Genomic DNA, 136,333 nt, shown 5'->3' with positions numbered 1-136,333 from the left:
GGTGTTCGTTACTGACAAACTGTGACTAGCACAGAAGTCCAACAACAGAACAACACTCGGGTTCAGATCGGGGAGGCCGTTCCCCCCAATCACATCCCTCCAGGTATCACTGTCGCTACCCATGTGGGCATTGAAGTCCCCCAGCAGAACGATGGCGTCCCCGGTTGGAGAACTTTCCAGTACTCCTCCGAGGGACTCCAAGAAGGCCGGGTACTCTGCACTGCCGTTCTGCCCATAGGCCGAAACAACAGTGAGAGACCTGTCCCCGACCCGAAGGCGCAGGGAAGCGACCCTCTCGCTCAGCAGGGAGAACTCCAACACATGACGGCTGAGCTGGGGGGCTATAAGCAAGCCCACACCAGCTCGCCGCCTCTCACCGCGGGCAACTCCAGAGTAGAAGAGAGTCCAGCCTCTCTCAAGGAGTTGGGTTCCAGAGCCCGAACTGTGCGTGAAGGTGAGCCCGACTATCTCTAGTCGGTACCACTCAACCTCCCGCACTAGCTCTGGCTCTTTCCCCCCCAGCGAGGTGACATTCCATGTCCCCATAGCCAGAGCTGTTGTCCAGGGTTTGGGTCGTCGGGGCCCCCGCCCACGACTGCCACCCAAAACGCAAAGCACCGGCCCCTTCTGGTCCTTCCTGCGGGTGGTGGGCCTACGGGAAGGCGGGCCCACGTCGCTCCTTCGGGCTGAGCCCAGCCGGGTCCCGTGGGCAAAAACCCGGCCACCAGGCGCTCGCCTGCGAGCCCCAACCCCAGGCCTGGCTCCAGGGTGGGGCCCCAGTGACGCCAATCCGGGCAACGTGAACATCCTTGATTTGTCAATATCCATGAGGGCTTGTGAACCGCTCTTAGTCTGACACGTCACCTAGAACCTGTTTGCCTTGGGAGACCCTACCAGGGGCATTAAGCCCCGGACAACATAGCCTCTAGGATCATTCGGGTACTCAAACTCCTCCACCACGATAAGCTGGCGGTTCAAGGAGGAGCATTTTATTCATAAACATTAAAAAAAAATGCATTTTTTAAAATGCATTTTTTAATGCATTGTATTCATAAACATTAAAAACACTATTTTGTGGTAAAATTTGAGTGAAAGGTAAAAAATAGAATTCCAAAAAATTAAAACGGAAAAAACAGAATTTGGAAAAAAAAAATAAAACGGAATTCATAGGGCCCTACATAACTCTGGTTTTGAGCGAAGTATCTGAACAAATAGTGTAGTAGCCAGAAACAGGACAAATCACAAGCCAAAATGGAGGCCTACCTCTTAGCAAGCAGTGGCTATTACCGGCGCGCTTTAGCATTATGCTAACTGGCTAACGTTAGCTAGACATGGTTAGACTATGTTTCAGATAAGAAGAAATACTAAAGATAACTCGCTAGCACACAACCTATTTGTGCGCTAGTTTGTTAGTCACCTAGCGAAAGTAAATGAGGTAGCTACTCGTAGCTTATAAACGTAGGTAGCCTACATGCTAACCGGAGTGGTGGCTAATGGGCAATCCCATATTAAGTTAGCTTGCCAAGACGTTTTCTCTGGCTACCTGGCCACCTATTACTCCCGCATTTAAGCCTTCTCAATCAGTGACAGGCTACCGCTACTAGCTAACTTTCCCTCGGCACACAGACTGTGCTATCAATGCTGCTCAAATTCCAGAGTTCAGTATTCAGTTATAGTAGGCTATCACCAACAGAATCCTAAGTGAATGGAAATATGTGTAATTAAGCATAAAATTACTTACCATTCACCACAAGGCTTCACTGAGTTTCAGCTGTAGCCCTGTGGTCACTCCTCTGGCCTTGAACATGCCCACGCATGCAGGAGAGGGAAACTGTGGGCCGTTTACATGTCATCAAATTGTATTTTACATTAACAGAACTTAAAATTTAATTATTTTTTGATTAATTGAAAATTTTAAACTCTGACAAGTCATGATAGTATATTGAATCAATGGGCACAATTTGTGTGTCATCCAAGCTCAATAAAATAACAATTACAAGTAAAAAGTCTAACAGTATCTCAGAACTTGATATTTTTTTCACAACAATATATATATTTAAGTAATGACTAAAGGTCCCATGAACGTCCATTCTTGGTCCAAAGCGCTGTGCTAAAAACCGCATCAATAAAGTTTTTGCGGCTCTCGGACTACATATGGGCTAAGTTTCAAGGTCGAAAATTGCCATCCAACAAGCTTTCTGAAATCCTTGAAACTTTTTCTGTTCTGAGTTTAATGCATCGTGTGGAAATATTTACAATAAAGTATAAAATCTCATATTTGTGTGGCTTTTCCTAAGAATGTCTGAAGTATGGCCTAATGTTACACCTCTTCCCTGTGATCTCATATTTATTGTGAATATTTCCTCACAACAACATAAAATGGTTAAAGAATTTCACGAAGTTAATCATATTCGTAAATTTCGAGTTCATTTTTCAGGTACTTTGGGACAACAGGGTATAGTGATTAGATTACTTAGAGCTGGCCCTGAGCAGGAGGGGGAGGGGCGAGGGTTACTGACACACACACACACACACACACACACACACACACACACACACACACACACACACACACACACACCCAGTGACAAAATGCTGGAGAGGTGAGAAAATGAGTAACTGCAGGAAACGCAGTTCAATTACATTGAAAATGCAAAAGCAGAGTGTGATTCTCTAATTACTACTTTAAAATTTATTTTTTTGTCGCACTCTGTTCCATGTTGAGTATAATACACCATATAAATAATAAAGATTTGATATAATGTATGTTTTGTACATTAATTCATTTGTACATAAATTAATTCAGTAATTCATTTTACACACAATTTTACATTATTGTTGGTAATAAATTAATTTAAGCAACAAAAAATCGGGGGAGCCGAAAGAGCCGGCTCTTATGTCAAGATATGGAGGCTATTTGAACATTTTATGATTATATTGTGTATTTTTCAAGTTCAAATGACATCTGCATGACTGCATGATGTTACGTCAATCACGCATGCTATATGGTGGTTTTCTATACTGGTTATAACATTCCTATAATATTACATACTATGGGGACTTTTTGTGTGTCTATGGTACTCTACAATGAGTTTAAAGTGACATGATCGCACATTTGGGTGTGGTAATTATAAATTTCAGAAAGAATCACTATGCCACAATGTTTTAAATCTTTTCTCCCAAACTATCAGTTTTCCAACTTTCAGGTTCTAAGAAATGCAGTGTTCTATTCTGGTCTTGCACACATTGTGCATTTTTTCTTGCAAATGGTCATGCCATGTGGGCCACAGACAATTTTACAATTTTTGTTGACAAACTTATTGGCCTATTCCATTGTTGTATACAGTGACTAATTTCCCTTTTTTCCACAGAGACATTAATGTGGAGGTGCAAAGAGTGCAGGACAGCAGTGTCATCAAGGGCTCGGCTATTGAAGTACTACAGGTTAGCCCATGGCCATTTTGGCCACGGATACCCATGTGCATATTCTGCTTGCCCCTGTGTTTTCAAAACGTGGAATGCTCTCCATTGTCTCTTAAGCAGATGACATGCCAGTCAAACTGCACAAAAATCTGTGAGTTTGGCTGCATTTAACTGCCATTTCTGTATGTGCAGTGACATAGCTACAGCGCAGGAGTATTTTTGTCATATCAACAACCATCTTAAGAGTCAGGAGACAGTACAGTGTATGTTTGAGAGCTGTTTTTTCCAGACAAATATTTATGGTACTTTTAAGTCACATAAAAATAGGAAGCACAATCCATGTGCTCTAAAAGATTTTAAATTAGGCACCATAAAAACAGGTGAAACTCAAAACTCAGTTAATGGCAGCATAGAAGACAGATTCTCAGCTGATGATGGTAACAGTAATGCAGATTCAAATGGTGATATTGAAATTGACTCCTCCTTGAACCGCCACCTTATCATGGTGGAAGAGTTTGAGTACCTGAATGATCCTAGAGGCTATGTTGTCTGGGGCTTAATGCCCCTGGTAGGGTGTCCCAAGGCAAACAGGTTCTAGGTGACGGGTCAGACTAAGAGCGGTTCACAAGCCCCTATGGAAACTGAAAAAACAAGGACGTTCATGTTGCCCGGATTGGCATCACCGGGGCCCCACCCTAGAGCCAGGCCTGGGGTTGGGGCTCGCAGGCGAGCGCCTGGTGGCCGGGTCTTTGCCCACGGGACCTGGCCGGGCTCAGCCCGAAGGAGCGACGTGGGCCCGCCTTCCCGTCGGCCCACCACCCGCAGGAAGGACCAGAAGGGGCCGGTGCTTTGCATTTTGGGTGGCAGTCGTGGGCGGGTGCCCAGACGACCCAAATCCTGGACAACGACTCTGGCTATGGGGACATGGAATGTCACCTCACTGGGGGGGAAAGAGCCAGAGCTAGTGCGGGAGGTTGAGCGGTACCGACAAAAGATAGTCGGGCTGACCTCCATGCACAGTTCGGGCTCTGGAACCCAACTCCTTGAGAGAGGCTGGACTCTCTTCTACTCTGGAGTTGCCCGCGGTGAGAGGCGGCGAGCTGGTGTGGGCTTGCTTATAGCCCCCCAGCTCAGCCGTCATGTGTTGGAGTTCTCCCTGCTGAGCGAGAGGGTCGCTTCCCTGCGCCTTCGGGTCGGGGACAGGTCTCTCACTGTTGTTTCGGCCTATGGGCAGAACGGCAGTGCAGAGTACCCGGCCTTCTTGGAGTCCCTCGGAGGAGTACTGGAAAGTTCTCCAACCGGGGACGCCATCGTTCTGCTGGGGGACTTCAATGCCCACATGGGTAGCGACAGTGATACCTGGAGGGATGTGATTGGGGGGAACGGCCTCCCCGATCTGAACCCGAGTGTTGTTCTGTTGTTGGACTTCTGTGCTAGTCACAGTTTGTCAGTAACGAACACCATGTTCAAGCTTAAGGGTGTCCATCAGTACACGTGGCACCAGGACACCCTAGGCCGGAGGTCAATGATCGACTTTGTAGTCGTATCATCTGACCTTCGGCGGTATGTCTTGGACACTCGGGTGAAGAGAGGGGCTGAGCTGTCAACTGATCATCATCTGGTGGTGAGTTGGATCCGCTAGCAGGGGAGGAAGCGGGACAGACTTGGCAGACCCAAACGTACTGTGAGGGCTTGTTGGGAACGTCTGGAGGAACCCGCTGTGAGGGAGGTCTTCAACTCCCACCTCCGGGAGAGCTTCGACCAGATTTCGAGGGTGGTTGGAGACATTAAGTCCGAATGGGTCATGTTCTCCACTTCCATTGTTGATGCAGCCATCCATAGCTGTGGCCGTAAAGTCGCCGGTGCCTGTCGTGGCAGCAATCCCCGAACCCGGTGGTGGACACTGGAAATAAGGAACGCCGTCAAGCTGAAGAAGGAGTCCTATCGGGCTTGGTTGGCTCATAGGACTCCTGAGGCAGCTGACGGGTACCGGCAGGCTAAGTGTGCGGCAGCTCGGGCGGTTGTAGAAGCAAAAACTCGGTTCTGGGAGGAGTTCGGGAAGGCCATGGAGGAGGACTACAGATCAGCCTCGAAGAAATTCTGGCAAACCGTTCGGCGCCTCAGGAGGGGGAAGCAGCTCTCTATCAATACTGTTTACAGTGGAGGTGGGGAGCTGCTGACCTCAACTGGGGATATTGTCGGGCGGTGGAAGGAATACTTCGAGGATCTCCTCAATCCCACTGTCATGTCTTCTGCAGAGGAAGCAGAGACTGGGGACTCGGAGGTCGATTCGTCGATCACCCGGACTGAAGTCACTGAGGTAGTTTGCAAGCTCCTCGGTGGCAAAGCTCCGGGGGTGGACGAGATCCGCCCTGAGTACCTCAAGTCACTGGATGTTGCAGGGCTGTCCTGGATGACACACCTCTGCAACATTGCGTGGTAGTTGGAGACAGTACCTCTGGACTGGCAGACTGGGGTGGTGGTCCCTCTGTTTAAAAAGGGGGACCGGAGGGTGTGTTCCAACTATCAGGGGATCACACTCTTCAGCCTCCCTGGGAAAGTCTATTCCAGGGTACTGGAGAGGAGAATCCAGCCGATAGTCGAACCTCAGATTCAGGAGGAACGATGCGGTTTTTGTCCCGGCCGCGGAACACTGGACCAGCTCTATACCCTCCACAGGGTGCTTGAGGGTTCATGGGAGTTTGCCCAACCAGTCCACATGTGTTTTGTGGACTTGGAGAAAGCATTCGAGTCATCTCGTCATTCTGTGGGAGGTGCTCCAGGAGTATGGGGTTGGAGGCCCTCTGCTGAGGGCTGTGCAGTCCCTGTACAACTGGAGCAGGAGCTTGGTCCACATTGCCGGCAGTAAGTCGGACCTGTTCCCGGTGCATGTTGGACTCCGCCAGGGCTGCCCTTTGTCACCGGTTCTGTTCATTATTTTTATGGACAGAATTTCTAGGCGCAGCCAGGGACCGGAGGGGGTTCGGTTCGGGAGCCGACAGATTTCGTCTCTGCTTTTTGCGGATGATGTTGTCTTGTTGGCTCCATCAAACTTCAAACTTCAAACTTCAAACTTTATTTATTTATATGGCACTTTTCATACTTAAAAAGCAACACAAAGTGCCTCACAGAGGCTAAAAACAACAGAGAAGAAAACCCAGCCCTCCCGCCCCCATAACTACATACAGAAACACACACACAGACACACACGCACACGCACCCGTACGGATAAGATAAGTAGTAAGCCACCTTTGGGGGCCATCCACACTGAGAGGGCGGGGTGCGGGGGGGGCGAAATGGAGCCTGCCGGTGTCGCGACGTGGTTGCTCCTGGCCGAGCTGGGGGGGAGGGACCGTGCTGGGCTGGCGGATCCCACTTCCTGGACTGGTGAGAGCCACGGACAGCTGGGTGGACAGGTCCTGGCGGCGAGCTGGATCGGGCACCGACGGGAGGGAAATCCTGCAGGCTCAGGATGTCGAACCTGTTGTCCAGTGGCAGCTCCGGAGGTGGTGGAGGAGGAGATGGCCGGGCTCCAGTGCCCCGGTACACCACCGACCAGGGTTGCCTTGGCCTGAGTGGAGTTGAGCTTACTGGACCCTCCCCAGTGAAGCAGTGCGACTCCGCGGGGCGAAGGCAGGAAGTGGAAGGTGCCGATGTCTTGGGCTTGGCTCCCTGTCGGTGCCAGCGGGACTCGGCCAGTGCTGGCGCCGGAGTTCCGGTGGTAATCGAGCCAGTCCACGGCAGGGTGGTGTTGTTCGTGGCCGCCATGGACCGGTCACCAGCGCCGGATGCCCTCAGGTAGGTGATGTGTTTCGCCTGGGCCGTGGCGACAGTCGAGAGGTCCAGGAGGATCTTGTCCCTCTCCTTGAGGTCGGCCAGGACCTTCAGCATGCACTGAGGCGGTTCACAGCCGAGTGTGAAGCAGCTGGGATGAGAGTCAGCACCTCCAAGTCCGAGGCCATGGTTCTCGACCGGAAAAAGGTGGCTTGCTCCCTCCGGGTTGGAGGAGAGATCCTGCCTCAAGTGGAGGAGTTTAAGTATCTTGGGATCTTGTTCACGAGTGAGGGAAGAATGGAGCGTGAGATTGACAGGTGGATCGGTGCAGCGGCAGCAGTAATGCGGTCGCTGTATCGGTCCGTCGTGGTGAAGAAGGAGCTGAGCCGAAAGGCGAAGCTCTTGATTTACCGGTCAATCTGCGTTCCTACCCTCACCTATGGTCATGAACTTTGGGTCATGACCGAAAGAACGAGGTCCCGGATACAAGCTGCTGAAATGAGTTTCCTCTGCAGGGTGGCAGGGCACTCCCTTAGAGATAGGGTGAGGAGCTCTGTCACCCGGGAGGAGCTCAGAGTAGAGTCGCTGCTCCTCCACTGCTTAGACTGCTTCTTCCGCGACCCGGCCCCAGATAAAGCGGGTGGAAATGGATGGATGGATATTGAAATTGACACAGAAGCACAGGATTTGTCAAAAACTACACTGATAAAAAAGGATTTTGAAGGATGGTAAATACCATCCACTAGAATTATTTAAAGTTTAGGTTAGCCTTTTTAGCGGGTTGGCCCTGAGAGTTTAACGCACTGCAATTAAATAAATTGTCTAAAATTGTGGTTATGTGTATAGCTAAATAGGGGCTATACTTCTGCTTTGCTTGTTTAGATGGATGGACATTATTGGTTGTCTCTTTGCTTAGAGCAGTTATGTATTTGAGCAAGTGGAAACCCTCATGCAGTTGTCCAATCGAAATGTATGTATATAAATGTGATGCTTTCATTTATTCATTTATTTTTCTCTTAACGGTTCATGATGCTTTGCGTCGAGTCTCTAAACCAGTCAGAGCGTGTTCACGCCTTTTGGACCAACCACAGACTATTTTTTTCCCGCTGCGGCAGTAGTTAAACAAAGTATACCGCTTGTTTGAGTAAGGAACACGAGTTTGGATTTGTATTGTTCTTCTGCCGACTTTGGGCCAAGTGAAAGTACAACAGATGAGAAAATACCTGTCGAGTTGCTCTGACAAGTTTCCTTTGATCAGGTGTGACTATTACTTCTCATTACTTATTCGAAGTTCACAAAGAAAACAGAAGTGTAAATTTGAATATTAAATTAAGAGTTTATTTTTGGTCTAATGAATTGTGAGTATTGTTAAGTTTATGTTATGGTAGCATTAAAGGGAAAAAATCCCAAAACAAACAAAAACAGAATGGTAAAATCTATAGCATGACGTAATAAATAATATTAAAATTAATACAGACAGCTGCATGTATTTTTACATAATACCAATGTACCTCAGTATATTGTATTCTTTTTTAGGACTACCTTGATGCCTATACTACATATTTACCATTTGAGAAGGTTAATGCTGATTTCCTCTTTGAGTTGAAAACCATTTATTCCAACAACATCCACTGTTTCTTTGTCTACCTGGACCACACACAAAGCCTTATTATAGTTACAGTACAAAGCTTTTTTAAAACCTTTTTTTAAAACTGGTTATTTGCCTCAACATTTTCCACTAGGTTAATTCCTTACATATGGTATGCATGCAGTACAGTAGCAGTGTGTTTTATCGACATCCAGTTATGTTAAATGAATATTGATTACATATACTGCTTAAACGTAAATGCTTTAGCTTTCCTAAAATCTTTTATTTCTGACTCTTTTCCCCAACAGGATTTCAAGGAAAGGATTGACAAGCAAGTGGTATCTGTGCATACCAGTCTGCAATAGGAGATGTGATCTTCAGGTATCTTAAATGAACGCTGAGTACAGACCCCACTGACAAATATATTGGATGTTCTCCATAATTGCAAATGAATTGACTCTGCAAAATCTGCAGTTTCACATCATCAAAATGACTGGATCTTTTAAAACACTATAGATTACAACATGGACATTTTGGTAGAACCCAGTCAATACCCTGTCTCCATTCCAATTGCCCTTGCACCTTCAGGACATGGGGTGCATTACGAACACACTGTGCCCAGTATCATCCAGAGACAACTAACCCAAGCCAACTCCTCACTTTCATGTGCTTCGTGTGCAGTTCATGCAGTTTCCACACAGAGAGACAATATTTTGAACACCTAGGAGGCCATCTGAAAAATGATCAGACTGTCTCTTGTGTTTTCCAAGGATGCGATTTCAAGACTAACATATACACAACATTCCAAAGTCATAAGATTTTAAGACATCTGTTTTCCAGAACTTCCAAAGCCAAACATCTGAAGAAGGCAAATCTGTTGAAAGTGAAAACTACTGCGAGTCTGTCCTTGATGAAGATGAGAATGTGGATGAAACCATCATTCAGAGACTGGGTTTACTCCTCCTTAAATTAGAATGCATATACAATGTGTGTAATACATGTATAAATGAACTAGTTGAGGAACTTCATTTCCTCACATTGTCTGCATCTGGACCTGTACTCAAAGACATTATACAAAGCACTTTTAAGAAGCATGACTGTAGTATTGAAGATTCAGAGCTTGTGAAGGATCTTTGCCAGTTAAATCCTTTCTGTACTGCTTTGGCTGTGGATGGCCCCTTAAGTACGTGCTATAAGAGAGATCAATTCATAAAGGAGTGTCTCTCATTTACTGAACCAGTTGAATACATGCTTGATAGCAGGAAGAAAAAAACATTCCAGTATGTACCAGTTCTCCCATTATTGTCTCAACTTGTGAATACTAGAAACATTCAAGAGACAATTTTACAGAATAAAAAGCAATCTAATGCTTCATCTGTATACAAATCATTGCATGATGGATATTTCCTCAGAGAAAATTACTTTTTATCCAGAGAGGAACTCAAACTCTCACTCATTCTTTATATTGATGACTCTGAAGTCTGCAACCCTCTAGGGACATCCCGCAAGAAGCATAAGGTCACAGCTGTGTACTGGGTGTTTGCAGATATCCCTCCTACCTTGCAATCTACTTTGACTTCCATTTACCTGGCCATTCTTTGTAAGGCAGATGATGTCAAGCTATATGGATACCCCAAAGTGTTGGAACTGCTGCTTAAAGATTTAAAAAGCTTTGAAGATGATGGTGTTTTTGTGTCAGGTCTGGGCAAAGTTGTCAAGGCTACAGTATTTGCTGTAGTCGCCGACAATCTTGGAGCTCACTCCATAGGTGGGTTTGTTGAAAGCTTCTCTTCTTCACACTATTGTCGCTTTTGTATTGGAGAGCATTTGCAGATCCAGGAGCATGAAGTCAGAACAGGAATGTTTCCTCTACGAACTAGAGCCAATTATACGTGCATGTCAAAGCAGCATTGTCTGACACTACTGACGGTCATCACTGTGGAGTAAAAAGACAATGTCCTCTCACTGAAAGACTGAGTCACTTTCATGCCACATCAGGTTATCCCCCTGATGCTTTACACGATTTGCTTGAAGGGATTGTACCATTTGAACTGGCACTGTGTCTTGATGAGTTTATAAGGAAAAAATACTTTTCTCTTCAGGAGCTTAGTGATCGCATCTGTCAGTTTCCTTACAAGTGGAATGACAAAGCAAACAGTCCACAAGCAATTACTCTGACTTTTTCGGCAAGAAAGAGCATAGGGGGAAATGCGCACGAAAACTGGTGCTTGTTGCGGTCGCTGCCTTTAATGATCAGGGACAAAGTGCCAGAAGATGACATGGCGTGGCAGGTTTTGATGACCTTGAAAGATGTTGTTGAGCTTGTCATTACTCCTGTCCATACAGATGAAACCCTGGGATATATGGACAGCAAGATCAGTGAACATCGTTTCAGGTATTTAGACGCATTTCCACAAGCGAAATTGAAACCCAAACATCACTTCCTTGAACATTATCCGTGGCTTCTAACTGCTTTTGGACCTCTTGTAGCCCTGTGGACCATGCGTTTTGAAGCAAAACATAGATTCTTTAAAAGGACTGTGAGACAGTCAGGGTCATTCAAGAACATTCTGATGACAATGGCAAGAAAACACCAATCAGCATCTATGATGCTAATATCTTAAGACCAATGCTGTCCGTGTCCAGAACAACTCAAGTGGCAGTAGAGATTCTAAAAGACAACATCAAGGAATCATTTTTGAAGAAGTTCCCCAGGGCAGAGGCTGTGAGTGTCAAACAAAATCAACATTTTGGGCACCGACTACTGTACTGGAATGTTGTTGCCTTTTGGATCAACAGGAGGACTGCCTGATTTTGGAGAAATACTCCAAATAATCATTGTGCATGAAAGCCCTGCCTTTGTTCTCAAGCAGCTGAGTGGGTGGTATCACGAGCACGTGAGGAGCTTTAAAGTGGAGCCCACAGGAGAGATTGGAATTTGTCAGCATTCAGAAATGAAAGATGCATACCCCTTGGCTGCATACAATACAAGAGATGGTCGAATGGTGTCCCTGAAGCATTTTATTTGCATTTCAGAGTAGGTTATACACTTTTGTTATTATATTGTTAAAATGCTATGAATGCTACATCAATCATGTGTTTTCAAGTAAATATTTTCATATTACAAATTACAATGTCCTCTCTTTGTGTCTTCCTACAGCTGTTGACAAGATATACTCAACAAGACAATGCCATTCCAGTTGCGAGTCATCATTGAGGAACATGATATACTCAAGTTGAAGCTTTCATCAGGAGTTCCTGATACGGTGGAAGATCTTGTTTCATTTATTCTTGAAACATTCCAGTTGCATGGGGAATTTGAACTACTTGATGAAGATAAAGACTTTGGAAACCAATTTTTCAGTGTGACCTCAACTGCTGACCTGGATGATAAGGCCACTGTGAAGTTAGTAAAAAAAGAACCTGTGGTCATCCTTGACTTGCATCCACCAGATGAATCAGAACTGTCCTCTACACTGACCTCAGCAGACACTTTTGCTGCAAATGAAAGTGAAGTGTACATCTCTCCAGCAGACGAGGATGATGAAGTGTCTACCTCTCCTGCAGATGATGGTGCATCATCAAGCTCACAAGACACGATTATTCTTCCTGCATCATGCCGGTCTGCTCCATGGCCTGCGCAGTTCCATGTCCCCAAATTTTCACGTGATATTGAAATTATCCTTGCAGAGACAAACAAAACAAAGCATACATCTGGAACACACTTCAATGATGCAGGTGTTAAATCAGCAATAATGCAAGACCTTACCAAAACCATATTCTCCTACATGGCCAACCCATCAAATATGCAAATAATCTCAGTGGTTGAAGCCCTTGTTGAGAAGTTTCCATGTCTTAAGGAGCCAGGATCCATTTCAGGAATGTATGGCTGGCAGCAACGCCTCAAGTATAAAATGCACAATTACCATACCATGCTGAAATCACGAAAATTTGCTTATCCAGAATTCAAAGTAAGTACATTAAGGAGGAAGAAGCCAGTTGATTCAGCCCCAGCAAATAATGTGAAAAGACCAAAGAAAGCAGAAGTTAATTACCTCCCTCCACATCCTGCTGGAGAAAATGAGGAGACATTGGTGAGGGAGAGGCTAGAGTTAATTGAAGAAACAAAGAAGAAGAACAATGCCAAGATGATAGCAGAAAAAATGTCCAAAATATTTTCAGTACGGAGACTGGAGGTAGTTACCAAAAGTCCAGCTGTCCATGTGTTCAAAGAAAGGTGGCCAAGATTGTTCACTGAGGCTCAAGTAAGAATATTCATATTATTTTTTTGTAGAACCTTTAGTTAATTTCATTTGTATATTTAAGTTCATTTTTTTCTAACTTTTTTGGAAGCAGTGACTATCAGTAAGAATGTTGTATTATGTTTTCTCTTTATTTACTTAATAGATCAAAGAGGAGTTCCGATGTTTAACAACTGTTTCCCTAGAGGAGACATTCTTACTGAATCTTGATGATCACACCCCACGCCTTCTGCAGCTGATGCGTGCCAAAGGAGTATGTCTATAGTATATATAGTAGTATAGTAGTATATATGTCAGATATTACATCTCTTCTGTAGCCTGATAGAATTGTTTTTGATTTTACAAAATCTAGTAATAGATGTCAGTCCAGAGCATAGAAATAAATGGATAATATATAAATTCTACCAATAAGTGGACCCAAGCCATGTTTATCACTGCTGTTCTTTAGAAACATCTCTGTTTTACTGTGCAGAGTAAGACAGAGGTATAAGCAGCTTTTTCTGTCAATTCTGTTTGTAAATTTGAAGCACAATTTCTTAATGCTGTTTGTATTGTCAAAATTGATATTTCCTTAATTTGCAAGGCTTTCGTCTGTTTCCATGTGTTTCTAAGTATGAGTGTGTTGAGTTCTCAAGGCCATCATACTTCTCCCTAAAACATATTTTCTTCTAGTCCCAGAGAGTTCAGAAAAGGAGAGATTCAGTCATTTGCTGCCTCATTGAGTCCCTTGGGAAACCCAAAGAAGAGCTCTTCCAAGATTGCCAGGTATGTGAATGACTTGGATCATCTCAAGGTATTCATATGTTTGCACAGATGATTGCCATAGTAGCTTTGTTTAATTTCCAATATAATTTAACGGAGTGGGATTCAGTTTATCAATTGGTCCAAAACCTTAATCTTGTTAAAAGCTACAGTCTGTCTTTTTTTTTTTTTTTTCCCCTGCTTTTTCTAAATTGTTCATAACGTAAGAAGTTTTAACACAGTCAGCACATATTTTAGGAATATCATGTTTCAACATTTTTGGTTCTTGCATGTAGAAAATGATTTGAAAAAGTACGCAATATAAGTCAAAACTAGTCTAAACATACCCAGACTGGATTGGGGGAAATGCATGCAAGAAAGTACCCATTGTTGTGGTCTATCTATAATCTTTGCTGTGCTAAGGCAAGGCAAAAATTAAATTGATTTTATAATTCATCTCAACAACAGCTGTCACAGAGATGATTTTAATACCACATTGCCAAGTTTGATTAGATTGAAAAACTGTTATCATGATGAAATTATATGTTTAGACCTTTTTTCTTTCTTTTTAACATGGAAGATGAACCTGAGAACATCATCAACCAAACCCTGAAGGTGCTTGTGATCCATAACCCCACTGCTGAAGAGGACCCAGCAAATGTGTCCATTGTGATCGAGGGCAAGCAAGTGATCACCAGGTGTGGAACAAGAACCAAGGTTTGTGTACTCTTGATGGGACTGATCTATGCCCTCAACCTTGAGTATCCCAAAAAGCTCAAGAGCACCTTCAGAGTGTTCCAGAAAATCTTTTTGGGCATTGATGGTGCTAAATTGCACAACAAGGTCCACAGCCTCAAAAGTAAGCTAATGGAGTGAAATGTTTGTATCCAAGTTTAAGCACAGCAAGCCTTTTCTACACTGCAAAGACATTTGGGTTTGTAATTCCTGGAACTTAATGTGCTTCATATTTGTTTTGATCCTTGCCAATGTTCTGTTTACCTGGTAAGCCGAATTTATTACCCTGAACTCTTAAAAAGACTGGGGATACAAGACAATTTACTCTTCAACAATGGAGCAGCCTTCCATTCTTCATACATTGAAGCCATGCATACCACTGTGGAATTCGGTGGTATTATAGACTAATTGGTTGAACATTGTGTAAATTCACCACTTTTAGTAGTTTGGATAGGGGAGACCGGGGACAGTTGTAACACAGGGATAGTTGTAACACTCTCAGTTTGACCAGTCAGGAAGGAGCTGTGGTGATGCCATCAATATAGCCCATGCCCACTTCTAAAGTGAGCTCACAGGTGAAGCCACATGTCCCTAGGGTAAAAGCTCTCTGTTTTGGAGAAGAAAAACTATTTTTCAGGTAAGAAAGTAAAAATTTTCACCATAAATATTTTTTGCATAGTGTCCATTGTGTTGCAGATACAGTTGTTTCACTTACATAAGTGCAATTAGTAGTTTCTCTAGTTTAATTTGATGTGTTGCATTAGTGCTAGCTTTGAAGCTAAATGCTAAAAATGGTTAGCTTTTTAATGGCTGCCTGGGTCGGGGATGGTTGTAACAGTTCTTAAAAGAGTTACAACCGTCCCCTTATGTTGACATTTTATGCTTTTCTCCTTTTTACAGCATGCCTAGGCAGAGGAACCGCAAAACAGACAGGGGTGTCCCTGCAGAAGTTCTACAGAGGGCAGCAGCTGAAGTGAAGGAAGGAACATCTGTGAGACGAGTCGCTAAGGCCCACAACATCTGTTATGTTACCTTATACAGATACTGTAAAGCCTCAGAGAAGCTTAGAGAAGAGGGTAACGGCGAGAAACCCCATGTAGGCTAACGTAGTAGCCAGAAGGTGTTCAGTGAGGAACAGGAGGGACTCGTGGCAGACTACTTAAAAGAAGCTGCTGACATGTACTATGGATTAAACCCTCAAGAGGTAACAAGATGTTCAAGTGCTTTTGCAATAATACAGACAAAGAGAAACAGTATAAAAAAAATAATGGCAAATGAATAGTTGATAATGTGTATTTCTGATGTCTTAGGTGAGGAAGTTTGCCTACCAGTTGGCAGTTCAATACAACTGCAAGCACCCCCAGTCCTGGGCTAAGAACTCCATGGCAGGCCAAGACTAGTTTTCAAGCTTCATGAAACGTCATCCTGATCTGTCCATCAGAAGTGCACAGCCAACCAGCTTGTCTTCGGGCCACAAGCTTCAATCGCACAAACGTGGAGAGATTTTTCAAGAAGCTTGGAGATGTCATTGAGAAGCACAGGTTGGATGGAAATGATATCTGGAATGTCGATGTGACAGGTGTCACTACAGTCCAGACTCCAGACCAAATCATTGCTCGCCGTGGTGTCAAACAAGTGGGGGCCATGACATCAGGAGAGAGAGGTGTTCTGGTGTCAGTAGCATGTGCTGTGAATGCATTGGGAAATGCCATCCCTCCGACCTGTGTCTTCCCACGCAAAAGGTACCAAGAGCATTTCTTAGCTGGTGGACCACCGGGCAGTGTTGGATGTGGCAACGCCTCCGGATGGATGCAGGAGGAGGAGTTTCTTGTTTTCTTGAAACATTTTGTGAAGCATACAAAGGTCACTCCTCAAAGGAAAGCTTTGCTATTGTTAGATAAACACAGCTCACACATAACCGTGCAGGCAGTAAACTACTCCAAAGAAAATGGCATTATCCTTCTTACATTTCCACCACACTGTAGTCACAAATTGCAACCCCTGGATCGTAGCGTGTATGGTCCGTTTAAAAAAATGATCAACACAGCCAGCGATGCATGGATGAGGATGAATCCTGCTAAAACCATGACCATCTACAACATTCCGAGTCTGGTTAACACTGCGTTCCCACTTGCTGCAACACCAAACAACATACAGGCTGGATTTCGATGTACAGGAATATGGCCTTTTAACCCAGAAATTTTTCAAGACTGTTACTTGTGTCACAGACAGGCCTGATCCATCTACCATACCCTCCAAACTTTTTAAACTTTTTTACACCAGTAAAACAGGCATGAGAAGAGGAAGAAAAGAAGAGAATCAGTGCAAAAAAGAAAATCAACTATCATGGGCAAAAGAAGAATATTGCAAGCAAGAAGAAAGCAGCAAAAGAAAGGCCCAGGCATGATGACACAGAAGATGCTGACTCCTCAGATGATGAAAACATCTGCATTGTGTGCTTGGAGCACTTTGATAATTCACGGCCAAAGGAAGTGTGGATCAGATGTCAGCAATGTAGATTCTGGGCCCATGAAGCCTGCACCCCAGGCAAGGACAGGTACATTCGCCACAATTGCCTGTCTGATTAAACGAAACGGCAGTTTACATGGTTAATAGGTTCAAAAGTGGTTTGTTGATTGTTCCATAGATCTCTATTATATTTATTTTGTGTTTTATACATTGATTTATTTTATAGTGTTTGTTTTTATTGTATTTAACTTGCACTTTTTAGTTATTTTTTATCATTATTTTTGTATTCTTAGATTTATACTGTTCCTTCTTTAGAATTCATTAAAGTTCTTGCATATAATTATTAGTGTGGATCTTTTTTAAGTATAACAATTTAAGTGTTACAACCATCCCCTAGTAGTGTTACAACTTACCCCAGTACCGGGGTAGGTTGTAACAACATACCACTTTGTGTTTGACAATAATTTACTTAAACTGTGATGGTGTATTAAAAGTGCAAGTGAATGTATTTTATAGCAGACAAATATGGGTACTACATGTCAAAATCTGAGATCTCCAGCACAAATAACAACTGAGTTACACTTGCTCAAACAAAAAGTGTTACAATTGTCCCCGGTCTCCCCTACTTAAACTGTTTTATTCTTTCTGAATATTGCTTGGCTTAGTTTGGAAATAGATCTGATGATTTATTACAATTTTGGGTGTTTATATATTTTTGTACATCCTTTTACTATAAAACTTGTTGGCCAGAGTGTACTGTTTTTGGATTAACCAAAGACTGTTAAAATGTGAAAATACCTGTCTTTTGTTCAGACCAGTACTGACTAGCCCATTCACTATCTAATAAGAAATTATGCATGCATATTTTTCAATCACATCTAAAATGGATGGTTGACATACGATAATGACTTTTCCTGACAGAATAAGAACTAAGAATGAAGATCTTTATGTTAGAATTGATAAACTAATCTGTATCTTTAGGGTTAATTCAGGAACCAGATGTAACTTCTGTACTTATTGTGACTAAACAGTGGTTAACTTCAAGTCAGCTTTAAGTTGAAATGTTTTCCAAGTTTACGAGAAGTACCTATTTCAAAGGGGAACATAGTTACACAGCAGCATGCTTCTGTACTTTCTTGAGCAATCCTGAATGCATGTTTTTTTTTTTTTTTTTTTCTCCAGTTAAAGAACTGTTGAATGTGCAAAGGATTTCTTTGTATTTCCATTTGGTTGATTAAATAATTATTGATACCAATATTGTTTTGTGTGTCTAAAATTTCATGGTATTAAATAGAATTTAAAGAATTTAACCAATTTCTTTGAGCAATCACATATGTAAAAAGAAAAAAAAAGTTAGAATTCAGCAAAAATAATTTCAGTAATAACATGCAAATAAATGAGTTAAACTTTAACTAATTTATTTTAGTAATTACATGTGTAAAAAAAAAAAAGAGTTAGAATTTAACTTATTTTTAAAGTGCATTTTAGCTATTGAACTTGGGTAATATGTAATCAACAGTAATGGTTAAAATCAACTCAAATAAAATGAGTGCAAATTTTTACACCAATTTTATTGGTTAGATTGTAACAGTTTGTTTTTTCAGTAGTGCTAAAATTTGTATCTCTTTTACTAAAATTGGAAAACTATTTCTGAACTGCTTTCAGAACTGCATTATTTGATAGGCTGTGCATCTGTGCCTATAACAAACCAAGTCATTCTAGATACCTTTAAGAATCACAACCTCTGTGTAGACTAGCCGGTCATTAAAGAACTGACCAGTGCATTATTTTCATTTATCCCTTTGTTAAAAGCTCTGGCAAATGATGGCCCATTAGCTACTGCTTTCAAACTCAGACAGTATTATAAGGCACACTTTCATATGATAGACCCAACTGAATATGTACTTGAGTCCCCAACAAAGCAAAGTTTTCAGTATGTTCCCATACTGAAATCATTACAGCAGTTACTCAGACAGAATGATATGCACAATAAAGTTGTTGATAGTCATGCAGGGCAGCATTCAGTGAATGAGGAGTAGTGTAGATCATATCGAGATGGTATTCACAAAACAATGAGTTTCTATCAGGTGAGGAACTTCAAATTTCTTTGTGCTTGTATGTAGATGATTTTGAAATCTGCAAACCATTGGAGACATCACGCAAAAAGCATAAACTTTGCACAGTTTATTGGATTTTAGGAAACTTGCCACCAGGTTGTCACTCTCCTCAATTTATCTTGTGTTGTTATGTAAAACTGATGACATGAAGACCTTTGGCTATCAGAAAATATTTCAGCCTCCTTTGCAATACCTTGTCACTTTAGAGCAGTAGGGGGTGTTCATCGATCATCTAGGAACATTTATTAAAGGCACAGTTCAGTGTGTAGTAGCAGATAACCTTGGAGTTCATGGATTAGCTAGTTTTGTGGAGAGTTTCTCTGGAGATTACTTCTGTAGATTTTGTACTGCCATGCGCTCAGAGATTCAGTCAAAGGAAGTGAAAAATGGTGAATTTGCACTCAGAACTGAAGAGCTACATCAAGTACATGTGGCAAGTGTACGTGAGAAGGGGGTAACTTGTTGTGGTGTGAAAAATACATGTGTTTCAGCTGAGAGCCTTTCTTTCTTTAAGGTTACTACAGGCTTCCCCCCTGATGTAGCTCACAATTTCTTCAAGGGCATAGTACCTGCTGAGCTAGCTGAATGCTTTCAGTTACTAATAGCCAAGAGGTATTTCACTTTTGAGAGTCTAAATCAGGGGTGGGCAATTAATTTTTACAAGGGGCCGCATGAGAAACCTGAGCTGTGTTGGAGGGCCAAACCAACAATAACTTGAACTTAATTCTGCTCAATATTAATTTTCTCCCATTGTAAAAAGCAAAAAATTATATATTTTGATTAGCTGCTACTGGTAATCAGAAGAAAAAGGATATTCTGTAAATATTTTGATAAATATATGAAACTATGGTGTAGGTCAAACAGGAAAATACTCCTATAGAAGTAATGAACAGTAAAAACAAAAACAATCATTACATCAGTGTTTCATTTTATTTTTAACATGTATGTTAAAGATCAGCAGTTGGTCAACTTTATACAAAAAGCAAAATGTGCTTTTAATGTTTTTCACTTCATTTTACATGTTCAGTGGAAAAATCCAGTCTGTCTTGGGCTTAAACAAGTGCATTGAAAACTGGCTGAATGTCTGAGAATGTCTGCATTCTCTTCAAAAAACGGTTTACTTTTTCTAGCAATTTTGTGGGATATGACATAACTTGTCTTGACAGCTGCATCTCTGGATGTGCAAAGTTTAGTAAAAAGTCCTTGTTGATTTTGCAGCATAACTAGCAAAGCATCCGACTCCCTTGCGCGCTCTGAATCAGACAACTTCTTGTATTTCTCCTCATTTTTGGTCACATAGTGGCGATTCAAACTGTAATCCTTGAACACAGCGACCTGTGGACCACAAACTAAGCTCACAGCTTTACCTTTGACTGCTATACATAAATATTCAGCAGTCCATGTCTTGTTGAAAACGCGGCATTCGGTATCAACTTTTCTTTTTTTGGTGTGAGCTGACATTTTGAGGGCTAGCTGGCCAGCATCACTTATGGCTGGTCACCCACACATGTGCGTCCTTATATCAATTTAAAAAGAAAAAAAAAAGAAACAAACAAAAACAAACGGCACACTTTTCAAAATAAAAGCAACACAGTTGTATTGCGTGCACAGCATAAATACTTTTTCACTTACGTTCTAATTTATGATTGACCTCACGCAGGCCGGACAGGGATGCCCTAAGGGCCAGATGTGGCCCGTGGGCCGTAAAATGCCCAGGTCTGGTCTAAATGAGATGTTTCAGACATTTCCATACAAATGGGGAGACAAGACTAATTGGCCTCATTTATTACCACGTATGTTCCAAAGTAAAAAAAAAAAAAAAAAACATTTGGTGGCAATGCACATGAGAATTGGTGTTTGTTACCACTAAATGTTGGAAACTGATGCCTGATGATGAGCTAGCTTGGCAACTCATACTAGACTTGGAGGATATTGTTGATCTGGTCGTTTGTTCTATCTATACCAACGAGTCAATTGCATACTTGGAGAGTAAAATATCAGAGCACTGATATAGGTACCAAGAACTTTTCCCAGAAAGAAGACTGCTGCCAAAACATCACTTTCTGGAACATTATCCAGCAATGATTCGCCACTTCCTGTCACTCATCTGTCGTTTTGCTAGACAATGACAATCAGATTATAGGTGAATGCAATTCCATGCCCAACTGTTGGTGGCAGCAGTGCGCCAAATAGGCAGGTCCACTGTCAATAAAGCTGACAGAAGAAGACTATCATTTGAATAAACACAACAATGATCATCCATGACAGCGTTACCACAGGCGGGCTGGAGACAACACGGAGAACCGCTTGATGGCAGCCAACGTTTTGTAGAGATTGTTGGTAAGTCACAAATCCCCCTGGTTGTCATTAATGTTTGAAAGAACATTAATTGCTGCTGTCACTCAGCTCAAGGCTGACAGAGGTTCTCTACACTTCTTAAGTTTGTAGTATTCCTAGAACCTTTCAAGGAGGTGTTTCATGAGCTGTTTACGCTAGGAAGGATTGCCATTGTTATACCCGTGACCAGTGCCTCGTGTGAGCGGAGCTTTTCAGCCCTAAGGTCATTTTCACACCTGACCAAGCTGACTCGGTTCGACTGGGGAGCTGAAAGTCACAGATATGGCTATTAGATATGACTGAATTTGTGAGACGTTTCAGTTCCCATCACAAAAACCACAGAATTATGCTTTTTTGAGATGAGCCAAATGTACAGTAGTTACTTGTATAGTCAGTTAAGAGCAGTATTGTTTGGATCTTGCCTCTGCCTTAAGTTTCTCACATGGTACTGTGTGTGAGAGAGATGTTCTCAAACTGACAGTGCAGTGCTGGTGATTTCTCTGATCAACAAAAAGTAAGAACAGGTTATATTTGTCCAATGTAAGATAAAAAGTGCATGAATACTAAATTGTAAAACATGTTTTTGAATACTATTTTATTTCCTTTGAAGTTGCCCACGTCCTCAAATGTGAAATTGAAAATGAGTTTTACGGTCTACATGTTTTTAATTAAAATGTTTGAAAAAGGTGTGCTTTATCATAAATGTGACTGCATGCATGTTGGACAAATACTTGGATAAATACCTCTGTGAGAAATGTGGCCCCCTGATGTCCCCTTACTTAGAAAAATCCTAGATCCGCCACTGGTGTGGCAATAGTATTCAGTGCAATCCCGCAAAGTGACAGTCCGCCCTGGTTTTCCCCACAGTTCAGTTCTATCCAGTGTTTTTACCGCGGATCTTCCGACGAAATCAAAACAGGAAATCAAAATGTTGCATACCTGGATAGCGTCTCTTAGCGCAGTGCAACGACTTAATAAGGCGAATATGTACAGTACTTACAATACTCGGGACCTGTCAGTCAGTCAGTCAGTTAGGTCATATGTTTTTTTCCTATTGGTCTTTTTCAAAACTGCTGGGCTATGTGGAGAAAGGGGATTGGATTATTGAATGACTGTGGGTGGTGTTGGAGACAAATGTGAATCAGGGCTCTCAAGTCTCACGCGTTGGCCATGAGACACATGCATTTCAACCCGTTCACACGCTCACACGCCACACCTTGTATTTCTCATGCAGAGAAATTACTAGGATAACGGCTACCAAGTTGCTTCGCTATTTTTTATAACAGTGGAACAGGTAGAGGAATTAGTGATGTGTCAGTCACGAACGGAATGGCTCTTTGAAGTGAACGATCTGAGCTGGCTACTGCCTGCGGGCCGGAGTGGGAGCCACTTTTGTTCAACTAAATTAGTGATGTGTCGGTCGCGAACGAAACGGCTCTTAGAGCCGGCTCCTGCCTGGGAGCCAGAGTGGGAGCTGCTTTGGGGGTTTTGTTTGTTTGGTTGTTTGTTTTTTTCTCTGGACTTTTTTTCCGTTCAAGCCACACGTGATTGGTCAACTACATGATGTGTGGTGGCGGGGGAGGGGGAGGAGCGGAGGTTACAGACACAGCGCGCGCGTGGGCACACACACACACACACACACACACACACTCACACAGACAAAACGCTGGAAAGGTGAGACTGCAGGAAATGCAATAAAATTTGATATAAAGTATGTTTTGTACATTAGTAAATAATTTTACACATAATTTTACATTATTTTGGTAATAAATACATTTAAGCAACAAAAAATCTGAAGAGCCACTTGGGAGCTGAAAGAGCCAGCTCTTTTATGAGAGCCGAGCCGTGAGAACCAGCTCTCTTAAGAGAGCCGGAATTCCCATTATAGTGACTCCAAACAAAAGTCGGTGTCACTGAGAGGCTGAGCGAGGGAGCATGGCACTGCTGACTCACTACACAAACGACAAAGACATTTCCATATTTCCGAGTGTGTCCGTATTTATTTTTAACGCCGAACAAACAGGCTAAGCAAGGCAAAGCTGAGACAGGTCTTTGAATACTTAGTTTTCTGTTAGATCATGCGGTCAACAAAAAATACACTCTCCCTACTCACCCCCTCTCCATCCGCCGCAGCTGTGAACAGGTGAATATATGCCGCCCCTTCATTCATTCAATCACTCAATCACTGCTCTAACCACACCCCCCGTGACATGCGTGAACGGTGTCAAACTGACAGCTGATGCCAACACATATTTTCGCATATAGCACCTACACCCATCACTACTATGGAGACCAAAGTGGCCGTGTTTGCTCTGGTCTTTCTTTTGCTTTTTTTCACTGTTTTCGACTGTCTGGGGACGCCGTAAGCAGCCATGGCCCTATTAATTACAGTAGGGATCAGCTGATCACCACACCAGAAGGAGGAGATACAGACACATCCTCCCGTCCATCATCATGGGGAATGTGAGATCTCTTCCCAATAAGATGGACAAGTTAGCAGCGCTGACCCGGCACCAGAGAGACTACCGGGCGTGCCGCATCATGATGTTTATGGAAACATGGCTGACTGCGCTGATTCCAGACACATATGCAGCACCAGACGGCTTTAAGTTGCTGCGGGCAGACAGGATGAGAGAGAGTGGTAAGAGGAAAGGAGGAGGGCTGGCAGTGTTTGTGGAAGACAGATGGTGTAACTCTGGGCACATCACTATTAAAGAACAACTCTGCTGCAAGGACATTGAACTGTTAGCCGTTAGCATGAGGCCATATTACCTGCTGCGAGAATCTTCAAATGTTATCGTGATAGCTGCGTATATTCCCGCCTCTGCTAACGCTGATGCAGCCTGTGATGTCCTCCACTCTGTCACAAGCATGCTGCAGACAGAGCACCTACAGGCCTCCTTATCTCTGGGACTTTAATCATGCCTCTCCATCCTCCACTCTGCCCACATTCACCCAGTATGTTACATGTTGCACTAGAGACAATAAGATACTGGATTTGTGTTATGCCAACACCAAGCTGTGTCCCGCACAGTGGCGAGGCTCTGAAGGACTATTTCGACACAACTGTGTGGGAGGAATTTTGTGATTCTCATAGAGAGGACATCGATAGTCTCACACACTGCATAACCGACCATATTAACTTCTGTGTGGAAAACAACGTAGCCACCAGGACTGTACAGTGTTTTTCCAACAACAAACCGTGGATTAACCCCGACAAAAAGGCTCTCCTTAAGGAGAAGAAGAGGGCCTTTCAGTCAGGAAATAAGGATGAGCTGAAGGCTGTGCAGAAGAAGCTGAGAAGGAAGATCAGAGAGGGGATGAACACCTACAGGAGGAAGATGAAGGATCAGCTGCAGCAGAAAAATGAGTGGAGTCTGGAGAGGCCTAAAAACCATCTCTGGCCACAAGGAACCTGACTCCCAAGCTGCGGGGGACCAAAAGTAGGCGAATGACCTGAACATATTCTTCAATAGCTCAGTCATCTGCCCCTCCCCCAGACCATTCCTCCATGCTGCAGCCCCCCCTCCCTTCACCCAGTGTACCCAACTCCTCCAATGGAAACATGGCTGACTGCGTTGACTCCAACTCCTCACAACACAACCGCACTTTACAAGAGAGGCCAGAGCAGACTTTATCTGCTCAGGAGACTGAGGTCGTTTGGAGTGCAGGGAGCACTCCTGAAGACCTTTTATAACACTGTGGTGGCATCAGCCATCTTTTATGGAGTCGTCTGCTGGGGGAGCAGCATCTCGACAGCTGACAGGAAGAGAGTTGACAAACTGATCAAGAAGGCCAGCTCTGTCCTGGGATGCCCCCTCGACTCAGTGGAGGTGGTAGGAGAGAGGAGGATGATGGCTAAGCTGTCATCCATGGTTGAGAACGATTCCCACCCCCTGCAGGACACTTGAACAGCACCAGAGAGCTCCTTCAGTGACAGACTGTTTCACCCAAAGTGTGTGAAGGAACGCTATTGCAGGTCCTTCCTTCCTGCAGCAGTTAGACTTTGCAACCAGCAGTGCTCCCAGTAGACCAAACACTCACCAAGACTTTCAAACTGACTGAATTATAATACACATCAACTGTGTTCAGTTACACTGCAAAAATATTTAGCTCAGGTGAATTTCAACTTAAGGTGCAATATATCAGTCTTTCAATCAGGTGTATTATTACTCCTATGTGCAATATCAATACTCCAGTCAGGAGTAATATCATCCAATGTGCAATATCAGTACCTGGCAAATCTCTCATTTCCAATGTGCAATATTGGTATTTCTTCTGTGCCATGGTGTAAAATTGAAAACACTATATATTGTTACCACTCCCATATTTTACATTTCCCCATACTAGGTAGCTAGTTTCTGTATTTCCCCTTGTTTAAATTGTTCATATTTTTCAATATTCCTTGTTTATATTGCTTGTTTGCTATTTAATGTCTTTTTTACTGATGCTCTCTATTTTTTGCTATCCACTTTGCTGCTGTAATACTGGAAATTTCCCCACTGTGGGACTACTAAAGGAATATCTTATCTTATTAAGTTAGTTATACCATTAGTCATCATGTATGTTAGGATGAGTATTAGAAAATGTTATCATGATTATTGAAGAATGTAAAAATTGTCTAACGCATGTTGTGAACGATGTTGAATGCCATTGAAAATTGATCATTTAGAATATATGTGATTGATGTAGGGGAATTAGTTATTAAACCTCTAAATTAATGTTGCATTTGTTAATAAAATACGGGGCACCAACCTTCCTCAGCTAAGAAGGATTTTATTTATCATGTCTAATAATGCTGAGGTAGTGACAATGAATGAACCAACAGTAGATCAGTCTGATAATCTAAGGCGGAAATTCTCAGCACAGGGATTGCTTATATCTAGCTCAAAAGGACACTGTCTGACCACAACTTGTATCAAAATGATTATTTATTAAACACAATAATGAAATGAATATGAATAATGGATAACACGACTGATTATATGGGTGATACAAAGTAACACAAACAACTGCAGGGAGAAACTTATGGCAAAATAATGGCAAAATGAGTTTGGTGATAGTGAGAAGTAGGTTTTAAGGGAAAAATGGGGACACAAATGTAAAGTTAATTTGTTGAATGAATGGTTGAGAGAATTTAAACAAATTGACAGTATCTTAACCTCACGGACCAACTCTTATTCAATCCCGCTTAAGCATGCCTACTTTGTCAGCGACGCTCCTGTAGATGTCTGCTCAGAACTGACACGAAGAGGTTCTGCGTTACCATCCGTAGCTCTGATCTGCACTGCGGTCTGCCGGACAAATCAAGCAAACCACGGTTGATAGCCGGTGTTGGACAGGGATGTCTTCGGTGTCGGCTGCAGACGAGGAATGGCTTTTGATGGTTTTTTAACCTGAACCAAAAGTTCAGTAGCTGACTGCAGGTCTTCAGTGCGGACAGTTGGCTGGCGACTGTATGGCAAGACTTTAGACTACTAGTAATAAGACTGAGAAACTCTTCAATGACTGGTCGAAAATGTCTTCAAAATTATTATTACGTGACTATTATTACGTGACTAAGGAAACTCCACGGAAAAACAGCTGAAAGAGACAAAAGAATGATCGAGATTCAAACTCAAAAACAGAACAGGACAAAGACTAAAAGAAAACTTAACTGAGTGTCCGCTACATGCTGCAGACGGTATGCTCGCTCCAGGGTGTGTCTAATCAATAGGCCGTCACGTATGTGGGATGGTTTACAGGCACGCAACATGATTTCACCTCATAGAGCGAGAATTGACTAATGATTCATATGAGGGGCTCATCTGCTTCTCACTATGGTCAATTGCATATATTTTAAATGATCAATGTTCAATGGCGTTTCAACATTGTTCATGTGTCAGACACCTTGGATGAATAATGACAACATTCAACAATAAACATGATAGCATTTCCTAATACTCATCCTAATAAACATGATGACTAGGGAATAACTATCTTGATATGACAAATGAATAAAGAAAGGCAGACTATATTTGCTGAAATGATTATCGCTATTATGGTTACTATTAATAACTGTCTCACGTCAAGCATATTCAACCTAACCACTATGAACCTCTAGATGGCAGTATGGTTCCACGGTAGAAACTCATACAAATTTTTTTAGGAGAATCAAAATCACAGTTTTGTCATTCTATGAAGCAAAAAAGCATTAATATCACCCAGATTATGGGCTTAGTACTGTAAGAACATCAAAATTTGACTCAAACAAATAGATTTCGTTATCCTGGTGTTATAGAAAAGAAGGCACACAGACATACAAAAGTTTGCTTCAGCAGATGAGTCCCTCATACAAATCCTTAGTTAATTCTCTTTCTATGAGGTGAAATCACATCGCTTGCCTGCAAACCATCCGACATGCCCGACGGTCTATTTATCATTAGACACGCCCTGGAGCGTATATATTGTCTGCAGCATGCAGCAGACGCTCATTCTTCTCCCGTTCATTCCCTCGTTACTTCTCATTCCTTCTTAGTCTTCCTGTAGTCTTAGTCTTGTTTTCGTCTTGTCTCGTTGTCTTCTCAGTTTGTTGCTGTTCATATTTACGCCTAGTAGCTTGGTTTCTTCATTCAGAAAAACGTTCTTTTTCTATTTTTTTTTTTTTTTTTATCTTCGTGAAACTTTAATTTTTATGCTAAGTCACATAACTTTTCCAAAGTTAAATTCTAGTTACGTAATAATAATTTTGGAGACATTTTCGACCGGCCATCGAAGAGACTCTCAATTTTATTATTAACCTAAAGATTTTGCCATACGGCCCCCAATTCTCCGTGCCGAAGACCTGTAGCCAGCCTTGACCTACCTGTTTGGGTTAAATAACCATCAGAAGCCGCTCTGTGCTAGTGTTGCTTTCATCAACAAAAATAATGACTAAATATTGTCGTCAACGAACCTTTATCACGTGACGAAAAAGAGATGCAGCGTAAAGGCTGGTCATGTGACGATAACTATAGTTAAATATATAATGCAATATTGTTGACGAATATAAACAAGACTAAATGTGGTTTACAAAACAAAAACTCTGCTAAAATGTCTCTTCATTTTCATTGTCGACTAAAACAAGACGAGATTAAATGTTATAATGTTATTTCGTCTCGTTTAGTCATGTTGTGACTATTATTTTGCAGTGTTTCTGTTTCCTGTGTCTCACTTCAGGGGCTGCATCAGGTCGCACTGCACAGTCGCAAGCGACATCACTTCCTCAATCCCAACTCGCAGCATTATTTAGAAGATGCAGCTGTGGTAGGTTAGCGTTAACGACAGACAACTGACACAGAGAACAGGACCAATGGCCGGCCAATCTGACTTCAGTTTACAAACAATACAAATTTTGGACATCCTGGTCAAAGATGCACTCATCTTTGCTCACGCAGCGAAACACCGGAGGAGAGGAAAACAGGTTGGTGTGCTCGTGCTTCTTCGCCAGGGCTGACTACGCACAGCGTTACCAGGAAAATTTCTCTCTAACGTGCATTCACTGCCCAACAAACTGGAGGAATTGCAACTGCTGTTGGGTAAAAACAGGGACTTTTCTTCATCTGTGGTTTTGTGCTACTCGGAGACGTGGCTGTTTGGATTAATACCGCAAATACAGCAAAACTAAAGGTGGAGGAATCAGTTTCACCATCAATAGTGGTTGGTGCAACCACGTGACAGTGATCCAGCAGCACTGTTCTCCTAACCTGGAATCTTTTATCATTAACTGTAAGTCCTTTTATTCACCCCGTGAGTTTGCTTCATTCGTTTACATCCCACCACAGGCCAACGTGCAGGACACACTGCGCATGCTCGCCGACCAGGTACTGTGTATGTAAGGACTCTTTAGTCCTTGTCCTTGGTGACGTTAACAAAGGTAACCTCACTTACAAAGTCCCTAAAAATGCCTGACCAGAGAGGAGAATATTCTGAATCACTGTTACACCACAGTCAGGGATGCTTATCCCCCCCCCCAGTGATGGGAATTTCGGCTCTTTTCAGAGAGCCAATTCTCACGGCTCGGCTCTCATAAAAGAGCCAGCTCTTTCGGCTCCCAAGTGGCTCTTCAAATATTTTGTTGCTTAAAATTATTTATTACCAAAATAATGTAAAATTATGTGTAAAATTATTTACTAATGTACAAAACATACTTTATATCAAAAGTTACTGCATTTCCTGCGGTCACTCATTTTCTCACCTTTCCAGCATTTTGTCTGTCATGGCTGTGTGTGTGTGTGTGTGTGTGCGTGTGTGTGTGAGTGTGTGCGCGTGCGCTGTATCTGTAACCTCCACCTCCAGGACCCTGAGGCGTGCAGAAAAGATTGTGGCTGATCCCTCTCACCCCGGACACAAACTCTTTGAGTCACTCCCCTCTGGCAGGAGGCTGCGGTCCATCAGGACCAAAACCTCACGCCACAAGAACAGTTTTTTCCCGTCTGCTGTCAGCCTTATAAACAAGGCCCAAAACCCCCCCAACCAGGGTTCTAAATTAACTTTTTTGATCACCAGCCAATGTGGCTGGTGACCTTCTAAAGTTACCAGCCAATCAGAATTTCCACTGGCCAAATTTATTCCCGGTGAAAATAAGAGAGATTATGAGTGCCACTGAATGCATTTGATCATTTTATTTACATTGTTGGCATGAAAAATGCACAGAAAGTACAACACATGAAACAAAATATACACAGAAAGTGCAAACATTTAATTTATACAAACAAAAAATGCTGTCAGATTTATTATTTTATAAAAGACATTTTTCCAGTATTTAGTATCATTACATTCCTAATGAAATGTATTTTTCCTTTCAACTTAAAGTGTTTCTGCTTTCCTTCTTTAATAAGAAATATATATAAGTAACAGCCATGACTTAAACACTTGCAAAAAATTGCATTGGTAATAAATTGAATTATGTATGTACAACTAGAAAACACAAATAGTGCAGCAGTCAGTATTGCAGACTCCTTAGGCTCTCCTGATGACTTCGGGCACTCTCATGGTCCTTTACTGCCTCGACTTTAAAATTATTAGTCCCCACCACAAAATTGTTCGTCTTGTTTTTTTCTTTCGTGTACATGCGGCAATCCTTACAAACATGACAGCATTTTCGTGATCAAACACAAGCCATTCACGACCTGTCAGCCATTTAGCGTTAAACTTTCTTTTCTTCGTTTCGCACGCTTTGTCGACATTCTCATCCCCTGCCTCCTTCCTCTTCTCGCCCCCAGACGTCTGTCCCAACCACGCATTTAGTTTAACTTTACTTTTTACTTTTAGCTAGCTCAGTCTCCTTTTTTACAGTTTATACGCCGCCGTTCATTCTTCTTCTTCTTCTTTGTGTTTGCGTTTCCGTGGTTTCTCGCGCCGGTTGCACTACAAACTGCAGTGTGCCTGCGCACAGCCAATGGGCGTCTTGTACGTCATCACGTAGCATTACGACAGTGTTCATGGGAAATGTAGGACGGACTGTCCGGGGGACAAATGACCAAGAACTGTAGAGCGTCTCTGACTGACATGATTGCCTAATGCATTACCGGCCAAATTGGCTAGTAAGTTTTTATTTACACCCGCCAATATGAATTTTAACCCGCATTTGGCGGGTTGGCGGGTGTTAATTTAGAACCCTGCCCCCGACACTCTTCACACGCCACCTCTGCCTCATCTTGCCACACTGACGTAAGTACAACTCTATGCGTTACAATAACGCTCAGCTTGGACTTCCTTCTAAAAAAAAAAGAGACTGTGTTTCCGGAAAAAACAAACAAACAAAAAGCAGACTTGTGTATATATATTTATATTGTTATATTTTGTGCTCTTATTTTAGTAGATGTGTCATACACCAACTTCACCACAACAAATTCCTTGTATGTGTAAAATCGTACTTGGCAATAAAGCTTTTTCTGATTCTGATTCTGATTCAAGAAATTAACACTATATTCGTATCCCCATTTTTCCTCAAACTACTTCTCACTATTGCCAAACTCATTCTGCCATTATTTTGGCATAACTCTCTCCATACAGTTGTTTGTGTTCCGTCATATTACCAATATTATTTGTCATATTATTCATTATTCATCTTCATTCCCTTAATTGTGTTTAATAAATAAGACTTTTCATTCAAGTCGTGGTCAGACGGTGTCCTTTTGAGCTGGATATAAGCAATCCCTGTATCGAGAATTTATGCTTCAGATTATCAGAGTGGTCCAACATTAGTTCAGTCGTTATCATTAAATCAGCAGTACAAGAAATAATAAATAAAATCTTTCTGAGCTGAGAAAGGTTGGTGCCCCTATTTTATTAATGAATGCAACATTAACTTAGAGGTTTAATGAACTGATTCCCCTACTCTAACTTTAAAGTCATAGTGAGAAATGGTGGCAGAAGTACTAAAAATAGCAGTTCTAGTGGTGATTGTAGCATTTGTATATATAATGCTAAGAGTAGAAGTGAGACTTAACATTTGTAGCAGTAGTATAAGAAGTCGTAGCTGGAGTTCTGGTGATGGTAGCATCAGGCAGTGTAGTAGTAGTAATATGTGTTGTGGTAATAGTAGCTCAATACTCATTGTACGATTTGTCTAGGTGATATACAGTGGTTGCTAGGGTGTTGATTTTTACTTTTTAGCAGCTCCTCTACCTGAACACCTGGCTACAGTCCGCCTTCAGAGCTTTTAACGTTGGTTTTATTAACAATTTTAACCTGTTTTGGAACCGTCCCTCCTTTAACAGGGCCGATGGAGTTCACCCCAACAGGCTTGGTAGCCAAATGCTAACAGCTAATATTCACCACGCTGTCCACGCCACGAGATTGACTGTTTACCTGTCACACCCCCTCCCCAGATTCTTTGTCTCCGTCTGTACCAGCTGTTCATAGTACTATTACACTCACTAGCCCCCTCTACAGTTCACAGTTGTCACTACCACCTAAACCGGACATCTTTCCCATACAATCCATTACAGGCAGACGTTTTCCCCGGACTTACAGACAGAGCGTTTTTAACAGAGACAATCTTGTACACCCGCACATTTTATCTCCCTGTGGTTATGATAGCATGTTCAGAACATTAACCTGGCTGTGCTGAACGTGCACTCTCTTTTAAACAAATCTTTTATCATAAATGACCTGATTTTAGACAAGTTAGATGGGTTACTTTTAACATGAGACATGGCTTGGCACAGAGGCACCAGTTGTTCTCACCGAGGCTTGCCCACCAAATTTTAACTTTTTATTCTCTACCAGGGGAGCGAGGAGAGGAGGCGGGACTGCATCAATTTTTAATAATATTTTAATGTCAAAGGAAGTTTATTTTAACAGTTACTCATCTTTTGAGTATCACGCCTTTGTTTTTAGCAGTCCTCCTGTTCTCTGCATCACTGTTTATAGACCACCCCATCATTCCACTGCTTTTATCAATGAATTTTCAGAGCTTTTATCAATCATACACACCTCTTATAACAGAATTTTAATAACTGGCGATTTTAACTTGCACCTTTTAAATTGCATGGATTTTAACCAGCACGTCACACAGCCACCTCACAACAGAGGACACACCCTGGACCTGGTCTTAACCTATGGCCTCTCCACTGGTGTGTCCTCTGTTGTTGACCTGGCTGTTTCCGACCATTATTGTGTGTATTTTAACATTGCCAGTTTTAACCATCAGGATGCCCCGGTGAGAACAGTGAGAAAACGCCACCTAACTTCTGAGATTCTGTGGCTCCACTTTTAACAAAAACAGTAAAAACAAAACCTTTACCCCTGTGGAGAAGTAAAGATGAAATTAAAAAATCAAAAAGACTATGCAGGATTGGGGAGAGAAGGTGGAGAAAAAACAAACTCACAGTCCACTATGAAATATTCCGTGAACAACTCAAATCGTACAATAAAACAGTCAAACAGGCAAGAATATCTCATTTCTCAAACCTCATCTCAAATAACAAAAACAATCCAAAATTACATTTCTCCATCTTCGATCTTTTAACTAACACCAAGTTTAAAAAATCCCCAGAGACACCAACGGACGCCCTCTGCGAGGACTTTGCAGACCACTTCAGAAGTAAAATCGACGACATCAGATCCAGTCTTGTATCACATCAGAACGTAACTTTTAACACACTGTGACAGTCAATTTTATCCGAGGAAACACTGGAGAGTTTTGCCCTGGTCGATGCAAGGACACTTGATTGAGTTTTCTCCCAGGTAAACCCAACAACCTGCCTTTTAGATCCAATTCCCACATCACTTTTAAAGACATTTTAAGGATTCTTCGAGGAACAGATTTTAAATATAGTGAATTGCTCTCTTCAGATGGGTGTCTTCCCTGCTGCCTTCAAAACAGCAGTGGTGAAGCCCCTTCTGAAGAAGAGCAATTTATACCCCAACCTACTAATAACCTGTATCCAACTTACCCTTTTTAAGTAAGATTTTAGAAAAGCTGGTTTTTAACCAACTAAATTATTTCTTAATAGTAACAACATTTTAGAGAAATATCAGTCTGGTTTTAGAGTGAACCACAGTACCGAGACAGCCCTTTTAAAGATTTTAAATGATATCCTGGTGCTACTGGATCTAAGTGCTGCCTTTGATACAGTAGATCACCACAGTTTATTAAACAGACTCAGAAACCTGGTTGGCCTCTCTGGTACTGTTTTTAATTGGTTTTACCAATTTTTATCTCACAGACCGTTGTTTTTATGTAAGTTTGGATACATGTTCCTCCAGAACCCATGAAATGAAGTGTGGGGTGCCCCAAGGGTCAATTTTAGGTCCAGTACTTTTTAATCTTTACATGCTTCACCTTGGGGATGTCATCAGGAGTCACGGCATCGGCTTCCACAGCTACGCTGATGATACACAGCTTTACATTGCCGTGTCTCCTGATGACACGGGGCCTATTGATGCCTTTTTAAACTCTATTTTAGACATTAAGTCATGGATGGCAGAGAACTTCCTATAGCTCAACCAGGATAAAACAGAGGTTTTAGTTATTGGTCCTGAAGGCAAGAGAGAGACACTTTTACCAAAACTACAAGGTTTTACACCCTCACAATCTGTTAAGAACCTGGGTGTCATTTTTGACTCTGAGCTTAGTTTTATTCCTCATATTAAAAATGTAACAAAGAGTCCGCCCATTTCTCTCTCAGGCTAACACGGAGGTACTGATGCATGCTTTTATCTCTTGCCGTCTAGATTATCGTAATGCCCTGCTCTCTGGTCTTCCCAAAAAGGCTATCTATAACTTACAATTACTCCAGAACTCAGCCACATGTGTGCTGACGAGGACCAGAGGGCGGGAGCACATTACACCGGTTTTAGAATCGCTGCATTGGCTCCCCATGTGTTTCAGGAACGATTTTAAGGTGCTTTTATTAGTTTTTAAGTGTCTTAACGGTCTTGGGCCATCTTATTTATCCAACCTGCTTTTATTATATCAGCCCTCGCGGATCCTGAGGTCCTCTGGCACCGACCTTTTAATTGTTCCAAGGGTTTGGACCAAAACCCGCAGGGAGGCGGCATTCAGCCATTATCGTCCGAAGCTTTGGAACAGCCTGCCGGAGGGCATCAAGACTGTAGAGACCGTTGATGTTTTTAAAGGGAAGCTCAAGACTCACCTTTTTAGTTTGGCTTTTAATTGATTTCTTTTACTCTTTTAATTCAGACCTGTTTTACCCTATCATATTGTCTTTTAGATTTTAGGTCCTTTTACTCTATTCTATTTTAGGTCTTAGGTATCTTATTCTATTGTCTTTTGGGTTTCAGGTCTTTTTATTTTTATTTTTATTTTATTTTTATTCCATTGTCTTTTATGTTGTAGCTCCAGTGCTTGCTCACAGGGGGCCTCCACGCTGGGAGGTGTGTCTGGTCTGCCCGCCGGGACGTCATCCTGGGGACCCCTCGGGCCCGGAGGACTGAGGGGCTCTGCCCTGTGTGTGGAGTCCACCCCGGTCTGCCCGAGTCGGGGGACCGACGGGCTCTGCACTATGTGTGGGGTCCATCCTGGTCTATCTGGATCGGGGGCCTCTGTTGCGGCAGTGCTCCCTGTGGCTGTGATCCCTTGCAGCGTGGATGAGCTCCCCATAGGTGGTTTTTTCCTCTCTTGATTCCTCAGTGCCCTGCCATGTTATTACACTGACAGTTTCGTTGGGGTGTGTGTGTGTGTGTGTGTGTGTGTGGTTGTGTACTATTGTACTACTGTTTCATGTTTTTATCCTTTGTCAAGCACCTTGTGTCGCATTTTTATGTATGAAAGGTGCTATACAAATAGAGTTTGATTGATTGATTGATTGGTAGAGCAGCTAGATTACACTAGGGTGTAATTTATGGTTACCATGGTGTTTTAGGTTGTGGTCATTAAGGTACACTAGGTGGTTGCAAGGGTGTTTATAGGCCATTGCTTGGGTGTACTAGATGGCTGCCATCGTATTTGATAAATACGATAAATAATTATTATAATAATAATTATTGTACACAGGAAGCAAATAGTGCTCCTCATTAGTGATGGGCACGGCAGTTCTTTTAGATGTACTGAATCACTAGAATCAGTTCACTAGAAAGATTTGTTCAAAAGATTCATTCACTGAATCACCGAATCATTCAGTGCTTGGCAGGAGGAGCCTGCGACTCCTGAACTGATATACGGCTGAACGGTTCAAGTTTCAGTTCAGTTCACAGCTTCCAGGACCGGGTGACGAGAGTGTTGTGACTGTGTTGCTTTGACAAACACATTTGTAAATATAAAACTATATATAACTATATTATAACTCATGATGTTTTAAGTGTCCTATACTATGGTATGCTATTTAACTGGTCTACTCGGCAAATTGGGCTCAGTGAGTGATCCGTTCACTGAGCGTATACCCCACAGTACATTCAGTACACTGAATATGCACCGTTCCCTCGCAAATTGTCGCAATGAGATGATCAGACAGTCATGCGTTTTCTCAAACTGTGGGTTTTATACACTATTTGTTACATGCTCCTACTGTACTGTTGTTGCGGTGGCAAATTTAGCAGAGTTTAAAAAAAAGTTAGTTTTCTCCGAGGTACACATGAACACAAAACACCCCTATCTCCCTCCGTCGCTCCTCATTACTGCCAGCATAACGTTTTAAGTTTGTTTATCTGGAAACTAAATCTGTTAAAACAACGGGGAACAACGGTCGCCATGAAAGTGTATCCCTCAGAGGAAAATGATTCAGGAGAGTGTAGTTCACTGAGTGATTCATGCGTCGGTGACGCGGCGCAGTCGGCGCACGCGGTGATTCGTTCGTTTCTCAGTTCAGTTGAACTGTCAGCAGCGCCGCCTGCTAACAGTTCACTTTCTCAGTTCACTTTCTCAGTTCAGTTGAACTGTCAAGTGATTCGTTCGTTTCTCAGTTCAGTTGAACTGTCAGCAGCGCCGCCTGCTAACAGTTCACTTTCTCAGTTCACTTTCTCAGTTCAGTTGAACTGTCAAGTGATTCGTTCGTTCGAGAAACAAACAAATCACTTGAGGAAGTGATTTGGTTCAGTACGTTCACTTAAAAGATTTGTTCTTTTGAACGAATCGTTCGCGAACGAGACAACACTACTCCTCATACACCTCTCTGTAACTTGGACGAACCCAGCTCGCTTTCTTTTGCAAACACTGATATACTTTCATCCTCTGAGTCAGCGTCACCAACCTTGCTGCTGAGATCTCAAGCCTGACCAGCCAGATTCCCTATACCAGAGTTTACTTATGAAGCGGAGCTGCAACTGCTGAAGGCCAACCAGGAATTCCTGAACAATGGCAGCCTCCTGAACCCAAACCCAAAACTGAAGTCTGACATTTTGGAGGCCTTAGCTTCACAAATAATAAAGTACAAAGCAAGTGCTCAAGTGCACGTTCAAGTGCTCAATTTGATGATGTTGCAGAAGCTTTGATTACAGAGCATCCTTGCTTAAGGGAGCAAGGTTCTGTTACTGGATTCTGTAGTTGGAAGATCAGGAGGTATGAGATTGTGCAGGACATGCCCTTCATTGCAGAATATATATATTTGAAATTGATTGTCTGGGATATCACTAACTCCCTTCCGTTATTTTATATATAATATAGTCGGGCGCAAGATATTCAAGTCACCCAGCTGACTGATCTGTTTGATTAGGCCTGAATTGAGAGCATATATAAGTGTTTTTTTGTTTTGTTTTTTGTTTAACCCTTCTTTACAGATAAGTGCAGAATTCACATGTATCACCACCATGCCACTGATCTTGAAGTTTCCTGCCGAAGGGAGGACCAGCAAGACGCAAGATTGGTGATATTGGCTGTCATTGACCAGGTTTGTGATGACAAAAGATATATTTAGTATGTTAAGGAAAAGCACCACAGAATTTATTTTCTGCAAGCAGCAACAAATCCTGATAGTGTGCCTTAACATTCATTTGACATGCTAAATATCAGATTTACACTGGATCAGAAAATCAAATCAATCATAAATTATAAATGATTGTCCAATGTGTTTTCAGGGAGAAATGACAAGAAAAGTAGCTCCACACCCATGGAATACATATGAATGTATTCCAGTAGGCAAAAATTCACTAGCAGTGAGCAAAAAACACCTTTTGAAAAATAGGTTAGGAATTCCAGATCTAATTACCCTACCCTTACTCTACCCTAATTTTTTCTACACACATGATCTTGGCTCGGATAGTGTAAATTCACACACACAAAGTGGTAGAAATGCTGAGTTGGGTCCAAAAGTGCAACTTTGAAATAAACATTTTATTGATTTTTGAATTCCCATAGGTCTGATCATCCTCTACAAGTATAAAGCAGCAGATAATTGTTATTCTTTGTCATCTATATTGTCGGACAATTTCACATCTTCATAATTTTAATGATGAATAATCTGAAGCATTTATAATATTCAGCATTCTATTATTTATCTCATTAATTGTATTTCTATGGAATTCCAAAATCAATGCAGTTTCTATTTTGAATCTCCATTTTTTTTACCCCAACTCAACATCTCTTTGCTTTTTGTGTGTGATCTATATTGTCAGAGCCCAGATCATGTGTGTAAAAATATTATGAAGATCGGTAATTCTGTTTTCATTCATTCATTCATCTTCTATACCCGCGCATCCCTTTCGGGGTTTCGGGGGGCTGGAGCCTATCCCAGCTGGCAATGGGCGAGAGGCGGGGTACACCCTGAACTGGTCGCAAGCCGATTGCAGGGCAACATAGACAGACATACAGACAAACAACCATTCACACTCACACCTATGGACAATTTAGAGTCACCAATTAACCTAATGCATGTTTTTTGGTCTGTGGGAGGAAGCCGGAGTGCCCGGAGAGAACACACGCATGCACGGGAAGAACATGCAAACTTCACACAGAAAGGCGCTGCCCGACCCGGGGATCGAACCAGCGACCTCCTTGCTGTGAGGTACGCGCACTACCTGCTGCGCCATAATGCATAAGATATTTGTGTGTCGCTGTTTTTTTGGTTTCTTCCTGAAAACACTTTGGAGAATAATTTGTTTAAATGATTTTTACTGAGTCTGTCTGGCCCATAAATGAAAAATCTTTTTTGAACATGTGACCATGGGAATCTGTATTTACTCTAGTTCTTTTGTCAAAACTGCTAAAATCTGTAAGCCCTTTTGACTACTGTATATAAGAAATATATAAGAAAAGTTGTGCTGTGGCCTCATACTTGGATACATTTCAATTGATTTCTGCCTGACTCAGCTTGTGCTGTAAAATATATTATAAAATTCTACTGGACATTGATGAGTTAATTGTTTTTGTGGAATGATCCAGTCTAACTCTAACATGTCAGTGAAGTGTTATTCAGTCATATTTCCTCTTCTGGTTCGCAGAATAACACCATTGCCTAAAGGAGAGCTTGCAACCTCAAAGCACTTGCTGTTTATCTCAATGAAGACCCAGAGAAACTCATTAAAGAATATCTGGTAAGAGGTCCCAATTGTTCCTTTCAGGGGCGGATCTTCCGGGGGGGCTGGGAGGGCGACACGCCCTCGGCCCGGGGCCCAGGGGGGGCCCGGGGCGGGGCGGAAAAGAGAGATCTCTGTTCCAAGCAGGGGGCACCGGGCCCTTTCCCTATGATATTTTTCAATGTGCGATATGTGTGGGCTTATATATGTTGACCCAGTCAGGATGAGTCATGGTTGGTAAAAACTTTACAAGACTGACTAGTGATGTAGTTAGGTATAAAATATTGTGATGCAACTTGAGATTTATGAGCTGGTGACATCAGGAGCAAGGACTCCCTAATGACTGACCTGATACAGGTGTGACTGATTGGCAGGAGAGGGAGACAAGCAGTAAAAAGGCTGGCGGATGCAGCTTGGGGAGTTTGGGAGCAACACGCATGGTGGCACAGCACTCTGTTAGGAGGGGGGGCTGTCGTTCGCAGTTATTTAGAGCTGCCAGCGATGAAGACAGTTAGTAAGGGGAGTAGATCGTATGTATGCTAGGAGGGGAGGCTGGGCGCCTCCTGTAGCCAGGCCAGGGGTCATTTTAGAGAGTGCAGCGCCGCCACCACACCCGGTGTGACGTCGCTGCTGCCTGGTGCGACGCCGGCATTGCCGCCAGCCGGTTCCTGTCCTCACCGTCCAGCGAAGCCGTTTCCCCAGGGAGTTGGACGGTGACACGAGCTCAGACCCCGGGGGAGGGTCTCACCGAGTAGGTGAGCTAAGTACATTTTATGAACACTATAAATCTCTTGTATGTGCATCTGTGTTACCTAACCTTTTTAATAGTGTGAAGTGGGAGAGCTGCTGTGGGGCGGTGACGGGTCTACGGGTGGGATGCTGTATGGTCCTCATTTAAGGTGCCTCCAGCCGATGGTGTTAGTGTGCCCGGGTGGTGTTGCCTTATGCTAAAAGGGTAGCCATGTGTGCAGTGGTCCTTCAACTTAGCGTGCCGTGTTTGCAGGTATGCCTTGAAGCTAGTGAGACTAGCCTTGTGTGTAGTGGTTTCCTCAACTTGCATGCTGTGAGTAAATAGTGTGCCTTAAGGGTGTGTGTGTGCGATGCAACCTTAAGGGTGTCTAGCGTATTCCCCCCGTGACCTTCGTTTTACCTGGCTGCAGCTCCCCACTCATTTTATGAAATATTAAGTCGTGTTAATAAAGATTGTTTTTCTTGTACATCGCCCTTGTTTCCGTGTGTGTGTTCAAGGACTCCGACATTTGTTTGGCAAACATTGCTAAAGACCCACATTTATTACACTGGTGGCAGCGGTGGGATATTTAAAAATGTCGGAGCCTGAGAATCACGTACCGGAACGAGCCATAAGTCAAGCTGCTCCCACATCACCACTTACTAATAGATCAATACCCCACCAAATCTTTATGCCAGAGACTTTCACTGGTATTGGGCAGGAATGGGAGGATTGGGCGGAGCAATTTGAAATTGCTGCTGATGTAAATAACTGGGACGAATCACTGAGACTAAAGTTTATGGGTCTGTTGCTATCAGGCCGAGCCCGCGAGGTTTACAGTGGATTATCAGCTGCAGCTAAAACTAATTACACGTCACTGAAAGATGCTATGGGGAGGTGTCTGGACCCCTGTGATAGTGATGATTGGAACCGAGCCAACTTTTCCTCACGGAAGAGGCTTCACAATGAAAGTGTCCGTGATTTTGGTATTGCCCTGCGCCGGTTGGTTACTAGGGCCTACCCATCTGCAGACCTTAATACACAGGATTTATTAGCAAAAGACCATTTTATCACTCACGTGGGAAGTGGCGATCTGCGTATTGGTCTTCGCAGTGCAAAACCTGCAACCTTAGAGGATGCAATTAATCTGGCTTCAGAACTTGATCTTATAAGGGGACTGGAAAATAGCCACCTAGCTCAAGACGCCAAAGTTCGGGGGATCTCAGAACAGAAAGATAAAGATAATGAGCAAGTTGAAACTCTGCTTGGGGTGGTGGAAGGGTTGAGACAGGAGGTTAAGTCCCTGCAGGCCGCCGTGCAGGTGCTAAAATCAAATCCAGCACACCCTGATTCTACTCGGGCAGCATCGTCAGCTCCTCTCCCTCAGCCAAATAATACACACAGCAGTACAGTAACTAAACGGGAGGCTCTGCAGCAAGGGGGGGGGGGGGGGGGCTGGGAATGTGGCTGTAACCGGCAGATATGATGGAACTGCCCTTATTTACAGGAAAACTAGAGGGGGCGTGCACAGAGGGCCCAATGCCCACCCCCCTTTCGTCAGTGTCCACTGGGGCCCCTGAGAAGGCTAAAACCGGCTCGGGCTACCTTGCTGCCAAGATAGGTGGGTCAAGTTGCCATGTGTTGGTTGATACTGGAGCAACACGCTCCATTATACCTAAGCAGACATGGCTGTCTTTAACAAAGGGAGCGGCTGATTTGCAAGAGTATGCTGGGCATGCAAGAGCAGCAAATGGTGGTGCGTTGCAGATTCTTGGGAGCTGGCAGGCAGTGTGCCAGTTCGATTCCTTGGCCTTGGTTGCTGAGTTCTTGGTGTCAGATATTCCATCAGAAGAGATTTTGCTGGGTTTTGATTTTTTGTCCAGGTATGGTGCTGTTATCGATCTTAGTAGTAAGACCTGTTGGATAATGGGAAAGACATTCTCCCTTGTAGATCCCAACCCAACATCAGAACCCCAGACGGTTGTTTTCCATTCAGATACAGTTGTACCACCACGGAGTGAAGCTATAATTTCAGGCATGGTCCAAAGTGCTTGGGGGGACTACGCAGAAGGGATGTTGGAGCCCTCCTCAGCCCTGTCAAGGCATTGTGACCTACTTGTGGCCCGGGTGGTCTGTAAAGTAGAGAGGGGGACGTTGCCAGTACGGGTCATTAATGGGCATGAAGGTGGGTACACTCTTTACTGACATAGAGGTAGATGGTGTCGGGGAGTGTAGCGGGGAGGAGGGAAACATGTTGCAGCCCTGGATGGCGGAAAGGCTCATGAGCCAGTTTGGGGTGGAAAGTAAGGGTTTATCTGCCGAACAAATTGAGGCAGCAAAAAGATTACTGTACAGGAATCTTCCTGTCTTTAGCCGAGGTGAGACCGACTTGGGTAGGACTCATTTGACGATGCATGAGATCGATACAGGTGATGCTAGGCCTATTAAACTACCTCCACAAAGAGTCCCTCTTCACTTGCAACAGGAGGTAGCCGATAACCTGAAACAAATGCTCAACAGTGGCATCATTAGGGCCTCGTGCAGCCCTTCGGCAGCACCTGTAGTCTTGGTGCGAAAGAAAGGGGGTGGGCTCCGATTTTGTGTCGACTACAGGAAACTTAATGATGTCACTTGTAAAGATGCATATCCCTTCCCAAGGATAGATGATGCTCTAGACAGCCTAAGTCATGCCTGCTGGTTTTCCACTCTCGATTTGGCCAGTGGATACTGGCAGGTAGAGGTGGATCCCAAGGATCGCCATAAAACCGCCTTCATAACCCGACAGGGGTTGTTTGAGTTTAACGTTTTGAGTTTCGGCCTCTGCAATGAACCTAGTACGTTCCAAAGACTCATGGATTTAATTCTAGCAGACTTACAGTGGACGACCTGTCTGGTGTATCTCGATGACATTATTGTATTTGGGCATATGTTTCAAGAGCATTTGGCTCGTCTTGATGAGGTGCTTGCAAAACTTCAGCAGGCCAATTTGAAGGTTAAACCCTCTAAGTGTAATCTGTTCTCTACTCAGGTTCACTACTTGGGGCACGTCATTTCTGCTGAGGGAGTGATGGCAGACCCCGCTAAGGTGGCTGCAGTAAGGGAGTGGCCTGTCCCAAGGAACCAGACGGAGGTCCAGAGCTTTATAGGTTTAGCCTCCTATTACAGGCGTTTTGTGAAGGGCTTTGCAGATATTGCTCGCCCATTGCACCAGCTTGTGGAAAAAGGGAAGCGTTTCCAGTGGACTGAAGGTTGTCAGCAGGCATTTGAACATCTTAAAGCCAGTCTTATTACCGCCCCTGTGTTGGCATATCCAGACCCCAGTAAAACATTCATCCTAGATACTGATGCCAGTGATGTGGGGATTGGGGCGGTCCTGTCACAGGAAGATGAGGGTCACGAACGAGTTGTTGCATATGCCAGCAGGGCGCTTACCAAGCAAGAACGTAAATATGCTACCACCAAGAAGGAGCTTTTGAGCATGGTCGCCTTTACGAAACATTTTAAACATTACCTGTTAGGTAAGGAGTTTGTTCTGCGTACTGATCACAACTCCTTACGATGGTTGCACAATTTTCAGGGGCTGGAAGGGCAGTTAGCCCGCTGGGTCGAACAGCTTGCTAGTTTCCAATACACGATTGTACATCGGCCAGGCAAGCTTCATAAAAATGCTGATGCTCTCTCAAGGTTGCCTGCCTTGAGTGATGGGGAGGGACTGGGTCAGGAGATTCCAGACAGCAAAGTATTAAAAGGTGTTTCAAGAGTGTGTGCTGTGCAGGAAACTTCCCATGTTCTCCCTAGTGAAGGCAGAGATATGGATGAGCTTGCTCAAGCCCAAATGGATGACAGTGTGCTGTGACAAATAATAGATTGTAAAAAACAGAGAGAGGACTGTCATATGCCAGATGACCCCAACCTACAGAAATATGCTCCTGTCTGGGATCAGCTGTATGTGCGCAGCTCTAGGTTGGTAAGGGTTCCCCCGGCACATTCTGATGCTGCGTCTCAAGTACAGGTAGTTCTCCCTTGCTCTCTGGTACCAAAGGTTTTGAGACAACTGCATTGTGACACCACAGGAGGCCACTTAGGAGTGCAGAAGTTACAGGGGAAGGTAAAAGACCGGTTTTACTGGCCGGGGTGGTTTGGGGATGTAAAGCAGTGGGTGACGGATTGTATAGATTGCTCCTCCTGTAAAACCCATGGTAAACCTCCATGTGCCCCTTTGCAACCTTCATCCACCTCCAGACCCTTCGAACGAGTGGCACTGGATATATTGGGTCCCCTCGCAGAAACCCCCCGTAAGAATAGGTATATTTTAGTGGTAGGAGATTATTTCTCAAAATGGACTGAAGCCTTTCCCATTCCTAATCAGGAAGCCAGCAGCATCGCTAAAGTGCTAACAGAGGAGTGGGTGTGTCGTTTTGGGGTTCCCCGTAGCATTCACTCGGATCAAGGCCGGAATTTTGAATCGACCTTATTTAGGGAGTTGTGCAGGCTTTTGTAAATTCATAAGACTCGAACATCCCCTTACCATGCTCAGTCTGATGGTCTCATAGAGTGCTTTAATCGTACTTTGTTGTCCATGCTGTCGTTGTTTGTAGAGGATAACCAGTTGAACTGGGACACACTGTTGCCTTATGTGATGTTGGCATACCGGAGTAGTGTTCACGCTAGCACTGCATTTACCCCCTACAAAGTTTTGTTTGGGCGGGAAATTGTGCTGCCTATTGACTTCATGCTGAACCTGGACTCCAAGGAACATTTTTCCTCTGTTGATGATTATGTCGCAAGACTTAGTGAGACTTTATCTACAGTTGTAGCTGCAGTTAAAAGACACCAGGCCAGGGCCTCAGAGAGACAGAAACAGTCCTATGACTTTAGGGCTAATTTCTAGTACTACTCTGAGGGAGAGCGAGTCTGGGTGCACAACAAAGCTAGGAAGCGAGGTTGTTGCCCTAAATTACAGAGGAGGTATAAAGGCCCTTTTAGGGTGATTGAGAGGGTAACAGATGTGCTCTATAGGCTAGTGCTAGTGGAAGGAGGTCCTGAGTGTGTGGTGCATTTCAACAGACTTAAGCCCTATCCCTCTTCTTTAGTAGCGACAAGTGGTCCAGCATTCCAGAGGGCTGATAGACTTGACCTCCAGCCAACCAGATCCCTGAGGCAACGGCGCCCAGAGGTACAGCTTGGAGCCAGTTGGGTCCATCATCGCCATCCCAGCCAGGGTGCCCTGACAGGAGTGAGGAGACCACCGGAGAGACAGACTGATCGGAACTCCACCTTGAGGGATGCCGGGGACACACAAGGCGGGTCGTCAGGGGATCCATCGGCCTCTGGATCAGCGCCTCCCTCCGGTGTGATTGTGTCCTGCCCAGGACAACAGCAACAACAATCGCTAGGAGGCATGCAACCGGTTGAGGAGGAACGTCCAGCACGCCAGCGGAGACCACCAGTTTGGTCACCATAGGATGTCACCATAGAGACTCGAGGACGAGTCCTTTTTGTCAAGGGGGGGGGGGGGGGGGAGTGTGATGCAACTTGAGATTTATGAGCTGGTGACATCAGGAGCAAGGACTCCCTAATGACTGACCTGATACAGGTGTGACTGATTGGCAGGAGAGGGAGACAAGCAGTAAAAAGGCTGGCAGATGCAGCTTGGGGAGGTTGGGAGCAACACGCATGGTGGCACAGCACTCTGTTAGGAGGGGGGGCTGTCGTTCGCAGTTATTTAGAGCTGCCAGCGATGAAGACAGTTAGTAAGGGGAGTAGATCGTATGTATGCTAGGAGGGGAGGCTGGGCGCCTCCTGTAGCCAGGCCAGGGGTCATTTTAGAGAGTGCAGCGCCGCCACCGCTCCCAGTGTGACGTCGCTGCTGCCTGGTGCAACGCCGGCATTGCCGCCAGCCGGTTCCTGTCCTCGCCGTCCAGCGAAGCCGTTTCCCCGGGGAGTTGGACGGCGACACGAGCTCAGACCCAGGGGGAGGAACTTGCCGAGTAGGCAAGCTAAGTACATTTTATGAACACTCTAAATCTCTTGTATGTGCATCTGTGTTACCTAACCTTTTTAATAGTGTGAAGTGGGAGAGCTGCTGTGGGGGGGTGACGGGTCTACGGGTGGGATGCTGTATGGTCCTCATTTAAGGTGCCTCCAGCCGATGGTGTTAGCGTGCCTGGGTGGTGTTGCCTTATGCTAAAAGGGTAGCCTCCGACATTCGTTTGGCAAACATTGCTAAAGACCCACATTTATTACAATATGAATAAAATGACGTGCTGCGGCTCCATCTGTTTACATGGAGTTTGCATTTGATAATTATCGACAACAAAGATGATGACGTAATTTTACTTTACATGCGCTGGAACAGGGACTGAGCTACCGGAGGAGAGAGTGGGAGAGAGGGAAAGGAGTAGAGATGATGGAGAACTTCTGTCCCTCTCATATTGTGTATTTTCTCTTCATGTGTGTCACATATGCAGATACAGACATTGTAATCGCTGTGAAATACTCACATGATACTGATTTGACTGCGGCGAGCCTTGGAATCTCTAGTTGATGGGCCGCAGCAGCCATGCAGGACTCGCGCGACTCTCACGCTGCTCATGTCGGCAGTGTGGACACTGTAACCTGTATGTATGGACGCCAAAATGAAAACCATGCCGTAACGCCACACTCACGCTCTGCGCAGGCGTGCTATGTGGCCCCAGCTTTACTGAAGGCTTTGAGCCTTGTGTCAAAAATGTAGTATGTGTGTGTATGTTGTAAAGCGATGTTATCATGAGCTTTATTGGGTTTAAAGGGCCCGGTCATGTGCCTCGCCCCCGGCCCGGCACTGATTTGTTCAGCTAGTGGTTCTTTTAATGGTGTAGTGGGACATGTAGTGTTGGATTTGGTGCAATTTGGACATGCACCATGTTAGCAAGTTAAAGTTTGAATAAACAAGCGAACAGTGCTCTGTGCATGTACATTTCAATGAAATGTCTTTCATTTTTTTCTTTTAGGATGTAAACTCTGATGCATGGAGCAATATGGAAAAGACTGTTATCAGGATCTACATCATCAAACATGAGGGTGCAGATGCTTCAAGTCCACCCGAAGATGTATGGATCATAGTTGAGGGTGTCACTGTGCTCCAGGACCTTGGAGATGTCCCCAGTGCCTCCGCTCTGCTGTTCAGGAATTTGAGCTACCCATCTGACCTCAAGTACACTTTCGAATTTATTCAAAAGGTCCTGATGGAACTTGATGCCCACAGGCTTTCAGCCAAGGTCCAGTTACTGAAGAATAAACTTCTTGAATGACTTGAATGACTATCTTTGAGTCATGTGAATCTTTTGATCAGCAGGCTTGCTGAGAAATTAGGTTTTGAGCACTGGCTGCGTACTTAAGCTGTTGTTTGACTGTAGTTGTTTTACATGCCTGTTAAAAGACTTATAAGACAGTTTATGAGACATGCTTAATGTTGAGGAAAATAATGAAGAGGCTATGTGTTTCCTGAGAAATGTGGTTTAGTTGACATGTACTTGCACATGCACTGTCCTTTTGCAAGCCTGTTCCGAATCTTTTAAGATTGTTTTTGAGAGATGTGTGCTCTTTGAGGCAAGGAAAGAGTCCTTCTAAAGAAATTCTATGTTTTAACTGCAAAAACTAAAGAAAAATGCAGTCTAGTTAACTCTCGATTATGTATTTTTAATCAGTTATTTTGTATTCTTCTTATCTACTTGACCATCATTAGTTGAACATAACCATATTAAGTTAGTTGAATGTATGAATAATCCATAACAATGAACCAACCTGGTTAAGTTATATATACTCAACAGACTCGTGTATAATTCATTTGATTTCATTGAGTCCATATTAATAAATCAAGTATCTTAGAAGTTACTCAACCCAGTTTGGCGGAACCACTTCACATAACATTTTTAAGTAAATCCAACATTTGATTTTTTTGAGTGTAGTCCATGATGAACTGTTGAACACAATAGTACAAGGAGTGTCTCTAAATTATAGTAGTCATAGCTTGATCAGTGTGCCAGGGACAGTTGGTGTTAAAAGCATATTCGAAGACAACTGACACTAACAACAACATCCCAACATTCCCTGTTGTTGGAGAATGTTTGATTGGTGTGCTATGGAAGGAAACATTTTAAGATTCTTGTACTTGACAATAAATCTGCAAAGATGTGTCCCTCAGATCTTCAGTCTCTACTCCTCAGACAAATAGACGTTCCTGGTAGCTTTAGCTGTAGGCCTACTCGTGTTAGGTAGGAATTCCAAATTACCATGCTAACACACTGAGAAAAGATGGTTAACATGAGGAACATTATGCTGCTAATTATATCATTGTTAATAATTAAACAGATAATATTAATAGATTATTATTTTACATCCCTCCTTTTCAAAATGTATCTGAACATTTTAACCGCTTATATTATCTACTCTTTTCTTTTTTTTTTCTCTCTCTCTTTTTTGATATTTGAGCTGTATTTTGTATAGGAAAAGTGCTATAAAGTGTATTAATATTGCATCTAATATGTGTTTTACACCTCTATCAAACAGTATTTTAAATTATGTAGATGACTGATTATTCAAATTTATTTTGTCCTTTTGATAATGAACTAGGCCTATATCTCACTTACCTATGGCACCACTCTCTACTAGAACACTAAGGCTGCCAGATTGTGAAAAAAAAAACCTTTCTCTGATTGGACCATGTGACCACTTATCTTCTGGACCAAAATGCGTTCGTTCGTTCCCCCTTTCTTACTAACCTACGGAGCCCGGGCTCCGTACTAACAGGCCCAGGAACAGCCTACATCCAACCAGGAAGTGTTGACTGTAGCAACATGAGAGGCCACTATAACGTTCATCATGCAGTGGGCTATGTGCTGACTAAGATGCGTAAGGAGCCTAAAAAAAGTATGAAAGCATGTAGTCAAATGACAACATATTGGCATGAAAAAGCCTTCCTTGTGGAGTTTGCTGAATTGCGGACATGCTTTCTGCAGATGAAGTTTTTGATGAGCGGGTTGCTCTCAGTGAGCCTGTGAGGATGCTGAAGATGTGAGCAGTGTTTCTGTTCCAGCGTGCAGATCTGATCATCACACTGCGAAATGAACGGGCTTGATGCAATGCACATCAGCTAAACTTTACTGTCAACAGGGTGTCCATGTTGAGTTTTAATTCGGATGTCGCAGATGATGCATGCAGGAGCTGCTGCCTGCGGCTCGCATTGCTCCTCCTCGACAGACTTTTAGATTCAAGTGTGTGAACGAACTTAAACCGGAAACAAACTTCTTTCTTCGAACTTTTTCTCTACGGCAAAAGAAGGAAAGAGACGAACCCTGATGTCATAAACAACGCGGTTCCTTATTTTCGTCGTTTAGGCGTTTTGTCGGAAATGTGTCAGCTGCCGATCAACAGGGGAGAACTAAATCGTTTTTGCGACGAGAAAAGAGACGTCGAGTGATTTTAAGCTTGTCAACACTCACATAACGGATTTTGGTTCATTATCATGGAAGATGTGAGTAGTCACTTCAGTCCCACTGTGTATGCTGCTCAGCTTTTTGTAGGAGGTAGTGTTTCTGCAATGCGATGCTGTAGTTTTTGAGACATTTTAGTGAACGAGAACACTCCAGTACACATTCTCTGTGTGATGTTATAAACCTTGGGAGTAAAATAACCTCTGCAAGGGCGCGACCAAGTTACTAAAGCGAAGTAAAGGCCCATAGAAGAGGTGGCAGTCCGAAGTCGACCCGATATTTTCGTGATACGCGTAGGATAATAGTCATCAAAGAAATGTGTTAGTTTGGGATTTTATACCACACTGGCTGTCAGCACTTTTTGGAACAAAGCACCTGCCCACCTGTCAATCTATTGCATCAACTTGGTGAGATTCCATGTACGAACCTCAAGCGACAACTGTAGGCTTAGAGAGAGCTAAAAACCCCATTTAAAAATCTGCCATTTTATTGTAGCGCTGCGTAATACAAACATATAACCTTTTAAAAAAGAAAGTGGCTGACTGTCTGAGTCAGATGGGTCTTTTGGTAGATTCGGCATTATTACAATCCTCATTTAGTGATTATGTGAATTGCATTTCAACATTCAGTAGCTATTGGGTTACACGCTCCGTAACGGTTCAGTGCAGCAGGATGGTATAGGGGAAATGACAAATCCTAAGGTTGACGTTTCACATATAAAAATACTCGTTGGATGGTATGTACTTTTGCCGAATCCACCGTGATTTTCAGAAAAATGTTAACAACGGCTTAGTAACATTTCCTGTTTTGATAATAACCAGTAATTTGTGATTGGCCGTATGAGCGATGCTTGGCCTAAGAGAACAGTATTAATAACACTCAGCACAAGACAGACTCTTGTAATGATTTCTAGCGTACAAGAACCCCTAAAATCAGAAAAGGCCTTGTACAGTTACCTAAGAGCCAGTAAAGTAGCAGCTGCATGCCTCAGTGAAAATTTGCCATATTGAGGAAGCCACCTTATTAGAAAAGGGAAGTCAAGTGGAAACATAGGCCTGCCTAACCTTAACTAACTGACAGTATACAGGGAACTTGTTGCTCGCATTTGAAAACATGCAGCTGGCTACCCTGCCCTTCGATTGTAACACTGATCACAAATGGTAGCCTATTAAGCTGCCATTGTCTTTCCTTTCACAATGTAATGATAAAGTGCAGCTTGTTTTTTCTTTTATGGAAACTTGGCTCCTGGCTAGAATCACTCTCCAGTCCAGACTGTGTAGGCTTACCGTGAAACACCTACAACTCACATTTAAAGGAAGAATACGTTCGTCCTCACGCTTCATCAAAATTAAATGGTGAGCTATAAATCAAATAAAGGCTATGAGTAGAGCATAACTTACAAATGGAACCTATATTTGAAGAGTTTCCACAATGTATATTAAACAATACAACAGTCATATTGCCAGATTTGTAGAGAGTCATCAGAATTTCTCTTCAAACAGAACGACAGAACTATGAGGTCAGTGTCATGGGTTGTGGGGTCTGATTGATGACTTTCAAAGATGAACAATCTGAAGTGGGGCTTCTGTCTTCTGCTGTGAGACATTTAAGTCATCCAAAGTTTGAAAAATTCACTTTTTTGCAGTGACTTTGCTATCTCACTGCACTTTGCACATGCTTGAATGACATTATGAAAAACATTACATTATATGGCAGTATTTTTGATATTTGAATAAGACAGATTGAATCAGTGGCTTTAAACCTTAACCAGCATAATGTATTGTAATTTTGCGATGTCTTTGGCTGGGGATTCCCAGAGTGCAGATGGGTCTGGGTGAGGGTAACAGACAAACAGGCAGTTTGTAGGCATGCAAAGGGACAGAGGTCTTAAATTGTGCTTGTTGGACAAAGCCTCTATCGATGGCCACAGGTTGCACAGGACTATGACGTACTGAAGCTAGTTTTGAAAATGAGAAAAATGTAAACAATATCAATTTATATTTTCTTACATGCACTCTCCAGGGAATTCAAAAGTGATTTTGACTTTTATGGTTTTAAAATGAAATAATGTCTTTGTTTGGATTTTGTACTCCCATATCTCAAGCTGAACTGATACTAGTGCAAGGTGTTGATTACAGATTATGGTTGCAGAGTGTGCTAGTATGAAGACCCACTATGGCTGGCTGCCCATTGACAGTTGTTTGGCACTTATCTGTGTCTTTACTTTTAATTTGTCATTTCATGCTGTCCTCTCTACTTCACATTGTGCCTTATCTTCTCTACCTTTCACCCTCAAAACCATTGCGGCCCTTCCATGATGCTCATTTGTCTCAGTGCTAGAAATCATCCTTTTATCACATATCCCACTTATCTAGAGTGACGTGTCTGCATGATCCATTCAGAAAAGAGGAAACAGACTGTCACATTGTGTCAGGCAGAAAACAATTTACCCTCTCTCATAATTGTCCAGCTATCCAGGCCTCTGCTACACATAGGATGTGTGTGTGCACATTGTCATAGTGGGGCATCACTGACAATTTCCGGGAAAGTGCCTTTATGAGTCTTCAATAGTGAATGGGTGTCTGTGTTCTTGAATTTGTGTCCTTGCAGCGATAGAAAGACCCCAGAAGATGTAAAGATGAGGAAATGTTCTTTTTGAGAGTGAAATGATGCTTTTGTACACTTATGTCTTTGCTACTTAACATATTTCTCTCACTTGTGATGCTATTTGCATCAACAACATCTGTCCACAGACAGAGTGCTGAATATCACCTTAGTGGCAGTTCCCACATTTCCACCACATATCACCAAGATCACACACACACACACACACACACACACACACACACACACACACACACAGACACACACACATATTTGTGCAGCTATTCTTGCTAGGACATAGCACTGAGTTCCATTCAATGTGACCAACCTAACCATAACCAGAACCAATTCATGCCTCAATTCACACCTTACTCCTGATTTAATTAACCAGGACTTCAGAAATGATGTTATGCCTCATTAGGACTGGGCTTTGGTCCCAATGAGCTGAACTACTGGTCTAGATAAATTTGGTATTTATACTAGAAAAGGTGGGAATGGGAATGATTGAAACAGGGATAAAGTGATCCCTGACAACCGACCCTTCCCTACTATGTAACTCTACACATCTGTAAAGTTTTGTGACAGCATCATGTATAGTTGAGATGCTATCGTGTTGACAAATCTGTCCATGTCGGTCCACAGGCAAACAGACAAACACCTGGCAAAGTACTCAAAAAGGACATTAACAAAACCTTAAGAAATGACCAAAATAGTCTTAAACACAAGCTACATAAATGGATTCACTTTCAGATTCAGGGTCAGTTTTAGATGAAGAATTAAACAACTATGTTGCCATATTTTGATCCCAACTGCAACAACAAAGCATTTTGAATTTGCTCCAGCTCTGATACAAGCCTCCTCTCCAGCAACAGGAACAAAGCAAGGAACAGAGCAATTATGATACCTATGAACAACAGGCTCATAGGCATCATAATATTTAGAGCAGGCCACCATACCTACCTGATGGAAAAAAAAAATATTTTCCTGGCATAGTGTACACCTTCATGAATATGATTGGGTATAACTAGTCAGCTGAATGCCACAGAACCTGTGATAATTTTTCAAGAGTCCATTTTGTTTTTCTGTTAGGTTTCAAAACAATTTGATACTCAAGGCAAAAACAGGAAGTAAGTCGTATTGCTTTTTCAGTCTCCTTTTGGAGAGTTGTGTTGTCATTCTGTTCACAATGCTTCTTTACATACTGGGCCTTCAGTTTGGTTTAACTATAGATAATAGAGCTGAAACATGATCAACAGAATATTAATTGGAAACAATTTTGGTGATCGATAATATCTCTGTGAGGATTCACCACTCTTCTCTTTTTGCATCATTGTAAACTGAATATCTTGGGATTTTGAACTATTGCTTTAGCAAAACAAGAAACTGTCTTGGAAATTGTGATGGGTATTTGTTGTTTGGAAAATAAAACCAAATGTATCAATCATGAAAATAATCACTAATTGCTTATCTTGCTTATCTTGTTTAGGGTTAGGGTGAGTTCAGAATAAAGGTGTTTGTGCTATATCTGACACTATTTGTGTTCAGTGACAATAGTCTATAAAGTAAGACTTTATTTGATAAGAAGAATGTGGGTGTTAACCTGCAATGTTTCGTATGCATAAATGTTCATACATGGCTATGGCAGCACCATAAAAATACATTTCCTCCTTGCATGAGTAATCGATGTGTGAAAAAACTGAGAACCACCACAGCTACCCTACTACACCAGCATCAGATGATGTTATTTTTGGGAACCCTTTTACACATTGACTTTTTTTCTTCTTCTGTAGGTTAAGTTGTGTCCAAGGATTGTATTATGGTCAGTTTTAACCGGTACATTTGGAACCAGACCCAACAGGTTAAAAAGATAGAAGTTGAAAGTTCTCCAGTTTTCACCATAGTGTGAAAGGAAGAGTTGTCTATAGTCATCTATTTAAGGGGTAATTTTTTTCTATACAGTATGTCATATGACAGTAAAATAAAGAACACAATTTTCATTTATGTCAGTATGTTTATCCTGTTGTTAGCAAACATATTAGAGCTTTTGGGTCCACCTGCAGTCTGTGGTGTGATGTGCACTGTAGAACAGAGGCCTTATTGTCACAGCTTTAAAGATATAAGTAAGCAGAAAGGTTTCAATGTATAGCATATTCTCTTGCTTGAAAATGCATACATTGTGTAGCCCACAATGATTGAATTGCTTAGTGATCAAAATGCAGCACTGAGCAATGAACAAGCCTGTATCTGTTTCTGATAGTAGGGTGTGGACAGTTTTATCAACCCCACAGTTATGTGTGAAACCTGTTATTTATTGTAGCACATTTGGCTGTAACATCTGCCACAACAACACAAAACAGGAAGTATATCCTCACCATCGAGTTTAGTATGTTTGAATTTCTCTATTATATGTTTTGTGTCAGAAATTCAGAATCAGAACTTTATTGTTTATCATTTCCACTTTTATGGCATTTTTGTATAGCCTTTGCCTGGAAGTGGTATATATTACTGATTGGCCAATAACTTGTGTTTCATTTAAAGCTATTGAAAGTTAAATAATACCAGCAATACACTGGTCCAGCCAATATAAACCATGTATTTGTCTAGCCTCACTGTATTCTCCCAGCTTCAATAGTAAGGGGTCATTGGGTATAAAATGTGAGCTCTAGTGAGGCTTGTGGTGAGTTTAAGCTGGGCGGGTCAGTGTGAAAATCAATGAATGCCAGATGCTCCTTGACCTAAAACTTAATCAGAAACATATGTCTGCTAAGGTGTGCCTCTTCCATTAAACCCTGCACTCTGTTTTCTCTTCCTCTGTTAAGACCCATCTTGCTTGAGATACCTTAACTTTAGCATAGTGTAATTTAGAACTGCATTACCACTTGTCTCTACATATTATTTTAATCTGCACAATGGTAGATGACAGTAGATGAGTTTTATTGGTCACCTCAACACCGCAGATTGGACTACTAATAGTTTTGGGTAAATGTTTTGGTTAGGTCTATGTTTGCAGAAGCGCAGAGCAGACTTCCTGTGTGAGTCCAAATTGGAGCCCCTTAACCTACTATGTGATGTCAGAGCGCAGATCTATAGCAGCAAGCTGGGCCCTGAAAAATGTAACGTCTCATTGCTGCCCTTTTGCAAGGGTTTGGTCAGGGCTAATCTGTACTGAAGTGTTCAACCTAGCCTCAACATTGTTTTCCATGTTCACCCACGTCAGAGACATGCCAATGTCACTCTGAGCCCAAGGGTGCAAAAAATCACTCTATTTTGAAGTGTTTGTACAAAGTAACTTTTTATTTTTGCTTTTTTCGCACTCTTCCTCCCTGTGTGGCATTCATTTTTTTGCAGCTGCACTGCTCTTTACTAATTTGAGACACACTTGCAGTTACAGTGAAAGTGGAAAAACAGTTAGATGACCTCCAACCCAATCCCAAAAAAGAAAAAAAAACAGATATCCTGTAACAGTTCCTCCAGTAGAAAGAAAGGCTGTGAATTTTGCAGACACCTGCATTTGTTAGTTGTCATAAAAAATGAGTATCTGTATCTGCAGGGCCAACTCCACAAGTCTATTTATATTTAGACACAAGTCTAGATTTCATGGAGGTCAGCAGCCATCAGCCAAAGCATGTCATTGTATGGCGAAATACAGCATTTATTTGCCGCTAACAGTTAAGTTTTCACAATTAGAGCTCACTGCTTCATTTGCTTTTGCGCATTTTTGCCCACACTAGTGTAAGTTTAAGCCATGGTTTGGCCATATATTGGCAAAAATATAAACATGTTCAAAATACTGATAAGGATGAGAGGAAGTGGGAGAAGTTAATGGGTGTCTAACTGTATAACTGTTGCAACATTAGCATCCATTTTAACAATTGTATCCAAGACAATTAAGCCATAATATATCTTAATGGGCCTCTTCACAACAGATTAGAGCAAAATATTACCTTCTGTGAAGGAATAGTTCAAACTTCCAAAATCGAAATGTTGAAAAACAGTGTTTAGTGTTTCTCTTAATCCTTGAAGATGGGAACCTCCCTGTGCTGTCACTAGGGTAGGTTGCTTTTCACATTTGGCAATTGCAACTACATTAGCTTGTTTTGCTTGCTCACATGAACACCTATTCATACTAGTGTAAATGAAAGTAAAGGTGTGCCATAACATATTGTTCATGGTAATATGGTAACATTCTTTTATATGATTAAAAAATATATTGTGTGAATACGGGTGTATCTAAGGAGAGAATGGGTGAAATCATTTTTTCCTCTTGGAATGTTAAAGGTATCAATTCATTCATTCATTCATCTTCTTTACCCGCGCATCCCATTTCGGGGTTGCGGGGGGCTGGAGCCTATCCCAGCTAGCAATGGGCGAGAGGCGGGGTACACCCTGAACCGGTCGCCAGCCGATCGCAGGGCCACATACACAGACAAACCAGCAACCTTCTTGCTGTGAGGCACGCGCACTACCTGCTGCGCCACCGTGCCGCCCTAAAGGTATCAATGAGCTAGTTAAACGGGGTAAGGTGTTGGCACATTTGAAATCTCTTAATTCAGGGATTATATTTTTGCAGGAAACACATTTAAAGAAGGACTCACATCTCAGACTTAGAGACCCGGTACTAATCACTTTAGGAGTATCAGAAGGCACAAGGAGACTACAGGTAGCTCAGCAGTGCCTATTATCTCATGGACTTCTCACTGCTAAAAAGCTCATTCTTCTTTTTTGGAAGAAGAAAGAAGTGCCCACTGTCAAACACTAGCTCACTGAGTTAACAGAAACTCTGCATGTAGAAAGAATTAGATTTTTTCTGAGAGACAAACTCAGGGAATTTGATAAGATTTGGCATTCCTTAATCTCCTATTTGAAAGGCTAAACTAATTCAGATCCTGTATATGAACTACACTATGCGTAACATTAGGTAACACTCCAGGGAAGGGTTGAGGGCTTGAGTGGGAGGATGGGTGGATCAGGGTTTTTTTTTTTCTTTCTCTAACTTATTCATTTATTTATTTATTTTCTTTCTGTTTATGCTCTGTTTCCACTTTATAATGTGAGGATCATTTCTTTTTTTAAAACATATGATGAGTAGTCCTCCTCACTGTTGTTCACACTGTCTGTGATAAAAAGGAAGAGAAAATGTTTTTCTGGCTGCCATGTATCATGCTGCCGCTCTTCACAATAAAAATATTTGAAACAAAAAAAATATATTGTGTGTGGCAATATTCCAAGTTGTTGATGTAATGACGCCACACATTATGTTGATGTAATGCCGTGGCGGCGTAAACAAATGACACTTGACTGCAGATTTTACTTTTACAACCTATTTATTGAATGGCCAGTTGAAAATTGCTTTTTAAAGGCTGAATGTAAAAACAAATAAATAAAATGAAAAAAGCAATAAAATTAAATAAATAAAAATAAAAACAATAAATAATACTTTCTTGATGGGGCTGTAGAATCAGTGGCAAAGTTTACACCCAGGCTGAGAACAATTAATTTTTCTGGGTTTTTTATAGAAGAGCTCTAAGGCTCAGAGGCTGCACCATCACTTTGCTCTCCTGCTCCTTCACTTGGCTCTCCCCCTGCTGTACTCTGATCTCCTTCACTGCTCCTCCCTGTCTAATGTTACTTGTCTTCTATGATTACATAAAACATTAATGTTAGATAATTTACACTCACATCACATCTGATTACAAGTGTGGACACAATTTTTTACCTAACCATCATCATTTATGAGTCAGTAAAAGGCTAATGATACCCGACTAGCGTCATCTTCATCAGCTGTCTTTCTCTCCTTCAAGAAATATTTGAACAAGCTCATCTGAAAATGCAGTCAGCAGTTGCATCATGGCGTGTAGATTAGGGATGCACATTTTGGATTTTTTTTATGACCGTTAACCGACGCCCTTTAACTATTAATAACCGTTAACCGATAAGATTTAAATGCCCTTCCATGCTGCCATTCCGACATTCCGTCATTCCGACATGCTGCCATTCCGACATACCACCATTTAGACATATCACCATCCCGAAATACCGCTATTCCGACACACAAACGTCCCACCATTCCGACAAGGCTTTCCATGTCAGGAAAGGTTGGAATCAGAGAGTCACTGACTCGGCGCTGTCCGGTGTTGAACTGCAGATTTACAATGACGGCAAATAGTTAGATTACTCATCTAAAATGTAAAAAAAAAAAAAAAAGCTACAAGCTTTAGATATAATTAACAGTACTGTAGGCTTCAATCGTCTGCTATTGCTTTTTAAATTATGTCGAGAGTGAGCGCGCTGGTAATTTCTTTAATTGTGTGTTCTGCTTCATTTCCAAAATAAAGTTTGAGCTTCTGAAATCTGATTTTTAAACAGTTCTGATGGAGCTCAATGTTTATCTGGATGATGCGGCTTCATTCCGAACAATTTTACTCTAAACCTGGACGACCCGCGACGTGTCTGGAGATAAAAAAATAATATTCAATGTAATGTGTGTTTTGTGCGTAATTGCATACAAGGATACACACCCTCCCCTACTGTACAACACGAAGGAGACTGGAATTAGTCAGTGACTTCAGGTGTCATCTGCAGAGCCGTCATTGATATCTGTAATATTAATGTTGCATATGATGCCAGTGTGCATGGAGACACACGGGCTCAATGGAGAGCTGCGCTCCAGCTGGCTGCTGTGACAGGTCACTGACACTGTGTTTCTGCTTACAGTCAGTGATCCCTGAGATTCAGACATGAATCTAACATGTTTCACACTAGCCCGAGTTATCTAGCTAGCCCGTTATCTTCTCAGACCGCCACGCGTCACACTTTCTCCCGGCCATCATGGAGGGCAAAGTTCGCTGCAATGGTCCTCCATCGTCTGATGCTGGATGCTTGTTTCTTAAGTGGTACTGCATTGTACTCGTACTGCTGGAGTATTTCAGTGCTGTACCGCATAATTTGCAAATGACCTCCTCCCCTTTCCGGTCGAAATTGTCCCACACAGAACTCCTTTTTGCTCTCTTCATCTTCGCTGTAAAGTGGGCTGTGATGGAAAGCACGTGATGGCATGTGTTGCACCTGTCGACATGCCCCCATGAGTTGATTGAATTACGTAGCTTAAAAACAAAATTGACCTTTAGTATTAATCGGTTAGAGTTACTGTTATCGGTTAACGGTTAAACAGTTAACCATGTGCATCCCTAGTGTAGATATTAGCTTAATGCTATCAATTAGTTTACTCATGTTAGCGACACTAAATACCCTGCTATGTTTACAGGTAGCAGGAGATTTTGGTATTTTGGGCATTTTAGCCCCTCCATTTTCAAAAATAACAACATCGTTTTCAAAAATGTTGTCTTTTACATAAACCCGGATAAATACGCCATCGAGCACCTTCATAACTATGTCAAACTTATGGGCGCGAGCGTAAACATAGGTCGCCCACATGACGTTAGTATTTTCAATCACATGTTGTGACATTTCGGAACCTTAAACGCTGTTTAACCCTGTTTACACGCCAACACATAACCGGCGTTTTCAGAAATCTCCACTTTGGCTGGGGTTTTTAAAAATGATCGTTTCCCGTGAAAAAATTCTGTTTGCATGTAAACGAGAGGCCAAACAGCATGAAAACATATGCGTTTTCCCTAAGTGTAAATGTTGCGTGAGTTGGCACCGGGCCCAATTAACTTAAGCTACTGATATGTAATGTAACGTTAGCTGGCCATCAATATTTTGCAAATGTCTATTTAGCTTAATATTTAACTTAACTTAACCTAACCTAAATGTAAGTCCTATATTCAGACAGACAGGGGAACAGACAGACAGACACATAACACTAGGGAAAGGGGAACAGAGAACACTAGGGACAGACAGGTTAGCGGATCCTGACAGTTCTTCCTTTCTTCATTCCCAAAGCAAGTATGTCGCATGTAATTGATGGTGTCCAGAGGGCAGTCCAGAACAGAGCGATCTTGCGAGAGTTTGTTTAGTCTTTTTCTGTCCCTCTCAGAGCCTCCACAGCCCCAGCAGACCACTGCATAGAAAATTGCTGATGCCACCATAGAGTCATAAAAAGTGTTTAATAGTGTCCTGCATACTCCGAAGGACCTCAGTCTTCTTAATAGGTGTAGATGACTTTGACCTCTCCTGTATTGGACATCTGTGTATTTTATACAGTCCAGTTTGTGGTTAAGGTGAACACCCAAGTATTTGTACTCATCCACAATCTCAATATCCAAACCCAGAATGTTGTCCAGTGTAATGATACTGCCCATTTTGGCAGTGACATGCTACCCCACATCTGTGGACGGTTGGTAATTGGAAAAAACATATGTATAGGCAGCTAATGTGAAGAGCAAAACACAAAGTAGATACATACTGTTAAAAGGTGTTATTGTCTGAGGTGAGAAGAGATGTGTCAGAGGCGCTGCCTCTTTTCAGAAAAGAGGGAAGAAGTGAAAAAGTCTGATATGAAGTGAGAGTGGCTGATCTTAACCCCAAAACTTTTTTTTTAAAAATAACACTGCACTGTAAGCAGAACTTGGGATTTTCCCAGTTGCTGCACAATCTTGATCTGAGATTAGAGTGATCACACAGGCGCATTTCCTCTTAAACTTTGACTCGGTCACTCAAACACTTCCTAGGACTGTCACTGTGAAACTGGGAGTAGTTGAAAGCAGCATTTTGGGATTGAAGAGCAGTTTCTGCTTAACTTTTAAGAAATGAATGGTCACACTTCCCTAGATCACCAGAGCAGATATTATTTGATGTTAAACATGAAAATATTTAACTGATTCTGTTATGGAAATCCCTTAAACTCATGTCAAAACAGGAAGAAGTCATGGTATATTATAAGCTAATGTCTTCCCAACAAGTAAGAATTTAGAGTGACATAATAGTGTGTCTTACGCACAAATTTTCACTCACTTCTAACATTTGTATGTGTCACGTAAGAAACAAAATGTTAAATCAGTCACTGCAGGCAGTAACTGCGGTGAAGTGCAACACACATTAAAGCACCCATTGTTTTAAGTAAGACCAATGGCTGGATAGATAAAATGGGCAGCTTTAGCATGCAATTTTACAATGTATCTTATAGTGTGCTGAGGTGGTGCCTGGTGGCTCTTTAACAGGTTGAGCCTGCCCTCACACTGATGGTGTCTTCGTGCGTTGACACATTAATATGTCAGGGTACACTGATGTTAAATTTCTGGGGGTTGAAGGGTGTCAAGTGGTACATCCAGACTGCTGTACTTTGATAACTTCTGTCTGCATGCCTGCATTGTCTGCATGCCACAGGTGTAAAATGACGCAATAGCAGTTAATGTGTGATGCACATAGGTGTCTAAGCAGGAAATGCCTTTTAGCTGTTGATGAATTTGGATTATATATGTTAAAAGGGTACAGATTTTTTACAGTAATTCACTGGTATAGTTAAGTATCAAATCAGTACCTCATTCCTTTTTCAGTTGTCTGTATTGGGTGTGATTTTGTTTCTTTGTATCATTGTAGGGTGCAAAAGAGGATCCAGCCCAGTGTAAAGAGCCAAAATTCCTGGGTAAGGCTGGCTGGGTGAAGAAGGCCCCTGGTAGACTGTTGGCAAGCTATAAGGACCGCTACATCCATGTGGAGAAGACAGAGGCCGTGGTGTATGAAAATGAGGTACACTGCCATTTCTGTTCCAAATTATGTCACCCTACTTATGTAGCACTTTCACTAATTTGCACCAGTGTAATGCTGTTGTTGTAATGTCATTTTCTATTCTGTTTTCATAAAACCAGACAAAGCTCTGTTCAGAATAGTTCAGAAAAAACAACTATGCAGCCACAAGGACAATTCATTAGTCGACAGGAGGTTGCTGGTTTCGCTCTCCTTGTGGGATTTCGTGGTCAACAAGAAGCTAAATAATGTCAGCTTCATTCTGTAATTGGAATGACAAATTTTCTGATGCCTTTTCTTTGTGTCATAGGACCTGCAGAACTGCTTAGAGAGTCTTGACCTGGAAAACTATGATAAATGCCATGAATTAAAAAGCCCCTTCAAGAAGAAGCACAGACTGATACTGATTCGATCACCCAAATCTGGAAATAAGGTGAGCTGAGAGATGCTGTGGGTGAAAATAAAAAATTGTGTGCATATGGGATGCAACATGATATGCAAGGCCTGTAAGAGATTAAGAGATTACATGAGGCAGTATCTTAATGTAATTGTTATGTGATTGCTCACATACAATAGTTCCAACAAATTTAGCAGAACAAATATTAGACAACATAATCAGATACGGGTTTTACAATAAATCAGGGCTCTTGTCAGGTTTAAAAGAATATTTTTCAAAAAATGGAGGGTGAGAGCAAGCAGGACAAGCAAGAGAGTCACTGACGGTGTATAGAAGATAAAAACCAAGCAGGTGATTGGATTGTTAGAGGTGTGACGAAATGATGATTACAAACTGATTATTCCTACAGTAGTTTACCTGAAGCATGAAGAAAAAATTGATCGTCTTGTCGTAAAACAAAATAAGTTAGTATCAAAATGGTCAATTCTTAAGTAAAACATGAAGAGAAATTACTTGATTGGCTAAGTTTAGCCATGCTATCAGCTGCTCTCAGCTGTAGTTCCCCAAGGGCTGAGGACCCCCAGCAAGCGAAATGCTCAGTTTTGTCAGAAAACAAACATCCCATTTGCATTCATCATTATACCTTCTATGCCTCCATGCCAGTAACAGCCCTGGCCAGAGGAATTATGTTTTGTATTAGCCATCTGTCTGTATAGAAGTATGTCCGTCACATTCTATTGACCGTGATATCTGGAGAGAATTTCATTATATCTGGCACAAACACCCACTGGAATGAACTGATAAGAATTTGATGGTCAAAGGTCAAAGTCACTGTAAATGGAGTGCATTCCCATAGAGCTTTTCTAGTCTTGTCTAGTCCACTCAAAATGCTTTACAACACGCCACATTTACCCATTCACGCACACATACTCACACACCGACAGCGATCAGAAGCATGATTGGAGTTCAGCATCTTGCTTCGATCGGGCAAGAATTTTTATGGTGTGGTCCCTGCTGGGAAGTGGTAGAGGTGGCACAGATGGGAAATGAATGACCTGAGCACGGTTTGGTTTGAATTCCGGATCTGAATAGGATTCGGCGGAAGTAATGGTGAAACCAGAAACGTGTGGCTCCGTGGCCCGTTTCTGAGATGAACAAAGGATCTTGGAGTGAAGCTCAATTGGCTAGTCTTAAGCTTACATAATTGCAGATGGACTTAGAAATGAATTAAATCTGAAGAAGTGGATGGGTTGAGGCAGACCGGACTGGTTGGTCATACTGTGTTTGAGGTGGAAGACGAGAGAGTCAGACAAGAGGATGGAAATATTGGAGATGGCTGTGTGCCGGGATGGTTAGTAGTCTAGAGTTGTGGCAGTGAATTCGAAACGGCTTAGGAAGCCAAAGAATGCCGGGATGGTTAGTAGTCTAGAGTTGTGGCAGTGAATTCGAAACGGCTTAGGAAGCCAAAGAATGCGAGTAAGAACATAGTTTCTAGTACCTTGTCTATGAATGAAGACAGATAACGTGAGCACCATCACAGTCTACCAGCTCCTTTCCTGCTGCCACTCTCTCCCTCATTTGTACACCTGCTCAGCCAGCATGCTTCACCTCTCAGTCACGCCTGTTCAGTGACCGTAGCACACACCTGAGACTAGTTACAATCAGTGCTATACTTAAGCTGCTCTTCGTCAGATTGTTCTTCACCTAAATGTAAGACTGGTGTGCCAAACAATTCCTGAAACTGTCGCTCGCCCAGAGCGAAGCATCAAACCAGCCCCGTGCAAGACTCAAACAGACTCCCACATTCAGGTAGCGCTGCTATTGGGTTTTAACCTTACCTGTTACAGTACAATCCGGCCAGTGGTCATGATGACGGCCACTGCGGTGACAGCCAGACAAGCTGCAGATGCTCAGCAGCAGGGGCTAGCAGCACTTGCTGCTCAGATTCAGTGGGTGGCTGGCCGTCACTCCCAGCCAGAGTTTCTATCCCCGGTTCACTTTCAGTCACCAGCCGTCATTCCAACTCTCCCCATCAGTGAACCCCAAGTTGGCACCCCTGGATGCTACAATGGAGACCCAGAAACTTTCTTACCTCCTGGCCAGTTCCTGATATTTGCAAGCAGCTACAGTGATTCCTGGTGTTCGCTAATTTCTATAGACGTTTCATATGTAACAACAGCTCCATCGCTGCAACCCTCACAACCCTCATGTCCTTGAAGGTGACCTTCCTGTGGACTCCTATGGCTGAGAGCCTTCCAGACTCTCAAAGCCACATCAGTACCCATTCTCCAACTGCCCAACCCTGAGTGCCAGTTTGTCGTCGACGTGGATGCTTTGGACATGGGAGTGGGGGCAGTGCTGTCCCAGCAGTCAGTCACAGACCAGAAACTCCATCGCTGTGCCACCTTCTTGCGACGCCTGTCCCCACTGAGAGAAACTATGACATCGGCAACTGAGAACTGCTCGCAGTCAAGATGGCATTGGAGGAGTGGTGCCATTGGCTGGAGGGGACAAAGACCCCCTTCCAGGTCTGGACTGACCACAAGAACTTGGAATACATCTGCACAGCACAGAGACTAAATTCCAGGCAGGCCAGGTGGTCTCTGTTCTTCACCCACTTAGACTTTTCCCTATCCTATTGGCCGGGATCCTGGAACATAAAGTCAGATGCCTTGTCCCGTCAGTTCTAGGAGAGGGAGGAGACAGCAGGGACCACACACATTTCACCCGCTTCCTGTCTGATAACCCACGTCACCTGGGACATTGAGGAGAGGGTGAGGTCGGCCACAGAGGGTGAGCCAGGGCCCAGCACCTGTCTGCAGAAGCGTTTGTTTGTGCCTCGAACTCTACACTTGGACATCCTCCAATGGGGCCCCTCCTCAAAGCTCACGTCACACAGGAATCCAGCAGACTTGAGACGTCCTCGGACACTGAATCTGGTGGCCCTCCTTGGATGATGACGTCACAGAGTTTGTCAATACCTGTCCTGTATACAGTCAACACAAACCCTCTCAACACGCTCCAGCAGGCCTCCTCCAACCTTTCGATGTTCCACATTGTCCATGGTCCCACATCTCCTTGGACTTTCTCACCGGTCTTCCACCATCCCAAGGGAACACCACCATTCTGATGGTGGTGAATCGATTTAGTAAGATGGCTCATTTCGTGCCTCTCCCCAAGCTTCCATCAGCCAAGGAGACTGCCGAACTTCCGCCTCCCGGTTGATGTAGTTTCTGACAGAGGGCCCCAGTTTTCATCCATCTTCTGGAGGGAGTTCTGCAGCCTGCTGGGAGCCACAGCCAGTTTGTCCTCCAGATTTCATGCCCAACGGCCAAACTGAGTGGATGAATCAGGAGATGGAGACGGCTCTTTGCTGTTTGGTCTCACAGAATCCCTCCTCCTGGTCACAGCAAATCCTATGGGTAGAGTGCGCCCGCAACACGCTGACCAGTTCCGCCACAGGCCTGTCACCCTTTTAGTGTGCCTATGGGTTTCAGCCCCCACTCTTCCCATCACTGGAGAGGGAGGTCTCCTGCCTCTCCATCCAGACATTCATCTGCCGCTGTTGTCACACCTGGTTTCAAGCCAGAGCCTCCCTCCTCCATGCTGTGGGTTGATACACTACCTCCGCCAATCGTCATCACACCCAGGCACCGGAATACCACAAGGGCCAGAGGGTATGGTTGTCCACTTGGGATCTTCCTCTCAGGGTGGAGTCCAGGAAAATGGCACTCAGGTTTATTGGACCATTCCACATTCAGAAGATCATCAGCCCCATGGCGATAAGGCTAAAACTCCGCCGCTTCATGAGAGTCTGCCCTACATTCCACGTCTCCCAGATCAGACTCATGGGCCCACTCATGCAAGCAGAGCCTCTGCCTCCACCACCTCGAGTCATTGACGGAGGCCCTGCCTATTCTCTTTGCCACCTGCTGCACACCCGCCGCTGGGGTTGGGGTCTACTGTACTTGGTCGACTGGGAGGGATACGGACGAAAGGAGAGGTCATGGGTCCCCGCTCATTACATCCTCAATCACAGGCTTATCACCCGCTTCCACCAGTAGCATCCGGATCAGCCCACCAGAACCCCTACACCCTCGAGAGGGAAAGATCCAAGGACCATCACGACACCACTGTTTGACTTCTTGAACGAAGAGGAACCGCTCTTGGATGAGGATGAACCCAATTCTGACAAGGAGGACATGGAACTGTCAGAGGAGTACAAGCCCTCATCCAGACCCCCTCCACCCATCCTGTTCAGTTTGAACTTTGTTTTGCGGACGTCAGGAGCCATCCCTTGGGGGGCTCAGTCATGCCTACCTGTTCAGTCACCGTAACACACACACGTAAGACTAGTCACAATCAGTGCAAAACTTAAACTGCTGCCTCACAATTACTCTTCACCAGATTGTTCTTCGCCTACATAAAAGACTCTTCAGCAATTAGTATCGGGCTACTTTCTCATTGTCGACCCTGCCTGCCTTTGACCTTGTTTGCTCTCCTGCCCATTGGTAATTACCTCAGCTTTCTGTACCTGACCAAGGGTACAGAATCTGCAAAGCAGATTTGATCTTAAGGATCAAGTGAGCGAATGTAATGAAGCTAGAGAAGGTTAGAATGTCAATAGATCGGAAAGGAAGGCTGAAGGAGGCGTGGAAAGCTTTAAAGCAGTTTGGTTCCAGTCAGATAAGAGGAGAGTGTTCAGGAGGAGACGCTCTTGGTGTCTTGCAAAGCAATGTGTAAACTTTCTAGCTATGAGTTGAATGTGGTGGCTGAAAATGGTGGCACTGGAGTCAGAAGAGGGTTTGAGGCTGAAGACAAAGCCTAAATTTCTGGAAAGAGAACTGACTGAGTCAGCGATTGAGTTTTTGTTGCCTCGGATGTGGAGAAAGTTGAGAATTCATTAGACCATTCTGCTGAGAACCACTTTCCACCATAGTAGTTGCTGAATCTGACAGAAGCAGAAGCAGCGTCTGTGAACAGGTGCATGTTTTCTTGCTTTGTGATGTGATTGCCATAGAAGAAGAAGATATCTTTCCAGGATGGTAGGTAGGAATTGGCGCCACAGTTTTAGCTCCATCTAACATGTTTTGTCAAGCGTGACGTAATTGTAGAGTGATGTGACCGAGGAGGTGATGGAGAGGAAGTGTGACACGAATGATCAGCCTTGGGGGATCATGCAAGTGGCATAACTGAGGTGTCCTAGAAGTGAAAGGAGATGGTATTTGGTGCACCTGTGAGCCAGGAGGAAATTTGAAATGAGTAAGGCAATTCGCTGGGTATTTTTGGTGGACAGTGATGCTTGGAGTGAGACGGAGTTGAGGGTGATACAGAGAAAGTCTAAGGATGTGCTCGGACCTTCTGTTTTGTCTGGGAACATGGGAATTTCGAGTTTATGAAATGCACTTGTGAGAGTGGTAAGAGCATTCGCTGGGGGTGAAGATGGTGGTGAGACAGTAAAAAAGTCATGTAAGTGATGTATGACATACAGGACTTTGTGGTTGTTTGTTAGGATCCAGCAGAGTGATTCTGCCAGGGAACCAAATATTTTGGGGCACCCGAAGGTTAGATGCACTGCAAAGTAGTGTGCGCCCTTCCACTGAATGCCGAGAAGGTGCCAAAAGTCTGGGTGGATGGGAAGGACTTTAAAGGCACTGGTGATGTCTACTTTGGACAACCAGGCTCTTTGGCCTGCGAGACGTAGGAGGGAGATGGTGTGATCAATTGTGGAATAGTGTAACGAGCTAGTGGAGGACCCAATTGCAGTGCTGGCAGATTTACGGGGAAAACAGGGAAATGGACAACAGGGGCAACACTGTGCCGTACCGGGCAGAGAGCCGGCTCAGACGGAGTAAGTGTGAGGAGAGCATATCGAACGCGGAAATCACTGACAGATTTCGGTGTGGTCGAAACCACTCATGGAGGAGGAATATGTTCTTTGAAACCACCGAGGCAGTAAGGTCTGCACACCCGAAGACACAGGGCTTGGACAGAAGGAGTAGTCAGGAACAGGCGAGGTCGGACACCGGAGATCAGTTTAGTAAAGAACGCTGGAGAGTCTGGCATGACTCAAAGACAATCTGGCAACCGGGAAGAATGACAGTGTGGCTTAAATACCCTCCTGATGAGCCTAATAGGCTAGGTGTGCAAAGGGACAGGTATGGGGCGTGGCTGAAGAGCTGCAGCACAGGTAAGTACTATGCTGGACTGTGACAGAATAGTGCATGGACAAGTCTGGGCTAGGGATTAGGCTGTTGATGCTTGAGATGGATGGGCCGTGGGGAGATGCTAGGTCTATGATGAGTCTCTTTTTTCCTGAATATTTTCTGGTGGACTGAAAAAGGGGCCTATCATGAAAGCTTCTTTGACTTCTGAGGCTAGTTTATCGACTGTGTCAACTGTTCCTCAGGGGAGTCTTCCACACTAAGAGCTGTGTCTGTTCTGCTGCTGGGGGTGTTGTCCTCGGGTCACTTCGTCACAGCTAGTTGGTTAGGCTACACTATATTAAGGGAAGGGAGTTCATCCTCAAAATACGATTAGAATCATTTATTAACTGGATTAGAACACTTTACACCTCACCTACAGCCACAGTTATTACTAACGGACAAACCTCACAAAGCTTCACTCTTCACGGGAGGACCAGGCAAGGTTGCCCACTCTCTCCCTCTCTGTTCACCATTTTCATTGAACCCCTAGCAGCAGCCATCCATCAGAACCCCCTCATTACAGGAATCCAAACCCCCACCATGCACCATAAAATCAGCCTTTATGCAGATGATATATTACTTTTTATGGAGAATCCACAATCATCACTACAAGAAGTCATCAAATCATTCTCTCTTCTCTCTGACTACTCAATAAACTGGAACAAATCCTCCATACAAACACCAACAGTCTGGATGTGGCAGCCCTTACAACACCCATCCCCTTAGTCACATCACTTATTTAGGCATCCACATTTCCCCCAGGCTGTCAGAGTTGATCAACCTGAATTTCATTCCACTACAGAAAGCAATTCATGATAATCTCCAACGATGGATGAACTTCCCACTATCCATTCTAGGCAGAATAGCAACAGTTAAAATGACAATCCTCCCCAAAATCAATTATCTCTTCTCAATGATCCCCACTCATCCACCTCTCACCTGGTTTCATTCCCTCGATTCATCCATCGACAAATTTTACTGGAAAAATAAACCCCCACGAATCAAACTGGCCACTCTTCAAAAATCCAAAAGATTAGTCGGACTCAATGCTCCAAATTTTCATTATTACTCACTAGCAAATCAACTTCAATACATCTACAAATGGACCCATCCCACTCAGTCAGATAGCACTTGGTTAGATATAGAACAAACAGTTAGCAAAGACATCCATATTTCAGATTTACCATTCCTTAGTCAAACTATCAAAAAACACCCCTGTTTCCAAAACCCCACAATGTCATTGGCCCTGACAGCCTGGTGGAAATTCTACAACATTATTAACTCCACTCTGACACCTTCACTTTTCACCCTGATCTGGCACAACCCAGACTTCATCAGCAAAAAACAATCACTATACTTCAGCACTTGGGTAGATAAAGGGATTACTCATCTCAAACATATCTTCAACAATAACATCCTGGTCCCATTTTCCCTCCTGGTCCAGAAGTTCAGCATCAGGAGCCATCAATTTTTACAATATCTACAAGTTTCATCATCCATCCAATCAACAATGAAAAACAAGAGTATAAACTTAGACCTCTCCCCTCCAGCCTTTACATTCATTAACATCCCATCCTCAAAAAACCCTTTATCTAAAATATACAAATTATTATCACAGGCTGATACATCACCCTCCATACCTTCAGAGAAATGGGAAACTGATCTCTCTATTGCTCCTGATGCCGACTTCTGGCCCCAAATCTGCCAGAACATTTTCTTCATGACAACATGCCAATTTACAATTTACCTCCATAGAATTCATCTGACTGGACACAAAATGCAAAAAATGGGCTTCTCATCATCTGGAAACTGTTCACACTGCTCACTAAACTGCACTGATATCTACATTCATGCAACCTGGCACTGCACACTGGTTCACTACTTCTGGAGAAACATTACAGAAACATTATCCCAGATCATGGGCTGCCACATCCCACTTTCCCCTTCCCTTTGTTTATTAGGAGACCTATCCACAATAAAACTTGACAAAACACACACCCGTTCACTTCTAGTGGCGCTGACTGTCGCCAAAAAAACTATCCTCTTGAACTGGAAGTCTCGGAACTCCATACACATCATACACTGGAAAAACCTGCTCAGCGACTACATCTCCTTAGAAAATACAAACTCCTCTGACAATAATCATAACCCTACCTGGCTATCATTCATCACTTTTTTACAATCATAATCTGCCACAGGGACCTGAGATTTTCCATAAATTTAAAGACCTCCCCTCCTCCTCCACCCTCCCTCCATATTATTATTATTGTTACTCATCATCTCTATTAATATTGAATATTATTATTATCGATATTATTCTTACTATTGTAGGGGAATTACCTCTAAATTAATGTTACATTCGTTAATATTTACAGGGCACCAACCTTCCTCAGCTAAGAAGGGTTTTTGTATATCATATCTGTTAAAGCTGATGTAGTGAACGAATGAACCAACAGTAGATCAGTCTGATAATCTAAGGTGTGAACTCTCAGTACAGGGATTGCTTATATCCAGCTCAAAAGGACACCGTCTGACAACGACTTGTATGCAAAAGATTATTTATTAAACACAATAATGAAATGAATATGAATCATGAATAATACGATAGATTATATGGATGATGTAAATTAACACTAACACTGCACAGAGGAACTTATGGCAAGAGGATGGTAAAATGAGTTTGGCGATAGTGAAAAGTAGGTTTAAAGGGAAATGGGGACGCGAATATGAAGTTAAATTGTTGAATGAACGATTTAGAGAATTTAGACAAATTAACAATATCTCAACCTCACGGACCAACTCTTATTCAAAACCACTTAAGTATGCCTACTTTGTCAGCGATGTTCCTGTAGAGGTCTGCTCCGAACTAACACGAAGAGGCTCCGCGCCGTGGTCTGTCACTCTGGCCCGTACAGCAGTCTGCAGGACGAATCAAGCGAACCGCTGATGAGAGCTGGTGTTGGACAGGGATGTCTCGGGAGCTGAGGGTCTTCGGTGTCGGTTACAGACGAGGAACGGCTTCTGATGGTTCTTTAACCCGGACCAGCGGGTCAGCAGCAGGCTACAGGTCTTCGGTGCGGTCAGTTAGTTGTTGGCCGTTTGGCAAGGCTTTTGATTACTAATAATAAGATTGAGAAACTCTTCGATGGCCGGTCGAAAATGTTTTCAAAGTTATTATTACGTGACTAGACTTTAACAACAAAAATAGGAATTATGCGGCTTGGCGTGGCGAGCAAAAATGAAAGTTTCACGAAGATTAGAAAAGTGCGTTTTCTGCAGAATTAAATCAGGCCACTCTGTGTAGTTGTAAGCAGCACAAAAAGACTGAGAAAACGACGGAGCGGAAAAATACTTGAAAGCTAAAGCCAAAGAACTTAACACAAAAATTAGATTAACTGAAAGAAAGGAAAAATAAGAAGTAGACGAAAAGGGAAAAGAACTGAACAAGACGAAAAAGAAAAACTTAACTGAAGTCCGCTATACGCGACTAACCTTTTCATCGCTCCAGGGCGTGTCTAATCAATAGAGCGTCACGCATGTAGGATGGTTCGCAGACGCGCAACGTGATTTCATCCTACAGAGCGAGAATTAATTAATGATTCATACGAGGGACTCATCTGCTTCTCACTATGGTCAATCGAATAAATTTTAAATGATCAATTTTCAATGGCACTTCAACAACAACATGCGCGTTCGCTACATGCGTTAGACAATTCTTATGAATAACGACAACATTAAACAATGAACATGGTAACATTTCCTAATACTAATCCTAACAAACATGATGACTAAGGGTATAACTACTTTAATATGATGAAGGAATAAAGAAGGGCAGACTATATTTGCCGAAATGATTATCGCTATTATGGTTACTTATTAATAAATGTATCCGCTAAGCACATTCAACCTAACTGCTACGAACCTCTAGATGGCGGTATGGTTACATGGTAGAAACTCAGAGAAAACCTTTGAAATAGTTTAATTCACAGTTTCGTCATTCTGTAAGTTAGAAAAACCAGGAAAGCATTGTTATTGTACTGATCACGAGCTTAGCAATGTAATAACATCTACAGTTAAATCAAACATTGAGATTTGGTTAATTTGGTAGGTTAAGCAAAAAGGCACACAGACATACAGAACAGTTTGCTTCAAGAATGTTTAATTTACAACCCATCAGCATTATCTGGTTTGAAGATTCCTTTGAGACATGGCATTCGTTCATCCAGGCAGTTTTATTGTCCTTAACTCCCATGGGCTATCAAGAAAGAGTTAGCACCTCCATGAGAACGTCTTGACCAAATGTAAATTAGAAGTAAAAGTGTTGTCAGTGACTCTTTGTTGCCCTGAGAGAGTGTGATAAGAGGTCTCTCAACCAGACATCCTGTCTCTGCCTGGGTTCACACCTTTCTGTGAACCTTCCAGATGGTCAATAACTCTTAAAAGTCTGATTGTTTTATCACTACACTTCTCCTGAGCAATGCAAAGAGGTGAGAGAAGGGTCAGCTACAGACCAGTTCTGCTACACTATTATTATTGCAAAAACTATAAGTTTACATTGTGGCACTTCTGTTTTGCTCTTTTGCTTCTACCTTCTTTAATTTTCTTATTTCTTTTTTTATGTTTTTGTTTCCTTCTGTTTAGTCATTTCTATTATTATTATTATTATTCCGTTTGCCTGTCTGACAATTATAATATTTATTATCATTATTATCAATATATATACTATATATATATATGTACATATATATATATATATATATATATATATATATATATATAATACCGTTTTTCTTACTCTCATGTCACACAAACACACGCACACACAAAACCACAAATGTTGTTGTTGTTTGTTGTTCACAACTGGTTTGGCTGTCCTGTATTGTCACTGTAATGTCATATTACACAATAAAAAAAAAACAAAACAAAAAATGATAGAAATGGTTGCCAAACTTTATAATATCTATGGGTAGTCCCACAAACAGTGTATTTAAGTTGTTAAAGTTTGAGGTGGGACATCACCTCCTCCACCCAACACCTATGAGAAGAGGGTGTAACCTTCTTCCAACTAAGGAGTATTAGAGGTCGAGCCAGTAGAGTGGAGAATGCTATAGGCTCAGTCTGGTGCCTAGTTATTGGTGTCTCCTGAGTGACAACCTCAAACAGTGCAGTCAATGGGTTGGGACTGATAACTTTATTACACATATATGAAAATGTATCAAATATGCCTGTCCAAAATAGAGCCAGTTTCGGGCAAAACCAAAGTGATATGGTTAGGTGATATGATGGCAACCCTCTGGATATTATCATATAACACAGACACCACATAACACATACACCACATAATGGCCGCAAGAGTGAACGCTGGCGCGTTTTAGCTGCTCCTGTCTCTAGTCCATCATCCAACGACAGCACTGCTCCAGTACTCTGCGGCTGAGCTTCTTAAGCTCCGCTTACGTCTGCATGTGCCACCACCACCAGCTCTGCTTCAGCACCCTCACATTTTACACCTGCCCTGTCAGAAATACATTCACCAAGGCTCCGCCGGAACCTCCGGTGGGACGGATCCAACTCCATCAAGTCCTTCTGGTCTACTGCCCGGCGTCCACTGAGGAACACCGGCCCCCGCGCTGATGTGCTGGCCCGCCTGGCTAGGTCAGCTAACACGGCTCCCACCAACAGCAGGACTACTGTCAACTTCGGTCTCTTCAACATCCGCTCACTCACGAGTAAGGGGTACCTTGCGCAGGATCTCCTCGCTGACCGTAAGGTAGACTTTCTATGTTTAACTGAAACGTGGCAGCAGCCGAATGACTTCATTCCACTTAACGATGCTACTCCTCTGGGGTTTGTTTATACCGCTCAACCTCATGATTCCGGTCGAGAGGGAGGTCTCGCGATAATCTACCGCGAGAAGTGGAAGATAGCGCCTGTGAATGTTCCTGTCTGTCACTCATTTGAGGCAACTGTATGCCAGCTCTCTGGACCTATTCCCACTATTGTTGCCACTCTGTATCACCCACCGAAGCCCAGCAAGGATTTTATCACTGACTTTGCAGCCTTTCTGATGCATCTTTCCACACTCTCACCAAACATAATACTTCTGGGGGATTTTAACATTCATATGGACAATGCCAATAATACACTCACAAAAGACTTTACATCCTGCTTGGACAGCTTTGGACTGCAGCAATATATCAGTTTTCCTACACATGCTAAAGGACATATCCTGGATTTAGTCTGCTGCTCAGGTGTTATACCTGTTGACTGCAAAGCAGATTCACTCCCTGTCTCAGACCATATGTTTTTATCATTCAGTGTTAATCTTTCACTCTCCAAAGCTAACCCCCCACGCAATATAACTTTTCGCAAAATTAAGGACATTGACTTGGACAATTCATCTTCTTGTATCAATAGCCTTCCCAGTGTTGACAGGTTTTCCACACCAGATGAACTACTCTCACACTATAACAACTGCCTTCATAACCTTCTAAACAATCTCGCTCCACTCAAAACCAGATCTGTCACATTCACTCATACTGCACCTTGGTTCACTTCCACTTTTAGACAGCTAAAAGCAAAAGGACGTCAACTTGAAAGACTCTACAGGAAAACTGGTCTCACTGTGCACAAAGACGTATTCAAATCATATTCTCTACTACAAGGACTGCATTTCTACGGCTAAATACATATATTTTTCTGGTTTAATCAGTTCAAATGAGGGTAATTCTAAGGCCCTTTTCTCCCTACTTACAAATATCACAAAACCTCCAGATTCACTCCCTCCCCACCTGTACTCCTCTGATTTCTGTAACACTTTGGTATCATTTTTTTCTTCGAAAATTGAACACATTCACCAACAGCTTATACCCACCTCCGTTTCAACTTCACCTGCCTCTGTTTCATTTGCCCCCACCCATACACTCTCAGTATTCACCTTGCCCTCAGTCAATGAAGTCTCCAAATTCATTCAAAAATCCAAATCTTCAACCTGCCAATTAGACCCTCTTCCCACTATTCTTGTTAAAGCCACCCTCCCCTCTCTGTCCCCTCTTATCACAGACTTTATACACTCTTCCCTTAACACTGAAGTTGTTCCTTCCGCCCTTAAAAGAGCTGCTGCGACCCCAATACTCAAGAAACCTGGTTCAGATCCCAATAACCTCAATAATTTTCGTCCAATTTCAAATCTTCCATTCATTTCCAAAATTCTTGAAAAAACAGTTGCTGCTCAACTCCATACCCATTTGTCCTGCAATAATTTATATGAACAATTTCAATCTGGTTTCTGTCCCCTCCATAGCACTGAAACAGCACTCCTTAAAGTCACTAATGACCTCCTCCTTGCTGCTGACTCCGGTTCACTATCCATTCTCCTTCTGCTTGATCTGACTGCGGCCTTTGACACAATTTCACATACCATCCTTCTGGACAGACTTTCCTCTCTTGGCATTACAAATACTCCTCTAAACTGTCTTCATTCATATCTTTCAGGCTGCACTCAGTTCATTCAGTTAAAATCATTCACTTCCGATCCAGTCCCCGTCACCTCGGGTGTCCCCCAGGGCTCTGTCATGGGACTCCTGCTATTCATTATTTACTTTCTCCCCCTCGGTCACATTTTCCGCAAACATCATATTCATTTTCATTGCTACGCAGATGACACCCAGCTCTACCTTTCAACCAAATCCAACTCCACACTCCCACCTCTGTCCCTCACCAACTGCCTCCTTGAAATAAAATCCTGGTTCACCTCAAACTTCCTTAAATTAAATTGTAGTAAAACAGAGTTTCTTTTAATAGGCACAAAATCTACATTAAATAAACTCCATAGTTTCTCTATTCCCATCGATAATTCCTCCATCTTTCCCTCCCCTCAGGTCAAGAGTCTGGGTGTCATCCTCGACAGCACCCTCTCCTTCGCCTCCCATGTCAATAACGTTACTCGGTCTGCCTACTTCCATCTTCGCAACATCAACCGGCTCCGTCCTTCTCTTACTCCTCACTCCACTGCTGTTCTTGTTCACAGTCTGGTCACCTCCCGCTTAGATTATTGTAATTCTCTTCTCTTTGGCCTTCCACATAAAACCCTCCATAAATTACAGCTGGTCCAAAACTCAGCCGCCCGTATCATCACACGCACCCCTTCAATCCATCACATCACACCTATTTTACAACAGCTCCATTGGCTCCCCATCACATATCACATCAACTACAAATTACTGCTTCTTACCTTCAAAGCTGTCCACAATCTCGCCCCTCCATATCTTTCTGACCTCCTCCACATTGCTACACCTGCCCGCACTCTCAGATCCTCTTTCTCCATCCATCTCACTGTGCCCCCTGCCCGTCTTGTTACCATGGGGTGCAGAGCATTCAGCCGCTCTGCTCCACAGCTCTGGAACTCACTCCCACCTGACCTCCGTAACACAGACTCACTACCACATTTCAAATCCAAACTCAAAACTCATCTGTTTAAACTAGCTTACTCCCTCTGAGTAACCTTACTCCCTCTGATCACAGCTGCATTGCCTAATTTAAATTGTATTTTGCATTTTATCTTTATTGTTTCTTTTAATATTGTCTGTTTTTTATGCTTGATGATGTAAGGTGACCTTGAGTGTCAAGAAAGGCGCCTATAAATAAAATGTATTATTTATTATTATTATTATTATTACTACCAGACCCTTTGTCAACTGGGTCCATGTTCAAACATTCATCTGTCTGTGTACTCTGTGGGGGTTGTTAAGGAGAAGTGTGTTTTAACATAACTCTGCACCTCCATCCATCCATCCATCCATCCATCCATCTTCCACCCGCTTTATCCGGGACTGGGTCGCGGGGGCAGCAGTCTAAGCAGGGACACCCAAACTTCCCTCTCCCTGGACACTTCCTCCAGCTCATCCAGGGGGACCCGAGGCATTCCCAGGCCAGCCGAGCGACATAGTCGCTCCAGCGTGTCCTGGGTCTTCCCCGGGGCCTCCCCCCGGTGGGGCATGCCTGGAAGACCTCTCTAGGGAGGCATCCAGGGGACATCCGATAAAGATGCCTGAGCCACCTCAGCTGACTCCTCTCGATGTGGAGGAGCAGCGGCTCTACTCTGAGCTCCTCCCGGGTGACAGAGCTCCTCACCCTATCTCTAAGGGAGTGCCCCGCCACCCTGCGAAGGAAACTCATTTCAGCCGCTTGTATCCGGGACCTCGTTCTTTCGGTCATGACCCAAAGTTCATGACCATAGGTGAGAGCAGGAACGTAGATTGACCGGTAAATCGATTCTTCACCACGACGGACCGATACAGCAACCACATTACTGCTGCCGCTGCACCGATCCGCCTGTGAACCTCATGCTCCATTCTTCCCTCACTCGTGAACAAGATCCCAAGATACTTAAACTCCTCCACTTGAGGCAGGATCTCTCCTCCGACCCGGAGGGAGCAAGCCACCTTTTTCCGGTCGAGAACCATGGCCTCAGACTTGGAGGTGCTGACTCTCATCCCAGCTGCTTCACACTCGGCTGCGAACCGCCCCAGTGCATGCTGAAGGTCCTGGCCCGATGGAGCCAACAAGACAACATCATCCTCAAAAAGCAGAGACGAAATCTGCCAGCTCCCGAACCGAATTCTGTCCATAAAAATAATGAACAGAACCGGTGACAAAGGGCAGCCCTGGCGGAGTCCAACATGCACCGGGAACAGGTCCGACTTACTGCCGGCAATGCGGACCAAGCTCCTGCTCCTGTTGTACAGGGACTGCACAGCCCTCAGCAGAGGGCCTCCAACCCCATACTCCTGGAGCACCTCCCACAGAATAGCGCGAGGGACACGGTCGAATGCCTTCTCCAAGTCCACAAAGCACATGTGGACTGGTTGGGCAAACTCCCATGAACCCTCAAGCACCCTGTGGAGGGTATAGAGCTGGTCCAGTGTTCCACGGCCAGGACGAAAACCGCATTGTTCCTCCTGAATCCGAGGTTCGACTATCGCCAGAGGCGTGTCAACCAAGACAGCCCTGCAACATCCAGTGACTTGAGGTACTCAGGGCGGATCTCGTCCACCCCCGGAACCTTGCCACCAAGGAGCTTGCAAACTATCTCAGTGACTTCAGCCTGGGTGATGGACGAATCGACCTCCGAGTCCCCAGCCTCTGCTTCCTCTGCAGAAGACGTGACAGTGGGATTGAGGAGATCCTCGAAGTATTCCTTCCACCGCCCGACAATATCCCCAGTCGAGGTCAGCAGCTCCCCACCTCCACTGTAAACAGTATTGATAGAGAGCTGTTTCCCCCTCCTGAGGCGCTGAACGGTTTGCCAGAATTTCTCCGCACCTGTAGGTATCTAAAGAAATGTGACTGAGGGATACTGAAGTCTTTCTTTAGCTGTTCAAAGGGAATGAAGTGCCCTTCCTTAAAAAGGTCCATCACACATTTAATCCCTCTCCTGAGCCACAATTGAAAAGATGGGTCTGTGAGAGATGGGGCTTATGCTTAAAGTGTATCCTAGATTGCGACCATATCTTTAGGCAGCCAGAAATTATTAGGTTGTTCGTCCAATGTTTACTTAGGGGTAGTGGAGAACAAATTATAGAGCGAAGTGAAACAGGATTATTCGAATACTATTCCATTCGGCACCAGACCAGAGAGTGATCTTCTGATACATCAGAGACCCGGAACATCAGTTTGTGGATATTGGCCTCCCAGTAATAATACAGAAAATTTGGTTGACTCCTTTGTGTCTTTCCAAATAATCCTTCTGTATTCGGGGCACTTTTTTTTATTCCAAATAAAAGTAGATATGAGCTTATTTAAGTCTTTGAAAAAGGATTTAGGGATAAAGACTGGTATTGCTTGGAACAGAAATAAAAATCTGGGCATGATAGTCATTTTTCCTGAGTTGATCCTCCCGGCAAGTGACAATGGGAGAGTTGACCATCACTCCATTTCCTGCTTGGCCTTGTTAAACACCGTTTTGAAATTGCTGTCAGACGTTTGGTCCGTAATTACCATCCCCATCTTTTGTGGCAGATATAAAACCAGCCGTTGCCAGTTGTTTAAGTTGATGGCACAAGAGTTTACTGGCGCGCTCCCCGTATTCATAGAGATTATGACGAGCTTTTAAATAAAGATCTATAGCATTATCATTTTGTCAGAGAATCGAATTCTGTCTGAAGCAAAATTCTCTCTCTGTAAAGGTTCTCACAGGGTGATGTTGAGTGTATATGGTCTACCACTTTAATCCTGTTGATCAACTCTGTAACCCTTTTGGATTTCTTTTTATTTTCACCAGCAGTGTAGGATATCACCTGTCCCCTTACATACGCTTTCATGGTTTCCCACAGCGTGCAATAGCTTATCTCAGGAGACTCATTATTTTCTAGGAATAAGTCTATTTGTGTGTTTATGAAATCAACAATTTTTTGTATCAGTAAGTTATCTTGAGTTAAGGTACCATGTACATTTAGGAAGTATGTTTTCTGGACACCGAAGCTTCGAAAGTACTGGGCAATGGTCCGAAATGACTATAGTGTCGTACTGTACTTGAGTAATCATGGGTAGTAATTTTTGGTCTATTAAAAAAATAATCAATTCTAGAGTAGGTTTGATGTACTGGGGAGAAGACAGAGAACTGTTTGGATATTGGATACTTGAATCTCCAGGGGTCAGTGACTCCATAGGCTTGAAGAAAAGTATTAATGCATCGTGCTGATTTGCTAAGAGAAGTGACCGTTGTACTGGAGCGGTCCTGCTTCTGATTTAAAAGTTGAAACACAGTTGAAATCTCCCCCCAGTATTAAATCATGTGAATCCAGACCTGGTAAAAGTGAAAAAAGATTCCTTAAGAAGTCAACATTATCCCAATTGGGGGCATAAATATTTGCCAGCACCACCGTTATGATGTTAGACTCTTCAAACAGCATATTTTGATGTAGGAGAATAGCCACCCCCCTACTTTTGTGACCAAAATCCGAGTGGAAAACTTGCATGAATCCTCCTCTGCTGAGTTTTGTCTGGACCTTATTTAACAGATTAGTTTCCTGCAAATACAGTATTTCAGCTTTTAATTTGTTTAATTGAGAAAATACCCTACTTCGCTTAACTGGTTGATTCAGTCCCCTTACATTCCTACTCACCAGCATGGTGGCGGCCTTGCCTGTGCCTTTCTCCAATGCCATTAAGTTGACCTCTCACATAATGCCACTCCCTCATCTCTGTGACCTATTGTTGGTGGTTCTGAAAATACTGCAATGGAGGTTCCCTGAGAAAAGGAGTACCTGAACACGCATTTAAAAAACACACATTCAAAAAACATCAGGCAACGTGTAACTCTCAACAATCTTAAACATCGTAAACAAAAACATGAACACGAACACAGCATCGCTTGTCTCTCGCATGTAGACTGCCTGCTCTTGCAGTCGCCCTCCTCTCCTAAACTGCTTACCATGCGAGCTCCCCACAGGAACAAATGCAGAACTCTATACATTTCATAACTCTTACAATGTATCTATTAGAGCTGAATATGCTGATAGTGTAGTGTGTTAACAGAACAAAACAAAAGGCGACCCATTCATTCTGACATATTATCCTTGGTGTAGCACGAAATGGTTCTTTTTCTACTCATCGACAAGAATATCAAAATATTCCAAATAAGAAGTTAAAAAGTTCTTAGCACAAGTGCCATGAAATAAAAATGAAGATGTCCCACATAATTGGAAGCCCATAATAAGAAATTCAAACTTGCCTCCACACTTTCACTCTCTTTGAGCGTGCTTTGAGTGACTTGAGTCCTTCAAGTAGTGGAATTAAGCAATCCTGAACGTGGAACAAAATAACAAACTTGTATTAGGTAATTGATGAGGTCAGGATGATTCTTTGGGGTGGTGGATAAGGCATGGGTGTTAACGGGAGTGTTGAGGTACTTACACAGGCTATGCTTAGTTGGGTTATGGGGACATGTGGGTCTGGAATGAGCTCCGCCACAGAAAGAGCAGGTGTGGAGGAACCGGCAGCTTGAAACATTGCAACCTAGATTGTTGAAGTTGTTGCAGACCATTCTTCCATTTTGGAAGAGGACTGGTCTTCCTATCTTGTCTATGCCTCTGGGGAGGGGGCCAAGGGCGGTTGATTGGGTGTGGGCTCTTTGAGGGTGATGAGTGGTGGGGGAGCCATGGATGGCAGACTGTGGGAATTGGTTAGGATTCGTTTATTTAGGGCTGCGATGTGAGGTGCAGGGGTGGTGAGGGTGCATGTTGTGACTGGGTGGGATGGTGCACAGCATGAGTCGTAATGCAGGTAGGAATGAGCATCGAAAAGGGAACAATATAACTCTGGGTCTAGAGATCGCCAGGTTAAGGCAAGTGAAGAAGAAGGATGTTGGGAGGAAGGGATGCATGTGCTCCGGGTGATTGTGAAGTTCGGGTTAAAAGTGGGAGAGGATGAGAGAGCTCAGAGATGAGGTGTTTGAGTATTGTTTGATATGACCTGACCCTTTGGAAGAGCTGATGAGGACGGATGAGTTTCTTCAGTGTACATATGATACGTTGTGATGTCATCGGTGTTGGCTTCGGCGTGGCGCTGGGAACCTGGAAACACTTGGGACGCTCGGGAAGGAGGAGATGTGGTTTGCTGAGACTTGTTGAGCAATTTGAAAAGTTTTGCTTTCCTGTCGGAGTTGTGAAAGTGGATGTTTTGCTGCCTGAGAGTGTGTTTCATACGAGCTACTGTCCACTAGGATGTGTTTGACGCTGGGGAGAGGTTGGAGTGTTGTCTGGGTGCGTTCATTTGGTGGAGGCTTCATCTGTCACTTAAGTGCTGGGACCTTGAGCTGGTTGGTGAGAGGTGTCTGTCGGGGACATTGTTTCTCAGACAGCGTCTTCCCCTGGAGCTTGTAATGGGCGACGGTTTGACTGCGTGGGAATTGTCGGGGGTTGAGAGCTGTGAATGTCTGGGGAAGTGGACTTCTGAGCGCAGCCGAATTTGCTGGCGCTGTTGGATTTGAGGAGATGGAGATGATTCGGGAACTTCAGGAGTTGGTTCATTGTCGAACAGGTCACTGTCCAAAGGATTAAGGAAAAGTTCCTGGTCCATGAATTGAGATAACGATTTACGTACGAGTTTGGTGCGAGTCATGCAGAGAACGAGACGAAGGGGAAATGAATGAAGCGGGAGCGCTTAAATACCTTAGTTGCGGAATTAGGGTGTGTTTGAGGCATGGTCTTGTTCCTGAACTTAGTTACTAAACTTCATGTGATATGTAGTTTATACAATATGTGTCAAGTCCTTGTTCATTGTTCTGAGTAATTTCTAACTATGTATGTGTGTTAGCAAGAAACTTTTCTGTCTGTTTGAATTAAAGCTATTACCTCCCCTCCACAGTAAAACAATAACTTAGATCCCATCCAAATGTATTGCAAAAATTAACTGACTTTGGAGAAAATCAAAACAAAAATGCGAACAAATTCTTGTTTCGATTCACTAACACAATATCGTTATATGATTATTAGGAGATGATATATTGAGATAAGCAGTACCATTTCTCCTGTCACATGCGATTATGCCATTGAAGAAGAGGGCACAGCAAGATAATGCTGATGCAGCTGTCAAACCTCAAATGGTGAAAAACAATGTAGAAATGATTGACATTTTAGTTTGGTTCCTGTAATAATTTCATGAATACTATGGTATTCTCACATAGATTTTCGTCTGCTGTCGCTTTTTGTCTCTCCAGTGGAGTTTCAGTGGTTGTTTAAGTCACATGGTTTATTTCAAAGGACAACACTGACAAACAACAAAGGCAAAGAATGATAAACAGAATCAAAGTATATTTATATAAGAGTTGTGTAGCTCCATTAAGGAATAAGGAAGTGTTTACTATGTGCATGCGTGGATGTGTGTGTGGTGAGTGACTGGTTGAGTCGAATCTGAGTGGAACATAAAACGAAAGGTTAGTTGGTTCAACTTTGGCCCGGGAGTAAAATTCTCCTGTCCTTTGTGTTCAACAAAACAGTAGAGGTGAGCATAAAACAGTTAAATAAACCAGGACAATTAGCCAAGAGTTCATCTGTTCAAGCAGCTAAGATAAAATGGCGGCTGCCAGCCAAAGCCCTGCTACTGAGCATATTTTTGGAAATCTAATTAGCTACTTCAACCCAACGTTCTGTCTGAGACTGTGGAAGGTAGTACAGGAGCACCACAGGGGACTGTTCTGTCTCCCTTTCTCTTCATCTTGTACACCTCAGACTTTCAGCACAAGTCTTCATTGTGACACCTACAGAAGTTTTCGGAAGCCTCAGAGGTGGTGGGGTGTATAAAGGATGGACGAGAGGAGGAATACAGAGCAGTGGTGGAAGATTTTGTGGAATGGCCTGGTAGAAATCACCTGCTGCTTAATGTGGCCAAGACCAAGGAGATGGTGATTTATTTCAGAATTAACAGGACGACCAGGCAACCACTGTGTATTCTGGGGGACTGGGGTTTGTGTCCCCTGTGAGGCCCAAAGTGAACAATCTATTCCTATACCTAACCTAGTAGTTTTGTTACCTGAACAGCACATTTCTCATTACTATAATATATAATATATACATACGTACAAACACACACACAAGCAAACACACACACACACACACACACACACACACACACACATGTAATACTGTGCAACTAGGGCTGAGCAGTTGAAATTGAAACGTGAAATTTTTCACACCACCACCTTGATCTGGATTCTAACTGACTTCGTTAATTTATTAACAGCATCTTTAAAAGCTGTAGGAAGTGAAATATTTAATTTTGCAAGTCATTAGCTAGTTATAATGACATGTGGCAAATTTAGTCAGCTGTAGCTAATTGACATTAATTCTGTGAGCTGGCCAAATTACAAGAAATATATTTCTGATAATATGCTCTTAGCATGCTGGCGTCTGTGCTGTGAACACTCAGGTGAAGCTGTTTTCACAGTAATGTTTTGAGATAATCACTTCAATTCAGCTAAAGCAGACATGATGATATGTGCTTGTGAATGCTCAAAAAGAAACTTTTGCTCCACTGTGCTGGGTTTGGAAAATGGAAAAGACCGTATATTAAATGCTCCATAACACCTACTGTATATTTTGCCATTATATGTTTTATGTGACTGGCAGGTACATGATGTGAAGTTCCAAGCTCCGACTGCAGAGGAGAAGGAGGCTTGGATTAAAGCTCTCAGTGATGGCATCAGCCGAGCAAAGAACAAAGTCTTTGATGAAGTAAACATAATAAGTGTCTCTCAATTTCAGTCAATGACATCCCTACTGTGTTTTATACAAGTTAAGCTATTAAAATGTCAGATTTATTTATTCAGCTTGTGCTGTTTGTTTTAACAGGTGAGGATTGATGAAAGCAGTAATTTAGAGCATGTTACTCGAACAAGGCCCAAAGGGAACCGTAACCGGCGGCCACCAACCAGAATACACATGAAAGAGGTTTGTGTGTGTGAATGGAAGAATCTGTTCATCTGTGGGTGTGCTCTGGTTAGCTCTGCCAATACAGTAAGAAGGTATAGATTTGAATCTCACATTTTGAAGGGTTTCTTATTGGTTTAAAGACACAGCAGATATAAATAAATCTCAAAGAGGCACCAATAGATGAAGTGGGTGATTGCACTCAATTTTGGGCTATCATAAATAATAAATAATAAGTAATAATATTGATATTATATTCACAACATAATTTAATTTACCTTAAGTTCACCCTAGGGTTCTTTAACTGTGTACAGTGATTGTAATACGTCCTACACACAAAATCAAATTATTGTTTTGTTCAGAAATTAAACTAGTAACTACAAACACAACTAATTACTATTATACATACAAATTAGTGAATAATAATTATATAATCATTCACGCTTGCATCATGAGTAAATGTAATGAACACAGCGATAAACAACCAATACATGCATACATGAAGCTGTGAATGCAGTGTTGACTGAATGAGCACAATTGCATACCAGCTAAAACAGTAAATGATAGTAAGCTATATTATTTGTGCAAACACACAAGACCAAGAAGTGGAGGAAAACTTGACCATTAACCAGTAGAAGGGATTTGAATATATTTGTAAATGAGAACAGTACTTCAAAACTCAGAGCAGACTTCCCCAAGTCTTCGTTTTTTTTTGTTTTGTTTTGTTTTTTGTTTTTTGTTTTTCTCAACATTGGTCTTTGTTAGCAACCAGCCCCTGAGTTTGTACAACAGCTTTTATTTGACAGTTTAATTGAATTAAGTGACTTGACTGCATGATATCTGTCTTGCCCTCTAGGTGGCCATCATGTCTTCTGATGGTATCCTGCGTTTGGATCTTGATCCTGAGGATGCCTTAATAGGTAATGGGAACCATCATGCCAGTGTTGACCCTGAGACTCCCAAAGAGGTCATCCAAGTTCCAATGCCTCCATCCAGTGCCAGTGAAGCTACCAAGAAACAGTTAGGCTCACTTGTTGAGGAGGAGGCTCAGACAGATCCAGAGGTCCATCCGCAGAAAAATGTCATCCGATCTCCAATGCCCCTGACCGAAGAGGCTATACCCAGTGCAACACCTGAGGATGAACCTGATAAGGATGATGGCTTTGTGAAAAAGGTCTGTATAATGTTATTTAACTCTTGTCCCACAATGCAGAAATATTTTTGTATATCTCTCTGTTTGGATAACACTGCCTATGAAATATGATTTATTTTTTTTAAGGTTCTGAGGCCGCCCGTGCTTCTATCTAAAGAAGGCAAGGCCTGTGCTTCACTTGTTGAAGAAGATGCAGAGAAGGACAAAGTAGAAAAGATGTCTGAAAAGAATCCTGATGCCAGGAAAAAGTCAGGTCCACCACCAACCCCTCCTACCAAGCCCAGCTCCAGCATGAGCAACTTTGCAGAGGCCTCACAGTCCATGCCAAACTCCCACCCTCCTACTCCTCCATCCAAAGAAAAGAAACCCTCCCATCACACTGTGGAGCCAGACCGAGAGATTCAAGGCACAACTGATGAGAATAAGGGGAAAGAAGACAATAATAAGGAGGTCAAAGAAACAGCTGTGGAAACAGATGGGGCAGAACAGTCAATTTCTAAAGAAGCTGTACCTACTGTCAGAGATGATGAATCTGAGAGTCCCACCACAGAAGGACAGGTTTCTGAAAAACAATCAACGGAGACTTTAAGCTGTAGCATAAACAAACCAGCTGTCAATGAGTCACAAACACCCGCAGAGTCACTCAGAAAGAGCCCTAGACCTTTTCTGACCCCCAAGAAAAAACCTGAGAAGCCTGTTCGACCTGACATGCAACACACAGAAGAGAAAACAACTATAATGCATCCTACTGAGGGACAGGACCCTAGTGCATTGCTGCAAACAGCCTCAGATACCTCAGCCACTTCTCAAACAGAAGAGGAACTACCCAAGAGCGAAATACCCTCAGTAGTTGTCTCTTTGAATGACCCAGTCACTGACAACCTTAGCCTGAGTCCACTGCTCTGTCAGTTGCACGGGGAGAAGAAAAAGAAGGCAGAGGAAAAATCTGTAGACAGCGGTCAGCACTCAGATGATGACAGTGAAGGCTCTGGGAGTGAAGAAACACTGGCAACATCAACAGCTGCTTTGAGAGAAAGCCATGCTGCCCTGGATGTGTTGGACGCCAGTCAGGAAAACATTCAGATCTCTTTTAATTTAAGGCCAACGCAGTCCACATCCAAGGCTCAGGTTAGATCAAAGGTGTTTCCATGTCAGCGCTTAGAGCCCACTCCTCTCAAACCCTCAACCAAGGCCAGGTCAGCCTCCATTGGAGATCTGGTGTCTGACTCAGTCTGTATTCAGGTGAGAGCTGTGGCTGGGAATGACGAGGCTCCTGGTGATGATGTCATGAAACTTGAGGCTGAAGTGGCCCTGGAGATGGAAAGGACAAGTGAGCTCCTGAGTAGAGTGTCCCAATCCCAGAGGGGAAATGACGTGGAGACCTTGCCAGAGGACCTACTGGCCAAGGCCATGGAAAAGCTGATGAAAGCAGATCATGTTCTCAGGGAGGTCAAGAAACTGAAACCTGCGAAGAGCTCAAACAACAGGAAGAGCTGGTGAATGTCAGTCAAAGCAGATTGACTTGAAATTGACCATTTGCTAAACCCCTCTCCGGAACAATGACTGTCCAGTCATATCTTAGCAATGTTAAATAGGTACAGCAGGCCTATCAAGGTTTAGATTTCTCCATACACTGTAGAGTTTGCATGAGACTGTAGTAAAGTGATATACAGTATGTGAGTTTGGAAGAGTTTTTTGTTTCTTTAGCGTTTCCAAGAGCACAAGTGTCTGCTCTAACATAAGCTGCAATTCTTAGTATCTCTGGCTAACTAGCTCTGGTTTACTTCCTACAGTAGTAACTTAGCGTTACTTTCAAGTAGCCATTTACTAACCACATTAGTTTGTGAGAGTACAGTTCATAAAACGTTCACAACTAGCACATCTGCTAAGTACTATATCCCCAGTGTGTGCAAGACAGTCCTGGACACTCTCAGAGTTTATGCTGAGTTAGCAGCACTGTCCTGCGCTTTATTGGATTTGGGTAAGTGCATTAAAGCAACCACAGGCAACAGTAGTGTTCAGTTTGCCAAATGCATCCTGAAGCCTTTTCGCTAATCATATTGTTTAGAGATAGCGTTTTCCATCAACTCAGTGTAACATTAGCCTGTCTAGGTAGCTGATGAAATCTGCCTGTAACAGTGACGGCTAGATATGTTAAGCTGCTTTTATCTTCGTCTGTCTGAAATGAAAGACTTACTGGTTCAAAAATTGTGAAGAATTTGGAGTGGTAAATTGGACACAGTTATCATTGTACACAGCATACTGTATGTGCTGTATGAGATTGGAAAGCCTGATAGGTGTGGCAACATTAGCTAAAGGGGTCAGGGTTTAGCGAACTGTCAATTGATGGACTTTGGCAGAATGACAGTCTCTCATTTTTGAAGGTTATGCAGCACATGCAACTGTTCGCTCATAATTAAGTGCACTTATTTCTAGTTTAACTTTTCTCAACAACTGGAAGCTAAAATGCTTAATATTGTACTTGTTGTTGTTGTTTGTTCAACAAAATATCAGACAATTTCAAGAATAATTACATAATAGCTATTTTGAGAATTGATAATATAATGATAAAGCAGTACTGCAGAACATGCAACAAAGTACCACAAATTGTTAATACCAGATTACACTTTTGTTTCAGTAGTCTACTTTGTGGATTCAAGAACCCTTTTGTCCTATTTTGAGATGCCTTTTTTCTGGTATTTTATATGAGGGAATTTATATTGTACATACTACATAATTTTACCACAGCATATGATATTGCTGAGGAAAGATGTACCAACATGGCTCAGGAGTTTTCTGAAATTAATCTTTTTGGACTATATGTGATTAAAGCAAAATGAACAACTGTTGCTCCACGTAGATTGCAGTTTTGTTATTATGCTTTCCATATCCATATCGTGTTGTGCACATAGCACAAAGAGATTGCAGCAGTGCATAATTAACTCTTACAAAATGTGCTCACCAGTGATGATCCTCACAATTTGAATCAAGATTGTGCCATTCCATTTAGTGTATGTGCAAATTTTTTCTAACATCAGATATAATTTTGTACTCTTGAATACAGTTTTTCTATTGCCCAAATAAACAAAGGGAAAGTATCTATGTTTTGTGTCTTCAATGCAATTGTACCTCTAGAAAGCATCTGAAAGATTTATTGAAAACATGTACTTTGTATTTTTCTCTACTATTGGTTTCCTGTAGGGGTGGCATCGGGATTCATTCATTCATCTTCTACACCCGCGTATCCCTTTCGGGGTTGCGGGGGGCTGGAGCCTATCCCAGCTGGCAATGGGTGAGAGGCGGGGTACACCCTGAACCAGTCGCCAGCCGATTGCAAGGCAACATAGACAGACAAACAACCATTCACACTCACACTCACACCTATGGACAATTTAGAGTCACCAATTAAACTAATGAGAATGTTTTTGGTCTGTGGGAGGAAGCCGGCGTGCACGGGAAGAACGCCACTGTGCCGCCCCGGCATCAGGATTTAATGTTTATTTTAATATGCCCACTTAATATTCGTTTTACTTATTTTTATTGATGAAACAAATAGATTTTTATCAGTTATTTGACGGGAAAGGGAATATGATGCTAGTGTTAGCTTTTCAAATGTGTTTTACTCCTTCACTGTTGTTGTTGTTGTTGTTGTTGTTGTTGTTGTTGTTGTTGTTTTAACTCATTTTAAATCGAACACCTTTGGATTTTGGACTGTTGGACAGAAAAAGCACCTTGAAGACGTCACCTGGAACGTTACTTGGAAAAATAAGAAAATGATAATAACACTAGAAGCCCCGCCCCCTCAGAGATAGCGTCGTTACTCCAAATGGGTCGACTGTAAAATGATTCATTTTATTTTGAAGGTCGTTACCGGAAGTCAGTATTTCATTTTTTGTGCCTTGACAACTTCACGACTGCTTCGCGTTGCGTCCAGCTTCCTTTCTTCTACCGAGAAATATACCGCAGCACTGAATGAGACTGGTAACAGCAAAGGATCAGAGGTGCCTTTGAAACATCGCAAAGATGGAGGACGAGCCGGTGTCGGAGGATGATATCTGTAAGTACTAGACGGCATCGACGGTCAGTGTTTGAGGGGAGCAACCTGTCATCTGTCATCAGCAGGATGTCCATGTTGACCACAAGGGGAAACACATTATTCAGCCTAACAGTGTAGTATGGAAGCTGTATCTCAGGACTGTTCAGCACGGTATGATAGGACGGTGGGCGTTAACGTTAACATTACTTGAGCCTCACCCAAATTATTTATTTTCTGTTACCTACAAACCTCAGAAAAATTGTATTGTAAGTATTTGTACACGTAACAAGAGCTTATTATAGCACCCATATGGAACTGGCTGAATCACCAAAAATCGTCGTTGATACATAAAAGGGCGATTTTCAGCTTCATTTGCATGTGCCAGTCATAGACTGATATTTTTATGTCTATAACCACATGGGCTCACGGTATTAAATTCCTATTATCAAGAACATGTGAGAACATGTCCAGCATGTGGTGACATGTGGCGCAACTGAACTATACTGTCCGGTGCAATATGCCAGTGGAGGATAATCTTTGTTATTCATCTCCCAGTCAGGGAATACAGGTGTCACAGCCGCAGCACAAGGACAGATACATAGAAAACTTGAAATACTTTCAATAGTAACTTAAAAAAGATAAGATGTAAAACAGTATATCAGATAAGGATAAGATGGAAATTACACATAAAGTTAAACTCAAAATTACAACAGCAGTGTTCAGTGCTTCTTAACAACACAGCCAATAATGTAGGCCTATACTGTAGTTTTAAGGTGCAAGTCTTCGATATAGAATTCAAAATATACTTCTGTTGTTGCTTGTCACCGGCACGCAGAACAGACTTTAACGCTCCTTGTCTGTCATTCCTGACAGTGCTGTGGTCCGAAAAGGAGCTGCATGATGCTGCAAAGAGGAACAACACAGAGAAAATACAGGAACTGATCAAGAATGGTGTCGATGTCAAGGCCAAGAATAAAGTATGCCTGCTGAAGGACATGTACACTTTTCCAGGCCTCACCAGTCACTGCTTTCAAATTCAGTTGGTCTTTTTTTTTATAACAGCCTTAATTATTTCCATAGCAGGAGGTCCAGCTAACAACACTAATAAGGCTCAGTTCCATTCAAGTCCACAGTATTTGGTACATCTAAAAGGAATGCCATTGTTAATGTTGATTACGCCTGTGCTTGTCTTGCTATGCTTGTTAAGCTGTCTGCTTTGAAAAAGGTGTTTTGTCTCAAAAGTGAAGTAGTTAGTGAAATTGTAAAGATTAGTGTTACCCTTTGTCCCACTGGACCCTTGCCAGATCAGAAGAACATCAGTTAAAAGTTAATGTCAACACAGCCCAGTCACATATGATGAAACAGCAACGGAAATAAACAGACTTAGTTACTTATGGTTTACGAGTTTCAGGTAAACTCATGGAAGATAATGTATCATCATCTCAGAGGCTCCGGAGTGGACCTCGTGACAAGGGAAGTGATGTTTTGTCATTAGTTAACACGTTATATGTAAATCACTCTCTACTTACCCCTCCCCTCAAACCCTCCTTCTGCATGCTAAAACAGTGACAGAAAATTGAAGCTGAAAACCAGTGTCACTGGAGAAAAAAAAAAAACCTGTCTGTCCGTAATTCAGGGTTCAATGCCTCTTGCACTGCATAGAAGGAAGCAGCTCAATGGGCTAAAATTAAAGCCACGACCACCAACGTGTGAGTTTCAGGCTTCACAAAGGTGAGAAAAGTCACTTCAGCTAATTTATTGTGTTAAATAAGTAGTGAGACCAATCACACAGAATTTCACTGATTGCAGATTCGAAGTTCCACTATTTGTCCTCCCTTTTTCAAATTTGAAAAAAAAAAAACAAAAAACGTAATGTTTAGGAAATAGCACAGGATGTCTCCAGTGAGTTCCATCAGGTTTGCTCAAACACACCTGGAGATATGAGCAAATCTGTAATAGGCTGCGCTCACGTTTGCTTTGCTAATATGGCACTTCAGATTTTGGTTAATACTTGCCCCCAGAACATGTACACCTAAACTGGTGAAATTCTGTCTACTTGGTTTTGAGGAACAGTTTGCTGGCATTTGTGGCGCCCCCCATAGGCTCAAAATGCTGCCTATACCAAAACACAGCCTGAACATATGTACCAAGATGTACGATGACTGCCCCTTGCAGAATTGCCTGGCTGATGACAGCCATGTTTTGACTGATCTTGCCCATTCATAATATAACGTGTACCTCAGTCCTGCAATGCTGTATGCTACTTTTGGTATTGATAAAGACAAAATCCATCAATTTCTTTTCTTATTATTGTATTCAAAAATTCAAAATGGTGGAAAATAGGACTTTTATGGTCAAAGATGCTTTTTGAAGAGCACATTGAGCTGGATTGTGTGTCCGAAGCCCCGTTTACACGTACACAGATATTTTGTAAAACGGAGATATTTCCCTTCGATTGTGTCCTTTGTTTACACACAAGCGGAGAATTCACCTCTGAAAACAATACATTCTAAAAACTCCGGCCAGAGCGGAGATTTTGGAAAACTTCGGTTGCACGTTTGCATGTAAACTGAGAAAAACAGAGGTACACTGAGTTTTAGGTAGCTGACGTCACATTATACGCCAGAACTTGCACCTGCGCCACAAGTGCAACCTATGTTTACATTTTCATTTGGCTTTGGTGATCATGGATGCATTCAGAGTAGCAGTCATGTTTATGTTGGTGCAAACCCTTTTTGTATGTTTGCATTTGCAAATACAGCTGCTCTGTTATATCGAGGAGCAGAGACAAATGAGTGCTGGGAGGTCAGCAATTTTGCAACAACTCCCCCCCCAACACGAAGAGCCAGTCCACGTCACCACCAGCATCGATAGTATAGTTTTCTGAAACATTCCATTATTGTTGTAAAATATTAATCGAAATCTCTAAATTTAATGAAAGTAAAACTAAACATTAATTACATTTTATATTACATTATATTAAATATATTTAAAATGCAATTAATATAAATAAATACATTAAAATGAGTTTTTTCTGAGGTAAATAGTTTCAAAATCTTCAGTTCCTTTTAAAAGTTTGCACACAATACTGCTCGCAGATGTTCTTATATTGAGTGTTACACAGATTTTTTATGCTATCAACACATTGATTGTTACACATAAACAAATTTGGCAACAGACACTTGCAAAAAGTAACAGAGGCAGGTTAATGGACAGGACATTATTTGCATTTCTGACCAGTATTTGGGTCATAAACAGAGGATGGAGAGCTACATAATTGAGCTGCTCTTGAAGTCAAAGTTAGCTCTTTTTATCGAGATATTGGATTGATCACAGCTGATATTCAAGGCCCCTGGTACATTCATGGCATATTGAGACACTTAATGGAACTAAGCCAGCCCATCAGTCATGTGCTAGGTTGTTTGCAGTCGCGTGATGTTAAATTCAGACGGAGGGCAGGAAGTGAAAACCGCAATGGACAACGTGGAGGAGAGTTCTTACTGTCGTAGTTTAGGTGAAATCACAAGAGAAAGATATAAACAGAAAATCAGATCATATGCTGGATTTGACCCATATGTTAAAAAGAGGAGTGATTTTTCAACTCCACTGAAAGTTTTACCTGCGATTGAGGCAGTAGATATAACCAACTACCTGGTTACTCAGATGTTGCTCTACTCTAGAAAACAAATGAAAGTATTCAAAAGTATGAAGGCATAAAACTTTTTTGTTAGTGGTTGGGGCCATGACCTCAGTATCAAGGTGCTCTGGGATGACTGTTATATTGTTTTTATCCAACTTGGCTCCTCACGATCACAGATGGTTAACAAGCAATTTCACCCTTGTGAACACTTTTGGTGCTCGATGAAAGCCCCTTTTTATGGTTTCTTAGTTTGATCTGTTTGAACAACTGTAAATGACACAAAACATAGGCAACAAAAGAGTGACATCACATACAAACAACCTGTTAGTTCCACCTGTGATGTCACAGGTATGACAAGCCAGAATGACAGCTGCTGAAAAGGTCAACTACACACTGAGGGCTGAGATGTCATTGAACAAGTGAATATTCTATATTTTAGGATGCTGGCCTATTTTAGCAGTGCCTGCATTGTGAGGTGCACTTGGTCATGTATCTCTCTGTCTCTCTACAGATAGACCGTAAAGCACTGCACTGGGCAGCAGGAGCTGGGAATGAACAAGCTCTACGTCTCCTATTGGTCCATGACACTGACGTTGATGAGAGGGACACAGTATGTACACAAGTTTGTAGTAAGATTCTATCAGTGATTTACAAATGAATTAATTCATTCCCTAACAAAAACACAATAACTCACTATTGTTATATCACATAACATAATTGTGATTCCACCCATTGCCAGTTCATGAAGACATTTGCTATATTGACAGCTGACACTTTTCAACTTTTACATCAGTAACATCAAGGGCAAGGTAAAAGGATATAGCTGAGCATATTAAATTTCATCAGACACTGTTCCTGATCTGAGCAGTGAAATACCTACCATGTAATTATTAAAGCCTGGCTTTTGACTTTTGTGACATGTTTCTCCCTTTGAACTTGGCTTGACTTTAACTTGAACAGAAAAGACTGAGAAACTACTGCAAAGTTTTATGAGTGTGTCCAAAAACACCAGACGTTACATTTATGCAGTTGTATGGTGGGACTGACACTGAGCCTGCTATCACTTTCTTGTTGGTTTACTCAGTTAGGAACCTTTCTAACATAAAACAAGCACTGGCCCACACGATAAGGCACAGACACACCAAGGCAAGTAGGGAAACTGTGTAGTACACAGTTTTGGACTATTGGAGTTTTGCCGTCATAAAATACTTCTAAATATGTGTCCACAGTTTGGCATGAATGCTTTGCTTCTGGCATCCTGGTTTGGTCACCTAAAACTCCTGCAGATCCTGGTGTCCTGTGGAGCAAAGCTCAACTGTGAAAACAAAGTAAGAGTTATTTTTTTTATCATCACTACAGACCCGAACTATGAGGTTATTGTCTAATTGTCTTGCAATCTATGTGTGTGCATCTATGTGTATATTAGGATGGTCTGAATATGCTGCACTGTGCTGCTCAGCGAGGCCACATCAGCATAATGGAGTTCATCATGGAGGACCTGGAAGACATCTGTCTTGACAGTATTGACAAGGTGACTCCCTGCTTGATACTATTTTCAATTTACAGACTTACATTGCTCAAATAGTGAAAAGAACTGTCCTTCTGCAGAATGTATTGGTTTAAAAATCACCCATTTCTTTCCATGTCTTTACTATAGCAATCATTTAGCTGTTTATCAGAATATCAGCAGTTTGCCAATTCCCCTTATATCTAAATGCAGTGTGAATACAGTATATGTACAGTAGCTCCTCTGTGTAACCTGCTGATGTCTCTCTGACCAGTCAGGGAAGACAGCTCTTCACCTGGCTGCTGAACATGGACATTCTGAAGTGGCGGAGTTTCTGATTGGAATGGGTTGCACACATGGTTTGAAAGACAAGGTAGTGACACACATACTCACGCAGGCACTAATTCCTATTTTACCAACAGAGAACTGTCATTGTACACCAGGGTTGGAAAACCTCTGGGCCCATATTCACAAAACTTCTTATGCTACGTTTATACGGAGGCGATGAAAACAGAAGACGCAAAAGTGGCGTGTCGTCTTCAATTTTTTATCCGCGTATAGACGAGCGTTCTCAGCAGGAATTGTTTGTTTATACGAAGACGCAAAAGTGGGCGAATTCGATTGGATATGCATGCCAGGCCGTTAGGTGGTACTGTGATAGAGCGCCTACGACGTGTTGGGGCATCCAAAATTTGACACATGTAATTGTATACACGTCTCTGTTCGCCTATAGTATCCGTATACATTCTATACAATTGTTGAAATGACTCTTGTATGTTGACTACAGCTGCTAGCACAGCTTGAACATCGGTGGGATCCACGTAGTCAAACATATTGTTTGTTGCTGTTTTACCGGCTTCGCGCGTTGAGTGTGACGTAAGGTGTAGTTGCTATGCGACGTGACGTGACGCGACGTGGTTTTGTGCTTCTTGTTTAGACGGAGACGCAACCCGAGTCGTCTTCAAAAAACTGCACTCTGGAAGGCGTCTTCAGATTTTTGCGGTTTCAGACCTCGATGGCGCCGTCGCCGTGTAAACGAAAGGCACTTCCAATAAAATATTTTGTCGTTTTCATTCGCAATCGTCTTCATATAAACGGGGTCTTAGAGTCCTCTAAGAGAGCTCCTAACTTAGCCTTAAAATTCCTAGCAAGGAATCTTAGCTTAAGAGTGATTCAGGAAGTGTCTGAGAGCAACTCTGAGCAAGGAGGTTACAGAAACTTTTATCTTAGTGAGGAGGTTGACCCAGTTGCTAGTTATGACGCAGTCTTTTAAAAGCTGTGATTGGTTGTTACAAAAAGGAAAAAGACAAAAAAAAAAAAAAAAAGCAAAAGAAAAAGAAAAAGAAAAAAGGTAATGTCCTAGTAATGAATGGACAGTAAAATCAATGATCATATAACTTGGACTGTATTAAGAAATGTGTAATCGTGACATTAATTTTATGTCATGATGATGAAACTCAGCAAAATTAAATTAATTGGAACACAGCCTCAGAATGTTTGAACGTACCTCATTCACATGCCGATTATATTGATTCGCTTATTGTTATGTTTACTGTCCATGCTGGTAATTTTCACTACTTGAATGACCAAAACAACGAACGAAAATGGATAAACACAAGAGCAGTTCCTGCTCTTGGCACAGCTTGTGGATGAAAATGAAACAGTATTAAGAGGGAAATTGGGTCCCGGGATCACAGCCCAAGGGAAGAGGCAGACTTGGGAGTGCATTGCCCAGCAGATCAATGCGTTGTTCCCTCTCCTTTTAAGCATGAGCAACAAGTGTGAGAAGCGCTGGTACGTGCATCTTGTCACTCTTAGGCTTCTTAAAAGTCCTCCTCCTAACAGTTTTTCACCTTAGGAGCTCTCTTAAGGCCTAAGACGCTTTCTGAATAACTTATATCTTACCAAGGGAAAATTTCTAAGAAAAATCTTAAAATTTGAGGAATTCTAAGATTTTTCAAAAAGAATGATTTCACTAAGAGCTACTTTTAGTCTTAGGATCCTTTGTGAATATGGGCCCTGGCCTCCAGGATGTATACGAGTGCAAGACCATTTGAGCGAGACAATTCATAAATTCAAAAAGGTAGCGATTAAAAAAAATAACAAAAAATAGTTCTTCTGTGTGATCCTTGATCACAACACACACACCGCACTTGATATCATGTCAATGCATCATGGTGCTTTTCAACAAAACATAAGTAAAAGGCAAGCCAGTGTACTATGCACTTGGATAAAATTATTGCTCTTCAGAAACAAGTTACCCAACAAGCAGAAGGATGCTTAACATGTAGCTTTCTTAAGTACAAATCCTATCCATGTCTTAATGGATAAAATTATAAAGTAATGACCTTTAAGTCTAAAATGTCAAAGGTCAGCTTCACTGTGACATCATAATATTATGGAAAAAAAAAACACTTTTCTGGACATTACTCAACACCATAACTCAGGACCAGTAGGGGAGGTTATGACCATGTTTCACATTTGGTCAGATACTGAGTTGGTGACAGTGATCTTGGGTGTCCACCTTGAAACAGTGGTGATTGTATAGATCTTCTGTGCTGCTGGGTTAAAGATGTGTGTGAAGTATCCATGTTTTACAATTTGTAACTTCTCTGCAGCAACATCCATATTTGAAGCATTGCAGTCCACCACAAGCTCATTGGTTTTGCTGACAATTATTGTCGTGGCACCATGTGATGAAGCTCTCTATCAGTCCTCTGTACTCTCAGTATTGTGATAACTTGCCAGGTGCTCCTAACGATCAGCGAGTCAGTTTCTGACTGATCCACCATCAGTCATGGTAGCTTACTGGTTAAGTAGTGGACAGGCAATCATAATGTTGACATTGAATCACATTTAATGTGGTCCTCATGTGGCTAAACAGCTGGTTTTCTTCAGCCTCTGATAACAGTGTCCACTTGCTTCTGATAGCTGAAGCCTGACCATTAAGAGTCACACATGATTTGTACTAATCACACACAGATGTACATACTAACACATATGGAACTTTTAGTAAATAATCACACGAGCGTATTTACATATCTTGCCCTCCATGACTCTTCCCATCCCCGATACTGTGTGTGTGTGTGTGTGTGTGTGTGTGTGTGTGTGTGTGTGTGTGTGTGTGTTTGTGTGTAAATGAATATGTGTTTACATACAGTATGTACTGTCATTGCTGCCATTGACTTACATTCTAAAAATTTGTTGAAAATTATGAAAGGTACAAAAAAAATCTGAGTGATTGTATTATTTTTAAAGAGATGGACATTTTGATATTTGAGCAGCTTTGTGTCAGTATGTAAGTTTGTGTATGTGTCACTTAATGGTGATATTGTAAAACAAAAGCAAATTTGTATATGCATTGTCAGAAATATGAGATCGGGAGAAGTTAAAATGATTGTGTCTGCTTCCCTCCTGAAATTCAAATTCTCAGTTGGTAGCCTTGTTGCTTGGAAGCTCAGGGAGCTAAAAGAGTTTTTGCTTCCATGATTACATGTCTGAGTTTGACACAAATTTGTGAGTTATTATGTATGTAAAATTAAATTTGTGGGAATGACAGCAGGTTAAAGAGAAAATATCTAGAAAAAGTTAATTAATGTGATAATGTCCCAAGTGTCTGAAATATTTGAAAGTTTGTAGTTTCTATGTGAATGTATGAATGGGAAGAGGTTGAAGATGAGTGGGCCTTCTGACTGACTTCTGTTGTAATTAAACTTAAAAAAAAGATGAATAACAATAAAATAAAAAACATTTTAGTGCGCATGTGTGAGCACCCAGGTGAGAGCACCTGTTTCTGACTGCATAATGTTCTCGGAGCAGAACTGCTGTGTAAGAGAATGAGGAAGAAAAAAGCCCCTACTGCTGCAATATGACTTTTATTACAATGTTGAGAAAACTGGGTTAATTATTCAACAGCATCGCAACTTTTCCAAAAAATAAAACAGAATGTGATGTTTTTCTCATCCTTTTGGACATATATTCAATTGAAAACAGTACAAAGACAATATACCGAATATTTCACCTTATCAACTACATTGATTTTTGTAAATATATGCTTATTCTCAATTGCCAGTAACACTTTTCAAACAAGTTGAGACAGGAGCAACAAAGGACTGGGAAAATTATGGAATGCTCCAAAAACACCTGTTTGGAACATTCTACAGGTAAACAGGATCACTGGTAACAGGTGACAGTATCATGATTGCATATGAAAGGACAACTGAGGATGGAGCGAGGTTCACCACTTGGTGAACACATGATTGGATAAAGGATATTACTGCATGGGCTCAGGAGTACTTCGCAAACAGAGTGAACACAGTTTGTTTACAAGTGATTGCATTCTGTTTTTATTTGCATTTTACACAGTGTCCCAGGTGTTTTGGAAGTGGGGTTGTATGTCTAGCTTCTGGAGTTATATAATGCCAATGCTTTGCTCTCACCATACATAGTTGGATGCTAGAACATGAGCATGTTGTTTGCATATATTTTTCCAGTCTGCTAAATCTACTGTAGTGTCAAAAGTCAGTTTGCTAGTCCTGTAATTTTATCTGCATTTCCAATCTTTGCATTACATAACCCATAATAAATATATTTTGTAACAGATCTAAGCTGTTTTGTATCCCTCAAAAGAGTGCAGTGATTCTGAAGTAGTTTACTGAAGTATTTTGGTGATTTACCATATCAGAAATCACAAATTTGTCTCAAAAGGTGTCGCAATCTGTACAGCATATGGCAATGGGTACAGTGATAAAAATTCAATTAGTATTTGGTAATATTATTCGGGAAAATAATGGATTCAAGTCATACGAAGACAAATGCAAACTAAAGAAGAAAGAAACACCTAACCCAAACAGCAAAACTCAGGATCACTTCTGGTTTGAAAACATATTGTAAGAATACCACAATACGAACACCTCATCTGACTCAGACTAAAAGGTTAAGCATTCCTGGGTTATGTAATAATTTCAAAATGAAGGCAACATCAAGCCAACAACACTGCAGGTCAGTGTGTAAACAGACTTTCACCTCTCGTTTGCTGTGTTTTGGTCCTAACTGTATGTAGAGGAAGTTGTCTGAGAATGGGTTTCTGGTTGTAATATGTTGTTATGTCTGGACTACAGGAAGAGAACACAGCCATGCATCTAGCAGCGAAGTGTGGGCATGCCGCAGTCCTGCACAGGATCATGGAGACTGGAGTTGACATCGATGAAAAGAATATAGTAAGTGGACTAGACTGGCCTGCAAACAGTATAGGGACCACTGTTATGACTATTTCTGTGTCTGAGTGCATTTTCTCCATGTTGGTTATTCATTTTTTCAGTTGTCCTTATCACAGTAGTACCTTGCAAACTGTATACAGAACCAAACATGAAAATGATGACACTATATACGCAATATATAACATTACATACTAGTTTTAGCCTGTGCATTAAAAGATTTATTAATCTGTTTAGAATTTCTGGCAGGTTTTCATCATGTCCATTTTTGGCTATGGGGTTCTCATTTGTAGGGCTGCAATTAATGCTTATTTTCATTATTGATAAATCTGCCTACTGTTTGTTTATTTTTTGATTAATTGCTTGGTTTATGAAATTCCATAATGCATAGTATATCCTCTGATTACTTGTTTTGTCCGACCAACAGTCCAAAACACAAGATATAGAGTTTACTATCAAAAATACCCAGATTAACCAGGTAAGTGGACAGATCTGGAATTTACCAGCACAGTCTTCATGTGGTCCCTGCCAACACTGGAATTATCAGTGGGCCGAGGTACCCCTATGGGTATAGTTTAAGGCCTGCAAAAGGTTTCACCTTGAGAACCATGCAAGAATACTATGGGTGCCATGCAATGCAGTGTTTTAAGTCCTCTGGTCTTGATACGTGGTTTAAATGGACTATATTTAGAGTGTTTTCTAGTCTTACAGACAAGCATTTTTACAAGAACCAGCATTCACCCATTCACGCCCACATTGATATACTGGTGGCAGGTGCCACCTGCTCATCACGAGAAATAACTAATCACACACTCACAGTTACACAATGATGGCACAGTACTGGGAGCAATTTTGAGTTCAATATCTTGCCCAAGGACACTTCAACATGTAGACTGCAGGGGCAAGGAATCAAACCACTGACCTGACAAGTTGACGTCAGTTCTAACTCCTGAGCCACAGCCGGCATTGGGCACATGACAATGAAAATTGCTTGGACTCTTTTAAAAACCTTTGAAATACATATCACCTTAAAAAAGAAGAGTTCAGAGATTGCTTTAGTAAATGCATTAAACAAATCAGGATTGTGATTGTTAATTTTTTTTCTATATTCATTGATGCAAAAACTGTAAGTGTCACAGTGCCTTCCAGTCTCTTACCTGCTGCCGTGTCTTCTCATCTGTTCACCTGTACTGTCAGTGCTTTTCCACTCTTACTCCCCTTGCTAGCCATGCCCCCCCGGTTCACTCACTTGATCTTCATCCCAATCAGTCTAGTATTTAGGTTGCTCTTCCACACTCACTCTGTGCCAGATTGTTGTTTGCACTAGGCAAGATATTCGGACTGATCTCTCGTTACCGGACCTGCCTGCCTTTGACTTCACCTGATCTTCTGTTTTCCGGTAAACACCTCTGCTTTCAGTATCTGACTCAGTGTTTTGTCCTGCACTTCCTGAATCTCTGCCTGTCAGTGACTGTTGAATGTTTGGTTTGCCAAACATTTCAAGAAACCACCAATAATTCCAAAGGGAACATTGATCTTGTCACTGTCACTTCCCAGAACAAAGTAAGTGAAAGCGACTTCTGTGTACTGGTGGTACTGCAATTGGGTCCTAAACCAACCCCTCACAGTATAATCTGACCAGTTTTGGACCCAGCACACTCCACCTCTCCACAAAATTGCTTCGAGAGGATCAAGGACATCCTTTAGCGACATGGGGCTCTGATGGCATCAAACAAGCAGCAGCAGCTGAAGAGCTGAGGCTAGCTGTGTTAGTTGCACGGATCCAGCAGCTAGCCATCTTCCAGACTCAGCCGATGTTTTTGGGGCCACCTCCAGTCCAGTCACAGTCAACAATTCTGCCTCCTCCTGTCTGCGAACCCTGGGTGGGGACACCTGAAAGCTATGTTGGAGATCTGGAAACCTGCAATGCCTTCCTGACCAACTGCTCCATCCTCTTCCCTCTACAGCCCCACACCTTTGCCTCTTAACCAGCTAAGGTAGCCTTCACCATCAATAACCTGATGGGGATGGCTCACGTGTCGGGGACTGCTGAGTGGGAGAGGGGCACGCTGGCTTGTGGGGGTCTTTCCAGTTCTTCACAGCGGAGATCATTAAGTCTAACACATTAAGTCTGGGGTCACAAGGGCTATTGTTGCTCGGCACCTCCTGGACCTGCACCAGGGGGAGCAAACAGTGGTGGACTACGTACTCCATTGACCAAGGCTCGCCAGAGTGACTGGAACTCAGCTGGCCTTTGTGACGCCTTTTTGCATGGACTGGCTGAGTACATAAAAGATCAACTGGTTTCCTATGAACTGCCTTCATTGTTGGATGGAGTGATTGAACTGGCTACCTGAGTGGATGGTCATGTTCAGGCTTGGCAGCGTCTGTCATGGTCGAGGGAGGCTCCTGTTGCCAACATCTCCTCCACTCTCGCAGCACCACAGCAGGAGGAGCCTTAACCAATGCAGCTCAGATGCACCAGGTTGACTCCTGAGAAGAGACAGAGGTGTCGCCAAGCCAATCTCTGCCTGTATTATGGCAATCCCTGCCATTTCATCTCCTGATGGCCAGCAAAAGGCAGTACCTCCCTGGATACCGGTGAGCCACACCTCTGTTCAGTCCTGCTCTCCTCAGTGACTGCTGTTCCAGACCAAGCTCCTCCTTCTGGAAGACTGTCACATTTTCGTTGACTCTGGGGCCAATGCCAACATCATGGATGAGGAGCTTGCTTGCCAGCTGGGGATAGATCAGGTCCCACTCTCCAGGCCCATCTCTGCCAGTGCGCTCGAGGGCCACCTGCTTGGAACTGTAACCCACCAGACCACACCTGTTCATGTTTGGCTGTTCGGAAACCACCAGGAGACTGTCCAGTTCCACATTCTGAGATCACCTCGCATCCCTCTCATCCTGGGGTACCCCTGGTTATATTGTCATAACCCCCACATTGACTTGCCAGAGTACCATGACTAGAAGAAGGTTTTCAGTAAGGCAAAGGCCTCCTCACTGCCCTTATGACTGCACCATTGACCTGCAGCCCGAGACACCTCCACCCAAGGGACGCCTGCACTCGCTGTCAGCTCCTGAGAGTTAGGCCATGGAGGCTTACACAAATGGCTCTCTGGCGGCTGGCATCATTCGCCCTTCATCTTCACTTGCTTTCTTTGTAGGTTAAAAGGACGGGATTCTGAAGCCTTGGATCGACAACAGGGTGTCACCGTTTTCACCCTGTGTTTTTGATTGGACCCAAAGATGCAGACCAGAGAGAAGGTTATAAAAAGAACACAATTTATTAACAATAAATAATGTTGAACAAAAGTGGAGAATTAACTAATAACAAAAGGCGAAGTCTAAAGGAGTGGAGAAAAAACTAAGAGAGCTCCTTTGCAACAGGTCTGAGGTAAGGCACACGCTGACACAACAGGCAGGCAACTGAAACAGAAAAACACACCTTGAGTGGTAGTTCATAAAAGGAACATTAGCACACTCACAAGCAGAGGAGAAAGAGAGTTCGTTACTCACAATAATGGAACACACGAGCACACCAGGAGTCAGGACTCAGGAGGAAAGAGTCAGGAGAAGTCGGGAACAATCCGGCAACAGGTAGGAGAGAGCTCTCCCTTTTTAACCTGTGCCTAATCAGCGTCATGTGCATCAGGTGCACTCCGGAGAAGGTGGAGCTGGCCAGGTGTAGAGACACACCCAGTTAGAAAGACAGGGGAAACAAACAGACCAAATCTACACTGGGGAAAGGGAAAAAGGAAACACAAGGATTAGACAAGTCTGCAGGATCCTAACACAGGGGTTTCAGTGACAACACCATTAACAACTGCTACCCACTTACCCTTATCTCCTCCGCCTTCGAGTTTCTCCAGGGTGCCACCATCTTCACAAAGCTAGACCTTCGCAACACCTATCACTTGGTTCGTTTTCAGGAGGGGGATGAGTGGAAGACAGACTTCAACACTCCCACAGGCCACCCTGAATACCTTGTGGTGCCCTTTGGACTCATTTGAGGGACGGACCAGTTCAGAAAACAGCGCAAAACCGTAACAAGTTGACTTACTTACAAACCTTTGTCTGTAAGTAATGACACGTTAGATTTACAATATACAGTATTATTCTTACTTACCTTGGTGTAACTTGGATTGGTACATTTTGTCACGTTTGTACCTTGTTTTTGGCCGAGTTATGCTCACTAGTTTGTGTTGTGTAATGCTTAGATTATCTATCGGAGGACATCGTTTGTCATCACAGGCTACTCACAGGCTTTGTTTACATGTATCTGTTCTTCTAAGTGAAAGAGAGGCTAACATTAATGTTACTATAGATGTTTTATTTTTATATATGAAAACATGTGTAAGACAAAGTAAATAAGTTCATATCTTAAAGACATTAGAAATTGAATATTTTTGTAATCAGACACAGCAGACAATACATTTTATTAATGTTTGTTTTCTGTTTATTGTTCTGTTTATTTCAGTCGTACAACTGAATTGAAGAAATTGCTGAGATAAAACTCTGCTGAGAAAAGACAAAACATCAACCCTCAAATGAAAATCTTCTTCAGCTTCCCCTTTCTTCATAATGTTAGCTATCTGTCTAGCTGTACAAAGCTGGGAACGTACTGCGAGGGCAGAATAACAGCTGTTCCTTGGGTTTGTGAACTTCTACAGGTGCCTTATCCGCAATTACAGCTCCAGTTCACACCTCCTGCCCTGCGGTCTGATGTCCTCCAGTGGGTTCACTCCTCCAAGCTCACCTGTCATCCGGGGATCCAGAGAACCTGAGATGTTTTCCGTCAATGCTTCTGGTGGCTCACACTCGATAAAGATGTCAGGGGGTTCGTCAGTGCCTGCCCAGTGTGTAACCAGCACAAGCCATCTCGCCACACCCCTGCTGGGTTCCTACAGCCCATTCCGGTTCCTCATCTCCATGGTCTCACATCTCCCTGGACTTTGTGACTAGCCTTCCACCGTCTCAAGGGAACAAAGTCATCTTGACTGTGGTGGACTGGTTCAGTGAGATGGCTCACTTTGTCCCCCTGACCGAGGTGCCCTTGTTCAAAGAAACCACCAAACTGGTTCTGCTCCATGTCATCTACCTCCATGGGCTACCAGTCCATGTGGCGCCATCCAGAAAGTCATCAGTCCGACTGTGAGGTTGAGGCTTCCCTGGTCCATGAGAATCCATCCTACATTCCACATCAGGCTCATGCCTGTGGATCCACCTCCTCCGTCACCTCGACTCAGCGACTCTGTTCGTCATCTGCTGCACTCCCGTTGCTGTGGCTGAGGCCTTCAATATCTGGTGGCCTGGGAGGGAGGAAGAGAGGTCCTGGGTTCCTGCTTGCCATATCCTCGACCCCCAGCTCATCTCCAGGTTCCACCACCAGCAGCACTCTGAACAGCCATCTATAACTTCTGTGACTGCTTGGAGAAATTGTTCTTTATCTTAAGCATGTGATCAATGTGTAAAAAGCTGGAAAAACTGACCGCTTCTGTGTACCTGTTGGATGTAACCCATTACAGACAGTGAATACCTACCCATCCTTTTTGCTTGAAAATGAAAAACTATCAATCTTGTGAAAAACATGGAAGACAGGACAGTCTGATCTGATCTAATAATTTTCTGATGACACTGTTTGTATCATCCAGTCCTGAAAATCCCAGTTTGATAATAAACATCCTTTTTTGTGTGTGTAAATAATTATTATTATTTAAAGAATAATTTGATTTACATGACTTCATAGTGTCAGCTGTTATTGGGCAAGTCAGGCTCAAGTTTCAATTCCTACAAATCTGATAAATGACTCATTTAAATAACTGATCAAGTAAAAATTCAAAACACTTGCTGGTTCCCACTTCTCAAATATGAAGATTTTCTGCTTTTCTGTAGTTTGTATCTTTGTCAACTGTCTGTTCTGCCTGTTGGTTGAACAAAATAAGTAATTTTAAGATGTCACTTTCATCTCTGCTAACCTTTGATGAGCATTCGTCATTAATGTTGATGTTCTAGAAATGAATACATTTACTAATTATACCTAACAATTTGGCTGAGCGTGGAATGTTCCTGACTGAAATGTATCTGCTGTGTTTTTAGGACGGTCTCACAGCATTGCACCTGGCAGCTGATGGAGGTCACTATGAATGTGTCAAACTGTTGCTAGAGTCCGGCTGCAATATCAATACACAGACAAATGTATGGATTCTTCTTCATTTAAACACACACCTCATTTGCAATAAATGCAAAAGATTACAAAATTTTTCTGAATCTTTTGACAGTCTGAGTTTTCTGTCTGCAGAAGAATATGAGTGCTCTCCATTTTGTGGCACAGCATGGCTTTGACAGAGAGGCATGTTTATTGCTGGAAGCAGGAGTCAACACAGATGCTGTAAACAATGTAAGTAATATCAACTGTTTTATGACTTATTTCTTAGTTTGTATAACATATGAAAAAAATTCTCTCGCTGAGAGAAAAAAATCGAAAAAATGTAGGATTGCATGAATCCATGCAGTGTTTATGTATTTATTTTAACTGTTTTTGTTTTAATTCTACATTTTAAAGCCCAACCTCATATTAGATTTTGTATGAAAAAGTACAAGATTGTTGGACTTCTGACACCCCCAAACATTGCAGGTTGATTTGGACAGGTGTGGCCTCTTATGCTTGCGACCACACCCACTTATGATGATAAATAGCTGCAGTTACTGTATATACCGCAGGTACAGCTGGCAGACTGTTAAACTCCAGCATAATTTAATGTGGCACTGTGTGGATGCTGTTTCCCACTTCTACATCACAGACCTGCTGTTTTTATGCCAATATATGCTCACATTCATAACATCATAATATCAATTTGTTGTATATTTTCTCCAACTGTGCAATAGTACACACACTTTATTTACTGGCAACAGTATTTTTTTAATTTGTACATAATGTACATAGACTTGTACAATTCAACGTTCTTTTTTATGCAACAGTATTTCTTTAGTCCATTTCAACATATGGCATTGGTAGTTGTTGCATTGGTAGTAGATTTTTTTAAATTTTTTATCCTGTATCCTTTTATCTTGATCCTTCTGTGCCACTGCTTTTGCTCCTCTTCTTACACTTTGCTGGCTGTAACAACTTAATTTCCCCGGTGTGGGATCAATAAAGTTTATCTTATCTTTTCATGTCTTATCTTTTATCCCAAGCCCTTTACGCTTTGCCTCTCATTCACCCGTTCACACACACGTAAGGTTTAGGCCTGACTATCAGGAGCAATTTGCAGTTCAGTGTCTTGCCCAAGGACATGTGGGAATGTGGACAGGAGGAGCTGGGGATTGAAATACCAACAGTAGAGCTGCACAATAGTTAATTAAGTGCTGCACTCCAGGTTGTGGTGACAGAGCACGGAGCAACCACTAGGTGGCAGCACCAGCAGGATTATGAACCTCCACTGGTAATATTATTAAGACACTACCTCCTTCCGCTCTCCCCACAGATATGACTGGGGTACACTAGATACACAAGCTCAAAGCAATACATAGAACGCACCAATTTTCACTCGGTTACAGTAGTTTCATTTCTTTCAACAACAAAACCTTCAGAAGAAGCAAACAGTTCTACACAGAAGATAACCTTCAGATAAATTATATTTCATCATCATCATTTATGAATTTGATCGACACATCATAGCTAGCTAGCTACATCCACAAAAAATAGAAGCAGAAAAATGGCCACAAAAATAATGTAAGATAAGATTGGCAGATGGCAGATAAGATTTGAGGAGCTGTACAGGTTTATAAGTAAACTAAACTAACTAAACCAAATAATAACTTTCAATGATGCTTGATGTTTGAAAAAAATTTGAGCATTCAAGTGCATTTTGCAAAATCAAAGAGTGACCCATTAAGATTTCTTTAATTGTTATTCTGGCTTTAGAATCATTTATATAATCTTATAAATAAATAAAATAAAGTAAAATAAAAATGAATAGCCTAGATAAATCTTAAAATACTCTATGTTCACAGAGCAAAGAGGAAAACATTTTCATAGGCAATATAACAGTTAGCATGATGAAAGATATACAATTAGTTACCAAAAACAAACTCATGGCTCCCTTGAACAGTGGGTACTCTGATTATTGGCTTCTATTCTTTGTATTTGAGACAGCAACACAACACATCGCTCCACCTGGCTGTGTTCAGTAATCACACAGAAGTTGTACGGCTGCTTATAGATGCTGACTGTGACTTGGACATCACTGACAGTGTGAGTACAAGCCTCTACAGCTGCACACTTTAAAGAACAATGAAATAGCACATGGATCTGCAGGCCGGCTGTGTGTTCACATTAATTTTAGTAAAGCTAAGAATACCATATGCTAAAACAAGCACAGTTCACAATGACACGGTGATGGTGCTACAGGGCAATAATATTAAGTAACAGATTTCTGTCATGTGGTTCAGAGACAACAGACTGCTCTGCACATAGCAGCAGAGCATGGTTGGCAGGACATGGCTGAGATGATGCTGATCTCTGGTGTTAACCTCAGCCTGACTGACAAGGTACTGCACTGCACACACTTTCACCATGACAGAATAAAGCTTTTTCCAATGTCATGATGTGCTGCTTTTGTTTATCTTCCAGTTTTTCTACTTTTTATTATAATATGTGCTGTTGTTGTTTTCAGGTTGTTAGTACATATGTATGTGCATCACAGGAAAGCTTTGAGGGAAATTGTTCAAATCTGGCACAAATGTTCACTTGGACTCCAGGGTGACCAAATTAGAATTTAGTGGTCAGGATTTGAAGGGGATCAAACCACCAGCCTTCTGATTGGTGGACAACCCATCTGAGCCACAGCCACCCTAAATGAACAGTATGTTACTCTGGAAATGATACAGTGGATTCATACACGTCAATAGAGTGATAACCTCTGTTTCACCAAAAAACTAATTTCAGTTGCTGACACACATCATCAGTTGCTGACACCTGCATTGTGTTTCTTTCAGGTTAGGGCTAAATGAACATATATATTAATAACATTTATCAGCCATTAAGGAAATTGTGGACAACACTCAATAAAATGGCATAGTGTCAACTTATTGACTTCTTTCTCCACTCCTGTTCTTATAGATAAATGTCATGTTCATTGGCATGCAATCATATTTCTAGCTCCACTGGATTAAAATGGAGCTTCACTCTTTATTTACTTGTTGACATGCTAAATCATTATATTGGAAATCCGCTGATGATTTTTTTTTTCACGCCCCAATGCAACACATTAAAAATACTATGTAACACACAAGCTATGGAGAAGGCTCTGTCATACCTGTTCCCGTGCTTAGTCCTGGTGGTGGAAACGGGAGGTTGGCATAAGAGTAGTGGGGGCTGCAGGAAGGAGTGTGATAGTGGAGCAGGTCAAAATTTTGTGTATTTTGTGAAATGTTGTGTTTTGACCTACATGGACATGGTACAAACCCATCTAATCTCAGTTACTACCAGCTACCTTGAACCATTTCTTATGACACAAGACATTATGGTAAATGTCATTGTATACATTTTGTGTACATGTTATGACACAATGTATTTAGACTTAGACTGCTAGATTGATCCCAATTTGGGAAAATATTTTGTTGCAGTAGAAGCAGGAATAAAAATAAAAATATAACCAAATAAAACTAAATATATCATTATATAATATGTATTATAATGTATACTACAGATTACATAATATTATAATAATATAATTTCAAATACAATATAACTAAATATATAGACAGTATTTGCAAGCAAAAAATAGCAAAATATTTGTGTAGTTTTGGATGATAAATAAGTGCAAACCGTAGACTGTATGTGCAATATTGCAGTATATTTGGATAGAGGATGAGTATGGGATTGAATAAATCTTAATTTTTATAAAGTGATATATGCCAAGTAGAACCACAGTATTTTATGGTATTGTATGCCTTTGTTTTATGTGTAATTTCTCTATTTCTAGTCTAAATCTACATTTTATTTTTACCTGATAATATCATGAAGTATGACTGCTGTATTGATGTCATCTAGCAGAGTAATAATCTTCCCATTCATTGTGTTTTACTGACTATATGATATATACAGCAGGGGAAAACCTGTCTGGAAGTGGCAGCAAGAGGAAACAATGTCGTCCTGGTTGACATGATCATCAAAGCTGACCGATTTTATAAATGGGAGAAAGTGAGTTGATCCTCATTGCATCTGGACCTGCTGTGGCTCATCGGGAACTTTATTAAATAGAATAACACAAAATACCAATTACTCTTCTACGAACTGATTTTTTATTTATTTATTTATTGGTTTATTTAGTTATATTTTGATGTGTGAGTTACAAGTCAGAATGTTTTCTCGTTGTAATTTTCATTTTTCAATTCAATTCAGTTTCATTTGTATAGCGTCAAATCACAACAGAAGTTGTCACAGGACACTTTCCATATAGAGCAGGTACGTGCCAAGCTGAAAATTGAGAAGTATGCTGTTCAGGTAGGGCTGAATACAAAACATGCAGAGCTTCTAAATAATTTTGTGCAGAATGCAGCATCTTGCAATTTTGTGGATGATCATTTCTATCTAATAATATAGCCCCTTGGACATCTGCAAGAAAATTCAGAATGATTTGGTTTTAATAGTTTGGTTTTAGTAGTTATTTGTTGTTTTGTGTTGACTTCAGATACTTTACACAGTACACCACATACCTATACATAAACTATGAATAAAAAACTGCTTCCCCTCTTGACTTCAGGATCACATGGGCATTGAGCAGGACTCCTGGGTGGGGAGGCCTTTGAGCTTCAAGCAGGACCACCAGCCAGAAACACAGCACCTTCGCTCTGTCATGTGGACCCTGGCCACCAAGCAACTCTGCCGTGGGGAATGGAAGATTCTGGCACAACACTGGGACTTCAGTGATGCACAAATCCGAGCTATAGAACAACAGTGGACAGGTGAGCTACAGTATGCTGGCCTCTTAGAAATTGTTTAAAACACAAACTAAATACATTAAATACCATGGCACATTAGTGGCTCCAGCAGGGAGATATCTGTTTGAATTCCATAAAATGATGTAATGGGTTTTCTGTATAATACACACAGCCAGGAGTTGATTTGAATAGCTTATCTTAGCTTAGCATGAAAACTGAATGTAGGGAAAGTTGCTTGCCTGCATATTGCCAAAGCCAGAAATGGGTTAGGTGTAGAGCTGTTGGTATGCATATTTTTGAGCTATGGTGAGACACTAGCTTTTTCTCTCTGCTTCTATCTTTACACTAGGCTAAACTAAGATAATTGACTCCTGGAAGTAGCTTCATAGTTATTGAACAGATATAAGAGTGGTACCAGTCTCTTTATCTATCTAAAGGGAGTGAACAAGAAACACAGTTGGCTTTATTAGTTAATGAGAAGCCAGTAATGACCCTTGTCCTTGTAGCTATCCCCGTGACTCCTACTGTTTGGTCTAACTTTTATACCTCAGTATGACGGTTCCAACAAGGTAGTTCATACAACATGAGAAAAAGATATTTATAGTTCTGAATGCGGGAATAAATTACGTCATCGTAGCCTACGACACTTTGACTCATATCAAATGTTCAAGGTTCAAGGTTACTTTATTTATCATTGTACAACACAGTGTTGTACAATGAAATATAAGATGTAGTTCCTGTGTGATACATACAAAACAAAAATGCTAACATGTAAAAATATTTTTTTCTTGTGTAGCATAAAGGGACTACATCTTGCACTTCATTGTCCAGCCCTGTGTTGCAGAATCACTAATAAATTAACCTGAAACCTTTTGAGGAGTCTCACAGCCTGTGGAAAGAAGCTGCTGTGTAGTCTAGTGGTATGGCAGGGGATACTTTTGGATCCCTTGCCAAATGGCAGCAGAGTAAACTGGCTGTAGCTGGAGTAGATATTTTCTTTTAGTATCCTTTGGGCTCTGCACAGGCACAGGACCTCACTGACATCACAGATTCATGGTAGATACGCACCAATGATATTCTGGGTAATTTTAATCACCTGCTGCTGGGCCCTCCTGTCCTGAGCTATACACTTTGTATGCCAATTTGTAATGTTCCAATCATAACACATCTTATTGCTTCCCTGTAAAAGTTAACAAGAACTTGGCACAGGAATTTTGCCTTCTTAATCCTCTGCAAGAAATACAGCTATTGTTGAGCTTTCTTTACCAGTGTAGAGATGTGTGATGACAGGTGCTTTGTGATACTCCATCTCAGCTCTGATGTAGCGAGGGGTTGCAGTGAGGTGATTTCGGTTGAAGAATGTGGGCACACAGTTTGACACTAATCATCCTTTTTGTGAGAAACAATATTTCGATCCCAGTTTATGTCCTGTACATATGGCAAAATTGACAAGAATGTTGACTTTGACTCAAGACCCTGGATATTTTAGCACTGTTGCAGCCCTGCTATTGAGGAAGAATTTGTTTGTCTTTGTGATCACCGCATTATCAACATATTTGCTGATGTATGATGTCACTGTTGTTGCATATACCTCAAGATTGATGTGGATCTCCTGGATGGCAGCATCTTTGAACGTATACAGTCTGTGCACTCCAAACAGTCCTGTAGAGCTGCCGTAGTGAGAAAAAGGACAATAAACTACCTTGATACCTCAATGTATTCTAATTCTGAATTAAACCTCTAGATATGAAAAGCTTCAAAGAGCATGGCCATAGAATGCTGTTGATCTGGCTGCATGGAGTTATGATGGCGGGGGAGAACCCGATCAAAGGCCTCTACGAGGGGCTGGTGGAAATCTCACGGACAGATTTGGCAGGTGAGTCCATAAAACACTGTGTTTTGTGTTCTTGTGTAACTGTCTGTCAGTGCTGTATGGAGCCCCTGCAAAGCCATGGTGGGAATAATTTTCTGAAATATGATAATCTTATGATTATAGTCATGAGATGACAAAGCTTTGCCTGTTGCTCTTGTTGTCATTGTGGCTGTGGTCATGGCTTTAGATGTTTTGGTTGCCATGATTATGGCTGACATTAATTTATAATTCGTGTAACTGAAACCACATGCAGGGGCTATGTGTGTGCATTGAATTAACATGGTTGTGTTGGCTGAGCATTGTACTTAAGATAGTGTATGATCTCCTGTGGTGTCTTGTATTGGATGTAAAAATTTCCACTGTGACCCTTCAGCAGCTCCATAGCTTTGACAAATTCAATTTGTAGTTTTATATCAAGTTTTTTTTTTTTTTTTTTTTTTTTTTAATGCAAGGAGTCCAAAATGATGGTTTTGGTTAAATAATAAGTTTTGAGCTGAGCATAGAAGATAAATTCTGATTTCCCTGAACAGATGCAGATTAAGAACAGATGCATTATTTAATTAATGGACGCATGTTAGTGTCAGATAAGATTAGCTTTTACAGTTACAATTAGTCATTTGGCAGATGCTTTTATCCAAAGTGGCATACATATGAATTCACACACCGATGGCACAGCATCGGAGGCAGTTTTGGCCTTCAGTATCTTGGCCAAGGATGCGGACTGCCGAGGCCAGGAATTGAACCACAATCTCCTGATTGGCAGAAGACTGCTCTACCACCTGAGTTACAGCCGCCTCAGCTTTTAGCCTGTGGATTCTGCTGATTAACGTGTAAGATAATAGACAAATCTTTGATTGGGCCAACGTGATATTTCGTGATATATTCACGTAGGGCAGCTTGTTAGCATTTAGTTGGACATGAACAGGTGATTTGAGGCTCTTAACTAACCACACAGGGTGGGACATTATTATTACAAAAAAAAAGTATGTCCACTTTTCTTCACAACAATCCATGTAAGTCCACTTAATAAAGTAGTAAACAGTTCAGTGCTGACTGTGCAAAGACAAATTTTTTATTAATGGCACTAAATGTGTGTATTTACAGCGTTTTATGTATATTTTGTAAGTTACTTTCTAAGAAAACCCATTTTTGTAACATGTAACAGAAGAACATCTTTGTAAGTAAGGTCCATCCGGTGCTGCAGTTTTGAAGTTATGTATTCCATACAGTTCACAACCTTAAGTCTTTGAGTCTATTGGTCCACGGTCGGTGTGTGAGGTTTAAGCCAATTTGTTGATCATTTTGCAGGCTATTATGAGCATGAGTGCTCTGAGCATATATGATTTGTTTTGCTCCAGCCCTCTTACAGAAATATTGCCTAGAATCAGCTGACATGGTTCATGGTTCTGTCTAACTTCAAAATTTCTCTTATTTCTTTTTTTTAACCTTCTCCCAGTAAACTTGTAGTTTAGGACAATCCCAGAAAATGTGAGAAAAATCTCCAACTAATCCACATCTCAGGGTTAGGACTAGAACAGAGAGGAGGGGCAGTTTTGGGGTTCAGTATGCTGTCCAAGGATACTTCGGCATGTGGACTGCTGAGGCCAGGGATCAAACCACCGACCTCCTGATTGGTGGATGCCCGCTCTACCTCCTGAGCCACAGCCACCCCTTTATCCAGTTTTGCTGGTAAAAAGTCTGAAATAGAGGTTATTTTTGTTGCCCTTGATAAAGACAGAGTCAGATTAAATTCTGTATCTTAAGTTTCTGCCAAGCCTTTGCCTTTAGAAAGGGGAGAACAGAAATGGAAATGTTAGGTACAGAACCCTGTTCTACGTGAACCCAATTAGTATCTACATCAAACCTAATACATGCGACCATTGTTCTAAGTTGTGATGCCCAGTAGTAATTTCTGAAATGAGGTAAGGCTTAGACGCCTTTTTCTTTGGGGGAACAGACGACTTTAAGTCTCACTCTGGACCTTTTGTTTTGCCAAATGAATTTGGAGACAAGTCTGTCCAGAAATTTGAATGTAGATACGGGGACAGTTACAGGAAGTGAGCAAAACAGAAAAAGAAGCTGTGGCAACACATTCATCCTTCCACTTTCCACCTTTATATTTGTACCATTGACTATATGATTTGGGCCAACTCCATACACAAACTGAGAATGCCCAGTAAAATACATTTTGGGCTATTTTTGTGCTTATATATTTCCTATGTGGTCTGTGATGTGTTGGATGTGGAGTGGCAACATTGGGAATGTATTGGTGCATGATGTTCCTTTGTTGTGTTCATCCAGAGTGCATCCGGCAGAAGGCGAATGCAGAGACCACCTCTCCCAAAATGTGCTCTGCAATGTGATCAAAACTGTGAGTTACTGTGAAGGCAACACAACAAATCCAAGGTTTCAGGTCCCATCAGAGCTCAATTTCACTGTAAATGCCCAGAACTCTGACCATGAAAAATCTTTGAATTGTCCATGGCATAACTTATTTTCACAGGCACACATTGAGTATGCTGTCATTGTTCTGAATTTCAAAGAGCATTTATTTTCTTGAAGAATTAGGGGAAATGATGTCATGTTGTCACTCTTGTGCACTTACTCCAGCATTAATCCTTTTTCTCTCTCTCCCTCTGCTCCTAGACTGAGCGCACGGAGGCGGGGCGATCTGCTCGGCAGCAGGGTTGATCAGACTCACCTGCTTCTCATCCCGCAATCAAGCCGGCTACTTAAGCCGGCTCCAAACTTGCTCCTGTGCCAGAGTATTGCGTTAGTTTCTCATGTGCCCTGCTCTCGAGTCGATCTCCTGCCTCACGTTATTTGCGATATATATATATATATACACACACACACACACACACACACACATACATATATATATTTCCTTTGTACTTCGATAATCTCCATTTTGAGCTTTCTCCTGGACGCTTTCTGTTTTTTGTAAGTACTTCGTCTTTTGTTCCATTTGACTCTTATTTTCTACTTTTTCCCTTTGAGGTGATTTTCAGTTGTTTTTCCTCTTGATGAGTGTTTTCCCGTTACAGTGATTTTTTGTTGGTTTTTCGCGTGTCTGCGTTTCCCTCTACGGTGATTTTCTGTTGTTACTTTGTTGAAAATAAACTTGTGTTTTTTTGGTACTCTGCATCTTGGTCCTGGCCATTCCTTACTCGAACCATGACAAATGATGGCAGTAAACCTGTAAAATTCCTGGTCTAAATGTAAAATAACAATTTAGATTTTTAGTGCATGCAGTGAACACTTGCTGATACCTCTCATACTGTATTACATCTCAACAAAGGGATTTTTTTAGCATGTTATGATGTCCTGTTCTCAGTGTAATAGAATATAATGGGTTTTTTGTGAGTTGTTCTCTTTTCTTTTTCCTGAAAGCTTTTGAATGATGTAGGGGAAGGAAGGTCCCAAAACACATGCAGAAACAAGTTGTTATGGCTAACATGTTACGGTAGCAAACAATTGTTTTTGCAATCCGTGTCTGTTTGTGCCTGTGGGAAAGCCTGACCAGAGTGACTTGGAATGTGGGGCAATACTGACACAATGTCCTTGTTTTATTCACAACACTTGCTGTTTTAGGTGACTGGGAACCCGGAATGTTCCCGAATAACTCATTCAAGCCATGGCATTTCATTTGTGCCTGCCAGAGAATGACTGACTTGCGCACCACTTGTGCCACCCTGATTTAGCTTGTTACTAATGGCATAAGGTCAAAAGTTTCCAGGTGGAAATTGCACTTGTAAAGTTGCATTACGTGCATCAGTCTACATACTGCGTTGTCTGTGTGCGGCTGCATGCACAGGACTGTAATCCCTGTACCACGATGGCTTGGCACAAATACACAAACCACTACAACCCTAGTAACAACCTTTCAAGGCAGAAATATTTATCAAGATGATGTTTCAACCACCAGTTGAGAACCAGATGAGGTGGTTTTAGGCATCTGATGAGGATACCTCCTGGATGTTTCCCCAGGGAGGTGTTCCGGGCATGTCTGTCAGGGAGGAGACCTTGGGGCTGACCAGGACACACTGGAGGGATTATGTCTCCTGGCTGGCCTGGGAACGCCTCAGGATGCCTCAGCAGGAGCTGGTGGAAGTGGCTGGGGAGAAAGCTGTCTGGGCTTCCTTGTTGAGGCTGCTGCCCCCGCGACCTGGCCCTGGATAAGCGGAAGATGACAACTTGATGACGATGATTCAAAATGACTGGTGAAGTTTTTATCCTGTGACTGGTGATTATAGATTGGCTCCAGCCATGGCAGCTAATTGGTATGGGGAGCAGCTGTGGGTGAGACCTGATTGCAGAGGAACCGATCAGTCAGACAGACACAAAGAGAGGACTGGGACAGAGGAAAAACACAGGGAAACACAAGGAAAGAGAGGAGGAGTCAAAGGCTTCCTAACAAGAAAATAATATTTAAGATTAACCTACCATACATAATTTGTTTCTAAGTATATTATTTTTTCTTACTGCATGTAAAATAATTGCTGTGATATTTAATTCAATTCCATTTTATTTTATTTATATAGCACCAAATCACAACAAAAGTTGTCTCAGGACACTTTCAATATAGAGTAGGTACAGTCTCTACAGAGACCCAACAGTTCCCTATGAGCAAGCACTTGGCAACACTGGTGAGGAAAAACTTCCTTTTAACAGGCAGAAACCTCAATCAGAACCAGACTCTGGGAGAGACAGGGAGAGTTTGCAAAAGAGAAGGGGAGAGGGATGCACAGCAATGAAAATAACAATGAGAGCTATAATACCAGACATATGGCTAATAATAAACTAGTATTTGATAATAAAAGTATATGTTATATTAACATATGAATATATGTACATAATAACACTGTGTAACTAATAATAATAAAAATATGACTAATAATAATGGCAGTTGTAGTGGGTGTTAAGCAGGGCCACAGTGGCATGTGCAACAGTGATCCACAATTCAGGTGCAGCCACGATTCACTGAAACCTACAGGATGAGAAAGCACAAAGACTCCAGGGAAGAAGCCAAGTTAGGAAAGCAGAGGAGGAGGAAAGGGGAGCTTGGTGTGTCAGGGAAGTCCATTGGCAGTCTAATCCTATAGCAGCATAACTTGAGGCTGGTCCAAGGCAAGCCTGAGCCAGCCCTAACTGTAAACTTTATCAAAAAGGAAAGCTTTTACCCTACTCTTAAATGTAGAGAGCATGTCAGTAATTTAGGAAATAAATGAGAGCTTAATTAATAAAAAGACATAATTACAACAAATGCTAAAATTGAAAGCTTAAATGGACTGTATTTGTACAGTGCTTTTCTAGTCTGAAGACCACTCAAAGCGCTTTTACAACTGAAGTCTGCATTCACCCGTCCGTGCACACATTCATACAGTAGCTAAGCCACCTGCTCATTATGAGTGTTATACATTCATGGGTCTTTTTTTTTTAAATATGTAATTTAAGTTTTTTATTTGAGTATGCATGTATTACAGTATTCTTAATACATAATAATATATCCATAGGCTAATGGTGAATAAACAGGTATAGAAACAAAATTGTTTAGCAAACATACTATTTCTAACATAGATTTCATCCATTTTTAAAGTCTGGAGGAGATGTACTCTTCCAAAATCTGAGGATCACTCGAGCAGCCGTGACCACCCCCACATTTATCACGGCAAAGTCATATTTTGATACACTTGGAAGCTGTGTTTGATCCCCCATCAGGCATAGTCTTGGTGATTTAGGTACCGCAGTACCTAACCACTTACCCATGTGTTCTAATATTTTTTCCCAAAATGGGTAAACAAGTTTACATTCCCAGATGACATGTATAAATGTCCCAGTTTCTGCCTGACATTTCCAACATAAATCACTGGCCAGCAAGCCCATCCTGTGGAGTTTAGAAGGAGTAAAATAAAACCTATGTAATAACTTATATTGAATAAATTGCCCCCAAGCTTCCTTTATATATTTACCAGTATTTGCTAGTATTTTTGACCAAACCTCGTCACTCAGCTCACAGTTTAGATCCTTCTGCCAAATGAGCCTCAGATTTTTACAAATATCTTTTTGTAAGCCGTTAAAGGCTAGTAGAAGATAGCTGCCCTGTGTGCTGTATCTCTGATTTGCAAGTATTTCCAAAAATTACCTCTATATTCCAGATCATATTTTTGTACAAGATCAGAAAAAGACAGAAATACCCCATCTAGGTACAGATCCCTTTTGTAAGCCATTGATACCAGTAAACAAACTTTTTCCCAATAAGTACAGCCAGGTTGTGCCATAGAGAGGCATTCGATTGTCTTAGGTGAGATACCCCACACATCCGGTGTACCTCTCACCAGACTGCCTTAGAATGAGCCAATACTGTGATTGAAGAGAACTCACATCCATTGGAACTTGGACCATGTGAAAGAACGTACAAAGGTTTAAAGGGGCTTACTAGCTCCTATTCAGTTTTGATCCAGCTCAGTTCTGGGTCCGTTCCCTTCTAGTGTTTAATCAATCTAGACATTTCAAATGATACACTGTATAGTCTCACAATGGGGAGAGCCCTTCCTCCCATATCTCTCAGTAAACACATTTTCTTCATATTGATTCTCGGCCTTTTTCTGTCCCATAGAAAATCTTTGATAATTCTATCAAATTGCTTAAATAACCGCGGTGATATATCAACAGGCAACATCATGGAAACATAATTGAATTGTGGGGCAACCACCATTTTAATCACATTAACTTTCCCCCCACAAAGTTAATTTTACTTTTCCCATTTCTCCAGGTTCATTTTTATCTTCTGGAGGAGTGGTTCCATATTAACAAGCATTATTTCCTCCAGATTTGGATTTAATTGAATACCAAGGTATTTCATATTTGGAGGCATCCATTTGAATTTAAATGGCGCAACATCACTTGAGTAACATGTATTTGATATCGGCATGCCTTCTGATTTGTGCCAATTTATCTTATAACCTGATAATTTAGAATAGGAGTCAATACAATCAATTAACCCTGGTAAAGAGTTAACAGGGTTTGTTATCACTGCTAAAAAATCATCAGCATACATAAACAACTTATGCCAGTGTTTTTGTGAGAATCTTACAGTCTACCACAAGAAGACTGGCCTGAAATTAGATGGGCCTGCTGTATCTCTATCTATTTTTAGGGATAAGCGAGATTAAAGCATCGTTAAATGTGCTAGGTAGAGAACCTTCTTCAAATGCCTCCAAGTACACATCATGTAAAATAGGAGCCAGAATATCCATATACTTCTTACAATATTCAACTGGGAAGCCATCCAATCCAGGTGACCTCCCAGTTTTCATGGATAAAATTGTAGCTCTAATCTCTTCCTCAGTTATGGGAGCCTCCAGCTCTTCTCTTTGTTCACAGGAGATAGTGGGTAACAGAAGGCCTGAAAAAAAATTCTCCACTTCTTCCATGTACTACAGGATGCATAAAGATCCTTATAGAACTTCTCAAAAACCCTATTAATTTCATTTGATGACGTTACTAACCCATTATCCTTCTCAATCATTGGAATATTATTAGCATTATCCTGTTGTTTCAACTGTCTAGCTAACAATTTACCTTTTTTTTCACTTCCCTTGTGAAAACTGGTCTTAAGTCTATATAAAGCATATTCAGCTTTTTTGTTATATATTTCGTGCAGTTCATATTTCAGATCACAAATGTTTTGATATAAATTATCTGAATAGTGTCTTGCCAATTCTTTCTCCAGATTATGTATCTCTTTGTCTATTTTTTTTTTTTTCATCTGCACTCTCTTTTTTCGCTTTTGAAGAGTGGGCAATCATTTTCCCTCTTGTGTAAGCTTTTGATGCCTCCCAAACAGAGGAAATTTTTGATGTGGATCCAGTATTAACTTCAAGAAAGAATTTAAGATCCTCTGATAAAGTATTACTATACAAATCATTTTGTAACAGCATAGTATTGAACCTCCACCAACCTCTTTTAACCTTGTCAGCATTCAGGTTGACATTAAGTTGCACTGTCCCACGGTCACTGAGGGCAATAGCTCCCGTCTCACAGTCCACAACTAAGTCTACTAAGGTGGTAGATATCAATAAAAATTTCAATCCTTGAGTGTGACTCATGGCAATGAGAGTAAAAGGTGTATTCTCTCTCACGTGGGTTCACAAACCTCCATATATCCACTAAACCAAATCATCTGCCATCATCTGAATTGCAGCTCTGTCCCTAGGTATAGATTTACTACTTGGCTTACTCTTATCAATCATCCCATCCATAACTTGATTAAAATCACCTGCCAGTATAACCTGACCCTCCATATTTCCCACCACTCTATTAACTTGATGAAAAAAAATCAGGTTCTTCCTTGTTAGGTGCATATAGATTGCGTAGCACAGTTCTAATTCTGTTAATCATGGCTTTGATACAAATAAGTCCACCTTCCCTGTCACTGTGTTGATTCATTATGATAAAACTTAGGTCTTTATTGATGAGAAACATCACCCCATTGCGTTTGCTTGAATAGGAGCTACGGAAAACTGTCCCGACCCACCCCTTTTTAAATTTCTCTGCTTCCTCATCTCCCATTATGTGAGACTCCTGAATAAATGCTATATCTGTATTCTTGGATTTCAAATATGCAAGAACCTTCCTTTTTAATTTGGTTTTCACATCCATTTATGTTCCATGATATTATATTAACATACATGTTATTCATCATTTTCAAATCTGTAAGTACCCTGTGACTGCAACTGTGATTTGCCCATCATAGAAATATTTTCAATAGAACAGATACTCAATACCTTAACCAAAACATTATTAGGCCTACTCAGATATTCTGTCATAGAAAAAAACTCAAACATGAACGAACAGAGCAAATGTAACATGACCCCCAACAGAGCAACATAGAACATGATGTTGCTAAGCAGTCCCTCTCCCTTCCTAACTAACCTCTTTACTTGGTCCTTGAGGCGCGTTGATATATAACCACTTCAGCCACTGACAACACCATCATGAAAGTTACCTTATGTCCACAGATTTACACACGTCGTCATGTTTTCAATATCAGGTTCCACAGTCCTCTACTTGACATCTTGGATAAACTTCTCTGCCTCTTTGTTGTCTCGGAATGTTTTCTTTTGTCCTTTCCATGTAAAGATGAGCGTTGCAGGGTATACTAGCCTGTGCCTCACATTAAGCCTGCGCAAACGTCTTCACCAGGATAAACGCCTTACTTGTCTCTGCCAACTCTCTTGTTAGATCCTCGAAGAAAGACAATTTAAAACCATCGCATTTGTTTCCACGTTTCTCTTAAGCCACCTGTAGCAGCTTGTCTCAAGCCAATGACCCTAGGAAGCGCATCAGTATGGTCTGGGTCAGTTCATTCAGGTTTGGCATGGGGGCAAGAGAGCGGTGGGCACGCTCGATTTCACACTCGTTGCCAGTAAGCCCAAGGCCCTTGGAGACAATCCGTTCTGTGTATTTAATCACTTTGCCCGTCTCCTCTTTGCCCTCTTTCAGTCCCACCAGCCTGACATCATTCCTCTGGCTTCAATTTTCGAGGTCCTCTACGCGTATTCACAGTGTCTCCAGTCTCTTGTCACACTTCTCGATGCCCTTTCCCATCCGTGTGTTTACGTCCTCAATATCCCTCGTTCTGCATCTACAAGCCTGACTTGCATGTTCTCCACCGTGTTTAGGTCTTTAGTTGTCTCCTTAATTTAGACGACATCCGCCGCCACCACCAGTAGAGTAGCACTCATTTTCCGTATCTCCTCACACGTTACTGCCTTCATTCCTTTCGTTGGAACTTTTAACATCATCCATTTTGGATTTGGTCATCGGGGGTTTCTCTCAGGTGTCACTGTCGACGAGGTAGTCTCAGGCGGTGTCTTGCTTCTTGTAGCTGGCTTGTTTCGCATTCCCGCACCTTTGAACAAGTTTGCTCTGGCGCTACTTGACATTCCACCCGAATGCATAAATTGCTGATTGATTTTTAACAATAATACTTTCTCTTAGCAGAGGACACTAAATTTTATGGCTAATAACGAAGTGTGTGTTCCCAAATATGTACAATTATCTGATGGCTGTCAGGAGCTCTCCTAGTGTGCTGCCATCTTCCTTGGCAGTCCCACGTGACTCTCCACATTCATGGGTCTTAAGCTGAGAAAATGCTTTGAGAGATGCTCCTTCAAACATCTGATTTTCTGTCACCAGGCCTCTCTCTACCCACTTAACAAAACCTTTATTACAATTACAATTAGTCATTTGGCAGATGCTTTTATCCAAAGCAATGTACATGATGCATATGAATTCATACACCGATGGCATAGCATCGCGGGTGGTTTTGGGGTTCAGTATCTTGCCCAAGGATACTTTGGCATGTGGACTGCCAAGGCCAGGAACATTACATTTTACATTACATTTGTAGTGAAATATTCACATTTTGCTAATTGACACTTTAAGTCACACATAAAAGATTTAAAAATATATATTCATTGTGTCAGCATGGTTGTGCAGAGTTGCAGTGTAACAGTCTGATAAACAAATCTTACAGTTTTGTAAAACTGAAAATAAAAGCACTAGGGAAATGACTTGATTACATGTCTTTTACTTACAGGCTTACATAAATGTGTCCAAGATGTGATTTGATATTTCATAATTAACGTCCTATTGTATCATGTAAAACTATTAAACAGTAATGTTAGTTTGGAAGTGACTGGATGCTGATGTTAGCTGTTGTCTAATGGTAGCTAGTGGGTTATCAAATATGTTGTTGTACCTTGAAATATTTGCCAATCAGTCTAGAGATTCCACTATCCATTGTCTTTTCAGTTGCTAACCAATCGGGAAGCAATGACATGATAACAATTTTGTTTTCCAAAAGAGAATACGACTTGCAACCTGGAATATGGCACTACAACATCCTCTGAGTTATTATTTTGACAAGTGCATTTCCCACACTGACTGTGACATCAGGGGGAAATGGCCACCATGTGAAAATGGTCTATTCTTCCACATTATACAGTACAGCTTCAGACCTGGCATCAAAATTTCACAGGAGCTGAAACATTTTCTACTTGTGCTGCCTAGAGGGCTTCGTTTTGCTGGATGTTCAATCTGAACAGATACAAGGGAGCTGGTGAGAACTGCTGGGAAGCAACCACACAATATGAATACAGACTAGACACCTATGAGTTGCATAGAGCATCATAGTTTAGTGCTGCTCAATACTTAATGGGTTTGTGACAAAAAATGACACTTTCACATTACAGTCATCTGAGTCAGTGCTCATGTCAAAAATATTAATGAATAGACTATGGTGCTGCACCTATTACTTGGTCACACATTTCAACAATTTCAAGTAGCTGTGATTCACCTGATCAATTTGACAGAGAACCAATTCAGATTTGAAAGAACTGGAATGGTGAAACCATATTCTTATCAAGGATTCATATTCCTGGATTAGTTTACTTGTGGTCTGGATTAGTTAACTTGTGTACTAGTGGTCACTAGCTCAAGATGCTAGTGTCATTGCGATACGAAGGACAGCATGTAGATGGCCATCTGTCAGGCTGGATCTCAGCTTGAATTTGTTGATGGCCATGGTGGAGAAGGTCTTCTCACAAATGTATGTGCTTCCGAATAAAGAGCCCATTCTGATAGCATGCTGGCAAAGTGCAGGGTATGCAGATGGGGAAAGTCCTTTGTAGAACTTGATGAGATTCTTGCCACGATATGCTGCTCTGGCCTCAGAGCTCTCCTGCAGGTCGATGAGTTCAAACTGCATTTCTGCAGGCTCTTCCTCAGGGACACATGAGAAAGGATCTTGGAAGAGGTTGAATGACTTCTCGTGGTCACTGAAGTCGGAGAAGTGGCAGTCGAATTCCTCTCTGAGTTTTTTTTTAGGAGATTATGGTTCTTCTCTGAACGCAGGTGATGTAAAACGTGGCGCCCATCCGTGTCTGTGTCATCTACAAGTGCCTTGCGGGCGGAAAAATGGGTTAGATCTCCCTGTTTGAGCTGTCCCTGCAGCAGTTCAAGTTTTTTTCGCTGGAAAACTTTGACATTGTCAAATAGTGTGGAAATGAGCTTCCCATGGCCCTGCTTCACATTGAGATCACTGAGACAAGTATTCAGGTCAACAAGGAGTGCTATGTCACAGAGCCATTTAGTGTCACTTAACTGTGTCACATCTTGTCCATTTGACTCCATGAATTCTCTTATTTCTTTCCTCAGGTTAAAAAAAACACTTCAGTGTGGCACCTCTGCTCAGCCACCTGATGGCAGTGAAGTATATGATGTCACCAAAATCTGCCGCTAATTGCTCCAAAAAAGTCTTGAATTGGCAGTGATAAAGACCTCTGGACTTCAGGAAATTCACTGTCTTCACAACAATGTCCATGACATGTTTCATTTCAAGCGTTTGAGCAGCGTGGGCTTCTTGGTGTGTTATACAGTGTTATTTGATTAGTTTCTCACCTCCGTTGTTGGCCACTTTCTCCAAGAGCAGCGACATGGCACCTGTCTTTCTCCCTACCATTGCCGGTGCTCCATCTGTTGTGACACAGACCATAGACGGCAGCTATTGTATGCATCGAGACTGCGACACACAGCATCACAAATGTCGACTCCCCTTGTTCCTTTCTTTGATACTCTCCAAGCTTAGCAGCTCCTCACCTATTTCAAAGTTCTCCGTGACTGTTCGGATGAAAATCAGCAATTGCGCTGTATCGTAAATGTCCGTGCTTTCATCCAGTGCGATGGAAAAGGCTCCCTTTCCTAGGCCCTCCACACGTAGTCCCAGTTGCTCTTTGAGATCGTTGGCCAGATCTTCGATTCGTCGTGTCACTGTGTCATTCGACAAACTTATGTCACAGAGCTTTGTTTTTTGCTCCGGGTGTACAATGTCGGCCACTTTCAAAATGCAGTCTCGCACAAATTTTCCGTCACTGAATGGCTTGCTCCGCCTGGCTATTTCTTGAGCTCCTACGTAGCTAGCCTGTGTTACAGCTTCAATGGATTTGGCCAGATTCGTGAAAACTGACTGCTGTGCAGCGTAGCCTCTTTTAAGTTGTCCAAGCTTACTGGTGCGCTCCACGCCGGTGAATTTGTTGTAGGTTTTATGATGGGTATCATAATGGCGTTTTATGTTGAAGTCCTTGAGCATTGCATTAACCTGCTTGCAGATCAGGCACATGACGTGAAGCACATGAAGTAAGCGTTTGTCTACTTATCTTGAAACCGCCTTTTCTCCTCGCTGACACAACGTTTTTTTCTCAAGGGGCCCAGCTCCTGCACCCGCTCCAACTCCATCGTCACAGCTGTGGTCACGGTCTCTTCCCCGAGGCAGAGGTGGGGGACACCATCAGCATCACAGTGGTGAAAAAAAACATTGCACCGTGGACCACTGGGAGATGTCTAAACCACATATGTAATTACCGCTTATCCCTATAGATTGCTAAAGACCACGAAACGGAGAGTCATCCTTTCAAAGCAACGTACAGTTGGATTAAAACTAACAGCTGTAATTCATTGCGGGCCGCCAGAAATGTTTCTGCAGGCCACCATTGGCCCACGGGTTGCACTTTGAGAGCCTATGCTTTACATCTTACCCCCCTCTACTGTTGATTAATACATTGAACACAAAATAAAAGTAAAATTAATTAACAACTATAAACTTCTGACTGACAAGTTGGTAATCTGCAAAAATGTAAAAGTATATTTCCAAATATTTTCACTTTTTATTATATTTATGAATATACATTGCCTTTTGGTTGATGGCTGACCATTTACAATGCCATTGTCTTTTAACTTGCTAAGTCACATACAGGCCACACATCTGATGGTGATTAGATAATCAGGTTCCACTATTAGGGTGAGAAACATCATCAAGGCTCCTTCATTGAATCAAAAAAGCTTTTTAAAATACAACACAGTGACAGGAGCCACAGCCAATCATATAACTTCAAAGTGACAAAGACTTTGGGGCAGATCTAATAAAGTTTTGTGTGTATAAAAACGTGTGCAAACCAGGGCTAGTTGAATCTGACTGACAACTCAATAATATATTCAGAAGAATGACAACTCACAGTATATAAAAGAGGTTAAAAGATCACCTGGTACACTCATATTTACCTTCTCCTAAATTGGTACCAGTTCAAACTGCTTTGGCACCCATTCCTGAGGGCAACCAGTGCTGTGGTAGTCAGTGTTACTGCTGTAACAGTTTCAAACATCCTCACACAGGTAATGAGATCCCAATTATTTCATGTCACACTACGTAAGTCATTTACAGTATCTTATCAGTTGCCCCTGTGGTGAGTCATATTTTGAAAAGACAGGTAGAGCACTGAAAAAGAACATAAAAGTGCTATTAGTAGTTCCTGTCACTGTGTTGTTATTTAAAATGCAATTTGATTAGCTAAAGACCTTTGTTTCCATGATTATCGAATCAGGTTATGTGACCTACTTATGTGGCCTAAAGATTAGACTAGGATGGATGCTATGCAAGGATTGCATCAATACAGTAAGACTGTTATTCATGTCGGCAGTAACGACCCGGCTATGTCAGTCAGAGGCCACCTAATTTAATCTTGAGTCTACGTATACAAAGACGATGTCAGACTTTGTAGTTTTCTCTGGGCTCCTGCCAGATCTGACCAGTGATGACATGTTTAGCCACGTCATCATTCAACTGCTGGCTGTCAAGGTGATGTCCAGCAAATGATGTGGGCTTTGTAGATAATTGGCGGACTTCCTGGGGAAGACGTGGTCTAAAACGGAGAGATGGCATCCATACCATTTTGGACAGAGCAGCTCTCATTTCTAGAAATCTGACCAAGTTTATTCATGAGCCCAAACTGTGACACATTAACTTCTTGTTGATAGTACTGGAGGCTCTTTGCATATGACACTCGACTCTATTGTCCACCTAAAAAAGGAGATCACTCCACTGTATACCCCCCAGGCCTGCAAATTAAAGCAGACATTGCAAAATCTTGAAAGGAAGTTGTGTTCTACCAGTATGGAAGAATTTCACTTTGCCTGGCAGGACAGTCTTAAAACATGTAGGATCAGTCATAGGGTGCCAAGGCAGCCTATTACTCATCGTTAATAGAGGAAAATACGAACAACCCTGGCTTTGTTTTCAGCACTTCAACCAGGCTGACAGAGTCATAACTATATTGAACCCATAGCCCTCACTAGTATTGACTTTATGAGCTTCTTTAATGATAAAATTCAAATTATTTGAGGCAAACTTCATCACCTCTTGTCTTCAACTTATCTTCAAACACAAGAACCTTGCAAACAGCTGTTAAACCTGCTTGGACTGCTTTCGTCTCATCGACCACCAACTAACTTTAACGATTTCCTCATTTGACCCATCAACCTATCTCTTAGGCCCTATCCCAATGTGACTGCTTAAAGAAGATATTCCCTTAATTGGCTATTTACTAGGTATGACCAACCTGTCATTATCAACACACTATATACTACAGTCCTTTAAAAGTAGCTCAATTAAACCTCTTCTAAAGAAGCCTACTCTTGATCCAGGCTTTTAGCAAACTATAGACTATAGGTAACCTTGCTTGGTGAGCAAAGTAGTCACCAATCAGTTGTATTACTTTCTACATAACAATAGTCTATCTGAGGATTTCCTCTCCATAAATTTTCATTATTATGCAGATGATACCCAGCTATTTTTATCAGTGAAGTCAGATTACGATTACATTTACAACAATTACAATTTGACATTTGGCAGTCGCTTTTATCCAAAGTGACGTACATATGACATTTTCATATATCACAAGCAAGGATCTAGACGGGAGAGAACAACAAGAGTAAGTGCCTTTAAGGATGATTCCTCTGTGCACGCTAAAGCCAGTCAGAGTTCTGCAAGGTTCTGTGTTTAGACCAATAGCATTCACCATATACTGTATATGCTTCCCTCAGGGAACATTATCAGGAAACACTCCATAAATTTTCATGGCTATGCAGATGATATCCAGCTATATTTATCAATGAAGTCAGATTACGATTACATTTACAACAATTACAATTTGACATTTGGCAGACGCTTTTATCCAAAGTGACGTACATATGACATTTTCATATATCACAAGCAAGGATCTAGACGGGAGAGAACAACAAGAGTAAGTGCCTTTAAGGATGATTCCTCTGTGCATGCTAAAGCCAGTCAGAGTTCTGCAAGGTTCTGTGTTTAGACCAATAGCATTCACCATATACTGTATATGCTTCCCTCAGGGAACATTATTAGGAAACGCTCCGTAAATTTTCATGGCTATGCAGATGATATCCAGCTATATTTATTAGTGAAGTCAGATTACAATTACAATTACAACAATTACAATTTGTCATTTGGCAGACGCTCCAAAGCGACATACATATGAGATTTTCATACACCACAAGCAGGGTTCTAGACGGGAGAGAACAACAAGAGTAAGTACCCTAATGCAATTTTCTGGTCCAACTGGACATAGGTGCTATGAGACAGTGCTATGAAGTAATGCATAGAGTGCATAGAGAGAAGAGAGATTTTTTTTTTTTTTTTTTTAAAGAAAGAAGGTGTTCAGTGAAGAGCTTGGTCTTTAGTCTTTTTCTAAAGATCAAGAGGGACTCTGCAGAAGGAATGAAATTTGGTAACTCGTTCCACCAACGGAACCAAAGGAGAAGAGTCTAGCTAGAGACTTATAGCCTTTTTGAGCTTGCAACACCAGGCGCCATTCCTGGGCAGAGCATAGTGAGCAGGAGGGAGCATAAACCTGAATGAGGGAGTTCAGGTAGGTTGGAGCGGTTTTGGTGGCAATTTTGTAGGCAAGCATCAAGGACTTATACTTGGGAACCAGTGGAGGGATATGAACAGTGGAGTGACAGGCGGTCGTTTGGGCATATTTGATCAAATAGCGAGTATGGATGGCCTAGTGCTGGCCTCCAGCTCCACTGTAAGGAATCTGGGAGTTATCTTTGATCAGGATATATCCTTTAACTTCCATGTAAAACAAATTTCAAGGACTGCCTTTTTTCACCCATATAACGTAAAAATCAAGCACATCAAAACTATGCAGAAGTGGCATCCTCAAGTCTGACATATTCATTGCTATACACTTGAAATAGCAGATCTTCCACCTACTTTATGGAGATTGGTGTAAAATCATGTTTATCATCCGGAAGACAGTTCAGAAGTGTAATCAATCTTATGACCCACCCCAGCATGCACTTTGTTCACATTAAAAAAAAGCAGGACCCAAATGTGTGTGCATGTAAATGCAACACCTGCCATGCATGTACAGTGGGCTGAGGAAACTTCAACAGTGGAGCTGATGATAACCCAGGCCTTTGTCAGGCACTGGGAGTGCACAATCTGTAAAAGTACATGTAGCACTTGCTCAGATTTTGGACCAAGGCAATGCTAAGCTGTAACTAGGTTCTGAGGAGAAAGAAGGAGATATATTTGCAAGTCACCAACAGCCGGCAGGTTTATTACAATTTAACAACAACAACATTTAACAAACAACAACTGTTTGAACAGTAAAGTACAAAGTAGACAGTTAACCCCAAATATAAAAAAATGAGCTCTTGTAACAAAAAGTAGCAAAATAAAGGATAGAATGTTCTTGAGTGTTCTTGTTTATTAAAGTTCTCTTTCAGTTTTTCACTGTCTTTGTGTCACTGTTTGTTAGTCTCTTTTTGTTATTTTGTACCTGGGTAGGATAAATGTGTGTAATGGTGATTTCCTTATCTGGAAATCCTAGTGAATCAACGGAAGTGGAGTCCTCTTAGTGAAGGCTGAGACAGCTGGCCACACTGCTTCAGACGTCCACCTCAAGAAGTTCTCGCCGGGTCTGGCTCGCCATCTCGCTCAGCAGAAGCTTATTCTAAGTATCCTGTCCAGTACAAAAACCAGTCTGCACATACAGTACAGAACACATTAATGTAAATCATCATAAAGGGCTCCTATCTTATGTCTATTTGAATGAATGAGATCTCATCAATTTCAATGATCCATGTTCTGAGCTGTTTTAACCAACAGTAATTATTTTAACTACACATCATGAACTTAACACAATAAAACACATATAAACATATCAAACACACTACTTCAAAACACTCACTACTTAACAATTACTCCAACTGGTTTTAACTCATTCTTTCATTTAACTCAGTACACAAACAAACAAACACACACACACACACACACACACACACACGAGTCAGTTACAAGCTAGCGGTTTGCTATGCTTATAGCTCAATAGTTAATCAACTAACTGGAGCATCGATAGAGTAACAACACTGTCCAATTATTTTGCCACGGCAGAACACACCGCGAAAAAGTAACACAACCGGTGGCTTCTTACCACCTTCCAAAATCACTTCTCCAATGACTTAGGTTGTTTTTTTCCGCTTTCCGACCACTGCTTTCCCTAGGTGACTTTGCATCCACATTTCCCTCCTCTCTCAGCGGACTCTGCCACGCAACAGGTCTGCGCAGAGAAGCTGTGCAGAAAAATCAAGCAGACTGCAAATATGGAATTAACCCTTTAGTGCCCCCTGCTGGTTTATGCTGGCTACGTACACATCAAACAGACTGCCATTTGGTTTACTGTAATGTAGATTCTGTGGTGAGCTCACTTACCTTCCAAGGTAAGTAGTAGATGCAGACTGTGAAAAAGATAATTTTAGAGTTGTAGTGGGGGAAGAACCACAATACATTTTTTGAAATGGATATGGCAAATACTTAATAATTCATGCCATCATCATTCAGAATTAAATGCAATACATTAAGTTGTTTCTTTCCCTTATTTAGTCCAGCATTATCCAGTACTTAGCAGCTGTTTGAACACACTGTTTAAACTCGTTTCACCATTAAAATTATGTAAGCATCTCGGAATCCACATGGAGAGTGTTATCTGACACCATGATATTGATGGTTAACATGTCAACAAATCAGTAACCCATGTTTCTTTGCTTCACATGGAGACAGACTTCTTCAAAAAAAAAACTGCAATTCTGAGAGGTACCATGTTAAAAGAAACTTTATAAACTTTGTGAACCGCTGTCACTTGTTATTTGTTCAGAAAGTTTTTAAAATGTTTGTATTTTTATTTGGTTTAATAATTGGCCTTAGAAGGGGAGGGCTATCTTACCTTTGCAAGAACAACTGCACTCTCGCACTTTGCTGGCTTGTGAATTTGCAGATCTTGAACTCAGCCACTGCAAAGCTGTTCATGAGCTTTAAGAGATTCATATCTCTTTAACTTATGCAAAGTGTATCCACTCAGTCCAAAAAATAAATAAATAAATAAATAACAATGTCCAGGTACCTGAGCAGGGGTAGTGCGCTGGGGTCTGAAAACCGGTCTTGTGCAGCCAAGTCACATGGATCAATTTGGACCCGATGAAATTTTCAAAAATATTTTCCAGTGAGAAAATATTTTCTCACAAGTATTTTTTTTCTCTACTTCTGAGACAACATAGCAGCATAATTTATTTTCTGTTCATTTGGCTTAGGTGCTGCAGTACAAACCTTGATTTTTACAACATGCATCAACATTTTGGAAATTTCTGTGATATTCTGCATTTTACAGTTGATTAAGTTTTTCATAAATTCTGTGATAACATCCGTGTTTTATGAAATCATAAGGCCAAATTAATGTTTTCTATAGTAATACGTCAAAATACCGATCCTTTAGATTTAAAGTCAACCAACTTCTTTGACAAACAAAACAAAGGGCGGGGCAGGTAGCACCTACAGTTTTTCTTTCTTTCTTTCTTTCTCTCTTTCTTTCTTTCTTTCTTTCTTTCTTTTTCTTTTTTTTTCCTCTTTTTTTTTTTATCTCAATGCTTTATTGAAAAGGTACAGAAATAAACAAGTATGGCAACTTTCATTTGTAACAGTATAAAGAGATTGCCAAGGGAACAACAACTTAGCATTAGTGCAAATCATCTCAAAATATAACACATACATTTGGTGCTTCAATATAATAAATTCAGAACGGATTGAGGTAGAATTAAGGTAAACAAATCATTAAAAGAATAAAATTAAAAGAACACAGTAAAATAACAAGGCAATAAACATTGATATCACAAGGGGGAATTCATATTAAATTCAGTGGGGAAATTTTTTAAGATATCATACAATTTCTGTGCTTTTATACCTTTAAGAAGGTTTAAAGACTTCATGTACATTTTAAATTCATTCAGGAAGACAATAAATTTGGGGGATGATTTCAGTACTATATTCTTGTGGATAAAGAATTTGGCTAGACATAGAATTACATTACAACAGAGTTCATCATTTTTGTTTTGCAAGATCATACCAAAAGTTATATCGTCTCTAGAGATAGAAGCTGGAAACAATGAAATTTTTTGTTTGATCCATTTGTGAATATTAAGTAAGTAATATTAAGTATAGACCATATATTTCTCTCATACCAATCCCGATAAAATAAAGACTTATTTCGGTATAGTACATATCTATTATTCCCAAGCATAGTAGTATGGGGTGAAAAGTTATGCACATATAACATTTTCCAATATTATAGAATTTGTTTATGGAACTCATGATATAGGTAGTTTATTGATATTAAATATAGGAGCCAAGGTACACCAGATGTTATATGGGATAGGCCTTTATTTTATTTTATTTTATTTTATTTCTATAGGTTGTTTGCCTACAGGCATAGCTTTGGACAGTGAAACTCAGTTTGGCTGTATGTTATATTATTGTATTTTCTCAGTCTCTAATTAATGTTTAGATTTATGACTTTGGATATTTTTGTACTAGGCATGTTCATTTTTTGGGGGGGACTACTGGCCCTTTAAGTGACTCGGATGCTTGCTGCGCTAGCGATCTCGGAGCTGCAGTAAACTGGCAATGAGAGGTCGGAAATTTTACACTGAGAGCGTACAGTTTTCTTACCGTAGCTGAAGTATTATTTGTGGCATACAGCCAAGTTTATAGTTTTAGTTAAGGCAATACAATTTGCTCCTGTAATAAGATTCCCCCTGTGGAAGAATAAACTTTCATCTGTCATCCTCTTCATCAGAGTTCAGTGGAGTTTTTCCTCGCTCGCAACTAGCGGACTTCAGCACGAGTAATGTAAACAAGTCAGTGGACCGCCGGCCCCTCACATTAGTAAGAAAACTGCTCCTAAAGGAAAAAAAAGGATTCATCCACGGACTACTGGATCCCTGTAGGAAAGGACTTACTGTGAGTTATTGAAGAGGATGAAGGTAGGCGCCATCTGAGCCATTTCTATCTGAGGGAATCATTGATGCTAACGTTGTGCTAACAGCAGCTAGCTAAATAAGCCAGTGCTAGCCATCGCGGACCTTGTGTGATTGAAGTATCAGAGTAACAGACCACCGTGGTCATTTTTTGGTGACGGCCATTACAGCCAACAATAAACACTCAGTGACTCTCAATATAGCCTCCACTGACAGTCAACATGAGCCATACGAAAACATCCACCCCAATGCCTGAGCCTAGCCAACCTAGACAGGTTAAAGTCACAATAAAGGCCCTTGAGGAAAAGTTGCGTCATGCCATCAACAAAAGGAAGGCTAAGCTAGGACAGCTAACTAGTAAAATGAATCAGATGACCCAGTTAATGGATGAGGGTGATGACAGTAACCTGCAAGTTGTACAGTCAACATTGATAGTTGAATTCAACAAGCTATTTGGAGAGTTTTGTGAGCTGAATACCTCAGTTAAAGCGCTACTAAACGAAATATCAGGCAATGAGATGAACGCAGATCAAGATGGATGGTTTACCCCCAAGGCCGACATGTTTTGTAACTTCACTGTTAGGGCTGAGAACTGGATGAAAGAGGTGCATCAGCGTATAGCGGAGGCTAAGAGGACCAATGAGGAGGTTACACCTGAAGATAGTGCATCTGTCATAACCGTCTCAAGAACGCCAGGGAAAGGGTTTAAAGCACCATCCTCAATACATTCCAAAGCATCATCATCTGCATCAGCAGCGCATCTGAAAGCTGAATTAGAGAGAGCTGAGTTACAAGCCCAAGCATCTGCTCTAAAACAGAAACGACTACTTGATCAACAAGAGACTAGGCTAAAGGCAGAGCGAGAAGAACTACAGATACAGACCGCTTTAGTCGCTTCAGATGCTAAGCTACTAGTACTGGACGTGTTTGAGGGTCAGCGAGCCTCATCAAGAGTGAGCCATGAGGATGGCATGAACCTTTACCTAGAGAAAGCAACGCCCTCAGAACCACAAGCTCACAAACAGGCTATGCCTACTCCTCAAGCTGTAGCAAAAACAGAACCGGCTAGCAGCAACATCCAAAGCGCACCTGCTAGTGCTGAACAGACAGAGAAGGAGACTCTGCAACATGAGTCCACACAAGCCATCGTGGACTTCCTAGTGAAGCAACAGAATCTAGCCACTCTGCCTCCTCAGAAGATTCCAATATTCAAAGGGGACCCTATGGAGTACAGGCTGTTCATCAGGGCGTTCGAACACGGAGTAGAGAACAAGACAAATAGTGACGCAGACCGTCTGTACTTCATGGAACAGTACACGGATGGACAGCCAAGAGAGCTGATAAGAAGTTGTCTTCACATGGAACCGTACATCGACAAAGCACTGAATTGGCCGACCATCAAGTCTGATGATGGAGAGGCGCTTCACTCCTTTGGCCTCTATCTCACGGGCTGCCTCAATGCTATGGCAGACGTGGAGTACATGGAAGAGCTTGATAGCGTGTCCAATATGCGAGCCATCGTTGCCAAGCTTCCGTACAAGCAGAGGGAAAGATGGAGAAGCAAGGCCTACGCTCTCCTGGAGAAAGAGCAACGCAGCGCCAAGTTCAGAGACCTTGCCGACTTTGTAAACCTACAAGCCCAAGAAGCTCTACATCCTCTCTTCGGCAACATCACAGATGGAACCAGGAGCCAATCTAAGGCTCACAAAGATGAGAAGACAAGCAGAAAGAACGGCGCTCGGAGAAGCTTCACTACTGCTGCTACAGAAGTCAAGAGCCCAGCAGAGGCAAAGGCCAAGTCCAAGGGGGCCCCGCTCTGTGCTTTTTCTACCCCATGTCTCTTCTGCCAAGGAGAA

General features: G+C 42.0%; 3 protein-coding genes and 3 long non-coding RNA genes across 10 annotated transcripts; all 6 read left to right on the top strand.

Moving 5' to 3' along the window:
* Positions 1-15,441: 15,441 nt before the first annotated feature.
* Positions 15,442-17,787, top strand: LOC143324751 (uncharacterized). The gene is made up of 2 exons (XR_013077480.1): positions 15,442-15,727; positions 15,834-17,787. It is a non-coding gene; the product is annotated as an uncharacterized LOC143324751 (long non-coding RNA).
* A 3,556-nt stretch (positions 17,788-21,343) lies between these two features.
* LOC143338257 (uncharacterized) lies at positions 21,344-37,759 on the top strand. The gene is made up of 3 exons (XR_013079249.1): positions 21,344-21,449; positions 35,275-35,540; positions 37,650-37,759. It is a non-coding gene; the product is annotated as an uncharacterized LOC143338257 (long non-coding RNA).
* A 927-nt stretch (positions 37,760-38,686) lies between these two features.
* LOC143337791 (uncharacterized) lies at positions 38,687-45,560 on the top strand. The gene is made up of 3 exons (XR_013079215.1): positions 38,687-38,872; positions 39,309-39,401; positions 45,207-45,560. It is a non-coding gene; the product is annotated as an uncharacterized LOC143337791 (long non-coding RNA).
* On the top strand, positions 41,636-43,969 carry LOC143331672 (retrovirus-related Pol polyprotein from transposon 297). Its single transcript, XM_076749134.1, has one exon. It carries the CDS (start codon positions 42,287-42,289, stop codon positions 43,967-43,969), a length of 1,683 nt encoding a protein of 560 aa, XP_076605249.1. The 5' UTR covers positions 41,636-42,286.
* Positions 45,561-48,938: 3,378 nt separating the features above from the next.
* plekho2 (pleckstrin homology domain containing, family O member 2) lies at positions 48,939-89,113 on the top strand. The gene is made up of 7 exons (XM_076747910.1): positions 48,939-49,627; positions 61,692-61,841; positions 62,149-62,271; positions 84,566-84,670; positions 84,788-84,886; positions 85,722-86,039; positions 86,145-89,113. The coding sequence occupies exons 1-7, from the start codon at positions 49,619-49,621 to the stop codon at positions 87,516-87,518; spliced, it is 2,178 nt and encodes a 725-aa protein (XP_076604025.1). The 5' UTR covers positions 48,939-49,618; the 3' UTR covers positions 87,519-89,113.
* Positions 89,114-89,897: 784 nt separating this feature from the next.
* Positions 89,898-130,902, top strand: ankdd1a (ankyrin repeat and death domain containing 1A). 5 transcript variants are annotated; one of them, XM_076751989.1, is made up of 16 exons: positions 89,898-90,075; positions 90,928-91,031; positions 94,206-94,304; positions 94,924-95,022; positions 95,121-95,225; positions 95,476-95,574; positions 100,322-100,420; positions 106,520-106,618; positions 106,722-106,820; positions 108,579-108,677; positions 108,875-108,973; positions 110,532-110,627; positions 111,190-111,391; positions 113,112-113,243; positions 115,542-115,611; positions 117,231-130,902. In XM_076751989.1, exons 1-15 carry the CDS (start codon positions 90,042-90,044, stop codon positions 115,601-115,603), a joined length of 1,527 nt encoding a protein of 508 aa, XP_076608104.1. In that variant the 5' UTR covers positions 89,898-90,041; the 3' UTR covers positions 115,604-115,611; positions 117,231-130,902. The 5 variants fall into 5 exon arrangements, with proteins under 5 accessions (XP_076608104.1, XP_076607318.1, XP_076606505.1 ...); XM_076751203.1 differs by lacking the exon at positions 117,231-130,902 and adding an exon at positions 115,887-116,385; XM_076750390.1 differs by lacking the exon at positions 117,231-130,902 and having other exon boundaries at positions 115,542-116,385.
* The last annotated feature ends 5,431 nt before the right edge of the window (positions 130,903-136,333 follow it).

Source organism: Chaetodon auriga, chromosome 1, assembly GCF_051107435.1.
Source record: "Chaetodon auriga isolate fChaAug3 chromosome 1, fChaAug3.hap1, whole genome shotgun sequence".
Taxonomy (NCBI): Eukaryota; Metazoa; Chordata; class Actinopteri; order Chaetodontiformes; family Chaetodontidae; genus Chaetodon; species Chaetodon auriga.
Note: the sequence above shows the minus strand (reverse complement) of the source record. Positions and strands in the feature narration are given on the sequence as shown.

Coding starts and splice junctions, on each gene's coding strand:
- LOC143331672 (XM_076749134.1), top strand. CDS start 42,287: ATGGGCATGAAGGTGGGTACACTCTTTACTGACATAGAGGTAGATGGT.
- plekho2 (XM_076747910.1), top strand. Junction 84,671..84,787: donor AGAACAAAGTCTTTGATGAA/GTAAACATAATA, acceptor TTGTTTTAACAG/GTGAGGATTGATGAAAGCAG. Junction 86,040..86,144: donor ATGATGGCTTTGTGAAAAAG/GTCTGTATAATG, acceptor ATTTTTTTTAAG/GTTCTGAGGCCGCCCGTGCT.
- ankdd1a (XM_076751989.1), top strand. CDS start 90,042: ATGGAGGACGAGCCGGTGTCGGAGGATGATATCT. Junction 106,619..106,721: donor ATATCAATACACAGACAAAT/GTATGGATTCTT, acceptor TTCTGTCTGCAG/AAGAATATGAGTGCTCTCCA. Junction 113,244..115,541: donor CTCACGGACAGATTTGGCAG/GTGAGTCCATAA, acceptor GTGTTCATCCAG/AGTGCATCCGGCAGAAGGCG.